Consider the following 142,645-nt stretch of genomic DNA (forward strand, 5'->3'; position numbering starts at 1 on the left):
CTTTTTCAGCATCTACCGACAAAAGACACACTGGGATGGCAGTTTTCTGAGCATAGTCTACTATGTGCATGTTTTAATTATATTATCCCTCGTTTTTCTCCCCATTTTGAAGTCAGTTTGATCTAAGTTTATATGTTTAGGTAAGATATTTGCCAACCTATTAGCAATAATCTTAGAATATAGACGAACGTCTATATTTGGAAGAGAAATTGGCCTGTAATTACTACACAATGTGTGATCTTTTTTTCTGGCTTAGGGATAAGAGAGATATAAGCTTCCATCCCCTGTAATGTAAAAGGTTGTGAGGTCGACATGGAATCTTGGAGTTTTTTTTAAGAATGGGTGTAATTATCTCTTGAAATAGAACCTTGGAATGTATTCGTCCGGTCCTGGGCTCCTGGGCTTTTGCCTAGGACCAGTGCTGACATTGCTTGTTTTATTTCTTCTGTTATTTCATTTTCTAATTCTTCTGTCTTTAGGTAGGATGGGTAATGCCGTATCTTTAATAAATTGACGTATTCTATATTTTTTATTTCCCCTTCCTTATTTACTTGTTGTGACTTTATATTATATAATTTAGAGTAATATATGTGGAATGCGTTGGAGATTTCTCTAGGATCATATGTTATTTCTCCAAAAGTTTTTGGGATATTTACTCTGGAGATTGTTACTTGTTGTGGCTTAATTGTTCTTGCTAACACCTTTCCGGTCTTATTTCCATATTGATAAGACCTGGCTCTATTTTTGTCCCTTAAACGTAAGGACTGTTCATCAAACAACTTTTGTAATTCAATACGCTTATCATTTAGCATTATTTTATCCATAGGTTTTCCTCTTTGTTTATGTATTTTTTCCAATCCTCAGATGTCTCCCAGTAATTGTACTATTTTATTTTCTTTTTTTAATCTAACTCCATGTTTGATGAACAGTCCCCTTAACACACATTTTAATGTTTCCCATTGTATAGGGATTGCTGTTTCGTCTCATGAATCTTCAAAAATTCTTCTATTGCATATCAGATTTCCTCTTCACATTTTTTATCCTTAATCAAATGATCATTTAGCCTCCATGTCCCTGATGTTTTCTTATATTAAATTAACTTTAGTTCCATATATACTGGGGCATGATCATGACCAAAGAAAATTTCATATATAGATAGTTAGAGTCATCATTAATTCTGTTTGATCATTAAAAAAAAAAATTGATTCTATGATATGTATTATGAATATTTGAGTAATTTGAATCATTTTATTAAAATTGATGTTGCACTCTCCAAATATCCACCATTCGATATTTTCCAATTTCTGTTTAAATTCTTTTAATTGTTTATTATTCCTATAGCAGTGAGTTGCTGTTGTATCTATTTTTGGATCCATTATAAAATTGAAATCACCTCCTATTACTACTACTTCTGCTTTTTTATCCATTGCATTCCCCAAGGCTTTTATTCCATTTTTAATTTGATCGTAATTAAGTAAACATCTTTCCATATAGCAAGACCCTTATTGTTAAGGGTTTTCACCTTTCCATATTTGTAATATTTGATGGGGTAAGTCCTTGTGGATTGCAATAGAAACTCATCGTGATTAATGCCACATACACAAAACCGGACTTTCCGGCACACTAGGTCCGACGGTCTTCCTGACTTTCGGCGGAGTTCCGATGGACTTTCTGAATGAATGTCCATTAGTTTTGAACGTGATGACGGAAATGGGACTAAACAAGGAAGTTCAATAGCCAGTAGCCAATATATTCTGGAAATATGATCTGAACGAAAATGTGTTTCTTGAAACAAAACAAAACTAATTTTCTGTTTGTGAAATTAACTTAATATTTGTGCTCTTTTAGAGGGAGAGTTAAGGCCTCTTGCATTATAGGAACTAAACTTTACCATATCCATAGAGGGGGAGAGAGAAAGAGAAAGGGAAGAAAAAAAAACAACTACAATCACACCAATCTAACTGCAATCACTTCTATGTATTCACTCACTCCTAAACTATCTGACTTACCTTTTTACCTTTTTTTCTTACTATTTTGTAAGGTCCTTAATAGGGGGAATTCTGAGACTACTGTCTTCTGATCTGTTGTACGCCATTATCTTATTTGTATCTTTATATGAGCAGTATTAGTTGATTTTTATTCTTTTAATTTCAATCTTAATTTAAGAATTTATGTTTTTCTGTTCCTAAGGCAAGAGAAGAAAGGGAAAAAAAAACTTCTCCTCTTCCCCTACCCTGAAAACATATCCACCCTTCTAACATCATTGCAATATCTTCAACATCCCTCAATACTTTTACTTTTATACTTTTCACATTGATAACCCACAATCTACATGTCCTCCATCTCTTTTTATCCAGAGAACCCTTAAGACGGAAGTGGGAACTCCTGAGAAAAAAAAACCAACGGGGGGCAGGGAGAGGGGATCCCTTTTCCCTTACCTATTATACTCCCCTATTTATATCTTGTGAAATGTTCAAATAAAGTAATAAAATGTGCCACTCAATTTATTTAGAAATTATGCCATCCTATTACCTCTCACTATTTTAATTCCTGTGCCATATTTTCTCCTCCCACCCCCCTTTACCCTTTACATTACCTACTTATGAGGTATTATGTGCATGTATTTATATGTGTTATTTGTAGACAAATAATGTCTCTATTAAATTTACTATGTTTAAGTGTTATTAATTATCTTTGTGTTTTAAATATTTATATCCCTGTAGTGTCCCTTCCTCTCCCCTGTAGAGTCCATTTCTCTCCCCTTTTCATCTATTTTTACATTCCCCTTTCCCTGCTTCCTCCCTCCCTCCTCTGTACCCCCCCATGTGCCCCCCCCCCCCCACACACACACACACACACAAAAGTCACTCTTTCTTTCCCCTTTTTCTTCTTTAGTACTTCCATCTTTCTTTTTCTGGATGCTTCTTAAACTTTCTCCAAATTTTTAGCCTGCATTTAAAAATATGAACTAGTCCAATATGGTAGCTTTACTTCAGAAAGTTGAAGAGTCTTTAAAAAATCAGGTAGATCCTCCAAATCTCTAAACAATGTCACTAGACCTTCATGTTGTACTTATAGCAGAAATTGGTATTTACATCTATATTGTATATTCTTTTTTTTAAGAAGTTCCAACAGGGGCTTCACTGCTCTTCTTAGATCTAATGTATGGTTAGAGAGGTCCTGAAATAATGTAAGTTTCCCTTCATATTCTATTTTTATATTCTGTCGAGTAGCTAACATAATCTTCTCTTTTATTTGAAAATAATGTATCCTGCATATCACATCCCTTGGTCTTGTGGGGTCTGATTTTGTTGTAGAAGGGTTTTGTATTCATTTGTTAAATATATTTTGTAATGTTGGTGAAATGGATATTTTGATGATAGGCAACTCCTATCCTCATATTGATTAGTGGTTCCAAATTAATAACTACTGCAGTAGGGAACAGACACAAAAGATACGCTCAGCATCTTTCCAAATAACCATTTTCCTTTATTATGACGCATTTGAAGGCTTTTATACACATGATTACGTAGGTATCACATTAATATTACAATTGTACGTTTATGGTAACAAGGGGCGTTACATAGGCAGGCTTATTCTAATCAGAACTCGAAAGAATGCAAAACATGTACTGAAAACATTATTAGTGCCGTGTGCACAGTGAGGGCATTGTGTAATACATATAAAATAGAATACAATTATATACAGAACCTACAAATTTCCATTACAGTCTCCTCTCTTTTGATCAATATTTTGATCACTAAACATACCTGCTATCACCTTTAACCTGGAACCTCCACACGCTTAGGTGGAGGTAGTCCTGGCCAAAGAGGCAAAAACTCCATTGTGGAGAAAATAATAGCTGAGCAGCTTTTTTCATTACAAAACGACTTTTCACTGTGAAAAACAAATGATTGATAAGACATATTTACAGAGTACTGGCTGTACACTCCTGTGGCCAGAATGGCCTTCTAGCTTAATTGCTGGTATGCTGACTTATCAGCATATGTAAACACAGACAATTCTACATAAAATGGAAGAGGTACAAAAGACAAATATGACTTCAACATGGCTAAACTACTTTTCAAATATATATATCCCTTACAATTAAAGTAATTGAATCAAAAAGTACCCTAGACTGTGATCGCAAGAGGGAAACAAATCAAACACAGAGATTTCTTTCATTTAGTCATATTTGCAGTGTCTGGTGTGGATCCAGGTGACTTTTCCTTCAAGTTTTGCAAAACTGTACATAAAATAGATGCTGTATTGAGTCTCCAAACATTTCCTTATATATAAATGTCTCTTAACAATCCACAAGTCACCTGGCTTTAGTTTTAGATCCTTCCAAACTTTTAGGATCTGGAATTGGGGAGAAAACACATAAATGAGTTTGTCAAAAACCTTAAAAGATCAGCAACATTCTCTGTGAGATCCGAATGGAGGACTTCAGCTGCTGAGACAAAATATAAGCAAGTGAGTAACACACTCCCAAACCAAATCCCATAGGGAGAGAGTCCAACATCCCCCTACGGGCTTGATAACATATAATAAAACATTCAGGCAAAAGTTTTCTAGTGTCTTACTCTACTTTGTCCGCTACATTGTAGACAGTAGGGGGTGTAAAAATAAAACCTCAAAACTTCTAGTAAGGACTCTCCTATAAAAATGATTTCCTCTGTTACTCTCTGTAGATTCTGCACTCTGTACTTACAAACTACTTCTGATAACACTTTTTTACTGTGGCCTTTGCAGTAACATTTGCCACTGGACATCCATAAAACATGTCCATACAAACAAAATACATACTCGTAACATCCTGACTTGGGCATCTGGATATATCTTTTTGTTATCTCTGGAAGGGATGTTCAGCTTTTGGTAACACCTTTGGTAACAGGTAAAACAAGAAGTGGTATGTTATAAAAACAACTGTGGAGAACCCTGGCTCTATCCCACGCTCATTTACTAAGGCAGCCATAACTACTTGTGACTGATGACACGGTCCATGTGTCAAGCTGAAGGGAAAAGAGTGTCTGGCAAACATAAATGATCACCTTTTCCAAAGTCCTGTTTCGTAAGAAGTTGCCCTCTGTGGACCACTTGTGCTTCTCGTTCTGGGGTCCTTAAAGTTGAATTATTAATCCCAGCTATACTGGGCCAGAACTAGGGTGGAATCTGTGAGTTGCACAGACCCAGCAAGTGTCCGGGGCTGTAAATGCAGCATCCTAAGAGTCGCCTGGTCTGCTTCCATATGTGAGTTTTACTGTTAGTATGGCTACCTCAGAAAGAACCTGGAAGGCTGAAAACAGCCGATCAAATTACCTTAGCATGCTTGATTGGTTTACCTGCCGAAGTAAAAACCAACTTCTGGCCCTATAAATGGAACCAAAAGCTCTCTATATCTTGACTATCTATATAAATATATACTCTTTTTATAGCTCACGGGCTTTTCTAAAACATGGAGCTCTGCTTCTTGAGCTGGGGAAAAAGGATCCAATGACTCTGAATACAGGGAATCCTTCTGGGTGATAAACCTCATCCTCGGTATAAAACCAGGAATAACACTACAAAAAAGTAAATACTCGGGTCTTCAGGGAGTGTTTCCTGCACTGGGCTCACAGCAGCTGATTCCCACATCATCAATTTAACACATGTGCTTTTTCTTTGTCTCCAGCCTCCTCCAATAGAGGCAATAAGGTGGCTGGATTCAAATGTACAAATTTTTCATTGTTGGATTTGTACATAAACACACAAAACAAATTCATATTTTGAACCTTTCATTAGACAAACACTTAGCTATATATTTGCTGTGCAGAATGTCGGACTATTAAAAATTAAATATTCAACCAAAATAATATCTGTAACTTTGTCTAATAGCAACTTTGCATAAAGCTACAGCTCTGATACATCGGAGTGAACCCTTCATTACTGGGTCCAGCTTGCATAAATATAACAATAGCTTTTTCCTATCATGCTGTTTGTGTAAGAACTCCTGTTTCATGTTTCAAAAAGACAACTTTTTCCTAGCAATATTATAATAAATGATAAGAATACCCTGCAGTCATGCAGAGATGTCCATAAATCCAAAATATTCTTCTACTTATACCCACTGCACTTACAAGGAAAAGGGGCACACCATTTCACAATCCACACATTCTGCTTTGGATTTCAAAAATAAAAATACCTAAAAACAAAAGGACCAACAATATGTATGACAGACCAGAAAGCACTTGGCCATCAAAAACTATAAACCAACTGGCTGCAGGCAGCATCTATCCTAACAGGGTGTGTGGACTTGATGTGATGGGTCTGTTATATTTAAATTTTATTATTACTCTCACATCATGGACCGCACATTAAGTTATTATCAGACTTTAAGATTTAATTTCTGTAGAAAAACTTCCTTATGTATCCCATTCATCTTGGCTTTGTTAAACATTATTGTAGCTGTATTCAAATCAACAACCTCATCTTAATCTTTTTTTCCTTTCCACTCAATAAATGTAAAATTACAAAATTGTTATCTTAATCTAAACGAATTCCATTTTTACCAATTTCCCCATTAACCTGGATATCATTTCCAACCAAAGGTTGTCTAAACCAGTTTCAATATATCTATATTTATTAATAAAATTGTTAAACTCATATTAGAAATTAATACTCATATGATAATTTCAATATCACACACTAATATATATGCACAGATAAATGTCCTTAAAGGGGGACATATTACTTAATTTTACTCAATTTCTCTCTTTTTTTTAAATGCACTGTTTCCACTATCAAAAGATATTCAATTAGTGTAAGACATGGTTAAATGTAACCTTGATTTTACCATGTTTGGAAAACAGATTCAAAAATAATTGTGATCACATTGTTTATCATTAGATTCTTTAACTCGGCACATTTTGTTATAAATGTTTTGTCTAAAAAACTGAAATTGGCATGGTGTCCTCCCAGCTTATCACCAATCTCTCATGTCAGCCACATTCTTTCAGGAGAGCACAAAGGAGGGGGTCACATCTGCGTACATGACACAAGCGATAGAACTACAGGTTACAGCATTCACAAACATACACATGTATCGCTCTAAAATCGCTTACATTATTCCCATTTGTACACAACACATGCATTTCATTCTCTCTTTATTTTAATGCTTTTTAAATACTTCCTTGCTTAAATTTCTGCTTTCTTTATTTTGTTCTGATATCCGTTGCATCCAATGTATTGTAATTCCATACTTCACATACTGTACCTTCTATGATCAGATGGGCAGCTATAGTGCTCATCCCATCTTCCCTCTCTGACAACATATAAAGCATTCTGTTTTAACTCTCATTACTGTTTCTTGACTTTACTAGTTGTAGTGCCTGACCCCAAATTCATCCCACAACTTAACATCAAAAGTCTCTTTCTCTCTAGTGTTAATGTCACTCTTGATCCATCCTGCTCACATAAATAGCTGTTTCTCTAGCTGTATACTCTGCATGATTCTTTGTCCCTGTGGACTTTGGTGGTAACCCAGTTACCCATTGTGGATCCCTGTCCACTTTAACCATTAATCTAGGGGCTCAGTATAGGCGGAAACGCACCTTCGGTTCATATATAGCGCTCCTCTTGCACTGGGCATTTTTGAGGGTCTCCTACCCGTCATTCCCTTACTTAATTTAATGCCCATAATGACTGGCCAGTCTTCTCTACGTGTGCCTATACCCTCTTGCCTCTAAACTACTTTATCTAGCAGATGTACTACATTATACTCTGTGAACAGCACTATTCCTCCCTTTCTCTATAACACTCTGATGGACAGTAGACAGTGACAACATAACATATAACCACTAATCAATACAGTTCGATTAAGGGGAGTAAAATAGGTACCCTTTGTCCCGAAAATGCCTTACCGATCAAGGAAGTCTGATAACTCAAATGTAAGCAAAAGGCTTACCTCAGCCGGCTGATTATCAGAAATTCCCGGATCGTCTCAAGCTCCTCGTTTCGGATACTCAGGGTCACCTGATAACCCCTCCTGGCTGGCTCGCCACCTGAAATGGATATTTTGATGATAGGCAACTCCTATCCTCATATTGATTAGTGGTTCCAAATTAATAACTACTGCAGTAGGGAACAGACACAAAAGATACGCTCAGCATCTTTCCAAATAACCGTTCTCCTTTATTATGACGCATTTGAAGGCTTTTATACACATGATTACGTAGGTATCACATTAATATTACAATTGTACGTTTATGGTAACAAGGGGCGTTACATAGGCAGGCTTATTCTAATCAGAACTCGAAAGAATGCAAAACATGTACTGAAAACATTATTAGTGCCGTGTGCACAGTAAGGGCATTGTGCAATACATATAAAATAGAATACAATTATATACAGAACCTACAAATTTCCATTACATTGGTATTAACTCTTTTGAGCTCACAGTTTCAGGCAAACCTCTAATCCTAATATTATTTCTTCTGTTTCTATTCTCTCTTTTTTTTTTTTTATAATTCTTTTTTATTGAAGTTTCATATAAAACACTTACAGAAACATTTATAAAAATAAAAAGTCAAAACATACAGAAAAGAGAAATAAGGGGTAAGTACATTGCAATGAGTTGAGAGGAATACAAAAGCTATCTTCAGAGCATGCATATTAGGTACATTTCTCATTGGATTCCAGCCATAAAACTTAAACCTTAAACCAGAGCCTAACATTATTCTACCCAAGCCTTCGATTGTTAGGCAGCATTCTCAATCTTACTTAACATTTTCATTACTCTGATTAGAACAGTTAGGGATTATTGGGGACGAGAGGGGGGGGGGGGGGAGAAGGAGAGGGGGAGGGAACGGGAGGAGGTTAATGGGTCAATGGCCCAGTGGTCTCTCTCACCTGTTTCAGCTATTTCAATAAGAAAAGAAGAAAATCATCCAGTTTTATACCAATTTGTCCACGCCTTCCATCTCTCCACCAACTTCCTTCTATTACCTTGCCTACTTGCGATTAGGGTTTCATATACAAAGTGAGTTTGGGTGGTCGTTAGGACTTCAGACACTCTTGGAGCAATGTCAGATTTCCAATGTTTTGCAATGAGTGTACGGGCTACCAGGAGCATATGCGTGATCACTTCTCTGTAATCAGGGGGAAAGCTATCTATTCCAATATTCAATATGGCTAGGGAGGGGTTAGGTCGTGTAATAATGCCAGAGATACTGGAGATGATGCGGAATATGGAGTTCCAGAAGCTAGTCAGGCTTCTATAACTCCAAAACATATGGAATAAGTTCCCAATATCTCCACATTTCCTCCAGCACATCGGGGATCCCTTGTGGTCAAACTTAGAGATTTTGTAAGGTGTGAGATACCATCTCAAGGCAATTTTTTGCGATATTTCCCAGTGATTGATGGGATTTGGAGGAAGTGTAAATAGCCTGGAAAGCCTCCATCCATTGCTGGAGCATAAATGTGATGTTCAGATCCCTTTCACAATTTACATAAGGGCGAGATTTCGTAAATTCCAACTTATTTTGGAATAAATTATAAAAAAGGGAGATTCGACCCCAGGTGGGGGAGCTAGAGTTATAGTACATCCAAGCTTCTCCCGGGAGGAATACCCGATGAGAACGAATGGCCCCTAAGCAGTGTATGATCTGATAATGTGTATATTTGTCTGAGGGTAGGAGGTCATATCGGCTCTGGAGCTTGCTAAATTCGATGGGCCTAGCCTCGTCATAAAGATCAGAAATAAACCGAATCCCTTTGTCATGCCATTTAGTTATAAAAAGATTTGGGACAATGTGCGAGATGGTCCTTACTGTTACGGGTATCTCCATTCCACCCTGTCCCTCTGGGGCTACTTTTTGGAGAGTCTGCGAGGCCTGGGTGGTGGGAGGAAGATTGGGAGGAAGATTGTATAAGGAGTATGGTTTTAGGGCATCTAGGAGAAGCAGTAGTTTTAAGTCATTTGTCGGGCATAGAGCCTTTTCTAATTCTACCCAGGGTGCCGCTGACGAGGGATAAGGCCAGAGTTGTGTAAGGATTGAGGCCCTATAATAATCCCGAATGTCCACTAAGCCCATACCTCTAGCTGTTCTATGTTTCACTAGCAATGCTTTTGTGCACCGTGGTCTTTTACCTCTCCAAATAAACTGCTTAAGTAATGCATTGAAGGGTCCAATTTGAGTATCCTTCAGGGGGATTGGGAGAGTGCGGAACATGTACAAGATTTGTGGCAGGATAATCATTTTAAAGGTGGCCAGTCAGCCTGACCAAGTCAATTCTGTCCTATTTAGCTGAACAGTTTCCTTTTTAAGTTTCACTAGTAGGGATGAAAAGTTAGTAGAGGCTATTTGCTGTAAGTCTGCCGTTAATTTGATACCTAAGTAAGTGATATGATCACTGCTCCAACTATAGGGAAATTCTTTCTTTAATATATTCTTTAGGGGAGGGGGAATGTCCATCCCCAGGATCAATGATTTTGTGGGGTTGACCTTATAGAAGGAAATCTTACCAAACTCCATCAGGGTTTTGTGAGCCTGTCGGAGAGAGGTGTCTGGGGCTGTCAAAAACTAAATTATATCGTCTGCGAATAGATTTAAGACGTGGGCCCTACCCCGTACCGCGAAGCCATTGATGGAAGGGTCTGTCCTTACCTCTCTCCGCCAATGGCTCAATGAGGAGGTTAAAGATAGAAGGAGACAGGGGGCACCCCTGTCTCGTACCATTTGATATATCAAAAACAGATGACAGCATATTAGACGTATAAACCTGTGCACAGGGTGAGGAGTATAGTGCCAAAATGGCTGAGAGTATGGGGCCCGAGAATCCGAACCTCAGCAGCACCTGTCGCATGTATCCCCAATGTATCCTGTCGAACGCCTTCTCCACATCCAAAGAAAGGAGCAGAGAAGGTGTCCGACAGGTCCTTGCGTACTGGATGATGTTAATGACCCTTCTTGTGGCATCAGAGGCCTGCCTGCCTGCAGTAAAACCAGACTGGTTGGGATTAATAAGGGAAGGAAGTATCGGGAGTAGTCTGAGTGCTAATATTTTGGCATAGACCTTGACATCTGTATTGAGAAGAGAGATCGGCCTAAAATTGGCCGGGGTTGTGGGTTCTTTACCTGGCTTCGGAATTGTGACCACATAGGCCTTAAGCATCTCCTTAGGGAAAGAGGCCGAGGACACTGCTGTCTCATAGATCTTTTGCAGATGTGGAGTTAATTGATCATAAAAAATTTTATAATAGTCATTTGGAAGGCCGTCTGGGCCAGGGGATTTCCCTGATGGAAGCATCTTGATAACTCTCTTGATCTCAGACTCCGTAACAGGAGCGTTAAGGTTGGAAAGCTGTTCTGCCGAGAGTGATGGTAATTGAATCTTATCTAGGATTGCCTGAATGCCAAGTTATATAACGATGCATAATAATCGGGTTAACAATTTTTTTGTTATCCTGAGTCTGCAATAAATACGGTATTCTAGATTTAATCCTGATTCCTCTAAGCCTTTGGGCCAAGAACCTACCCGCCCTATTCCCTGAAGAATAGTGAGACATCCTCAGTGAACGAACGTACTTATCGTACTGCTCAATTAGTAGAAGCCTGAGATCAAAGCGAGCCTGGGAGAGTTGTTGGGCCATTTGGGAAGTAGGGTTGGTCTTATTGAGAGACTCAGGGGTCTTTATAGCATTGAGCAGTTGATCAACCTTTTGTGTCCTCCGCCTCTTCTCCCCTGCACAGATCTTAATCATTACCCCCCTAACAAACGCCTTGTGAGCGCACCATACCATCATTGGGTCATCTACTGACCCCTCATTACAAGCAAAATATTCTTTCAGGTGTTCCCTAATGTTTTTGGCATGCGTATTCATTTGAAAGATACGAGAGTTGGCTCTTCAAACATAAGCCGGACCAGGAGTGTGCCCCTCCATCACCATAATAGAAACCGGAGCGTGGTCAGACCACGAGATGTTATGTATGGTGGAGGCGGACACTGCCTGCAACAGTTGCTTATCGACTAGTATTAAGTCTATTCGAGAGTACGAATTGTGCCTAGAGGAATGAAAGGTATAGTCACGTTCGTTAGCGTGTTGGCACCGCCATACATCATAAACATCAGTGGCGTGTAAGAGGGGTTGCAATTTAGGTGGGAGCCATTTAGTCACAGTAGTGGTGTCCAATGTAAAGTCCGGTGTAATATTATGGTCTCCACAAATTATTAACGAGCCCCACCGGATAGAGGTAATCCTCTTGTAGAGTCTCTGTAAAAAACGAATTTGGTGAGTATTGGGCGCATAGAGATTAACCAAGGTATATGGTCTATTATTGAGATGCCCTAGGACAATTAGGAAGCCACCAGCTGGGTCTGCATGTATCTCTTTCAGAGTAAAAGCCACTGAGTCTCTGATAGCAATAAGAACACCTTTTTGTTTTTTGGATGCGCAGGCCAGAAATATGTGTGGAAAATTTTTGTGCTGGAATCGTGGGACACTCTCGGCTTCAAAATGAGTTTCCTGGATGCAGAGCACATCTGCCCAAAGTTTCACAGCTTCCCTCCAGGCAGAGGAGCGTTTTGCTGGATGGTTCAGCCCGTTGGCGTTAAGATACCACATTGAGAGACATGGTTATCAGTTATATATTGATACTCACAGCACCAGGGATGGTGTCTACCAGCGTTCTGTAGCAGGTTATTATGTCCAAGTGATTGCATCTTTCCATTGTCCTGGGCATTTACATCCGAGAGATTGTGGAGACGACCAGACCATGGGAAACAAGGCCGAGAGGGGGGGAGGAAGAAGGTTATGATCATGTCCAGAGAAAGGAAACAAAACAATAATAAAAAGGTGTGATTCAACAAGAACCAAAGGGTGGAAAAACTGTCCATTATTACCAGGGGGGGAAGAAAACTCACAAGTGCTCCTTAGTGCAACGGGTACAACAGGATTCATCTGTGTTTCCACCTACAACTCAATAAGGGAAGCGAGCATGTTAAAGGCTGCTTTTCTTGACTTTTTTCTTCTTTTTATGCGACACTGTTTGCCATGCGGCCTGAGGGTGCGCAATGGTTTTGGGGGAGGACTCTTCCCCTGTTTGAACCGGCAGAATGGTCAGGGATCGCAGCAGATCCAATCCTTCTTCAATGTTAGTCACTACAGTAGTGTTTTCTTCATGGGTAACTGTCAATTTTACCGGGTAACCCCATCTATATGGGATGTTATGGTTCCTCAATGCTTTGGTCACAGACACTAGCGACTTTCGCTTCTGCATCATGTATTGCGAAAGATCCGCAAACAGTTGAATGTGGGCAAATTTTTCTGGTGGGTACTGCTGTTTGCTAAATGCCATCATAAGCCTCTCTTTGGTTTGATAATAATGTACTCTCATTAGAACATCTCGGGGGATATTATCCGGTAGATGAGATGGTTTGGGTAACCTGTGGATGCGATCCACCTGCATCTCCGCTTCAGTCATGGAAGGTAGGAATGTTCCCATGAGTTCTCTAGCATACTGTTGTAGCTGCGCAGGGAGGATGGTCTCATGAATCCCTCTTATCTTAATGTTTTTCCTTTGCGACCTATCCTCGAGGTCTGCGACTTTACTTTTCAACCATGCGATTTCATCAGCTTACTCATTGTATGCGTCAATCAGCGTATTATGCAAAGCTGAAAATTCCCCCATTTTGGTCTCTATGTGCTCAACTCTGCCTCCCATCTCCCCTACTTCAGTTTTGAAGCTGCTGACACATTTCAGCATATCTGCATGCATGGAAGTGCGGAGGGAGAGCAACATGTCCTTAAGCATGGTGTCTGACACTGGCTTATCAGTAGTGGGAAAGGCATTAAAAGGATCCGCCAGTTCTCTTGTGTCCTCCAATGACTCCTGCTCTGTGCTCACCTGTCTGTAGTCTTCATCCAGCCATGGTTTAGACTTCACAGGGCTGCAGGAGTTCGGGGTGGATGCCACCGGAGAGCGGCCGGATGGTGCGTTGGTGGCTTCAGGACTGGATGCTGCCAATCGGGAGCTGCACGAGGGGGATGGCGAGGAGACTCCTCCGCTGGCGCCATCTTGCTGCAGGCCGCGGCCCGCCGGTCTGAAGAAATCAGCCAATTTCTTCGGTTTGGCCGCGTCTTACCGCTTGCGAGACATACCGCTAAGCTCAGTGGGATCTCCGGTCACCGAGGGTGTAGGTGAATTGGCTTATCGTCGTTTCTGTGTTGCTCGGGACTCGTTGCTGGAGCGGAGCTCACGTCTCAAGCTTCCATACACCACGCCCCCCCCGTTTCTATTCTCATGATCGTCTATGACGTTTATTGCTTGTTTTATGCATCAATCTTGTTCCTGTATTTTTTCTACTGCATATAATATTTTTTATTTCATAGCCACCATTCTCCCATCTATTGTTTCTGTTTTCTCTTGAGTATTTTGTATAGATGTTTTCATTTCCTGTAGCTATTTTTTATATGTGTTTTGTAATCTGTACATATATTGTTCCATATCTTCCCTTGTTGGTAGGGAACATATGTATGCTTTCATGTCCCATTTTTCTTTCTCTAGTTCCTCCTTCTCTATTGGCAGCCTATTCACCTCAATTGGTGAACTATTCCTAATTTGATCCACCTCCTCCTCTTCTGTAGTTCTTGAAGTAGCAGATGATTTTATTATATTCAATAGCCCTTGTGATGTTTGTGATGTTTGTGATATTTGTGATGTCTGTGAGGATTGCATTTGTTGAAAATAATCTTTTATATCTGTTGTTTGTGTTAATTGTGCCCCTGTGCTTGTGACATTTATTTTTTTCTTATCGTTTCCTTTCTGCTGAGAGTGAGGCCGCGTACACACGCGGGGACTGTTCGCCCAACTTTGTCCGCCAAACAGTTTCAGCGGACAGTCCGCTCAAAATTAGCATGGACGGACTTGCCCACACACGACGAACGAACAGTCCGCTGAAACCGTGCGCGATGACGTGAACGGCACGTACGACGGGACGAAAAATACGACGTCCTATACACTGCAATGCAAACTTCGGCGTGTAAATCCTTTCTGAGCATGCGCGGAACTTAGTTTGACGAACAAGCCTACACACGAGGGGACAGTTTTTCGGAATTTCCGAAAAACTTTGTTCAGCAGACTGTCCGCTGAAACTGTCCGCTGAAAGCCCACACACGAGCGGACTGTCCGCCGAAACACTGTTCAGCGGACAAAGTTGAGCGAACAGTCCCCGCGTGTGTACGCGGCCTGAGAAATTTTCATTTTTTTGTGTGCCATATTAGCAAAAGGAAAGAAAAGAAAGAAAGATAAAAACAGTCGGTCTCTTAATCTATCAAGCACATTCGCTATACTCCTGAGACCACCTTTCAATACTTGTGGTAACTTTCAAGAATTCAATAGATTTTGTGCATATGTTAATTTTCAGTATTCGAGAGTTCTGTTCTTTTAATGAATTGACCCATATGCAATGTCCTGATTACTTAATCTTTAATCTTTACCTCCAATATGTCAGTATTTCAGTCTATTATGATGGTTTATTATACCATTTTCTTTTTATTCCTTTTACTTTAACCCTTTATCGTCCTCTTCAAGGTTTCTCCGGTTGTATATATATATATATATATATATATATATATATATATATATTTTTTTTTTTTTTTTTTTTTCTGCCTGTGTCCGTCTATGTCCACAATTAATATTTATTCCCTGCTGTGTTGCTTTCCTATCCCAGGCAGCAGCCACCAGCCATTCTCCATAAGGCTTTGAAAAAGGCCCCCCTTGGCACTCCTCAGGGCAGACAATCCTTATGGGACCCAACAGGGCCCCCTCTTTTTCTCTTTATAATATGTTTTTCTGTGCCAGGGTTCGGGGTTACCCATACAGCTCAAGCCCTCTCCCTCTCCAACCAAAATCCTCCCCAAACTCTGTATACGAGACTCTGCAACTCTCCTCAGGGTTCCAACCCCGCAAGGCAGCTCCTCCCTTTCCGATACAGCATGAGGTGAGCCCGAAGTGAGCTGAGGTGAACTGAGGTATCATGAGTGCAGAATCAAACAGAGGCGAAGGCGAAAGGAGATGAGGAACCCCGACCACTGTCGATTTCCACCAATCTCTTCTGGAGACCACCAAAGTTTCCTCACCACGTCACACATGTTTGCCAGTCAGCTCTCCTGGCTCTGTGATGGACAGGCAGCAACAACCAGGGGGCCACAATCCTCCAAACTCCAGACACCAGGTCATATCCTCTTTTAGGCTGCATAAAGCATGTAAAAAGGGTCTTTAATATCTATGATATCCACTGCTGCTTCTCATACACCAACATTTTAATAGACTACTCAGCCTTTCCTAGCACTCCATAATCAGTGTGCTATCTCCGCGTGCAGCGATCTTAGACAGCAACTCCTTCCTTCATTGCTGTTTCCATCTAGAGGCCTCTGGATGCGCCAATCGGATCGTTGTTAGAAGACATGGCAGTCTGTTTTTCACAAAATCACTCTGTGGCTGTGACATGTACTTGCATTTATTTTGGCAACATGTGCCCCTCTATATTTTCTCCATATACCTGTACTCAGATATGTTTTTAAATAACTTAATGGCTGTATAGTCTGCATACATGTATATAGACATGTTTTTCTGCACATTTTATTTATTACCATTTTCTGTCTGTTTTTAAAGATAGAAACAAAATTGCTCTACACACCCCTTAATAAGGAGTTTCCTGAAACGCGTCGGGTGGGATCTGTGCGAATTGCCATTGTGACCCTATCATGGTAGTCCCTGGGCCACTCTAGAGTTTTGTTCTTCTGTTTTTTGCCTTATCTATGTAATTCAGATGTCTATAGCCACTTATTGATTTGCATTTTAATTGTTTATACTTAATAAATTTTGTATACTCCTTTTACATACTCTTTGTGTACTACTACTTGGGCCAGTTCCTTCTCCACTATACTGTCTTTTTGGGATGTAGGCCCAGCCCATCAGTCAACCATACCACCCCTCTCCTCTTTGTAACTGTAGGGGATGGGAGTGATTAGAGGAGGAGACCTATCACTGTTCCTAACTAATAGGAACACACAATTTGTCTCTCCTCTGCAGTTTAATGCCATATAGTTTTGTGTGTGTTACTGCCAGTTTAACGCCATATAGCTCTGTGTGTGTTGCTGCCAGTTTAACGGCAAATAGTTCTGCGTGCGTTACTGGCAGTTTAACACCATATAGTTTTGTGGATTACTGTAAGTTTAATGTCATATCGTTTTGTGCGTTACTGACAGTTTAGCACCATTTACTTCTGTGTGCGTTACTGCCAGTTTAACGCCATATAGTTTTGTGTACATTACTGCCAGTTTAACGCCATATAGTTCTGTGTGCATGACTGCCAGTTTAACGCCATATAGTTTTGTGTGCATTACTGCTAGTTTAATGCCATATAGTTCTATGTGCATTACTGCCAGTTTAACCTCATATAGTTTTGTGCGTTACTGTTTGGCGCATTATATTGCAGTATATTATAGTGTATTTGTGGAGTGTGTCTGTGTAGTGTGAGTACTCAAATTAAAGTGCACCAAACCCCACTTTACATTGATTAAAGTGCATCTATGTACTTATTTCCACTTCTTCTTTACATTTGCTTATAAGCACCGCCCCCTCTCTCCCAATAATGTCTGGGAAGACAAGGAGAGGCAAGGTGAGGGGTCACAACCCCAAGGAGGCCAACATCAAGAAAGAGTAGAGAGCAGCCACCCTATTCCATCGCATTCTGCAGCTGTTATCTCCCGGCCCACTCCCCAAAGCTCAGCTGTCTGGGCCTTTTATCAGCACATCTGCAGCAGATTGCACTGTTGCTATCCGCAAACTGTGTCTCAGGTACATAAAATGTGGCAAAAATACCAGACATTTGGGTAGCACATGCTTAACAAGGCATTTCATGTCCAACCACTCAGCCTGTTGACAAAAGCACCTAAAAGCCACACAAAAGGGGCACTAATCTGACCCTCCTCCTCCTTACCCACTTCAGTCTGCCCCTGCTATATCGAGTCCTTACCTCTCAGTGGCCTCCACTGACAGGGATGATGGTATAGCACAGGGTGTCCCAGGTTCTAGCAGCACATCTGCCAGCAGCACACCGCCAACTGTAGACTGTAGCTGGCAAATTTCTCTGCCCCATCTGCTGCAGCGGAAAAAAAATACAGTCCCTGCCACCCACAGCTTCTAAATATAAGCTTGTCAAAACTGTGGGCTCTCCAACTTCTGCCCTTCAGCCTGGTGGATTCTGCCCCCTTACGTGAATTCGCACAATGTGCTGTACAACAATGGCAGGTTCCCAGTCGCTACTACTTTTCATGTAAGGCCATTCCATCTCTCTACCATAACGTGGAAGGGAATGTTCTGGCATCGTTGGGCAAGGCAGTCAGCCATAAAATCCAACTTACTGCTGACACGTGCTCCAACAAGCATGGGCAGGGACAATATATATTTTGTTCACAGTACACTGGGTAACACTGCTTGCAACTCGAAAGGATGCAGAACAGGGCTCGGTGCTTCAGCTTGTTGTGCTCCCACTTCTTCATACAGCTGGTGGTTATGATGCCAGACCTGTAAGCTCTACCGCCTCCTCCTCCTCCACTGCCACCTCCATGCCCTCCTCTGCAGAATTGTCCTATGAACATCAGGTGCCCCCTAAGCGTTCAAAGGGCTATTCCCAGAGCCAGGCTAAAAGGTGCCATGCAGTGCTTCAGCTGGTATGTTTAGGGGACAGGAAATACATCTGAGCAAAGATTCTTGCAGCTCTGCAGGGACAGGCCCAGAGGTGGTTCCCACCATGCCAGCTGGAGCCAGGAGTGGTAGTGTGCAATAATGGCTCAAATCTCATATCTGCCCTTAGACAGGGAAAGTTGACACATGAGCTATGCCTGGTACATGTCCTCAATTTGGTGGTGCAGCGTTTCCTAAATACGTACCCAGGGTTGCAAGATGGGCTTAAGCTGTCCAGAAGAGTCTGTAGCCATTTCAGGCGGTCATACACAGCCAGTGCTCAGTTGGCTGAAATTCAGCGGGAATTCCACCTGCCTGTAAACCACCCGATTTGTGACATGCCCACCAGGTGGAACTCGACTTTGTCAATGCTGCAGCGGCTATACATGCAGCAGAGGGCCATCAACGAGTACCTGTGCAAATATGGCACGACGACAGGCTCAGGCTGCCTCTGCTTTTTTTTTTCCCCACGCCAATGGCTGATCATTAAGGATGCATGCACTGTATTGTCACCATTTGAGGAGGCCACAAGGATGGTGAGCTGTGACAGTGCATGCATCAGTAACACAATCCTTGTTGTGTTCCTGCTGGAGCAGACGCTGCGTGGCATTATGGACAAGGCACTGGAGGCAGAGCAGCAGGAGGAAGAGGAGGACTTCCTTCCTTCTCAAGGCCCACTTTATCCAGACACCATCATTCCTATGTTACAGAACACACAGGAGGAGAGAGGGGAGAAGGATGAGGAGGAGGATTTTCATAGGCTTCGAAGAATAGGAAGACATGCGTCAATCTGTAAGCGATGGCTTTCCCACCCCAGGACCCTTGGGAGTAGTACGTGGCTGGGAGGAGAAGGTTACAGATGCTGTCATCCTGAGTGACCCTGAGGAGTCTGCTTCTCAAGCCTCGGAAATTTGAGTCGCATGGGTCATGGATCATGCTTTAAAGACTGCGAAAGGACCCAAGAATACGTGACATAAAGGAAAAGGATGATTACTGGTTGGCAGCCCTCCTTGACCACCATTATAAGGGGAAGGTCTTAGAACTCATTCCGTCCCCACAGAGTGCAGAAGATAAAATCTCTTGACGACACGTTAAAGAGGATTTTATTGAACGTTTTTCCTGACTTCGGTCGGTACAATAATATGGAAAATGTAGCTTTGAGTCTTCTGTTGGTCAAGAGAGGAGAGTTGGAGAAGGCGTCTGCCTTAGTGAGGCATTTCAGAAATTTTTAGTCCTCGCTACCCAGGGCTGTCAGTTTCCACATCCCATCGGCAGCATCTGCATCACATGGTGGATGATTACCTCGGGGCCAAAACAGAGATGGGAGAGCTTTCCAGCTGACGATCCACTGACTTTCTGGGTCATGAGAATAGACCACTGGCCAGAACTTGCCCAGTATGCTATTGAGTTGTTGGGTTGCCCTGCATCCAGCATGCTTTCAGAATGGGCATTCAGTGCTGCAGGAGGCTTCATTACTGATCATAGAATGCGTCTGTCCACAGACTCTGTGGACCGTTTGAATTAATCAGTCCTGGATTACCAGCTATGAAGTCCCTGATGCCGATGTCATGGATTAAGACTTTTTGGGGTGTGGAATCTCTGCAGGACTTCAAGGCTGTCTAGCTTTGAGGGCGTTCAATCATTTTATCTGGAAGAATGTTTTTGGTATAGGTTTCATGGGCATGATTAAACACCCAAAGACCATTTTTTACAGCAAGGCCAATTCTTGCTTTCATCAAGATTACCTCTATAGGGTTACAATGGGAAGGTGCTCCCGACACCCAAAGACCAATTTTTCTGCACCTGTTTGACAAGTGCATATCGTTGCAATTTTTACAGCAAGGTCAATTCTTGTTTTCATCAAGATTACGGTAGGAAGGCACCACCGACACCCAAATACCAATTTTTACACACTCATTACTTCTATCCAAAGTCAAAGTGACACCAGAATGTACCCAAAAAATCTCTAATCTTGTTCCCAGCGCACTACATTGTGGCCTCATAATACACACTGGCTACCCGGCTGTTGCTGAGCAAAATAAATGCAGCTTGCAGGGAAAATTTCCTTTTTTTGGCTTTAGAAATGCAATTATTGCTGCAGAAGATTTTAGACATGGTACAGATCTGCTACTTTACAGATAGACTAAGGGGACCCCCCAGACACTATAGTGGAAGGAATTTTTCATTTTTATGCTTTCACTTTAAAAATAAAAAAAATCACTGCTCATTTAAAAATGATGTTTTTCGCAAACTTTTTTTTTATTGATACATATCCCCCAAGGCAGGACCTGGACCCCTATAACCATTGTATGCCTAATTACTTGCATATAAGCCTTCAAAATGGGCCCTTTTGATTTTTGACATTTGGATCCCATTGAGTTAAATGGGGTTTGTAATTCGGGTCCGAACTTTTGCGTTGTTCGAAATTACTGGTGCCAACCGAACAGGAGTCCATTCGGCCCATCCCTAAATGTGATATTAAAGGTTAGTCTTTTAAAAAAAAGAATAAGCATGTTATACTTACCCTGCTGCATGCAATAGTTTTGCACAGAGCAGTCCCAATCCTCTTCTACTCAGGTTCCCCTGCCAGTACTCCTGGATCCTCCCCCTTGACCAGTACCCCCAATAGCAAGCTGTTTGCTATGGGGGCACTGATGTGTTCTTCATAAGACACATAGAGCTGTGGCTCAGCCCCCTCCCCTGAGGTGAGAGAGACTTGGGCCAGCCGAGGCTCCCGCGCACATCGCTGGATCGAGAGTGGGCTCAGGTAAGTATTGGGGGGGGACTGTGGAGGAAGAAGCACACAGAAGATTTTTTTTTATCTTCATACATAGAATGCTTGAAGGTATAAAAACCCCTTTAACAATATTTTCAACAATTTTTTTCCTATAGATGCTGTTCTTTTTAACGGAATGAATTTGTATGGGAGTAGGGGCCCTGATGTAATTACTGGACATTTGTTTTCAGTGCAAGCTTTACTTTACCTGCAGCGGTGTTATTGAGACCTGGAAATAAATCGAAACACTCCAAAGCCATGCTGATTAGGGATGAGCTTGGTTCGGCTGTTCACCCGTTCGGCGAAGGCAGAACTCTGTGGGCCGTTCGCGCCAAATTCGTGTGGCGCTCATGGCCCACAATGCACTGCGCCATCACAGTGCATTGCTGGCTCATGATTGGCCAATCACAGCCCTGCATGCTTGGCCAATCACAGCGCCGGCAGCGAGGAGAGCCATAATTGGCCACAGGCATCCTTTATAGCATCAATTATAGCTCAGGGGGTTTAGTACAAGCCCCACACTATATGAGGCCGCCAGAGTGGTGGCCTTGTGTAGTGTGTTCCAGATTGCAGGGAAAGAGCTAGAAAGGCAGGGACAGTGTGTTCTTTTCTCAGGCATCTGCAGGAGTTAGTGGGTGTTGTGTGCCTCCAGCGCAGTATACACCTGTATCTACCCTTTATTGCTGTTGTTCTCTAATACAGTCATCTGCAGGAGTTAGTGGGTGTTGTGTGCCTCCAGCGCAGTATACACCTGTATCTACCCTTTATTGCTATTGTTCTCTAATACAGCCATCTGCAGGAGTTAGTGGGTGTTGTGTGCCTACAGCGCAGTATACACCTGTATCTACCCTTTATTGCTGTTTTTCTCTAATACGGCCATCTTCAGGAGTTAGTGGGTGTTGTGTGCCTCCAGCACAGCACAATATACACCTGTATCTACCCTTTATTGCTGGTGTTCTCTAATACAGCCATCTGCAGGAGTTAGTGGGTGTTGTGTGCCTCCAGCACAGTATACACCTGTATCTACCCTTTATTGCTGGTGTTCTCTAATACAGTCATCTGCAGGAGTTAGTGGGTGTTGTGTGCCTCCAGCACAGTATACACCTGTATCCACCCTTTATTGCTGGTGTTCTCTAATACAGCCATCTGCAGGAGTTAGTGGGTGTTGTGTGCCTCCAGCACAATATACACCTGTATCTACCCTTTATTGCTGGTGTTCTCTAATACAGCCATCTGCAGGAATTAGTGGGTGTTGTGTGATTCCAGCACAGTATACACCTGTATCTACCCTTTATTGCTGGTGTTCTCTAATACAGTCATCTGCAGGAGTTAGTGGGCATTGTGTGCCTCCAGCACAGCACAGTATACACCTGCATCTACCCGTTATTGCTGGTGTTCTCTAATACAGCCATCTGCAGGAGTTAGTGGGTATTGTGTACCTCCAGCACAGTATACGCCTGTATCTACCCTTTATTGCTGGTGTTCTATAATAAAGGCATCTGAAGGAGTTAGTGGGTGTTGTGTGCCTCCAGCACAGCACAGTATACACCTGTATCTACCCTTTATTGCTGGTGTTCTCTCATACAGGCATCTGCAGTAGTTAGTGGGTGTTGTGTGCCTCCAGCACAGCACATTATACACCTGTATCTACCCTTTATTGTTGGTGTTCTCTAATACAGGACTTAGTGGGTGTTGTGTGCCTCCAGCACAGCACAATATACACCTGTATCTACCATTTATTGCTGGTGTTCTCTAATACAGCCATCTGCAGGAGTTAGTGGGTGTTGTGTGCCTCCAGCACTGTATACACCTGTATCTACCCTTTATTGCTGGTGTTCTATCATACAGGCATCTGCAGGAGTTAGTGGGTGTTGTGTGCCTCCAGCACAATATACACTACCCAATTGCTGGTTTTCCCATCTCCCTGCAGGCCATTACTATGTCTAAAAGGCCAACAAGGAGAGGCAGACAGTCCCGAACCAATAAAAGAGGGCAAGCAGGCTCTGTGTCTAAAGACAACAGTGCTGGTCATGGACGCGGTGCATCGTCATCAGCATGTGGCACTCTTGTCCTTATTTTCGGCAGCTGGACGTGTTGAGCCACATCATGCCAAAGACTTGGTAGAGTGGATGACCAAGCCCTCTTCATCCTCCTCATCCTCTCTCACCCAGGATCAGGGTACTAGCAAAGCAGCTGCCAATGCATCCTCTTCCCTCGTCTCAATGTCATCATCAGTCACTCCTTCCCTAGACCCACCATGTCCTCCTGAGGAGTCCCCCAAACTGTTTTAGCACAGTGTTGGGTACATGCTCCAGGAAGATGCCCAGTGTTTTGAAGGCTCTGATGATGATACCCAGCTAGAGGAAGGCAGTAGCATGAGCACAGAGAGAGGGGATGCTCAAGAAGGACAGCAATCTGGCAGTCATGTTCCACCAGCTGCAGCATACCGCCAGGTTTAATCCAGTGATGAAGAGGGAGGGGATGATGAGGTCACTGACTCCACGTGGGTGCCTGATAGGAGAGAGGAGAAGGAGGAGGAGAGAGGAGAAGGAGGAGGAGGAGGAGGCACATCTTCAACAAGGCAGGATGCTCTCCGGGGGCCAGCTTAGGGGCTGCACACCAACTGAATCACACCGCAGAGCTCCGCGTTATTCCAAAAGTTCTTTGGTGTGGGCCTTTTTTGAGACAAGTGCATCAGATCGCACTGCTGCTTTTTGCAACATATGTCTCAAGCGTATCTCGCGTGGCCAAAACATCAGCCGCTTGGGCACCACATGCTTGACCAGACATATGTTGACCTGCCTTGCAAGCGTACCTTAAAGACCCACACCAAAGAACAAAGCAGACCTCTCCTTGCTTCTCATCAGCTGGGATCTCCAACCCCACTAGACCTTCAATCCTCTCTTTAACCTGCACTGAGAGGAATGAAGGTGTAGAATTAGGTGTGTCACAGCCAAGTACTTGCGGGCACTCTGCTAGCAGTACACCCACGTCCAATTGTAGCAGGCAAATTTCCCTGCCCCAGCTGCTGGTCCGTCGAAAGAAGTTCACTCCCAGCCATCCACATGCCCAGCGGTTGAATGCTAGCTTGGCTAAATTACTATCACTTCAACTGCTACCTTTTCAGTTGGTAGACTCGGCCCCCTTCCGTGAGTTTGTGCAATGTGCGGTTCCTCAGTGGCAGGTCCCCAAACGCCACTTTTTCTCGATTCCGGCATGTGAAAGGCAATGTCCTTGCCTCGCTGCTCCGTAGGCATTCAAGGAGCTACGCAAGTACACAGGAAAAAAGATGCCATGCCGTGCTTGCGCTGGTTTGTTTGGGGGACAGGAGCCACACTGGGGCAGATATTTTGTCAGCTCTGCAGGGTTAGGTCAAGAGGTGGTTGATGCCATGCCAACTTAAGCCAGGAATGGTGGTTTGTGACAATGGCAGCAACCTCCTCTCCACCCTCCGACAGGGACAACTGACCCATGTGTCCTGTGTGGCTCACGTCCTTAACCTGGTGGTGCAGGGGTTCTTGGGCAGGTACCCGGGCTTACAAGATGTCCTGAGGCAGGCCAGGAAAGTCTGTGTGCATTTCCGCTGATCATTTAATGCCAGTGCTCGGCTGGCTGAGCTCCAAAAGGAGTTGAACTTGCCCAAGAACCGCCTAATATGTGACATGCCCACCAGGTGGAACTCAACATTGGCCATGCTGCAGCGGCTGCACACACAGTAGAGGGCCAGCAATGAGTACCTGTGCGACTATGGCACCAGGACAGGGTCAGGGGAGCTCGGTTTTTTCTCACCACGCCAGTGGGGCATGATCAGGGATGCATGCACTGTCCTGTCACCGTTTGAGGAGGCCGCAAGGATGGTGAGCAGTGACAGTGCATGCATCAGTGACACTGTACCTCTTGTCCACCTGTTGGAGCATACGCTGCGTGGAATAATGGACAGGGCACTTGAGGCAGAACAGAGGCAGGAAAAGGAGGCCTCTCAAGGCCCCCTTTATCCAGACAGTGTTCCTGCTGTCCCATCCATCACACAGGAAGAGGACGAGGAGGAGGATGATTGTGTCAGCATGGAGGTGGAGCCTGGCACTCAGCATCAGCAGCAGCAGCAGCAGCAGTCTTTTAGGGATGATTTACAGTTCCAAGAAACCTGTGGACTTCTATGTGGCTGGGAAGAGGTGGCTGCAGATCATGTTGTCCTTAGTGACCCAGAGGACTCCGGATCGAATGCCTCAGCTAACCTACGCTGCATGGCCTCCCTGATCCTGCAAAGCCTGCGAAAGGATCTTCGTATTATTCGGATCAAGGAGAGGGACCATTACTGGCTGGCCACTCTCCTTGATCCACGGTACAATGGTAAGGTTGCAGACCTTATTTTGCCGTCGCAGAGGGAGCAGAGGATAAGACATCTCCGGGAGGCCTTGCAGAAAGGTCTGTGCAACGCGTTCCCAGAGACTGGGAGGTTACAAACTCCTGGTCCTGGACAACGTGTTGCTGAGGCTTCGGTCAGTCACAGAAGGAGAGGTGGAGAAGGTGGCCATCTGACCGATGCGTTCAGACAATTTTTTAGTCCGCAGCCCCAAGGTATGATCAGTTCCAGCAACCATCGCCAGCGTCTGATTTACATGGTGCAGGAATACCTAGGGGCAAGGTCAGACTTGGACACCTTTCCCACCGAAAATCCTCTGGCTTACTGGGTCTTGAGGATGGATCACTGACCATAGCTTGCACAGTATGCAATTGAGCTACTGGCCCGTCCTGCATCCAGCGTTCTTTCGGAATGCACCTTCAGTGCTGCTGGTGGCTTTGTAAACGATCACAGGGTGCGCCTGTCCACCGACTCAGTTGATCGACTGACCTTCATAAAGATGAATCAGTCTTGGATCACCCCCAGCTACCAAGCACCTGAAGCTGATGTAACCAAATTTTTTTTTTTTAAATGTCACATCCCTTGAAGACTGCCTAGGCTGATGCTGAGTGACTGTCCTGTTATGTTGACTGACTATCCTCTTCCTCCTCAATGATCCCGCTGATATCTTGGAAGAACATATTGGGTTCTGGGTGATGCCACCAGCCCATTTTTTCAGCCCCTGTTTAACAGGGGCGTGTAATTACAATTTTTGATGCAATGCTTTGCAGCACGGCTCATTCCTGAACTCCAAATAGAGTATATGGGAGAGGTTGCAGTGTCGTGGCACCAGCACCAGTGCCTAAGGCCCAATTTTTCAGCCCCTGTTTAACAGGGGCGTGTAATTACAATTTTTGATGCAATGTTTTGCAGCAGGGCTCATTTCTGCACTCCAAATAGAGTATATGGGAGAGGTTGCAGTGTCGTGGCACCAGTGCCTAAGGCCCAATTTGTCAGCCTCTGTTTAACAGGGGCATGTAATACAATTTTTGATGCAATGCTTTGCAGCAGGACTCATTCCTGCACTCCAACTAGAGTATATGGTAGAGGTTGCAGTGTATAGGCCCAATTTTTCAGCCCCTCTTTAACAGGGGCATTTAATACAATTTTTGATGCAATGCTTTGCAGCAGGGCTCATTCCTGCACTCCAACTAGAGTATATGGGAGAGGTTGCAGTGTCGTGGCACAAGTGCCTAAGGCCCAATTTTTCAGCCCCTGTTTAACAGGGGCATGTAATTACAATTCTTGATATAATATTTCACAGCAGGGCCCACCGAGAGTAACTGTGAGGACTTATAGTGTTGTGGCACCAGCACCACCACCACAACCACCAAAGGCCCAATTTTTCTACCACTGTTCAACAATGGCATGTAATTACAATTCTTGATATAATCGTTCACTGGAGGGGGCTTCAGCGCCCTCCAAGAGTCACTTTGAGGGCTTACAGTGTTGTGGCAACACCAACACCTTAGGCCCCCATTTCTGCAGAGCATATAGGGCAGACCCCTACTTTCAAACATCCAACTTACAAACGTCTCCTACTTGCAAACGGAAGGAGACAACAGGAAGTGAAATGAAAAAATACGGACGGCAAAAAAAATTATTCAGGGGTGATAACCCTTCCCATGTTTTGCAAAAAGCTTAAAAACTGATTTTTTGACTGGAGCTTCACTTTCAAAATGTACCAGTTCAAAATTACAAACAGATTCTACTTAACACAACAAACCTACACAGTCCCTGTCTTGTTTGCACCGCCTGTATACTGCTGTTCTGAGTATATAGGGCTTGGGGGCCCCCCACGCCTTTCCTTTTTTTAATTTGGGTACGGGGTTCCCCTTAATATCTGTACAAGACCCAAAGGGGCTGGTAATGGGCAGGGGGGGCCATTTTTCTCAATGATTTTCATCCATATTGCCGGAACCAGATATTACATTAAACCGCAAGCATTTTTAAATGCCTTTTTTTCGGTTAAATGTCATTTTGTGCAGGGACTGTTCTAAACACGGGAAACACATGCCACTTCACAGGCATACTATAGACAACCCCCAGGCACGATATTTAAATAAATATTTCACTTTTTTTTTCACTTTAATCATCATTAAAATCAGTGATCCCGAAAAAACTGCCATTTTTTAAAACAATTTTGGCATTGACCCATGTCCCCTGGGGCAGGAGCCAGGTCCCAAACCCTTTTTAGGACAATATCTTGCATATTAGCCATTAAAATTAGCACTTTTTATTTCGAACATTCGACTTCAATGGGGTTCTAAATTTTGCACGAACTTTTGGTCCGTTCGAAAGTTCTGGTGCAAACTGAACCGGGGGGTGTTCAGCTCATCCCTAATGCTGATAGGTTAATTGGATCCTGTTTAAATTGATGGTGATATATAAGTACCTGTAATAAATAAATGGCATGTGTTGTTAGAAACCAGGTCTGCCTGGAGTGCAACAACAGTTTTTCAGACTGTTACAGGGTGGTTTGTTGGTTGCCTTAGGACTCACGCCGCTGTGTTGTAGAGGTAGCCACAGAAACTACAGCTGCCATGAACAAAGGTTGTGTGTGCAGGGAGAATGGTTATCAGAGCTTCTCACTCCTATGCAGCCACACCATCCAGGTGCCTAGAAGCAATGACTGAAATAGTAAGAGTTTTTAGAAATTAGATGGGATTGTGCCAAATGATATCACTTCAGCACATACTGCAGTTGTCCAGCCCTAGATTACAGTTACAAAGACGACAACATTTATTGCCTTTTCAATGCTGGAATATCAGTATTATCATCCCACTAAAGGAAGTTACATCAAAGCTGTATTTGTGACCTTATATTATAGCAGAAAAAGTGACCACGCGCACAAATGAGAAAGCACGTGGAGGTATGTAGATATATGCGCACACTGCACATAAATTTAATTTTTAATTGTGCCCACAGCTACATTTAAAGTCCTGTCATTTTTAATATCTTTCTGATGAATACTTTGCAAATATAGCAATACCAACATCTCAAGATGCCAAAAAAGCCCCCCCCCCCCCCCAAAAATATATTTCTATATATCTCTTTTTCCTATCCAGGTCCTCCATTTTGCATCTCTATCATAGTGCATATTACAAAAGCAGAAACAGTTGGGATTGGATTCAATGGTATAATTTTTTAATATATGAAGATGTTTTTTAATTTGTGCTGCCATACTGCTTTTTTCAACATAACTTGGTGCTTTATGATCTTTTCTCTTTTTGTTAAGCCTTTTCTGCCAAACACGATATTGTCAAAGTATTGAGACGCCTGCCTTTACACATACATGAACTTTAATGGCATCCCAGTCTTAGTCTCTAGGGTTCAATATTGAGTTGGTCCGTCCTTTGCAGCTATAACAGCTTCAACTCCTCTGGGAAAGCTATCCACATGGTTATGAGTGTGTCTATGGGAATATTTGACCATTCTTCCAGAAGCGCATTTGTGAGGTCAGGCACTGATGTTGGACAAAAAGACCTGGCTAGCTCTAATTTAACCCAAAGGTGCTCTATCAGGTTGAGGTCAGGTCTTTGTGCAGGCCAGTCAAGTTTCTCCACCCCAAACTCACTCATCCATGTCTTTATGGACCATGATTTATGGACTGTGAGCCAGGCCTTATCATCCAACATCAGTGCCTGACCTGACAAATGTACTTCTGCAAGAATGGTCAAACATTGGCATAGACACACTCCTAAAGTTTGTGGACAGCCTTCCCAGAAGAGTTGAAGCTATAGCTGCAAAGGGTGGGACAACTCAATATAAACCCTACGGACTAAGACCGGGATACTATTAAAGTTCATGTGCGTGTAAAGGCAGGTGTCCCAATACTTTTAACAATATGGTTTATGTTGACTGAAGCTCATATGTGCTTTGCAATATGGATCACTTGTCAAACCAGAAAAGTCTAAATACTGGGTTTATGAATTACTTCCAAAGAGGTTTTCCGACACAGTGGTTGAGTGTTTCTCAATTCGTTGGGGAAATAGTGCAAGGTTTTTACTCCATGTGCACCAACTAATGCCATGGGCTGAAAAAGGAGGGGATTGGAGCTGAGTCCTACCTTTTCCCATCAATCAGCAGGTCATGCAAGCTTTGATGATTGGAGAGCTTATAGCCCTGAGGGCATGTTGGATCCCTGTAGAGAGACTGCTGCTCACAAACAGATATTATCAGTCCTCTATAGCCTACAGCCTGTGGGGAGGATTTTGGACTTGCAATGGAGAATGATTATAAAAATAACAACAGTAAGACATTTGTCATTTACCTTTTTTCAGCAGGTTAAATATATATAGCTAATGTCATAAGAATACTTACAATGGCTTCCAGCAATCATGAGCACTCATCTCCCCATCTTTATACAGCCTGCTTCCTATGAGTAATGCTTTACTTGATTTTTGGCATTGATACATACTACATAAACCAAAATATGTTGATTTGGCTAGACATGGAAATTTACTTGCAGTTTATTAAATAATTACTGCTATGTGAAGTGTGCATCAGCCATAAATTCTTGTTGAAAAAAAATAAAAAAAGCCTTCAAGTTTTCAAGTTTAAAGTAGAACTCTCTTCTAATCAAAGAAAAAATGGCTTGAGTCTCAATGTAATATAATTAAAAGATATAAAAATGATTAGAGACTGACAAAAGCTAACTGATGTTCAAGAACCCTTTGTGGATATATACACCAACTTCCAGTCTTAAAGCTTGCCTTTAGCATTTCTCTATATCAAGGGAGCTGTAGTGCAAAGTTGCTCAACTTTAAGCCTGTACACACGGTCGGACATTCCGATGGACAATGTCCGATAGGACCGTGTTGTTGGATAATCTGACAGTGTGTGGGCTCCATCTGACTGTTTCCGTCGGAGTATCCGACGGACAAAGTTTTCCAGCTGGGCTGTAAAATTTTCCGACAACATGATCCTGACTTTGTCCGATCATGTGTAGAGAATTCCGATCAGACAAAGTGCCACACATGCTCAAATCAAATTCCTAGACCAAAGCTATTGGCTACTAGCCTGAACGCAGTCCCGTCCTAACTAAATAATGTCATCACGTTAAGTACGATCTGATTTTCTGACAACTTTGTCCTACTGTGTGTATGCAACAGTTTCGGACAAAATCCATCTGACAAAATCCGACGGATTTGGTTGTCGGAATGTCCGACCGTGTGTACAAGGGCTTATACTTCACAGTTCTCATCTTCTGGAATGTATTTCTTTATCTAATGTACAGTCTATATATTTATTAACAATATCCTCTGTATGTGAATTTGGATTTCTATTTAATGTATTCTGTTTTTAAACAATAAATCTGCCTACAGGACTTGTGTTTTGCATAAAAAAAAAAAAAAAAAAAAAAAAAAAGGTTGTGCTTCCAAAAATGTTAAACTGTTTTCAGAATATACAAGTGAACTTATCAGAAGTTTTCCATTGGTTGAGAAAATCTAGTGCTGTGCTATGAGATTTTCCAGTGAAATATATAGATAATCTAATCCTGAGCTCAACAAAGAAGCACACACCTAAGCTACAACTATTAGAACCTGACCAGTATGAGCAGAGATTCCCCACAGAGGCCTTGGATATGGGACTGAACCCTGTCTCATTTTGAAACTAAAAAAAAGTTGTTGTTTTTTTTCCCTTACTAACCCTAAATGACAGTTGGGTGTCTTCCTGAATTTTTAAAGCCCTCTTCAGGTTTTTCCTTTTCTTTCAATTCTGTTTTATCTAAACAAAAGGCCTGGTTCACATCTCTTGCATTGTATACACGAACACGATGTGTGTTTTTTTTTTTTTTTAAGTGATCGTAAAGTAAAATTTTTTTTTTGCTTTAAAAATAACAAACATGTCATACTTGCCTACTCTGTTGCAGTGGATTTGCACAGAGCAGCCCAGACCCTCCTCTTCTCAGGTCCCCCTTCTGTGCTCCTAGCCTCTCCCTCCTGTGGAGTGCCCCCAACAGCAAGCAGCTTGTTATGGGGTACCCAAGCCAAGCTGCAGCTCCGTGTATCCATTCAGACATGGAGCTGCGATTCTGCGCCACCCCTATCTTTCCTGATTGGTTAACTGACTTTGATTGACAGCAGTGGGAACCAGTGGCACCGCTGCTGTGTCTCAGACAGTCAGGAGGGTGAGTCCCGGACAGTCGAGACATTCGTGGACATCACTGGACAGAGATGGGGCTCCAGTAAGTATTAGGGGGGCTGAGTGGGGTTGCTGCACACAGAAGGTTGTTTATCTTTAAGCATAGAATACATTAAGATAAAAAAACCTTATGACTTTACAACCCCTTTTTAATTTAGATGTCTTACCATTGACTCAATATAATACTAATTTTATGAAAACAGCATCACAAATGTAGACACTTGTTTGTTTCACCTGAGCAAACAGATGGGAACAGGGCCCAAATTTCACACTTAAAACTCTTACCATTCTCAACAGAGAACAATCGAGATTTTGACGTGCCTGGCAATTCCATGCTCCATATCATTCCAATCATAGGTTATATGCCACCACTGGACAAAATCTTTGCTGGAAGCGCCTCCTAGTGTCTATATATAACCCTGCCAACTCCAGGAGGCTCCAGTTTTGTTAGCAACCAATAAAGAGATCACAGAGAAGAGAGGGGAAGGACTGGTGCCCTGTACTGTATTTCAAATTACAGACCACAATAGGTAATGATTGTGTCTGAGATGGGCAAATAGTTGAAATCCATACTGTAGGAGGTACATAATGTAAAGAGAATTTTGAAACTGGATAATGTTGCCTAATTCCTCTCCAATTGGTAGCTGCCTTAATGTATTCATAGAGGGATTTGCCAGAGAGAAGCTTAAAAACCCCAAATGGTTCCATGCAGTGCCTATTTGTAATTCCTAAACAAGCTGCTGTCATAGTGGGACAATTACCAATGCCCACCAGTGGTGCCAATCAGTGCCATCTAGAAGTGCTGCCTATCAGTGTAACCGATCAGTGCCCATCACTGCCACCCATCAGTGCCCATCACCGTCACCTATCGGTGCCCATCAGTTCTGCCTCATCAGCATACATCAATGACGGGTAAAAATTACCCGTTCTAAAATTTTTAAAACAAAATAAAAAATTCTGGCTTTTTACATTTAAAAAATATATATAAATCGCACAGGTGATTAAATACCACCAAAAGAAAATTCTATTTGGGGGAAAAAAAATTATAAAAATTTAATTTGGGTACAGTGTTGTATGACCGCGCAATTGTCATTCAAAATGCGACAGCGCTGAAAGCTGAAAATTGGTCTGGATAGGTTTAAGTGCCCAGTAAGCAAGTGGTTAAAGTGGCAGGTGCTCCTTAAACCACAGAAAATCACCAGTTCATAACTGGTGCAAATATGCTTGGATTTGTGTCCACAATGATAATGTATAATAAATCCATATATAGTTGAAAATAAAGTGATAGGTGTTCTCTAAAACAGCCGTGCATATTCAAAATATCACCATGCTTGTGCTGGGGCTTCAATTCATGCTCCTCTCTTCCTACCACACTCATCAGAGGGCTATCCCCTCAAAGGGGGTATATCGCATTCACAGCACACACCGGCTGTATAGCAAGCACCAGATTTTATTATTTCTTCTTCTTTGGGAGGAAGCGACACAACTCTATCACTATGTAAAAGTAAATAAATACTGTTGCGCACAACCTAGCCAGACAGGACCAAATAAGGAATATTTTTCTTAGAAAGCTGCTCACATAACAAAGTGCTCTCTACACTCAAACAAAGAATATAAGGGGGGGGGGGGGGGATTTTATGTGGCGCTATCTATAGTGAAACTACCTGTGTCTATTTAATAGTCATAAATAACACAATACAGTGTAAAAAAATGTGCAAATAACGCAATACAGTGCAAACAAATGTGCAAATGCTGCCGATAATAAAAGTGCATACAATATCCGTAATAAGGTGCAAGAGAATATAAAACCGTAATAAAGTGCAACCAAATTACTATCAATGACATCCAAAAAATAATAAGTCCATGCAAATGGTGCAAAACACAGCAAAAATAAGCATACCAAAATTGGAAAAATGCAAGAAAAAACAGTATATAAAATATGGTATAGATCCAGTGAATTGTGTGAGACAAAGTCCACTCCAGTAATGTGCAATCCGTCCAAACAGCTAGTATTAAACCGTGCAGTGTGAATGGATAATGTGCAATCTATTTCCTTCTTTAGGCTTCAGTGCTCAACATGCACCCCTCGTTTCCCCCAGCCTCTCACCTCAAAGAAAGGTCCTGAAAGCACCAGATGCCGCTTAAGGAGTAGTGGGTAGGGGAATCTTCCACCTCTTGTCAGTATACCTCCGGGACCCAGACTATGTTCTTCCACTAACAGCACTCCGAATATATAAAAGAGCAAGGGAGGGGGCCGCCAATGTGTAGTACCATAAAAACTTTTTATTAAATGAAATATCCACACTTACTTTGACATAACGAAAAACAGATGTAAATACCGATGCTTCCGGTCTCGGCCGTGACCGGAAGTGACGCTCGACACCTTAGACTCCTCCCTGATGCGTTGCGTCACGTATCACGTGACCTTCTCAAAGACCCTTGCTCTCACATTTTGAATGACAATTACTCAGTCATGCAACACTGGACCTATATGAAATTTTTGTTCCTTTTTTCACACAAATGGAGCTTTCTTTTGGTGGTATTTAATCACCGCTGGGTTTTTTATTTTTTGCGCTATAAAAGAAAAAATACAGAAAATTCTGTAAAAAAATGAATTTTTCTTTGTTTCTGTTATAAAATTTAGCAGATTAGTAATTTTTTCTTCATAAATTTTGGCCAAAATGTATACTACTACATATCTTTTGTAAAAATAAGTACAAATTGGTGGATATTATTTGGTCTTTGTGAAAGTTATAGAGTCCACAAGCTATGGTGCCAATATCTGAAAATTGATCACACCTGAAGTACTGACGGCCTATTTCAATTCTTGAGACCCTAACATGCCAGAAAAGTACAAATACCCCCCAAATGACCCCTTTTTGGAAAGAAGACATTCCAAGGTATTTAGTAAGAGGCATGATGAGTTTTTTGAAGTTGTAATTTTTTCCCACAATTCTTTGAAAAATCAAGATTCTTTTTACTTTTTTTTTTCCACAAAATTGTCATATTATCAGTTTATTTCTCACACACAGCATATGCGTATCACAAATTACACCCCAAAACACATTCTGCTATTACTCCCGAGTACGGCGATACCACATGTGTGAGACTTTTACACAGTGTGGCCACATACAGAGGCCCAACATACAGGGAGCGCCATCAGGCGTTCTGGAGCCCCCAGGACAATTCTGACATTTCTCTCTTACATGTAAAAATCATCATTTATTTGCTAGAAAATTACATAGAATCCCAAAACATTATATATATTTTTTTTAGAAAACACCCTGGAGAATACAATGGTGGTTGTTGCAACTTTTTATCTTGCACGGTATCTGTGCAGCAATTTTTCGAATGCTTTTTTTTGGGAAAAAAAAACAGTTTTGTGCTTAAAAAAAAAAAACACAGTAAAGTTATCCCAATTTTTGCATAATGTGAGAGATGAAGTTACGCTGAGTAAATAGATACCTAACATGTCCCTCTTCAAAATTGCACACGCTCGTAGAATGGCGCTAAACGTCGCTACTTAAAAATCCCCATAGGCAACGATTTAATTTTTTTTTACTGGTTATATGTTCTTGAGTTACAGAGGAGGTCTAGGGCTAGAATTATTGCTCTCGCTCTAACGTTCGCAGCGATACCTCACATGTGTGGTTTGAACACCGTTTTCATATGTGGGCGGGACTTACGTATGCGTTCGCTTCTGCATGCGAGCACATGGGGACAGGGGTGCTTTAAAAAAAATGTATTGTTCATTTTACTTTATTTATTTTAGTTTGACATTTTTTTCCCCAAACATAAATTTTTTGATCACTTTTATTCCTATTACAAGGAATGTAAACATCCCTTGTAATAGGAATATGGCATGACAGGTCCTCTTTACAGTGAGATATGGGGTCAATAAGACCCCGCATCTCACCTCTAAGCTGGGAAGTCAGAAAAAAATAAAAAGATTCTGGCTTTGATCGTATTAGCGAGTCGGTAGAAGCACCGGAGGGCGGCGGGAGGGGGGGGGGTGTCTATGGCTGGGTATTGCAGGGTATCACCGACTATGGCTGGGTATCTCCGAGTATGGCTGGGTATCTCAGAGTATGGCTGGGTATCTCAGAGTATGGCGTTGCAGAGTATTGCGTTGCAGAGCATTACAGGGTATTGGCGGGTGTTGCAGAGCATTGCAGAGTGTTGCAGGGTATTGGCGGGTGTTGCAGGGTATTGGCGGGTGTTGCAGAGCATTGCAGGGTATTGGCGGGTGTTGCAGAGCATTGCAAAGTGTTGCAGGGTATTGCTGGGTGTGGCAGAGCATTGCAGAGTGTTGCAGGGTATTGGTGGGTGTTGCAGAGCATTGCAGAGTGTTTCAGGGTATTGGCGGGTGTTGCAGAGTGTTGCAGGGTATTGGCGGGTGTTGCACAGCATTGCAGGGTATTGGCAGGTGTTGCAGAGCATTGCATGGTATTGGCGGGTGTTGCAGAGCATTGCAGAGTGTTGCAGGGTATTGGGGGGTGTTGCAGAGCATTGCAGAGTGTTGCAGGGTATTGGTGGGTGTTGCAGAGTGTTGCAGGGTATTGGCGGGTGTTGCAGAGCATTGCAGGGTATTGGCGGGTGTTGCAGAGCATTTCAGAGTGTGGCAGGGTATTGGCGGGTGTTGCAGAGCATTGCAGAGTGTTGCAGGGTATTGGCGGGTGTTTCAGAGCATTGCAGAGTGTTGCAGGGTATTGGCGGGTGTTGCAGGGTATTGCAGAGTGTTGCAGGGTATTGCAGAGTATTGCAGAGTAATGGCAGGGAATTGAGGGGTTAAATTTCGGTGAGCAGCGATGTGGGCACTGCAGATGCAGCCCACAGCGCTGCTGACACCGATCTCTTCCCCCTCCGCTGTACCGATCAGTACAGAGAGGGGGAGGGAGGAACCGGCGTCATAACATGACGCCGGTTTGTTTACAAGTGATCACTCCGTCATTTGACGGAGCGATCACGTGGTAATCGACCGCGATGAGCGGCCGTTTACGGTGATCCATGATGCGCCGGGTCCACTGGACCCGGCGGTCATGGATGCTCTCGTGTGCGCGCCCCAGGGGGCGCGCGAGAGCATAATTCTGGGAGGCCGTTAATTAACGGCCTCTCAGAGTTAAACAACCACCCTGAAGCCGTTAATCGGCAATGGGCGGTTGTTAAGTGGTTAATGTCTAAACCGCTGGCAACAAAAGTGAGTACACCCCTAAGTGAAAATGTCCAAATTGGGGCCAATTAGCCTATTTCCCACTCTGGTGTCATGTGACTCGTTACTGTTACAAGGTCTCAGGTGTGAATGGGGAGCAAGTGTGTTAAATTTGGTGTTATCACTCTCCCACCCCCTACTGGTCACTGGACGTTCAACATGGAACCTCATGGCAAAAGAACTCTCCAAGGATCTAAAAAAAAAGAATTATTGCTCTTCATAAAGATGGACTAGGTTATAAGAAGATTGCCAAGACCCTGAAACTGAGCTGCAGAACAGTGGCCAAGACCATACGGCAGTTTAACAGGACAGGTTCCACTCAGAACAGGCCTCGCCATGGTCGACCAAAGAAGTTGAGTGCACGTGCTCAGCATCATATCCAAAGGTTGTCTTTAGGAAATAGACATATGAATGCTGCCAGCATTGCTGCAGAGGTTGAGTGGGGAGTCAACCTGTCAGTGCTCAGACCATACGCCACACACTGCATCAAATTGGTCTGCATGGCTGTCGTCCCAGAAAGAAGCCTCTTCTAAAGATGATACAGAAGAAAGCCCCCAAACAGTTTGTTGAAGACAAGCAGACTAAGGACATGGACTACTGGAACCATGTCCTGTGGTCTGATGAGATCAAGAAAAACTTATTTGGTTCAGATGGTGTCAAGCGTGTGTGGCGGTAACCAGGTGAGAAGTACAAAGTTTGTCTTGCCTACTGGCAAGCATGGTGGTGGAAGTGTCATGGAAAAAGTCTGGCGATGCGCGCACTCAAATGCCCATAGGCACCAGTACTCGTGCATGGAAAGTCAAGCATGGTGGTGGGAGTGTCATGATCTGGGGCTGCATGAGTGCTGCTGGCACTAGGGAGCTACAGTCCATTGAGGGAACCATGAATGTGCTGTGACATACTGAAGCAGAGCATGATCCCCTCCCTTCAGAGACTGGGCCACAGGGCAGTATTCCAACATGATAAGGACCACAAACACACCTCCAAGATGACCATTGCCTTGTTAAAGAAGCTGAGGGTAAAGGAGATGGACTGACCAAGCATGTCTCCAGTCCAGACCTAAACCCTATTGAGCATCTGTGGGGTATTCTCAGCTGGAGGAGTGAAAGTTCTCTAACATCCACCAGCTCCGTGATGTCGTCATGGAGGAGTGAAAGAGGACTCCAGTGGCAACCTGTGAAGCTCTGATGAACTCCATGCCCAAGAGGGTTAAGGCAGTGCTGGAAAATAATGGTGACCACAAAAAATATTGACACTTTGGGTCCAATTTGGACATTTTCACTTAGGGATGTACTCACTTTTGTTGCCAGCGGTTTAGACGTTAATGGCTGTCTGTTGAGGTATTTTGAGGGGACAGCACATTTACACTCACTACTTTACTTTGTAGCAAAGTGTCATTTCTTCAGTGTTATCACATGAAAAGATAGAATAAAATATTTCCAAAAATGTGAGGGTGTACTCACTTTTGTGAGATACTGTATATAAACTGTGTATAGTACTACAATATGTGTTGTAGGATAAGGATGTAGTATATATTACGGAGTCTTCAAGACATGTAAGCCATGAAGTGGTATCTAAAAGGCATACAGTGAAACCCACTTGTCCAAGTTGCTGATTCCATTCAGGATCCAGGCTTTGCCCATCATGGCGGACATACCTTAAGAGGGGACTTCAGGGTCTGGGTGCCATCAAAATGGACCACAGCCCTGGACCTGTAAAGCACCCTGTGGCTAACTAAACTTGTGCCAAGATGAACACTTAACACAGGATCCAGTGCCCAGAGAAAACATTATAGACCGATCTTGAGACATTGCCATGAAGATCTTGATAGAAGTGTCAGTCAAAAGCGGTAAATAAAACTGGTGAAAAAAACGGTAAGAAATTGTGCTCCATCTACTGAGGACACTAGCAAAAAACCCAAGCCTCACAGAGTGGGCAAGGTTATATGGCGACACTGGGGGGAGGGGGGGCAGACCAAGCAAAGTTTTTGCCAGTGTCCAATCACTTGAAGGTAGCAGCATGCAACCCATAGTCTATGAATTGATTCCTGTGTCCTACGATAAAGAACAGGCCTGGAGCAAAGAGAACCTGTGTGGAGGGCCCACATGACTGGGGATTGCTGTTAAAAAGGTTTTAGAATGGGTTTGGTACAATGAGAGAGATAAGAGGTGTGGTTTACATAGGTAATATGGTAACATGGTCAATGGGGGCGGGGATTGGTCAGTTGGAGGTGAGCAGGAGAAGAGGCAACACCATAGAAACTTTTTGTTCCCTCCCTCCCACCCTGTAGTTGATCCTGATCATTTTGATGATATGTTTTCTGTTTCAGGTGGTATGTAGGGGTCTCGTGAAGGTGGGAATGTTGGAAGGTGTATAGTATATGGTGTGGAACAAGTTGGGTCTATGTCGGTATGGGTACCTTCCCCATATGGTAATCATGGGCTATCGGTCATTGGGCTGTACTGGGCAAGAAGGTGGCAATAGTTGTCCCTGAGCTTTTGGGATCGCGGCTAGGGTCCAGGATGCGGAAGTGGTGGTGGTACAGCCTATGCGATAGAATACCTTCCTTCTTGAACATCGGACATAACAGTAAGTATATATATGTTAAAAGTTGTCCAGAAGGTGTGGTGTGTTTTATTGGGAAGGTAAGGGTAGTAATACAAGAGTGGGGTGGTTAACAGGTTAGAAAGCCATACATCAGCATACACCAGTCAAGATATACAGTTTTTTTTTTTATAGAAATGTGACACACTTTCAGGACAGAAATAAACTGCACAGCAATATTTACACAAGCTGTTATCCAACTGTACTATTTCTCAAATCATATATACTGCTTTAATGATACTTTGGAATTTAAGGCTTTGTGTGCTAGTTATTCAATCCCCTGTGACTAATAAATTCCAGGGATCCTAATCCTCAAGATGCAATTACTTTTTTCCCACTAGGCAGTAATGCAATCTGTGGTCAGCCATGGCCTAGCAGCCAATCAGCACAAACCATGTCACCTGAAATTAGGTTATAACTTGGGTAGGTGACCTACAGTCATATTTGCAGCTCTCTGTGTCATTTTGAATCAGAAATCCCCTGCAGGACATAAACAAACACCATTATCTATTTATATAAAGAAGTGTTGCCCAGTTTAAGTGCTAAAGTTACTAGTGAGAGAACCACTTACAGGAAAGGTCTGATGACCAGTATAGACGATTTCTTTCGACTAACAGCATACTTACTAAAGATATATAAATCGTAGAGTATTAGTATTTGCTTAGTATAGCAATCAGAGACCAATTATACATCTTAAACAAAAGAGACCTTACTAATCCTATACTTATCTGATTCTGAAGGACGCACATTAAAAAATCATAATGTTTGGCTCAGTATGCATTTTTCATAAACATCCCTTGAGGGCACGATCACCTTATATAAGATGGTCATGAAAGCTGTAGATTACATCATTCATTTTATCATATGCTACATTGTGTGAATAAAGAGAAAGGTGATGGATTGCTATAATAGCAGATACAGGACATAAACCTTCACTGCAAAATTCAGTTTAAAGATGCATCCATCTATTCTAAATTTTGCTGAGGAGGTGATAAAGAATAATTCCAGCAAGTCATATCTGAATTAATGCAAACCTGTCACTAAACATCAGCTACTTCTGCCATGCTTTGGTATCCAAGCTGCACACTAGTGTTGAGACGCTGGGGGACATGTACCACCATGGCCTTCATGTCAGGGCTGGCTTAGCCCTTCCTTCTCTGGGCTGGCTGGTCAGCTGTCGGCTAATTGCCAGCTCTCTTCTCTCTCCACAGTTACCAGCTGTTCCTGATGATGCTCGTCTGACCTGCCTACTTAAAGCGGTAGTAAACCAGCACATTTTTTTTTTTTTTTTAAACCTGCAAAGCAAAAGGCATAATGAGCTAGTATGCACCGCATACTAGCTCATTATGAAATACTTACCTTAGAACGAGGCCCCGACATCTGGCCCGATCCACGCCGAGGGAGCTGACATGCTCCCTCGGCGTTTCTTCCGGTATCGCGGCTCCGGCGCTGTGAGTGGCCGGAGCCGCGATATCGTCACTCCCGCGCATGCGCACGGGAGATTTCAGTCCGGCCGCTCGGCTGCTGCCGGATTTTGACGGCGAGAAACCCCTTGTGCGCATGCGCCGCTGCAGTCAGCGGCGCATACCGAGGGGAATATCTCCTAAACCGTACAGGTTTAGGAGATATTTTTTTTACCTACAGGTAAGCCTTATTATAGGCTTTCCTGTAGGTAAAAGTTAAAAATGTGGGTATACAACCACTTTAAAGCCTTCCAGCTGCCTTCGCCTTGGTCACATCACAAGAAACCTTCTCCTGTGGTTTGTTTGATTGGCTTGCTTACATCCTTTCTGGCTACTTATCCTGCTTGCTGTTGCTCTACTTGGATCCCTGACTTCTGGCCTGGCTGACTACCCGATCTGGTTACTGGACCCTGGCTATGCTTGACTACGCTTTTTCACTTTACCTTTTTATTTTTATTAATAAACAAGTGTGATTTAATTGTACTTCTGTCTCAGTCTGATTCATGGTTTCTGACACTTCAGGAGCTAAAGTCCAAACAAGTCCTTGTATGAATCCATTTAGAGCTGAGGACCTGACCAACCCGCCCCCCCCCCCCCCCCCCCACAACTAGTGAAGGATTACATGTCCAAGCATTAACGCCTGAGATCTAAGGATGTGACCCCCCAACTAATGAATGATTACAATTCCTCCACTCTTAATACTGAGTTTTAATACTCGCTTTTCTCCTCAGGACCATGATGTCACTGGTTGCTAGACGCCAGGTGGCAGATGATCCTAGCAACCTGTGCAGAAGATAGAGGCCAGTCGTGGAACAATTGGGTCTCGACCGGCCGGGTCACTCTGTAAGTAAAGCTATGCCACAGAGAGAGAGACCCCGCTCACATTTCCCTGCATAGAGATTGACCCCGCTCCACATTTCCCTGCACAGAAAGAGATCCAGTTCCATATTTCCCTGCACAGAGAGAGACTCCTCTCCACATTTCCTTGCACGCAGACAGACCCCGCTCCACATTTCCCTGCACAGAGAGAGACCCCGCTCCACATTTCCCTGCAGTTTAAATGTTCCCGCCCACACATCCTATTCACAGATGCAGCACACGGGCTGCCCAGAGTGTGCGTGGGCACAGTGAGAGAGGGGCTGGAGGAGGCAGAGCTGATCCATCCTCTTCCATTCGGCTGTGTTCTGCATGGAATACACATAGACTCTCAGCTCAGGTGCAATCAGAGCAGCCATCAGACATTTTTGGGCCCCTTACACAGCTTTAGGCTTGCCCCCCCCAGCCTGACCACCAACATTCCACCCTACACCGGTACGCACCCAGCCCCCCTCTCACCTGTACATCCTCAACCCCCCTCCCACCTGTACGCCCTTAGCCCCCTCACACCTGTATGCGCTCAGCACCTCCCTCACACCTGCATATATGTCAGCCCCCTCACACCTGTATATGTCAGCCCCTCTCACTCCTGTACACACTGTATGCATCAGCATCTCTCTTCACACCTGTATGCACTCAGCCCCCGCTCACACTTGTACGCACTCAGCCCCCCCCCCCCCTCATGCCTGTATATACTCAGCCCTGCCCCCTCATACCTGTATATATGTCAGCCCCCCTCACTCCTGTATGAATATCAGCCCCCCCTCACTCCTGTATATACTGTATGGCAGGCCCCTCTCACACCTGTATATATGTCAGGCCCCCCTCACACCTGTATATATGTCAGGCCCCCATCACACCTGTATATATGTCAGCCCCCCTCACTCATATATATATATATATATATGTCAGCCCCCTCGCTCTTATATATATATGTCAGCCCCCCTCACACCTGTTTATATGTTAGTCCCCCTCACACCCCTATATATATCAGCCCCTCACTACTGTATATATTCCAGCCCCCCTCACTCCTATATATATATATATATATATATATATATATATATATATATATATATATATATGTCAGCCCCCCTCACTCCCATATCTATGTCAGCCTCCAGACTCTAGGGGTCCCTTACAATTGTATTGGCTGTCCCCCCGATGGCAGCCCTGAGTGCAATCAACAGTTCTGTGACAGGACTGATCTCCGGCTCACAGCGCGAATGTTCCTGTACGCTTCTGGGCTTTTAATCCAGCCCTGCCAGCCCCCTTCCAGAGTCGCCCGAACAGTAACACTCAGCCAACTGCAGAACTGCACATGCGCAGTTCCCAGCTGGCAGCACATCAGCCTTTTTACGGGGAATCAGAGTGGCCGTGTCTACAAAGGTCATATAATAGCATTTTATTTAGATTTCCCCAATGGATAGGTGATAAGACAGCCATAAAGCTCATTTCAGTTCAGACTAATGAAAAGGATCCTAAAATAAGTACTGTAAGCTGAACAATGTGGACACATCTAGGGTGTCTGGTAGCTCCCTACAAATGAGAAAATGTGGGACAGTTTCTTATATACACAACTTCAGAGAATACAGAGCAGTCACTCCGCAAAGCTAAGGTCCATTTATTATCAGATTTGCTTTAGAAACCAAGTTTTTCCTTTGTTATTTCAGCAGTTAAACCTGTTATGAAATGAGAGCTTCACTATGCAGCAGATCTTCAATAACAGAAAGTAATAGTAATACTTACCACCCCACACTGTATAGTAGGCACCTCACCTATATTCATCCCCTAAACTGTATTGTAGGCACCTCACCTAAACTCATCGCCCCTTATGTATAGTAGGCATTCGGCATATACTCCCTGCCCCCACTGTAAATTTTGAGACCACACTTATATTCACCTACTATGATCTAATAGGCACCCCACCCTCAACCCTATGCTCTCCATACTGCATACATACTTTTCAACTCTATATTTACTGGTTCCTGCTGTATAGTAGGCACTCCCCCATTACTCACTCCCCTGCCTATACTTACCACCCCCAAACAATGTGCAGTGGGCAGGGCTTCTGATAGGGCAGTACAGCCGGCCCTGTTGTACCTGGCCTGGCCCTATCAGCTACATAGCGGGGCCCATCCAGCATTGCAGCTCATTGCTGCATTAAATAAAAAAATAAAAAAATAGAGCTTCGTAAATTTCTTCCCCACTCCTATTTGTTTTAAAAACATCTGATGTAAACAAGCCATCACCAGCTTGAACAAGCATCTGATCAAACTGATCTTGGTTTGATCAGATGCTTTGCAGGCCAGAAGGCAGATATATTATCCCTTGTGAATATGTTGATGAATATGTTATTCATCCCTTGTGAAAGCAAAAAAAAAAATGAAAGACACAAGGTACATTTTTTAAATAAAATAAAATTAAAAAGAAATGTAAACTGCCCCAGCTTCTTCGGGCTTATGAGTAATTGTGAACGCACGCGTTGGCCCCACACACATGTGTAAACACCAACAAACCTGCATTTTGTTTTGAGCCAGGGCTAGGGGCAAGGACAGGTGTGGGGTCAAGGGTGTGGTTGATAAGGGCCCGTGTAGTAGGATTTACGGGATCCCATAAGCACCCTACCTATACTCACTACCCTCCCCATGTATCCCGGGCACCCACCCCACCTGTACTCGCCCAACCTGCTGTAACACAAGCATCCTGCTTCTGCTCAATCACCCTACTGTATAGTAGGTCCACTCAACTATACTCACTGCCTCCTTGCTGTATAATACTTACCTCTCCCCCTCTGTACAGTAGCCATCCCACCTATACATATTCTGACCCTCCCTGCTTTTTAGTTAGCACCTCTCCTAAAACCCACTACCTTCACTGTATTGTAGGCACCCTGCCTATACTAACCCTCATGTTGTATAGTAGCTCACTCACTCACCCCCCCCCCCCCCCTTTTCACTTTATAGTAGAAAATACATCACAGTGGCTTTTTTGGTTTGGTTTCCAAAAAAGGCTTCTGGGACTCATGTGACCACCAAAGGACCACCAAACATTGGAAAAATGACATCCCCTCTGACCTAAATAACAGCCTCTCCCCAGGGTTTGTCACTCTTTAGTGAGGGAAGAGGCTGGGTAGGGAGAGCTTGTTGTTGATTGTAGAGAAAGTTTGGTGGAGTGACAGTGGAGGCTAGAACATCAGTAATAGGGTAACTTCTTACAGGCACAGGCATATTGTCCGTCGGCACCTGACCGTGGGCAGAGGGGCAGTGTATGCTGCATCTATGTGCACTGCTGTAGTTTATTTTTCAGTTGCTATCTGCCACTTTGTGAGATTTTCGCATGGTTATTGATGTGTCTGTGTGCTATACTAATCATATTGGCTTTGAAGTACTCAAAACTTTGGAGGCTTGCAAATTATTCAAAAAGTCAGACAACAACCAATAAAACTAGACCTGGAAACTAAACCTTGAAATAGCATCTGTCCTGTGACTACCAGGATAGCAGGTTCCAATAGGATAGAATCTCATCTACCACTGGTAAAGGGAATTTTAACTTTTTAAAGCATCAAAGGCAAATATTAATATAAAAATGCACAAAATATACACAGTTTGAAAATCTGATTTGAAAACACTTCTTTATTTTGTATTATAGTCTTATGACCAATGAAAATTTTCTTATTATAGAAATATATTATAGGAAAAAAAATCCTATTTTTAAAATGACATTCGAAAATAAAGATTACCAATATAATACAAAAAGAGCTGAAAGAAGAAAAAAAAAAAACATTACACAAAAATAACAAACAGCCAAAAAACGTCACTCATCTTAAAGGTCTATTTATAAAGGATTCAATGTGCGATTCGCACAGCAAATGTCTGCAGGGCATTCCTCTATTTTGCCACATTCGCTATCATTTTCAAAGGAGATTCACCCTGTTCATCTATTGTTTTCAAAGGGGATTCACCCATCAGCAGCCACATTCAAAGCAAAAGAGAGAGAACAAGTACCGTATTTGCCTTTTGTATTTAAAATCAAACAAGATTTGCTAATCAACGACTGCATTATACATAGGGTATATCCTCTTTGAAATTACCTGCCATAAAATACAGATACAGATGGATGGATGGTATGCATTTGCTGAATGAATTGCATAACAAATAAGTTAAAACTAGACCCCTAGGTTCTTCAAAATATAGAATGTTTTAGGTCGCACACCCTTTTATTTGTCAGGGTTAGCACTTTTCAAGTCACCAACAAATATATAATTACTTGTTATTAAACACTTAAATTATATACTTATGTTTAAAGCTGCCAACTTGTCTTCTATTTTTCAATAAAATCTGCAGAATATTTTCTTCTCACCTGGACAGATATGCAAGGAAAGATATACTGTATGTATAGGGTATAGGTAACAGCTCAGATACAAGAACCAAAGATTCATCTCTCATCTCCTGCCCATTGACCCACAGAGGCAAGCTATGGCTAGTAGGTAGACCAGTTCTCCAGGTGTTGTACTTGACAATAAATTGTGCCTGAAGCTGTTCAGAGAGAGCAGTCTGTGACCCACCACTGGTTAAACCTGAATCCTAGAGAGAGCATAGGCACACAACCGCAAGTTATACAAGCGGAAAAATTGTGGAAAAATTGACTCTTAAAAAAGAAACCCATGGTGGACATGCTCAACCAAAGCTCTCCAGGTGGGAAGCACAATTTAGGGCATTAGAGAATGTTTGTGCGTATGTATAGATACAGAAGTAGAATCTTGGGAGCCCTCATCAGAGGGAGCCAAAAGTAGTGAGAGTCAGCAAGGGAATTAGGATGCACACCAAAGGAAACCAACACTAAGGAAGAATTTTCATGAAGATGAGTCAGTAAGACCTGACCCACAGAAAAAAGCTCAATGCCCGACTAGTCCCCAAATGGCTAACTGTATGGTTATATGAATGCTATGCAGATAAGTTCCTGACAACATGGATGTAGCATCTGGGGTAATGGGTAATTTATGAGACTTCCACTGTCAAATTTTCAGGGCTCCTTCTCACATTGACTTGTCTTAATTTGCATTGATAATGTGATTATGTGATGTTTATAGAGATAGGATTGTAGAATCAGTAAAACTTGCTTTCAGGTTATTTAAAGGATCACCTTGGGTCTGACACATCAAAGTATTCTTACTGAGAACTGGAGCTATTCGGCCAATACTCCCAACATACATACATTTAATTAACATACCAGAAACAATTTTTAGAATGAAACCTATCCACAGATTTCAGATGAATAGCGTGACCCCCCCACCCCCCCCCCCCCCAAATAATAACAAATGACAACTCTTGTATGACTTCAAAAAGTAAAAACTTAGTAAAGTGTCTCTCAAATAAAGAAATACAATTTTTTCATCCTTAAAGAAGATATCTACAAAACAATCATCGTTTTCATGTGGAGGTCAACTCATTAAATTGTCCTTTGATGTACAAAAGCCATGTACAGCGGATGCTACAGAAATGTCCAGAAAATAACTTCTTATCGCTTTACAAAGATGAAATAAGTACTTAATAAAAATATAAATCCTTCCTTCTCTCTTGTGCGTGGAAAAACTCCTTTCTTCTATCCTGGGGATGAAGACCTAAAGTGAAGAAAAATATAATATTACAGACACTAATTTGCAATATAAGATTGTACTTTTATTTTTATGACAGATCAGCAAACTGCAGTAAGAATGTTATTATCTTTAATCTGATTCTGAAAGTTAAAAGAGTAAACTCCAGGTAAAACACTAGATTCAGCCATAATTATGTAAAGTAATATAAGTTTTAACTGAACAGAGAAGAGGGTAGTAGAAAAGCTAAGTATTTCCTCTCTTTTTTTCAGGTAGACTTGTTTTCTGAAACTTTTATGTCCTTCCTGTTGCTTTAAAGCAGTATTAAACCCCAAAACAAAAATATAATATATTGCAGCTCATCAATCAGTGAACATGGTGACAGTTTTTTGAGTTTTTTGGGGGATTTTATCCCATTATTTTCACCTGCTAATCTAGTCAGTAGCATACTTCCTGTCTTGAGGTGTCTCCATTCTGAATGGAGAAGCAAAGGAGACACCTTGGACATCAACATTGTTAATCTGGGTAAAGGGTAGTGTAAACACACGATACAAAATTGGATGGAAAAATTTGTATGACAAGTTGTCTGCCGATTTTCGGATCGTTGGTACAGTGCTTTCGACAGCTGGATGTGAATTCAACATCCGATTTTCGTTTTATTAGTAAGGTATTCGTATGAAAAAAAAAATGCAAGAGCAAGACTATGCATACTCAGAAACGAAAGAATATATATAAAACTATTCAACACATTGGGGTTTATTTACTAAAGGCAAATCCAGGAAAATAAAAAACAGCATTTTTGCGTGTACATGATTGGATGATAAAATCAGCAGAGCTTCCCCTGATTTTAGATCTTCCCCTCAGATTTACAGCGACTGCACTTCCAAGTTCACTTTCAAGTGCACTTGTAGTGCAGAGTGGATTTGCCTTTAGTAAATCAACCCCGTTATGTCACTTCTGACGTTGTATTCTGTCGTACAAACATTTTCGTATTGTGAGTAACCTCTTCACTTTCGACATGAGACTAGCAAAAACGGACATTCGTTCATCCATAAATCTAAAGCCTCTTTCACTCCTCCATGACGTCATCATGGAGCTGGTGAATGTTAGAGACCTTGCACTCCTCCACCTTCCATTTGAGGATGCCCCACAGATGCTCAATAGGGTTTAGGTCTGGAGACATGCTTGGCCAGTCTATCACCTTTACCCTCAGCTTCTTTAGCAAGTCAGTAGTCGTCATGGAGGTGTGTTTGGGGTTATCATTGTTGGAATACTGCCCTGTGGCCCAGTCTCTGAAGGGAGGGGATCATGCTCTGCTTCAGTATATCACAGTACATGTTGGCATTCATGGTCCCCACAATGAACTGTAGCTCCCCAGTGCCGGCAGCACTCATGCAGCCGCAGACCATGACACTCCCACCACCATGCTTGACTGTACACACTTCTTTGTACTCCTCACTTGGTTGCTGCCACACATGCTTGACACCATCTGAACCAAATAAGTTTATCTTGATATCATCAGACCCCAGGACATGGTTCAAGTAATCCATGACCTTAGTCTGCTTGTCTTCAGCAAACTGTTTGCGGGCTTTCTGGTGCATCTTAGTTGGAAGAGGCTTTCTTCTTGGATGACAGCCATGCAGACCAATTTGATGCAGTGTGCGGCGTACAGTCTAAGCACTGACAGGCTGACCTCCCACCCCTTCAAGGAAAACTGACTACACAGGGAACAGACACATATCAGAATGATATATTGGGGGTATCATACTGTACATTTTAGGAAGTTACAGCAACAGTTTTTAAAATAAATTAATACAAGCATTGTAAGCACACCTTTCAGTGTTGAATAGTTTGTCTCAACCCTCTAATTGCTACTTTTACTGGACAGCTGGGTCTGTTAAGGGACGTTGAGAAACAACAGACTTAGAAAACCAATGCAGTCACATATATATATATAAGAATTCATAAGCTGCAGTATATTAAAAACGAGATTTTTTTGGGGTTTAATATCACTTTAAGCTTAGTTGATCTGGCTTTGACATTGAAATTCTGCCAGATACAATAGGCTAAAATAGCAGGGAATCTAATTTCAGCCAGTTTGCTAGCATTCGTAAAGTGTCAGTAGTCTATAGGTATGAAAATTGGAGAAAAGACTATAAGATAATTGAGGTTTTTGCCTGTAGCAGCCAAATAGCATTCTTGTTATTTCCATAAAATGAATGGTAGAACCAGAACTCTTGCTTCAGTTTTTTCTTATTTTATTGTTTTCTATGATATAGTCCCGTTGTGGTATTATATTCGATGCCACCCTTAAGGGTCAATTCACTAAATTGTGTGAATTATTTAAACTCTGTTATTTAGTGTATCAAACGATAATTTTCATTCAAAGCATTCAATTCATACATATAAATACTGCATTAGTGCTAAATCATGATTTTTAAATAGTATTGAATGGTTTGTGTATTGAAAGCCTCACAAATCACAAGTTTTTCTTGCACCAGTTCCATATTCTTCTCCCTCTCAGCAGGCACTTTTATAGATCCACACAATTATTGACAGACCAAGGGCTAGCGGTGTTTTATGGGACAGCAATATTTTTTACTTAATTGACTTTTACATAAAAAAAAAAAAAATACCACAAAAATCGATAACATCAAATAAAGCATGCAGTTCAGTGCGCTGTGCTATAAAAGCTTCAGAGAGCTGCAAATAATTTTCATTTGTAAAATTAGCACATCAAGCATGGTAATGAAAATATTACATGCATTACTCTCTATTGATTTGGCCCTCATAGTAAGTAGTTTCAGCAAAGCTTTACAAAAGCAAATGTCAGTCCACAGAAAACTGAGATTTTACTTTTGGGCAGATGGTTCTTTTATTATGAATCTAAGATAAAAAACACAGGGAGCATGGCCTAACAGAATGAAAGTTAAAGTATTAGACATTCATGCTTAGAACAGACTTCTAGTAGATATAGCGAGTAAGTCAACAGAAACTGAATTTAAAGTAGAGCTATGGCCTTCCATTAAATTAAAGCGGTTAGAACTATATATGTATATACCGTAGCTCACAAAAGTGGGTACATCGCTCACATTTTTGTAAATATTTTATTATATCTTTTCACGTGACAACACTGAAGAAATGACACTTTGCTACAATGTAAAGTAGTGAGTGTACAGCTTGTATAACAGTGTAAATTTGCTGTCCCCTCAAAATAACTCAACACACAGCCATTAATGTCTAAACCGCTGGCAACAAAAATGTGTACGCCCCTAAGTGAAAATGTCCACATTTGGCCCAAGTAGCCATTTTCCCTCCCAATGTCATGTGACTCATTAGTGTTACAAGGTCTCAGGTGTAAATGGGGAGAATGTGTGTTAAATTTGGTGTTATCGCTCTCATTCTCTCATACTGGGCACTGGAAGTTCAACATGGCACCTCATGGCAAAGAACTCTCTGAGGATATGAAAAAAAGATTGCTAAGACCCTGAAACTGAGCTGCAGCATGGTGGCCAAGACCACACAGTGGTTTAACAGGATAGATTCCACTCAGAACAGGCCTTGCCATGGTCGACCAAAGAAATGAGTGCACATGCTCAGTGTCATATTCAGAGGTTTTCTTTGGGAAATAGACGTATGAATGTTGCCAACACTGCTACAGAGGTTGAAGGCGTGGGGGATCAGCCTGTCAGTGCTCAGAACAATACGCTGCATACTGCATCAAATTGGTCTGCATGGCTGCCATCCAAGAAGAAAGCCTCTTCTAAGTATGATGCACAAGAAAGCCTGCAAACAGTTTGCCGAAGACAAGCAGACTAAGGTCATGGATTACTTGAACCATGTCCTGTGGTCTGATGAGACCAAGATAAACTTATTTGGTTCAGATGTTGTCAAGCGTGTGTGGCGATAATACCAGGTGAGGAGTAAAAAGTCAAGTGTGTCTTGCCTACAGTCAAGCATGGTTTGGGGCTGCATAAGTGCTGGCGGCACTGAGGTGCTACAGTTCATTGAGGGAACCATGAATGCCAACATTTACTGTGACAAACTGAAGCCAAGCACGATCTCCTCCCTTCGGAGACTGGGACGCAGGGCAGTATTCCAACATGATAACGACCCCAAACACATCTCCAAGACGACCATTGCCTTTCTAAAGAAGCCGAGGGTAAAGGTGATTGACTGGTGAAGCATGTCTCCAGACCTAAACCCTATTGAACATCTGTGGGGCATCCTCAAATGGAAGGTGGAGGAGCCCAAGGTCTCTAAAATCCACCAGCTCCGTGATGTCATCATGGAGGAGTGGGAGGGGACTCCAGCGGCAACCTGTGAAGCACTGGTGAACTCCATGACCAAGAGGGTTCAGGCAGTGCTGAAAAATAATGGTGCCCACACAAAATAATGACACTGAGTTCAATTCGGTCATTTTCACTTAGAGGTGTACTCACTTTTGTTGCCAGTGGTTTAGACATTAACCCCTTCCCGCCGAGCGTACGCAGATGTGCGTACTCGGCTTCCGGGGGTTATACCGGGATGATGCCCACACCTGCAGGCATCATCCGGTACCGTCTTTTACAGCGGGCGATTGGCTATACAGCCATAACAACCGAAGCGGCTAAAAGCCGCTCGGGTGTTATGCCGGAGGAGCAGGAGGGGACGTCCCCCCCTCCTGCAGCCTCCCGCCGCTGTTACCGGTGCTCCCGATTGAGCGATCCGACGCCTCCGGCTGCTGGGGAGGAACTTGAATGAAGCCGGAAGCGGCTTCATTCCAGTCTCCTAATAGTAAACACGGAAGCAACATCATGACGTCACTTCCCGTTTACTCGGCTGCCAATGGCACCGGTTTTAAAAAAATATACAGTATTCAGAATCACAGTTTTTGGCGATCTGAATACTTTGAAGTGTAAAGGAGGGATCGGGGGTCTTTTAGTTGTTAAAACACTTCCACTGTGAGCTGCACTATCCGAGGAGAGGAACATGTGAAACACAAATGAAGAAGGATTTCAGCGGAGGGTAAAGGAAGATGTGTTTACTTTATGAGGCTTGTGCATCACAAAATAACTGAATTAACACACTTGTGATAAGCAAATATCTATGCTTTGCAGATAAAGGGAAGGCTTAATGGACCATTTGATCTTTTTCTGACATCATTTTTCAACATTTTAAAGATGCACATAGAATCATGTGAAAAACTAAGCAATAATGAATCATAAATTGTATGTCTTTGAGCATATTGCACAAATATATATTCAGGTGTTAAAACCCAACAAATGTAAAAATAATGTTTTAGGAATTTGTTAGAGCAGGGCAGAGATAGACCCTCTGTCTGTCTTTTGGGGGAAGTTTTTCTTTTTCCATCTCTGTGCCCGTTGATGAGATTTGCACTCACTTCCTGTCAGGACAGGAAATTATGAAAAAGCTATCCAAAGGGAAAAAAGCCCAAAACACATTTATAGACAGTAAGGGCAGGTCAAAATCTCTGACAAGTGTCTGGATACTGGATTCTACATTATGACAAACTAAGGCTGGCCTTATATTATATAATTTTCTTGTACAACTTTCCTTTTGATTTACTAAAACCATAAATCCAAACTTTCAATTTGTATGCAATCAGGTAGGCCCTTGTACTACATAGTTGAAGGTAAATCTAAAGGAAATTAAACAAGATATTATATAATGTATGACCAGCTTAAGTATTCGGACACATTAAGTCTGTATAATAACAGAGGCATGTTTTATGATGACCCTTGATGCCCACTTTAAAAAAAAGAATTAATAAAAAAAAGTTCTGATCATGTATTTATTGCAATGATTGCCTTTCTGTTGATAACTGAACTCTTGTATTTCTTGTAAGAAAGATATACAGTAAGGGGAAATGTTTAAAATGGAACAGAATGAAAATACAAAAGGCAGAAAGAAAATCCTGACTGAAATTTTAACTCATCCCTACTTTGTCCAAAACTAAATAATATCAGTTTGGCTGAAATTAGGCTTTAAAAGCTAAATTAACCTTTTCCAGAAAATATACTATGCGGCCAAGGGACCCCTGTTGGTATTAAATAATGTGACGCTTTAACCGCTTGCTACCCGCCCACCATCACATGATGGCTGAGTGGTGCAGCTCTTGTTCTGGGTGGGCGTCATATGACGTCCATCCATTTAAACAGAGAATGCGTGTGCGTGCAGCCCTGTACTGCCGGTGGCAGCATGTCACTGAGACACGGCTCGTCACCAATGGGGGTGAACAGCCATTGGGCATGGCTGTTTACCAAGTTATCATGGGCGATCACAGATGGTACCTCCTCACCTTACAAAGGCCAGGCTGGGAGGGACAGTGGGGGCAATGGTAGCTAGTGTCTCTTTGAAATCCTCTTTTGCTGCACACGCAACATTTTTTTTGCAGTCTTCGGCTGGCAAGTGCACGTCGGGGGCAATGTGTTCCTGGGAACCACTGCTCGTCACCGACGCTGGTAAACAGCCATTGGCGGGCGGCTGTTTACCACGTGATCGGCTGTGATCCATTCACAGTCAATCACTAAATGTAAATACAGGCCAGTAACTACCTGTTACCGGCTCTTTCCTCCTTACACACCGTTTCCAGTGTGAGGAGAGAAGAGCCAGGAGCAGTGAGTTACAGATCTGTGTTCTGTAGTATCTGCACCAACACCAAACTTGTCCCATCGCCCCCCATTGTCATCTGTCACCCAACAGTCACCACAGTCACCCCATAAAGTGCACCTGTCACATAAAAAACTCAATAAATTACCAATGTGCATATACCACTGGTGCAAACCTCACTAGGTTGCCAAATAGATATGAACTTGATATAAATAAATGTTTAAAAGTGATACATAAACCGTGATAGTCCAATACCAAAAATGCAAGTATATAAAAAATAAATTAATGTATATATAAAAATAGTCCCAAAAGTGTAATGCCGCGTACACACGATTGGACTTTGCAGCGGAGGTCCGCCGAACTTTCCGAACGAGCGGACCTGCCCACACACAACAAACCGCCGAACTATGGCGGGAGTCCGGACTTTTGAAATGAACGGACTTGCCTACACACAGAGAAAAGTCCGTTCATTTTGAACGTGGCTCCAGGTAGACGGGACTAGCGAAGGAGGTCAACGTCACCGCCTCCATTTGCGAGATTGACACCTCGCTGGCCCTGTCACCTGGTATGGACTTAAAGGGGAAGCTCTACGCCAAAAAAACAACAACAACCCTGGCCGTTGGTTTCAGGGTCTGCGGGCGGGGGGCTTATCGGAATCCGGGAGCCCCCGTTAATAAGGGGGCCCCCAGATACTGACCCCCCACCCTATGTGAATGAGTATTGGGGTGCCATGCACCCCTACCCATTCACCTGGTGAAAAAAGTGTAAAGAAAAAAACACAACACATGTTTTTAAAATAATTTATTGCACATCTCCGGTAGTCTTCCATCTTGGGGGGTCTTCTCGCCGGACTCCTCCGCTATCTTCTGCTAGCTCTTTTACTAGCGGAGGAGCCCGGCTTTCTTCTTCATCATCACTGCCGTCCGGGGGTCTTCTTCCGACTTCGGGGGTCTTGTCCCCCTCTTCGGGTCTTCTTGCCAGGCCTCCGCTTTCTTCTTCCAGCTCTTTTACTAGCGGTGGCCCGGTCTTCTTCTTCCTTCTTCATGTTGACTCGACGCTCTCTCTGGTCACAATGACAGGGACGCGATGTGCAGCGACTTATATAGGGACAATGGGTGGGGTCACGGGTGATGTCACATGGTGACGCCGCCCCCTTATGATGTCACCGTCCCAGTATCCTCCGGGACTGTGACATCATACGGGGGCAGGGTCACCATGTGACATCACCAGGTGACAGAAGACCGGGCCACCGATAGTAAAAGAGCTGGAAGAAGAAAGCGGAGGCCCGGCAAGAACCTAAGAGGGGGACAAGACCCCCAAAGTCAGAAGAAGAGGTGGCGGCAACAGAAGACCAGGCGACCACTAGTAAAAGAGCTGGAAGAAGATAGCAGAGGCCCAGCAAGAAGAACTAAAGAGGAGGACAAGACCCCCGAAGTCGGAAGAAGACCCCCGGACAGCGGCGGCGAAGAAGAAGAAAGCCGGGCTCCACTGCTCCCGGATTCCGATAAGCCCGCCGCCCACAGACCCCGACAAACAACGGCCAGGGTTGTCGGGAAGAGGCCCTTGTCCTCATCAACATGGGGACAAGGTGTTTTGGACAAGTCCGTTCATTTCAAAAGTCCGGCGGACTAGCACACAGACGACCGGCAGTCCGGCGGACAATTTTGAGTCAAAACTTCTTTCTAAGTCCGCCGGACTTTTGGAAAGAAAAAGTCTGCCGGAGCCCACACATGGGCAGATTGTCCGCCGGATAGTCTGATCGCGTACACGGCATAAAACAAATATTAAATAATAAAAAAATTGTTGAAATGATATAAAACGACCCCAAAAAATTTGCGTGCCAAGTCCAAAAAATAGATCAAAAAATCAATCCAACCAAAGTCTTATGTGATAATTAAGTGCTTGGTGACGATAAACACAGGAACAAAATCCAGGTGACTTTTAAGTGCTCCTCCTCTTGGGTCCCCACTCACCAGCTCCAATAACCCCTACAGGGCTATCTCACATAGCATATAGGCTTGATGTACCGATACTGTTTCCCAAGATAGATCATGCAGCTAGGCTCCAACCTTTCCAACCAGTATCCAGATCCTATGGACTTTTTAAGGATATCCCGCAGCTGGACCAAATTAGGTGTGCAAAAGATCTCTCTCCAAGCCCAGATCAACCAGTTGTGCTCCTCTCCTCATGCTCTCTCCAATATCCAGTATAGATAAGGTTTCCATGCAAAAAATTATATATGGGCTCCCATAGTGTAGTATTTAAATAAGGAAATATTTTAATTCCAAAATTAAAACAGTAAAAAAAGAGGGACAAAAAAAGTTAAAAATAAAAACAAATGTTCCACACTATGGAAATTCCTCACAAAGTCCTACAACTGAAGGACATGCCTATTGGTCCACCAACCCCATCCACCACATGCCCATTTATTCTGCCTGTCTGTCCAGGTCCCGATATGAGATGATTATGCGATTTCTTCATTTTAGCAACAACACCCAGTGCCCTCCCCGCAATCATCCAAATTACAAAAAGTTATAAAAAAATTTGGCCACTGATAAATTTCCTTTCCCAACGATTGCAGAACTCTATGTCCCCATTCCCCTTTTCAGGCCGGCTAGGAATAAAGCAATACATTCATAGCAAAAGGGCCAGATATACAGAGTCAGATTTTACAAGCTCTGTAAGATAGTCACGGAACATATATGAAGGAAGAAATTCACAGCTCCAGCCCCCGGCCTACATGGGCACAACTGGAAAAATTGTATGGGACCTGGCATACCCACTTCTGAAAAAAGAATATCACATATACTTTGACAACTTCTACACCAGCATGCCCCTTTTCAAACACTTATACATCGCAAGAAATCTGGCCTGTGGAACCTGCAGAAAGATTAGGAAGGGCTTCCCACAATCTCTAGTGAACAAAAAGCTGCGAAGGGGGGAAAGAGCAACATTGAGATGCAACAAGGTGTTGGCCTTGAGGTGGAAGGATAACAGGAACGTGCACATGATGCCCACCATCCATGATGACACTACAATTGAGGTTCAAAGAAGACAAGGTCCCATTGAAAAGCCAACATATGTCCAAGACTACAATCTCTACTTGGGGGGGTGGATTTCAATGATCAAATGTCCCGTTTCTGGTACAAGGAGGTAGCAATTTATCTCATCCATTTGGCCATTTATAATTCCTATGTAGCCTACGCCCCACCCCCTTCCTAAAATTCATAGAAGAAGTTGTCACGTCCCTAATCTATCAACAAAGACCCCCCCAGAAAACCTTCACTCTGATGCTGTTAGCCGACTTCATGAGCACCGCTTCCCGTACAACATTCCACCATCTGAAGCAGGCTGCAGACCGCAAAAAAATGTTGCGTGTGCAGCAAAAGAGGATTTCGAGACACCAGCTACCATTGCCCCCACTGTCCCTCCCAACCTGGCCTTTGCATTGATGAATGCTTCCAACTTTATCATACAGCCCTAAAATATTAGCCCATATTTTTAACTATTTCCCCATTTCCATCATCTGTGCTGACCCTGGCCTGTTTTTTGACTATGTCTCTGCCTACCGTTTGGACTTCTTCCATATGAAGTGACCCTGGCCTGTTTTATCAATGACAACTTCTGCCTACTGCTTGTACATAAACTGACCCTGGCCTGTTTTATGGACTATGCTTTTGCCTAATGCTTGGACTCATCTGTTGCCCTGCTACTGTAGTACACAGGGGTCTCACATATGTGAGGGGCTCCAGAATAGTTTTTTTGGATGGAGAAAAAAATGTTTTTTGTTTTCTCTGGGTTTTGTCATTTCCAGTTTAGGGTCTGGAGTCCAGAGGCTTCATAGAGATTTGGGTGGGCTAAGCCCCTAGCCCTGTGGCCCTGTGCACAAGTCTTACCTGATTGCCTAATTGCGGCCCTCAGCCTGCTGCTGACTTACTGCCTTCATGCCTCTGCCTGCCGCATAATTGGACCACACCCCTGCCTGCTACCTCAACTATGCAAATAATTAGCTGTAGCAAGAGGCAGTATGTCTATGAAGGGCTGGAGAGCGGTACAATAATGAGTGTCTGCAGGGAGCAGTGTACCAGGATCAATATTATGGCTATGCTGGCTGTCTCTGCCTGGAAAATTTCTATAGACAAATGCTTTGGCTGTGCTGACAATATCCCTGTGCTGACTATAGACAATATTGCCTGCTGACTGGATAATTACTATTGCTGTCGCTAAGCACATCATTGCCTGCAGCCTGGACCAGTGCTCTCCTCTGTGGACACTACTAAAAGCATAGGTAATACTTTTTTTTACCCTTTCCGCAATAGAATTTATTTTGGACTGTAATTCTTGGTATGTACATGCTATGTGTTAGAAATATGAAGGGCCTTCAAAAATGATAGGTTGCCAGGAATTTATATGTAATTTATGCTCCTAGAATGCCTGATGGTGCTACTTGGATTTTGGGCCTCTGTATGTGGCCAAGCTGTGTAAAAGTCTCACACATGTGGTATCCCCATACTCAGGAGGAGTAGCAGAATGTATTTTGGGGTGTAATTTTTGCTATTTATTTGCTATGTGTTGGAAATATCATATAAATGGACAACTTTGTGTAAAAAAAATGTGTTTTCATTTTTTTCCCCACATTTTCCAAAAACATCTGGAAAAAAATGAATCGTTCAAAGGACTCATTATACCTCATAGATTTTACATTTGGGTGTTTGCTTTCCAAAATTGGGTCATTTTGTAGGCAATTCCATTGTCCTGGTGCTCCAAGGCCTTCAAAAGTGTAATAGGTGGTTGAGAAACGAGATGTGTAATTTATGCGCGTAGAACGCCTGAAGGTGCTACTTCAATGTTGGGCCTTTGTATGTGGCCAGGCTGTAGAAAAGCCTCACACATGTGGTATTGCCATACTCAGGAAGAATAGAAGAATGTATTTTGGGGTGTAATTTGCTGTATGCATATTCTCTGTGACAGAAATAACCTGTTAATATCACAATTTTGTAAAACAAAAAAAAAAATCTTTATTTTTAAGAAATTGTGGGAAAAGATTACAACTTAAAAAACTCACCATGATACTTAATACCTTGGAATGTCTACTTTCTAAAAAGGGATAATTTGGGGGGTATTTGTACTTTCCTGACTTGTTAGGGCTCTTTCACATGGGGCGGATCAGTGGATATCTGCTTGCTCAGTGGGGATTGCTCTGTCGATCCCCGCTAAGCAGGAAGATGACAGGTCTGTGTCTGCACACTGATGGACCTTGCAGAGCGCTGCTCTCCCCTATGGGAGATCGGATGACAACGGACCACAGAGTCTGTCATCGGCCAATCCGATCCGTAGAAGGATGGAAAAGTAGGTTTTTCCTCTGTCACACTTTTTTGGATCGGATCGGATGTCAGCGGACATGTCACCGCTGACATCCGACGCTCCATAGAGGTCTATGGAGCATCCGTTCAGGTCCGCCTGAAAAACTGACAAGCAGACCCGAACGGATTGGCCATGTGAAAGAGGCCTTAGTATCTCAAGAAATGAGATAGGCCTTCAGTACATCAGGTGTGATCAGGTGTGATAAATTTTCAGTGATTGGCACCATAGTTTGTAGACGCTATAATTTTCACAAAGACCAAATAATATATACCAATTTTGTTATTTTTACCAAAGATATGTAGCAGTATAAATTTTGGCCAAAATGTATGAAGAAAAATTACTAATTTGTAAAATTTTATGACAGAAACAAAGAAAAAGGCATTTTTTTCACAAAATTTACGTTTTTTTTTAATTTATAGCACAAAAAATAAAAAAAACACTATTGATTAAATACCACCAAAAGAAAGTTCTATTTGTGTGAAAAAAAAGATGCAAATTTCATATGGGTTGCATGACTAAGTAATTGTCATTCAAAATGTGGGAGCGCTGAAAGCTGAAAATTGTTCTGGGCAGGAAAGGGGTATAAGTGCCTCGTATTGAAGTGGTTAAATGTTCATTCATTTATTTTTCATATATGTAGACCTTTTGTCCCCCCCCCCACCCCCCAGAAGCTAAAAAAAAAGTCCCAGTTAGCAATTCTCATATCCTGCCTTGTTGCTAGGATGTGAAAACTGTTGATTTTCCTTCCTGTAATGCTGGGAGTGAGCATCCAATGGTTTTAATGTCTTAGCAACAAGATGGGATCTGGGAATTGCTAACTAGGAGATTTTGGCCAGACTTTCTAGGGGACAAAAATGGCCTACAAGTATGGCAATATAATGAATAATTGTTTTTCAAAGCTGCACAGTTTTTTAATACTTACTGAAGCCCCTTGAGTGCATGGGCTATTTTCTGGAAAAAGTGAACATAGCCTTCAAGAAGAAAAAAAATTGCTCTGGTCAGAATGGACAAATGGTCTGTTTTTTTAAACTGATTAGCTCATCGCTTCTTCTGCTCTCTTGTCTTCCTAGACTCTCCTTTTGTAATAGCCATAATAAGTGCGGCAATTAAAATTTCACTCGAGATCATGAAACTCAACCCCATATATTTCACCCTCAAAGTCATTGAAAGTTGTAAAGTGTCACACTAGCACCACAACTGATATACCCACTTTACAGACAGACACGTTAACACTAAAAGACAGAAACGTACCTGCTTGTGTGTGAGTTCGTTGATTCACATTTTCAGATATAGAAGACCCAGTAGCTGCGGATGTGAGGAGATCAGGTTTTGATGCTGACTCCTGCAACTGACCCGAATATCTCTCAGGCTGCAGGAGATTAAGAAATGAGCCACATTTTCCATCAGGTCCTGGAACCATTTGAAATTCTGGTACTGAATGGTGGTGATACACAGAATTAACATGGGCAGGGGGTCCAAAATGGTGGAAATGCCAGAGATCAGCCTGCTGCTGGTGCTGCTGGTAGACTGCTGTGGATGGGTAGTGTTCAGACGGTGAGCCCAGTGGTGATAATACAGGAGATGTCATCTGAACAGGAGGGTTGGATTGATAGGGCTTTGTCCAGGTGTAATCTTCCATCAGCACATTACCGCCTGAAATATCAAGAACAGAAACTGCAAATTGGTGGAAATAACAACATTTCAGAAAGGTAATACTATAGTGTATTTCAAGCCACGGTGCATATTGGGAACACATACTGAGTAAGTAATGTAGTTTATCTGAAACTAATGTTTGATGTGAGCATCTTTGTAACAAACTTTGTTGTGTTTTATTTTATGATAATATATATAAAAATTTGACTGCTCTTTAATTTTACATACGTGCACACTCCTAATTTGTAACAGGCATAAAGACTTAAAGAGAACACCTAGTCTATGTTGCAACAGTTTTAATATCTATTTTATCAGCCTTTCCAATAATGCCATTTTAGTCAGTACACATTTTGAGTTGCTATTGTGATGTTTACTTGAGTGACTTTTAAGAGCCTATGTATATACATTTTTCTGTGTGAATGTGTCAATTTGCACAGGTGAAACAAATCTTTACTGTAATTTGTATAGTATGTTTATTTCCTAGGATGGTCAGCACCATCTAGTGGAATGAATACAATATTTTTCTTGATTAAGGTTTCATGAAAAATATCGCCACCTGATGGCACTGACAATTCTAGGCAATAAACTTATAGGCATATTATGGTGAAAATTTGGTGTGCCTATGTGAATTAGTGACACATTTGCAATGCAAATGTTTCTACATAGACCCTCTTAGTTTAACTTTCACATTTTTACATGATTGCTGTTTTATATTTTTATTACTGTATCATGCATACTGATTTGCACTGTACATTGTTTTTCTCTGCTGGGAGCATAGTGCTGGATTTTTACACAGGAAGCAAATAGAAATCACTATATGTTGTACTTAAAGTGGAAATTTTTTTGGGGGGGGGACTGGGGCTTTTTTTTAACCCTGCTAACCTAACTTCATATAATGCCTTACCACCATAACCCTAACATATAGACTAACCCTTGAATACAATCCTGAAATGAAACAATTCTAAATACTTGTCAATTACAAATGAATAGATGATGAAAAACGGAAAAGGAAAGGCTGCCTTCAGTGAAGGCTGCATATCAGAATGATCCCTAAATCCAGAGATTTAGGCAGCTGAGTTTACATGTAAATATTGATTTTTCCTGGAAAAATCATACTTGGAGATTCTCCCTTCAGTCTCTCTGACAATCTCTTTTGGTCCTTATATGTGATGGATGACCTCGCTAACCAAACTGGTATAATCCTTACCTGAATTGTAACCATTGCTAATTCCCCTACCCATTGACTTTACTTTAAACAAATCTAACTTTCTAACTGAACCTTAACATTAAACAATCCCATCCTGCAGTATATGGCTTATAGGGCTCCTGTAGTTGGGCATTTCCATTTGAATGCCACTCGAATGCATATGCTCAAATGGAAAACAGCATATGGCAAGAAAAGGCTGAGTTTGCCCTGTTTTGCCTGCAGTTCAAATACACCTCTAAAGGACATGCTGCACCCAAAGAAACACAACACAAAGCAGATCAAATGCAACCTCTGAGCTTTAATTACACTGCTCTATTACAGTGTTTCTCAACTCCAGTCCTCAAGGCGCCCCAACAGGTCATGTTTTTAGGCTTTCCATTATTTTGCACAGGTGATTGCATCAGTTTCTCTGCCTTAGTAATTACCACAGCCGTTTCATCTGAAGGAAATCCTGAAAACAAGACCTGTTGGGGCGCCTTGAGGACTGGAGTTGAGAAACACTGCTCTATTGAAGTCAATAGGAATTTGCTGACCCACATTTGATGTGTGTTTCAAACGCAATTCAAACAAAGGAAAACAACAACCTTCTACTTGAGCCCTTTTCTGCACTAGGAGTAGTACCAACATATCCTCATAGTCCTATGCCAAAACACTAGTTCACCAACACCAAGACACTACTGCTGAAAGTAATTGATCTGCATATTCTCTTATCTAGTGCAGTGGCTGTCAACTTATGAGCTAAAGAGGACCTCAAGTGTGGCCTCTGACATCACTAAATCATCACGGCACATAATGTTTAATAATGTATTATGTAATGCTTGAGAGGACTGTCCGAAACTGCAGAACTAATAGAGGAAATGAGGGTCAGAGAGTGTGGCTACATTTTTGGCCAGGGATATGCTACAGAAAACAATACTAAACTGAGAACATGTTACATGAGGCTAGTAGAGATCAATGCTATTACCCTAATCAACATTCCCAATACAGCCTGCTGAGGTCAGAGGGCTGCAAAACATATACCAAATGGCCACAAGTTGGGCACCAGGGATCTAGTGGCATGTCCTTGGAAATGCAGAGCCAATCAGATCAACAATTCAGTCACATGGAGAGTGCGTTGTTTGCAGTAAGCCAGGGGTAACAAATGGGAGCTGTCCTTGCTAGGTTGTTTTTAAAGGTGCAACTTCTGGGGCTGTGATTCCCAGCGAGTTATTGAACTGGAACAATTATGCAGCCAATGATGCTGGAACTTCTGAAGCACATTTGCCTTTTCTTTTTGAAAGAAAAGAAGAATTATAAAGTACTAGTGTGCTTATTTGTCATATTTTAAATGCTCAGGCAAGCCACTTCTCATGGGTTCTGATATTTTGACTTCCCCCCAGAACAAGTATAGAAATAAGAAACACTGCAACTCATTCAAGGCATGCTTTAATCCAATCTGTGACTTAAAAGTACTTAAGTCAGAGACAGCCAGGCAAGTAGCATTTTCAGAAAGAGACAGCAATGACAGTCCCTGTACTCTTATGACAGTGTCACTTGAAGGATATTGCTGTTGACATAGATGCCACAGACAAGGCCGTATTTAGCTATCATGCTGCCCTACAAACACCTAAAAGAGGATGCCGTGGTAGAAGCTCCATCATCTCATTATCTTAGGAACAACAAGTGCTTGAATGTGCCATTGTGATCTGCTTTATATGCTATAACTGTATAGACCATGAAACAAGAGGCAGTAGAGAGATGTTTAATTGTTTCCATGTACAGTTCTCTATATTTAGCCTTAATTTCATAATTAAAGGCTAAACTGGCACATGCGAACAGGCAAAAAAATTTGTGTGAACATGGCGAACACCGTTAAGGTTTATGGGATACGAACATAAAAAATCAAAAGTGTTAATTTAAAGGCTTATATGCAAGCTATTGCCATAAGAAGTGTATGGGGACCCGGGTACTGCCCCAGGAGACATGTATCAATGGAAAAAACTTTTAAAAACTGCTATTTGTTCAGGAGCAGTGATTTTAATAATGCCAAAGTTAAACAGTAAAAATGAAATATTCCTTTAAATATCGTGCCTGGGGGTTCAGCTTGGTCTGCCTGTAAAGTAGCGCATCTTTCTGATGTTTATTACAGTCCCACAGCAAAATTACATTTCTAAAGGAAAAAATGTCATTCAAAATTGCACAAGACTGTAATGTATTGTCCAAGCAATATAGATGAAAAACCATTGAAAAAAATGGTGTGCGTGCCCCCCCCCAGGCCAGGGGAACACCACACCAAAATAAAAATAAAAAAATGGCCTGACCCCCCCCCCCCCTAAATCCATACCAGACCCTTATCCAGGCATGCACCCTAGCAGGTTAGGATATTAAAAAGAAAAAAGTCCCGCCGACTGATGTCTCTTGGCTTTGACAGCTGTTATATAGGCACAGGGCGGGGCCACCCAGTGACATAAATGGGTGACCCCGTCCCCTCTGGCATCACATGAGTGATTGAAGATGGATGGACATAGTGGGACACTTATTTTTTTAATAATGGAGTTTTCTCCTGCCGTTTTTACATTTTTGACACTTTTTTGGTGAATGAGTAGGGGTCCAATGTACCCGAAACCCAGTCACATAGGGTGGGGGGCCAGGATCTGGGGGCCCCCTTGTTAAAGGGGGATTCTAGATCCTGATAAAAGCCCAACCTGCAGACCCCCACAACCATTGGGCAAGGGCTGTGGGGATGAGGCCCTTAGGGGGGACCTGGCCTGGTATGGCCTAGTATGGTTCAGGAGGGGGGCATTCGCTTGTCCCCCCCATCCTGACCTGCCAGGTTGCAGGCTCGGATAAAGGGACTGATATGAATTTTGGCCCCCACGTAATTTTTTTTAAATGTTGGTGCAGGGTTCCCCTTAAAATGCATACCAGACCTAAAGGGCCTTGTATGGATTTTGGGGGGGACATCCACGCCATTTCTTAAAAATATATATATACTAATCTGCAAGAGAGACTGAATATCTAGTCTACACGAAATGCAGAGTATATGTATGTATATATATATATATATATATATGAAATACACTGCCTGCATGCTGCTAACTAACCTGCCTGCTTAATATAGCTCAATCTATCTCCGTCCACACACTATACACGGCCGCTATGTAGGCAGCCTTATATAGTGTGGGGAGTGGACTTGTCCCCCTGAGCCATGATTGGCCAAAGGCACCCTGCCTTTGGCCAATTATGGCTCTCGCAGCAGAGTGCACTGTGATTGGCCAAAGCATGCATGTCAGGTGCATGCTTTGGCCAATCATCAGACGTCAATGGACTGCGATCTCACAGTGCATTATGGGGCATTCTGTGGTTCTCGAATGTGTCGCAAACACCCCATATGTTAGGGTGTTTGTTTACTCGCAAACTAACCTATGTTTGAGTCGAACTTACGTTCGACTAAAACCGCAGGCTCATCCCTATTGCCAACTCTAACTTTGCTGCCCTAGGCTCTGAACGATGAGTACCATTATGTTAAAGGGGTTGTAAACCCTTGTTTCACCTTATTCCATCCTATGCAATAAGGTGAAAAAACACCTGGCAGTGACCGGCCCTGTAGCCCCCCGTTTTACTTACCTATTCCCCATATTTTCCTTGGCAGGGACATGCTGTCCCTCTCTCCACGGGGTCCTGGCTCTTGATTGGATAGATTGATAGCAGCGCATTGACTCCCACTGCTGTCAATCAAATCCAATGACACGGGCATCGGGGGGTGGGGCTGAGTCCGGCATTCATGTCTGTGGATGCTAATGCTGGACTCGGGAGTGCGCCTGCAAGGTAACCCCCCAGGAGCGCACTTCTCCTAGGGGGGTTTCTGATGCGGGGAAGAGCCGTAAGAGCTGCCGAGGGACCCCAGAAATGGATGATTGGGGGCCACTCTGTGCAAAACGAGCTGCACAGTGGAGGTAAGTATGATATGTTTGTTATTTAAGAAAAAAAAACGAGCCCTTACAATCACTTTAAATACAGCCCTGATCACAGATGCTATTGCCTGGAGGTTTCAGTTAAAAAACTCCAATTAGGAAGTATCAGGACAAACTAATGGCTCTCATGGGAGTCTAATGGGAGTCATTATTGAATCCCATTTAATTAGCATTCCTCCTAAGAAGAAAAGAGTCTGATAAATGCTAATTGACAGGTTAATGTGTCATTACATTTGGTGCTATGGCTAACAAGCCTCACTAATGGATCGTGAGACCTGCTAACCGCGACAAGTTCACACTGTAGGGATGCCCTTATGCACATCTATACCAACACTTGCAAATGCTTGAGATTTTCTGCGAATTATAGTTAAATTTGACTGCATATTTATTTGTCACGGATTAATACAGAATTACCAAGCTAATAAGGCTATGAGCAGTAGCTAATAGCATAGCATCATTTTATAAACCAAAAACATTTGTTCCAAAGACACATTTCGGAGTGTCCAGATAATAGTTTATTATATTTGTATGGAAATGTTTGAATCTAATTGGTTGACTATAAAAAAAAAAAACACTGAGTTTGTTCATAAAAAATACTTTATAATGTTCTTTTTTCAGGGATCTGTTATAAAACTTTAAATTGCATGTTAGTTTCAGAGAAGTCATATTACTGCCAATGAAGCTGCATATATTTTGCATCACTGTTATTGGGCAGAGTATTCAGGATAGGAGTTGGAATGACAAGCTGTTCACAGGGGTATTTTACCTTACATATGTAAAATTCAGTATGAAGAGATATGATTTGTCTGCGTGGAGTAAATAATTTGATGCTTGTTTTATGTTAATCCACTGATAACAAGTGGGTCAAATCCCCTTCCAGTGACATTCAGGCAGGTGCTTCCTTCTGCTTCCACTAGGTGTCACACTATAGAAACCTATAGGGAGCCTACAAGGCCAGCTAATTTTGCTAGTAACATTTTTAGGAAGATGGAAAATTGAGTTTTTAAGTGTATGCCGTAGGTCTCAGAAATGTTTGGGTGGTATTAGTTTTAAAAATGTACACTCTTCAAATATCATAACATTGCTGGGCTTTTCACATAGATATGGTTTAGTTGTTTTAACACTGAAGGAATATCACATTAATTAGACCACTCTGGGATTATCAAATGTAATTCCAAGGATGTGGTTGTCATTTTTTTTTTGTGCTTATATTAATGAAATTAATTCATGCAATTTGAGCTGGGCACAACTATCTGCAGTGTTTTGTTATCTCTCTTCAAAGCACCGAGTCCCGTAGCTTTGCCCTGCTCCATTTTTCTGTTATCAGCCTGAAAACTTTTGACAAGCTCTCCGAGACAGGATCCTGAAGTGTGTGTCGGGGGAGGTTTCTATAAATACATTAGCAGACTGCTAAACTATTCACAGGCAGCCTTTGTATCTGTGGGGAGGGGTCATCCAATGAGCTGTCTCAGTGTAAAGCAATAATCCACTCCTACAGATGAATGAGGAAGTAAAAATCTAACAGGACATGCACTTTCTAAACAGTTTATAAAGGTGCAGACAGCAGATACAGATGTAAAACTTATGTAGGGAGATTTTTTTCATCCCTGTGTATTATCTGAGGCTGTTCGCTTCACTGGGTATATATGAGGGTTTATATCCACTTTAAAGTCTTTTTTCATTCTACTTTTTAACTCTGAAGTAGGGGTTGAATTTTGCCTAGCCCTGATTACATGGCCACTGATTTCTAGACAATTTTTGTTGAAGATGTTGCTACCCCACGCACATTCCTATATAACCATATCTACCAGACCAATGCTTATTTTTTTCTCTAAGCCCCTATACACACGGTCGGAGATTTCGACAACCAAATCCGTCGGATTTTCTCCGTCGGATTTTGTCCGTCGGATCTTGTCCGAAACTGTTGCATACACATGGTCAGACTAAGTTGTCGAAAAATCCAATCTTTCAGAACGTGATGACGTAATTTCGTTATGATGGGACTACATTCAGGCTAGTAGCCAATAGCTTTGATGTAGGAATTTGATCTGAGCATGCGTGGCACTTGGTCCAATCAAAATTCGCTACACATGATCGGAGAATGTCCGACCGGCCCAGTTGGTCGGGAAATATTTCCAACATGTTGGAAAATTGGGTCTGACGGATATTCCGACGGAATCAGTCCGATGCATACCACACACAGTCGGATTATCCGACGACACGGTCCGATAGGACACATTCCAACGGATTCTCCAACCGTGTGTACAAGGCCTAAGATGGAAGCCTATATTAAAGTCATATATAAAAAATACTATGCTTTCAAGAACACCAATAGAGGCCTACATTGATAAATAGACAAAATAGTAATCTGGACCTTCTGCTCTGGATATGTCCTTATATAGCAGCCTTATTATAGCAGATGTTCAGATTATTGGCTAATCATTTAGGTGGATATAGTGAATTAACCCCCAACCTAGCCTATTTTCACTTTACTTCTATTGCACACTCCCATTCTGAATCCAATAACCCCCCAATCAATCTTGAACACCTTTGTATACTGACAGCCAAAAAATGCAAAAACGGTTATTGCCTACGCCTTTCACTTGTCACATTTTAACCCAAGTGGTACATAAACTAATGATACTTGACAATGCTGATGCTACTAAACTCAAACACCCCCATCCTTAGAAATGTTTGGGTACTTGAACTCCTTTTTTAAAACACAAACCTCCCCCTTAAAAAAACTAGGGAAATGATTGATGCATTTAAAAACACAGTATGGTACCACATGACACAAAAACAACACGCGCATGGCACACCAACAACAACACCAGCAATCCGACTGTTGACTCTCATAGACATCAGGACATATACTCACAAATGACTCCAATCTATCTTTAGAGCCTTTACTAGCTTACCTGTCCACTAAATATTTGTCTATTGAATATATCTTTGCTCATGTCATCTATTACTGTATATGCCCATCAGTCGCGAGGCACTATACAGGAGTAGATGATACCAGGCCAATCACCACCTTATTTCTTTCCATAAGATACCTCCTTTCTAACTTGATTTGTTTCATGGCCCCCTTACTCCATCTACCCCTTTATATATATTATTTTATTGTTGCCTTTGCTTATGTTTTAATAAGGTATGAAATAAAAATATACAAAACACAGTGTGAAAGACATCCTTTATGTATGCAATGCCTATTTATTATGTATTTATATCAAATAATTATACAGCCCCAGCTGTTACCCACACAATAGTGAGGCAATTACCCAACAAACCTGCTCTAGGGCTTTATTCAACACTTTGACTTAACAAATGGTCTAAACAAATGTACAATCTCCTATGTGAACAATATGTATGTTGTTAGCATTCTGTGAAAGCAATTATGTATTTCTTTCTACCCCATCCCACTACTGAAAATGTGAACAGAATAATCAAATCATTAGTTGTATGTGTTATTATTTTCTAATAGCTCTACAAGCATTTTAAAGAATAACGGCAGTTGAAGTTTAGGTTTCAAGTGTCTATTTTTGTTTAATTGCCTTATGCCGCGTACACACGATCGGAATTTCGGCCAGCAAAAGACTGATGAGAGCTTTTCATCGTAAAATGCGACCATGTGCATACTCCATCGGAATTTAGCTGTCCGAATTCCCGCCAGCAAAAATTTGATAGCATGTTTTCAATTTCCCTGACGGAAAAACTTTCTATCGGAAATTCTGATCGTGTGTATGCAATTCCGACACTCCAAAAATCGTGCATGCTCAGATTCAACTACGAGATGGATGCTATTGGCTACTGGGTATTGAACTTCCTTTTTCTAGTCCCCTCCTACGTGTTGTACGTCACTGCATTCTTGATGGTTGGAATTTGGTGTGACCGTGTGTATGATAGACAGCTTGAGCGAAATCCTGTCGGAATTTTCCAACCAAAATTCCGATCGCGTGTACGTGGCATTAGAGAAATTTTCTTCCACTTTCTGACAGTAGAGGAACTGAAAGGAAATCACTTCAATGGGGACACAGACAATTTGATTGAGTGAGGAAGGCTTAGAGCGTCTGACAATTTTGTTTTATTGCTGTCCGTTCCTTCCTGTCCCAGTGAACACCACTCCCAGCATTCCTTGTATGGGTGTCACAGGAACAGGAAGTGAGGAAAAATCTACGTAATGGTGTTACAAACAGGAATAAATTCCAAACAGAAATGTTTGTCTACTATTTCCACCACTTTTAATTTAGGTATATTAATACTTCATAAAAAAAAATCAGGTATTGCAGCCAAAACTATCAAAAAGGGCAATTTTTCCAGTTAAAATTTATCATATTGGGTTGTTACTGTTATATTTAGCCAAGGTAAATATAAAAGTTAAAAATATCAGTTACCCAAACAAAAATAAATAATGGCAGAATACAGTGTCGCTGATGCTGTCTGTGAAAATTGTACTGTTCTGTAACACCGCATACGGCTTGAAGGCTTGAAGGCATCTCTCCAGCATGTATTTTAAAGAATTTATGTTTTTTTTCCCGTGTCACTCCAGAATTTCAATCAAAAAGGACCCCCTCCCTGCTGTACAGCATTCAATTTAGGTTTTTTGTTTACTTCGTAAAATGTCTCTCATGACAGTGCAGACTAGTTTCGGCGATAAGCCTTGTTCACCGCCGTACCTAGTCTGCTGCTGACTGTACTCACTGTGAAGGCTTGAAAATAAATACGCTTGATGGTATGAAGTTGTCGGCTGCTTTTATTTGATGACCGTTTGTCTATTGGTGTGTGGGAGGACACCTCAGCTTGGACACCCTGACTGCAAACTTCCAAAGTAAGACTTTGTTTACCACTGCCCTGAACCATACAATCTTTGATCAAATCAAAATTTACCCTCCTAGAATTTACATATTCCAGGCAGAATTCTGTAAACTCCACAAGAACCTGGGCAGATTCACTCATCCCTTCTTATAACCATCATTGTTTATCATCAATGCTATGTATTGATTCAGACGACTGACATAGGGATATTGATAGGGTTATAAAGCATGTATTGAGTCCCCTGTGTCATTTCCCCTCTATGGTCTATTGGAGGAGTCCTCTCTGAATGCACATAGTATGGATATATAGATTTATTTAGGTTGAATATTCCTGTTTTGCTCATTCGAAGGCCTGTCACCCAATGTGCATTCAGCTACATGAATCTATTCCGAATGGTCGTTTTTGTATCGTCCATTGGAGGGAGCTCCCCTTAATATGTATAGTATTATCTGAGTTTGGGTGCTTTTCGCCATATTGCCCAGTGGAGGGAGTTTTTTTCTTTTCCCCTTAAGGTGTATTTAGCTATTTCTTACTAATATATCAGTACAGGGTAATGTGCACTCCTGTTTTTAAATATGCTTTATTATAGATGTTTTAACTGTTAGTTGAATAAAGTCACTGTATTTTGTAGCGCTGTAAGTGGAATGATGATATTCGTCCGCTGCCCACCGATTGCCGTGACTATGCATTCTCACACACGGCCGCAAAATATATAACAAGCGTCTAGGGCAGTGATGGCGAACCTTGGCACCCCAGATGTTTTGTAACTACATTTCCCATGATGCCCAACTACACTGCAGAGTGCATGAGCATCATGGGAAACGTAGTTCCAAAACATCTGGGGTGCCAAGGTTCGCCATCACTGGTCTAGGGTGTCCAGATAACCCTTGAAAAAGTCACGTGTCTGTGACGTAACGTGTAGGCAGAGTCTGTGATAGACACAAGAGCCTCCTAGATGGTTCAGCGGCGGTGTCTGACTGTATTATTGTAAAAGCGCTTGATATCCCCTGTTTATGTGAGTGGATAAGATTGAAGTTCTCTAGCCACCTATCTACTGCAGCATTGCACAATGATTTCTTTTATTTTCTCTCCCCTGGAAGCCTCCATCTACCCATGAGTGCAAGATCAGCAGATTGTGTCTGAATCTTCTTTCTGGGCAATATTGACTATTTAATATCTGAAGATGACTTGCTCATTGTAATGTTATATGATAACGCACAAGTTGGCTGCATGGTTCTTTGAAACAATCGTGACTTTATACTACTTAGGAGTTGGATGTATGTCTATTTTTTTAATTATAAAGGCACAGCTGATTCATGAGTCCTGGCTTAAAGACCTAATTTAGGATCACTCATTTGATGTTTGCAATCACTGTGTGTATAAGTATCCATACATGATTGCTAGCGCATTAATTGCACTATTTGCACTTTTCTCATTTGTAGTACTGCATATATATATATATATATATATATATATATATATATATATATATATATATATATATATATTGTTCCTTATCAATATATAGCAATATTTGCACGTGTTACTATTTTTAATTATTGATTTATATATTTATTTATTTTTCACATCAGCACTAGTGCACTTTATTTTGACGTATGTTTTGCACTAGACACTTTAGTTTTTTTTTTTATGTTTATGTTGGCACAGTAATTTGTACAACCTATTAAGGCTTTGTAAGGTCGAGTTGGATTATTTAGTGATGTGTTTTCCTTGACGGTCTTGGAGTTTGCACTGTAGTTTATTTTGCACTAGTAGCACATTGCACTTTATTAGATTGTGGGCAATTGATTATAGTGCAACACTATCATTTACTTATATTATTTTTAGTACTATTTAGTACTATTACTATTATTTATTTCATATATTATTTTTGGTACTGACCATATTCTAACGGTCTTGACGGCCTTGGAGTTTGCACTGTAGTTTATTTGCACTAGTAGCACATTGCACTTTATTATAGTGTGGGCAATTGATTATAGCGCAGCACTATCGTTTACTTATTTTATTTTTAGTACTGACCATATTTTAAGTGTTGCAGCTGTTTTCACCCAAATAATTTCACGTAGATTCCATTTTGGCGCTTCAGTCGAAGTTGTAACTACATAAAATCGTTTTGTTTTATTAGAAATCCCATTGCAGACAGCCAAACTGCAGGCAGCAGGTAATTATGTTTAAAAATTCAGTGCAGAAGTTGAAATCCTCAACAAATCGGAAGAAATGTAAAGACCTGACATAGCTCAGTAATGTATTACCCTTTATTAACAGTTTTCAAGATCTGGAACTCTTGCTTAGTCATAATTTATATGCATAGCAAAATTTGCATATGCGCTATTTAACAGATTTTGAGTCTAAATTAATCTTCCACAGATGTCCCAATTGATAGTAAATTCTCATGACAAAAGCCTATAGGAAGCATAACTAAATGTCTGCCAATTGGAGCTGTGGTTTGTGACTAATTACCAGTACACTAGTATCATACATATCTCTGTCACACTACATAAAAATAGAAGCCGCTGTGCTATGATACCACTATGATAAAAAAAATTGTATTCTGATAAGTGAATGCATCTAATACATGTCAGAATTCTGGATATGAGTTTTCTTCATACGCCTTTTGGTTTATTTTTCTCTGCATTTACAGGACAGATCAACCACTAATCATTTTCTAACTGCTTAACCACTTAAGCCCCAGACCATTTTGCAGCCAAAGCACCAAGCCCCCTTTTGCGATTCGGCACTGCGTCGCTTTAACTGACAATTGCACGGTCATGCGACATGGCTCCCCAACAAAATTGGCGTCCTTTTTTTTCCAACAAATAGAGCTTTCTTTTGGTGGTATTTGATCACCTCTGCGGTTTTTATTTTTTGCGCTATAAACAAAAATAGAGCAACAATTTTGAAAACAATGCAATATTTGTAACTTTTTGCTATAATAAATATCCCCAAAAATACATAAAAAAATATTATTTTACTCAGTTTAGGCTGATACGTATTCTTCTACATATTTTTGGTAATAGCGCACTGGTCGGGACCCCCGTGAGTCCGGTCGCGGGTCCCGTGGACTCAATCGCCGCGGGAATACCAGCGATCGTCTCACGGGGCGGCTGAACGGAGAGATGCCGTTGTAAACAGCATCTCCCCGTTCTGCCTAGCAACTAGTGACGCTGATCTCTGCTCCATGTGATTGGAGCAGAGATCAGTGTTCACTAAAAGAAAGCCCAGCCCCCAACAGTTAGTAACGCACCCCTAGGAACACTTAACCCCCTACACTGCCACCCACTGGTTAACCCCTTCACTGCCAGTGTAATTTACACAGGAATCACTGCATTTATATAGCAGTGATTGCTGTATAAATGACAATGGTCCCAAAAATGTGTCAAACATGTCCAATGTGTCCACCATAATGTAGCAGTCACAATAAAAATCTCTGATCGCCGCCATTACTAGTAAAAAAAAAATATTAATAAAAATGCCATAAAACTATCCCCTATTTTGTAAACGCTATAACGTTTGCGCAAACCAATCAATAAACGCTTATTGCGATTTTTTTTATTACCAAAAATATGTAGAAGAATACGTATCGGCCTAACCTGAGGGAAAAATTTTTTTTTTATATATATATTTGGGGGATATTTATGATAACAAAAAGTAAAAAATAATGAGTTTTTTTCAAAATTGTCGCTCTATTTTTGTTTATAGCGCAAAAAATAAAAACCGCAGGGGTGATCAAATACCAGCAAAAGAAAGCTCCATTTGTGGGAAAAAAAGGACGTCAATTTTATTTGGGAGCCACGTCGCATGACCGCGCAATTGTCAGTTAAAGCGATGCAGTGCCGAATCGCAAAAAGTGGTCTGGTCTTTGGCCAGCAAAATGGTCCAGGGCTGAAGTGGTTAAGCGGTTAATGTACTAACACAAAACTAAACATGTTAAGCAATGTTTTACTCCCTTTTGCTGGCTTATATTTAACATCTAAATGTTATAATACCATCAGCCCATCTATTAAATCAAACCTTACAGCCATTGCTAGAATCTTCAGTGTCCAGCACTTTTGGTTGCGTCAGTATCTATGTACTCTGGTACAATATAAATTCCTGCTATATAGATCAATTGTTCTAGTGACGTTTTTATATAAAATATTTTTTCTACTTAAAACCTTTTTTAAGAGACTACAGCAATACAAACTATTATTTTAAAAAAATCCTGACTCGGTTTTCAAGCATGGCTTATTCCGCATCCAATTCACAGAACATTTTAAAATCCATTTGTTTGAATGAATCTGGTTCACATATGTGCATTGCATTCGCACTCCGCATTGTCCAGAAAACGTATGCATTTTCTAGGCATTGCAGTGCGAATTGCAGGCACATAATTTTCTATGGGAATGCATCCATGCGTTCCGTTCTGAACACAAGTTCTCTCCTCCTCTTCACTACACTTCCCCCCTCTCCCAGGTCAGCTGATCCACAGCTACAATGGAGAGGAACCGCTGAACAGCTGCTTTTTCTCTTCGCAGAGAAACTGGAGCAGGAATTCGCACCGGACTAGTGTGAACCCAGCCTTAAGCCTCTGGGGTATGCAGTACCACATTGAGCCAGAGGTGCATGCGGAGGTGCTAGGGACACACAGAGCCGATCAGAGACACTCTGAAACACTCCGTTCCTGAGTGTCTTTGAGCCTCTCTGAGTGCCTCCAAGTGCATCTGGGTGGCTCCGAGTGTCTCCGGTGCCCCCCCCCACCTCTGCATACAATAACAGTCACTATGGAATGAATTATCTGAGTTTCCATTGACTCCTATGGGGAAACTCACTTTGATATATGACTGCTTTGGATTAAAAGCATTCTTCTGGAAGAAATTATGTTCGTAATCCAAGGTACCACTGTATTTGACTAGAAAATGTTCATTTCTAAAGATTCTAAAGATCACTCTCAATGGTTTATTGGAAATCAGAAGCTGATTGTAGATGGATAGAAATTCAGCAGGTTCAGCAAGAACCGTCTGAATTTCAATCCATGTGTGGCTGCTCCCGCTTAGATCTAACAATCGACTTCTGTAGAATGGGAATGTTGGAAAATGTTTCTCAATCGGTGGCTACAGCTAGTGTTGCCGCTGTCAGAATACAATGTCTCAGCGGGGAGGATTCCCCCATCCATCACGCTTGGTTGGAGGGGGGAATCCATTGCTTTTTTAATCGATCAGCCAGCTGGCCAAATAAAAAAAAAAGAAAGAAATCTATGGCCAGTTTAAAGTAGTTGTAAACCTCGGCCTTGAGAAATGAACAAAGTACATTCCTTTATAGTGTGTACTAGCCTGAATCCTCTCTGATCCCTCTGCGTGAGTCACTGAAAAAAATCTAAGCGGGCACAACAGCCGAGGGAGACAAGCTGCACCTCCTCCAGCAAACAGCATGTGTCTCATAGCCTCAGCTTTGCATGATTTTCTATGGCAACATGTGGTGGGGGTGGGGATGTCTATTCCCTCTACTCAGATATCAGAGAATTCTGTGCTTTAGCTCTCTAGTGTGTGTGTGTGATGTTAGACCTCCGTCCCCTGCCTGCTAGATCTGAGAAAATCCTTTGATCTGTGTTCTTTAAAAGTCTCTACAGTCGGTTGAGGAAGTAGAAAGATTTCTTTCATCTCTGTATATGACCCGAGGCTTCACTTCACTAGGTAATATGTAAGGGTTCTAGAACCACTTTAACTCTAGACCTGATGAAAAAAACTAAACATATGTGACGGTGTGAGGCCCTACCACTGTGTAAAATTAGGCAAAAGTGACACAGGATCTGCACAAATACAGTGTGCTGGGCTTTCGAATGTCGATTTTGAGCAGAGAAATCCGTTTTTCTCAGGTTTCTCCTGATTTTGTAATTTCTGGATTAAGTTGCAGAGTTTGGAGACTTCAAAACCTTTGAAAGGAAAAAAGCCTCCAGTGTCCCGGTCTTGCTGGGGAGTGGCAGGCTATAAGTGCGGGTGCATAGTTCATAAGTTTGGGACAGGTGTACTCAACTCAGGAGATTAGGGTTGCCACCTGTCCAGGATTCACCCGGACAGTTCGAGTTTGGAATCATGTGTCCGGGTTTCAAACTGCCTGAAACCTGGACACATTATTCAGACTAGGCTATGGCTTCCTAGCAGGGTTGCTGGTTGCAGTTGTCGAAGCCGAGAGTGTCTGTTACACTCTCTTTCACACTGAACAGAGCCAGCACAACAACCCCCCCCCCCCCCCCCAAATACAGACGGGAGAAGAGAGTGGGCTTGATCTGCTCCTCTTTCCCGCCCCTACCCCTCTGTGTTTGCCCACATACCAGTCCCTGACACCGTGCCTCAGAAAAGGAAAGTGGAGTAAGGAGGTTCCTTGCCCAGAGGACTGAGAAATTTGAGGCGATCGAGCAAGTCTAGAGGACTGAGAGAGTCAAGATGACTAAACAAGTTTAGAGGACAGAAATAGCCTAAAAGTCTGTGACTCGGGAGAGCTGACAGAGAAGCATATGAACACAGAGGTGTTGCGTGACAGGGTCTGAAGGTCCAGCCAAAAGGAAAAAGTTTAAAGCTGAGTAGTGGTGCTGCGAGAAGAAAGCAGGTGGCCTAATATTATTTTTCCATTTAGGTTGAGATGGTGGAAATCCACTTGCAAGGGCAACTGTGTTGTGTTCGACTTTATTTTTCAATAAAAGTGGGCCAACCCTTGTGAACTCACTGGAAAATGTTACTAATGCCCTGCACACACGGTCGGACATTCTGACGACAAAATCCGTCGTACTTTTTCCAACGGATTTTGGCCCAAATTTGTCTTGCATACACACGGTCGCACAAAGTTGTCGGAAAATCCGATCGTTCAGAAAGAGGTGATGTACAACACGTATGATGGGACTATAAAGAGGGCAGAAGCCAATAGCTTTCGTCTCGTAAATTATTCTGAGCATGCGTGGCACTTTTTTTCCGTCAGAATTGTCTACACGTGATCGGAATTTAAAGGAACGGATTTTGTTGTCGGAAAATTTTAGATCCAGCTCTCAAACTTTGTGTGTTGGAAATTCCGATGGATAAAAGTCAGATGGAGCCCACACACGATCCGATTGCACATTTTCCGTCGGAAAGTCCGACCGTGTGTACAGGGTATAATACTGAGATAGATTCCCCCATATCTCAATATAAAAATGTTTAAAAAAAAGTTCCCATGCTTTCCCTAAAGCAGTGTTTCTCAACTAGGGTGCCATGACACCCTGGTGTGTCATCTCCAGGTAGCAAGGGTACTGCACTGTGACCAGTATTTTTGCAGTACCAGTAGTTTCTGGAGAAAGTCTCGGCACATGGCAAAGTGAGTATTGAAAGTGATCTATCTTTATATGTATTAAAAATAGAAACAAAAACGCTTTTTTAATGTTCCACATTCAACAATCCTGTATGCATAAATACACACACTTCTTTTTTTCTGCTCTATATGTGGAGTACATGTATAGTAACCCAGTGGAAGAGGTACTTTGGCTGTTATATAGATACACAGCATTAAATGTTACAAATGTTAGATATCAGCGAGTGGGGTAACCATCACTCTGTCTACTTAATTTACCACGGTAATTGTTTTTAAAACTGAATTCCAGTAATTCATCTCAATTGTAAAAAAAAAAAAACGAAGGCACAATATGAGTTAAGTCCAGCAAGGTGCATGGCACCTCCTGGGCTTAGCTCTATTATTTATATAATCTGACAGCTTTATAGTACTCCTGGAAGACAGCTACTGCTGTCTTATAGATCATTCTTATAGATCATTCTGAGCTATACCTCTTAAACAGACACATTGCTGCAGCTGTTCTGCCTGTCCTTCCCTTCCTCCTGCCCATTCACAGAAGCCTTGGTATTATGTGAACACATTCACAAAATTCAAAGACTTCTCTGAATGGGCAGCAGAGGGGAGGGATGGGGATAGCTGCTCCGTGTGCCTTTCTCCTCTCTCACAGCCCGAAGTGTCTTGAGTGTAACTCTAGAAGAGCAAACCTGCCAGATATAAATATTAGAGATCAGCCCAGGAGGTGTCATGCAGCTCATTGGACTTAACTCATAGTTGGATTGATGTACGAGGTCTGCAGAAGTCCCAAATCAGGGCCCTTTATGGGATTAAATAATTTAGTTTGTACTGGGTACTCTTAACCAAGAGATTGATTTGCACTGTGATAGTTTGGAAAATGTTATGCACTGTTTGTTCGCTGTTTGGGTAATCCAATCTGTGCATTTTGCTGAAAATATAACTACAACAGTAAGTACAATACAGGTACTGTTACATCGTTATATATATATATATATATATATATATACAGTGCCTTGCGAAAGTATTCGTCCCCCTTGAACTTTTCAACCTTTTGCCACATTTCAGGCTTCAAACATAAAGATATAAAAATTTTATTTTTTGTGAAGAATGACCAACAAGTGGGACACAATTGTGAAGTGGAACGAAATCTATTGGATTTTTTTAACTTTTTTAACTAATAAAAAAATGAAAAGTGGGGCGTGCAAAATTATTCGGCCCCCTTGCGTTAATACTTTGTAGAGCCACCTTTTGCTTCGATTACAGCTGCAAGTCGCTTGGGGTATGTCTCTATCAGTTTTGCACATCGAGAGACTGAAATTCTTGCCCATTCTCCCTTGCAAAACAGCTCAAGCTCAGTGAGGTTGGATGGAGAGCGTTTGTGAACAGCAGTTTTCAGCTCTTTCCACAGATTCTCGATTGGATTCAGGTCTGGACTTTGACTTGGCCATTCTAACACCTGGATATGTTTATTTTTGAACCATTCCTTTGTAGATTTTGCTGTATGTTTGGGATCATTGTCTTGTTGGAAGATAAATCTCCGTCCCAGTTTCAAATCTTTTGCAGACTCCAACAGGTTTTCATCCAGAACGGTCCTGTATTTGGCTGCATCCATCTTCCCCTCAATTTTAACCATCTTCCCTGTCCCTGCTGAAGAAAAGCAGGCCCAAACCATGATGCTGCCACCACCATGTTTGACAGTGGGGATGGTGTGTTGAGGGTGATGAGCTGTGTTGCTTTTACGCCAAACATATCGCTTTGCATTGTGGGTAAAAAGTTCGATTTTGGTTTCATCTGACCAGAGCACCTTCTTCCACATGTTTGGTGTGTCTCCCAGGTGGCTTGTGGCAAACTTTAGACGAGACTTTTTATGGATATCTTTGAGAAATGGCTTTCTTCTTGCCACTCTTCCATAAAGGCCAGATTTGTGCAGTGTACGACTGATTGTTGTCCTATGGACAGACTCTCCCACCTCAGTTGTAGTTCTCTGCAGTTCATCCAGAGTGATCATGGGCCTCTTGGCTGCATCTCAGATCAGTCTTCTCCTTGTCTGAGCTGAAAGTTTAGAGGGACGGCCAGGTCTTGGTAGATTTGCAGTGGTCTGATACTCCTTCCATTTCAAAATGGTCGCTTGCACAGTGCTCCTTGGGATGTTTAAAGCTTGGGAAATCTTTTTGTATCCAAATCCGGCTTTAAAGTTCTCCACAACAGTATTACGGACCTGCCTGGTGTGTTCCTTGGTCTTCATGATGCTCTCTGCGCTTTCAACAGAACCCTGAGACTATCACAGAGCAGGTGCATTTATACAGAGATTTGATTACACACAGGTGGATTCTATTTATCACCATCAGTCATTTAGGACAACATTGGATCATTCAGCGATCCTCGCTGAACTTCTGGAGTGAGTTTGCTGCACTGAAAGTAAAGGGGCCGAATAATTTTGCACACACCACTTTTCAGTTTTTTATTTGCTAAAAAAGTTTAAAATATCCAATAGATTTCGTTCCACTTCACAATTGTGTCCCACTTGTTGGTGATTCTTCACAAAAAATTTAAATTTTATATCTTTATGTTTGAAGCCTGAAATGTGGCAAAAGGTTGAAAAGTTCAAGGGGGCCGAATACTTTCGCAAGGCACTGTATATATATATATATATATATATATATATATATATATATATATATATATATATATATATATATATTACTAATAGTTTTTTGTATGTGAATAATAGTGTTTTTTGTACTTTGGATTTAATTATCCTTTAATTAATATCCAGAGAGACACCCATAAAAACTACAGGTACTATTACTTTTCTTGTATGGTACTGCTAGCTCTTTTACATAAGAATGATAATGTCTTATGTACCTTGACTAGGGATGAGCTTCGAATTCAAACATTGCCTGTTCGCCTGTTTGCCGAACAGCGAACAATTTGGGGTGTTCGCGGCGAATTCGAACCAGGCATGTGACCTGGTACGGTTCAGGAGGGGGGGCACTCTCTCTCCCCCCATCTTTTCCTGCGGCCTGCCAGGTTGCGTGCTCGGATAAAGGGTCTGGTATGGATTTTTGGGCGGAACTCCACGCCATTTTAAAAAAAATAATTGGCATGGAGTTCCCCTTAAAATCCATAACAGACCTGAAGTTTCTGGTACGGATATTTGGGGGAACCCCCCGTCATTTTTTTTGATGTGGGGTTCCCATTAATATCCATACCAGACCTAAAGGGCCTGGTAACTGAATTTGGGGGAACCCCATGCTTTTTTTTTTTTTATCAATGACTTTCAATGACTGTTCTCTGTATTACCGGGAACCGACATTTCATTATAGCCGCAAGTGCTTTTAAATGACTTTTTTTCCTGCAGAAATTACACTTTGTGCAGGGACAGTTCTAAGCATGGGAAACATGCGCCCCTTTACAGGCATACTATACACACTCCCCAGGTACGAAATTTAAAGGAATATTACACTTTTATTGTTTCCCTTTAAGCATTATTAAAATCACTGCTCCTGAAAAAACCGTCCGTTTTTAAAACTTTTTTTGCATTGATACATGTCCCCTGGGGCAGGACCCAGGTCCCCAAACACTTTTTAGGACAATAGCTTGCATATTAGCCTTTAAAATTAGTACTTTTGATTTTGAACGTTCGAGTCCCATAGACTTTAATAGGGTTCTAAAGTTCACACGAAGTTTAGGTCTGTTCCCAGGTTCTGGTGGGAACCGAACCGGGGGGTGTTCGGCTCATCCTTAACCTTGACATTATACACACTTCAGTTGATTATACATAGAGACATTCATATTCTTTCAAAGAACACATTCCACCAACCAGAACGCTCAAAAAGTGAGAATTTTTTTTCTCCAGTACTGAGGCTGAAAAGCGGCTATGTGATGTATTCAGTACTGAGGTTGTGGGTTTGTTTCCCACCAAGGATGCTATCTGTGCAGAGAATACATTTCTCCTTATGTTTGTGTACCCACACTTCACTAAGAGGTACAGGTAGGTTGCCATCTAACCACACTATTCTTATTCTGTGTACACTAGGGACAGTATACTGTAGGAGGAATGGTCTGAAACAAACATCAAAAGTGCTTTTTAATATGCTGGTACTATAAAACTACAAAAAATAAATACGTTAATGAGAGTTCTCCAAAACGTACTGTTTTTTGGAAGAAAGTCATCACTTCTATTTTTTGTACTTAAGTCTTGAGGGTCTTTTGTATTCCTTAATGCTCTGGAGAAGTGCTCGTCAACCACACTGTTAATGTCCCCCTGATAATATGTGAAAACTACACAACGTGAGCCTATTTCTGTGGTCTTCACTGGCGGCTCTTTACTCCTATATTCCACAGGGCTCTTCCTCAGTTCTTCCATGTCTTAACAACAGTCAGTGTCTGTTAAAAAAAAAAAAAATTAATACAAAGCAGTGCACACTCTCTTCATAATTCATAATATAAGGGTTCATTCACAACAGATACTTTGGCCCGGCAGTCTTGCCCTGCATGGTCCCATCACATAGACATTTAAAAAAATAAAGTATTGTCAGGTTGTGTAGATTCTATCACCTGAGTTTCTAAAGGTAGAAGGTGCAGCTTCAATCCAAAATCGCCAATGTATACAAACTGTCTATGGTGGTTACTGTGTTCATGTGAGCCCTGTGTATCACTGGGCCAAAAGATGGTAAAAAAAAGGGGGGGGGGGTATATAAACTGTGTGAAAAAGCTGTGAACCCATGATAACATTTGATGAGCTTCACAAGGAATTTGGTAATGAACCGAATAAGAAAAATAGCATATCACTCAAATTAGCAATGTATGGGGGAATACAATTTTGGGAACACAGTGTAGGCCACATTATTGCTATTCATGGATACTAGAAAGTTTGTACACTATGAGTCCCAAAGAGTCTTCAGAAATTAAAAATAAATCTCTACAAAGTGAGTGAATTCAAATCTTATGCCGCGTACACACGATCGGAATTCCGTCCAGAAAAAGACAGATGAGAGCTTTTCATCGGAAAATGCGACCGTGTGTATGCTCCATCGAAATTTAGCTGTCCAAATTTCCGCCAGCCAAAAATTTATAACATGTTTTCAATTTTCTAGACGGAAAAACTTTCTATCGGTAATTCTGATCATGTGTATGCAATTCCGACACGCCAAAAATCATGCTCAGATTCAACTATGAGACAGAAGCTATTGGCTATTGAACTTCCTTTTTCTAGTCACGTCGTACGTGTTGTACGTCACCGCGTTATAAATGATCAGAATTTGATGTGACTGTGTGTAGGCAAGACAGCTTGAGTCGAATTCTGTCGGAATTCCGTCGGGAAAACCATCAGAGCTTTTTCCGACAAGAATTCCGATCATGTGTACGCGGCATTAGACAGTGGTTACTTGTAAGTGATTTGCATTCTTCTGCCAAACACAGAACTTCTACACAGATAATTTCATGCAAGACCCCCTGACTGTATTCAGCCTCTTGCTACAAAGCCAAGATAAATATAATCTAGAAAAATATTGATTATTTCACTGTTGATTGCTAAGGTGGCATGAGTGGCTTTTGCATTGTTTTAATCTGCTTTAGAAGATCTTTCTTCTTGTGTGAAAGCCTTGAGACTTGGTACCATACAAGTTAAAGTGCAACTCAAAGTTAAAAAAAAAAAAAGACTCAAATCATTGGTCCAGCATTATTAAAATTTTTAAAAATTAGCTCTGGCAATACTTGTCTTCACACCAGCTCTGTCTCGAAAAACAAATCGCCCCTTGATCAAGAACTGATCCTCTCCTGGATTTTAAACATCATTCAGCTCTGTGATCCTAGGCCATTGTAGACACAGTCCATGGGGACGCGTCATCATGCTGGCCCACGCTCACAATACTCCTGGACAGCACAAGTCATCTAGTGATCTCTGTGATAAGAACTACCCACCACCACCAAGGGAAGAGAAGAGGAAGGGTCCATGATGTAAGATGAGCAGCTAGAAGACTTCAAGATAAAAGGTAAATCATATGGGATCATTTTTAATGTGGTTGTGGGTGAAGGAGAGTGGAGGGAAAAGTAGAGTTTGGCTTTCAGCTATTCCAAGTATACCATCGATCACACTTCTATCTATATCTGCTAAGCACCAGAACAATAAACCTAACAAGTGGCAATATTATGATTGGTCAAATTACCAGAATTTCCTTTTTTGTTTGATATATCTACTAATAGCTTGCACATCCCCTGAGGAAGCCACCTGGCGAAACATGTCTGGATAGTGTGCAAAGACCACCTCCGCTGCTGGATTCTAGGACCCCACTGCTATTAAATAAGCTTTTGTAATTGACTATACAATTTTATGTATTTGAATAATTTTGTTTCTGTTAATAAATACTATTTTGATTTTAAAAATTATCTTTCAGTCCTTGTAAGCACCGTGAAAATCTCATTTTTTCCTTTGTATCTTTAAGTGAAACCTAACAAGTAATTTTTCGATATGGATCATCCTGACACTTTTCCCTAATACCACAGTTTGTATATAAATCCCCAGTTTTAGGTCCCCTTTAAAATGTCAGGAAATGTCAGATGTTGATTTATTCACAATTTATTTCTAGAGGATAATCTAAACTTTATCCTTGACTTTTGTGTAAACACCACACCACAGTCACAGCTGTGATTGATTTCATCTTGGAAATGTGAAAGAGTAGCACAGCAATCCATATAAAATCCTATATAAAGGAGCTGTGGTGTCCTTCATAACATAAAGGAATTCATCTCACATATGAAGAAAGCCTTCACTATTGTAAACACTGCAAAGCAATTTAAGCAATCCACCCATTCAAAATCACAAACATAAAATGTTCTGTGACCTACATGTAGCTCAGTATTGTGGTAGCTTTTCCAGGGCTATGATCCAATACCATGTGCAGATTGAAATCATAAAGGTCTGCAAATTGTATGTTTTCTTTTCTGGTAAGTATAAATGGTTGTATGCAGGAAACTGGCATGGTAAAGGTGACCAAACACTATTTAATCTGGTTGTACAATTTCCTTTAGATCCATCATCAACTTTGCAGCATAATGGCCTGCCTAATTTGAATTGAATTGTGTAATGAATTGTTTATGTGTGCTCACATTAAATACTTTTGATAAGTCTAAGCCCTTGTACACACGGTGTGTCCTATCGGACCGTGTCGTCGGATAATCCGACTGTGTGTGGTATGCATCGGACTGATTCCGTTCAAATATCCGTCGGACCCAATTTTCCAACATGTTGGAAATATTTCCCGACCAACTGGTTCGATCGGACATACTCCGATCATGTGTAGCGAAATTTGATCGGACCAAGTGCCACGCATGCTCAGATCAAATTCCTACATCAAAGCTATTGGCTACTAGCCTGAATGTAGTCTCATCGTAACGAAATTACGTCATCACGTTCTGAATGATCGGATTTTTCGACAACTTAGTCCGACCGTGTGTATGCAACAGTTTCGGACACAATCCGTCGGACTAAATCCGACGCACAAAATCCGATGGATTTGGTTGGCAGAATCTCCGACCGTGTGTACAGGGGCTAAGGGAGATTGCATAGAGATTGTACAATCATATTGTATACTGTATGGCCAGCTTAACCTCTTCCTGCCCGTGCTATAGCCGAAAGATGGCTACAGCATGGGCCTAAATTGCTGGGAGAGGGTCCATGTATGTCCTTCTGCTCATGAGCACAGGGGTGTATGCGGCGTGCTCTGTGATCAGCGAGTCAATGTGACTTGGCTGATCACAGATTGGAGTAAGGGGCCCCTTACCACAAGATCAGCTGTCAGCCAATGACAGCTGATAACGATTACCGGCTTCTGTCAGAGGGACAATCGGTCCCGCACATGGACACCCACTGCTGCTAAGCAATGCCCACCTGTGCCACCTGCCAGTGACCACCAGTGCCATGTACTAGTGCATATCAATGCTGCCTACCAGTGCCACCTGCCAGTGCCCACCAGTGCCATGTACCAGTGCATATCAATGCTGCCTACCAGTGCCACCTATCAATGCCCATCAGTGCCACTTATTAGTGCCCATCAGTGCTACCATTCAGTGCCTCATCATCAGTGCCCCCTATCAGTGCTGCCTATCAGTGTCACCTACCAGTGCCCATTAGTGCTGCCCATCAGTGCCACCTCTTAGTGACACCTTATCAGTGCAGCCTATCAGTGCCCATCAGTACAGCCTCATGAGCGCACATCAATGAAGGAGAAAAGTGACCTGTTTGCAAAATTTTATAACAAACTACGAATTTTTAAATTTCTGACTTTTTTTCATTTTTTTTAGCAACAAATAAAAAACCCAGCAGTGATGAAATACCACCAAAGGAAATCTTTATATTTGAGAAACAAAAATGATAAAACTTTCATTTGGGTACAGTGGGGCATGACCGTGCAATTGTCATTCAAAGAGTGACAGCACTGAAAGCTGAAAATTGGCCTGGGCAGGAAGGGGGTTTAAGTGCCCAGTAAGCAAATGGTCAAAGGATAAGTTCACCTTTGTTCACTTTTTTTATTTTTTCTAAATTCCAGCTCCCTTTTTACCAATATAGCATTAATGTACTTCTTTTGCCAAAATAATACAGCATTACATTTATTATAGGCACGTCTACCTCACTCTCTTTATGGATGGTTTAAAACAGTGCTTGATTACTTCTGCCTTACTTCCTGGACAGACTTTAGGCAATGACACAGGAAGGAGTTGACCAGCTGACCCCATTAGCGCACACACTGCATCATCTACCCTCAGCTGGTCACCTCCTTCCTGTGTCATGACCTAAAGTCTGTCCAGGAAGTAAAGCAGAAGTAATGGAGAAGTGTTTTGAAACAGCCATAAAGACAGTGAGGTAAGCGTGCCTATAATAAATGGAAAGCTGTTTTATTTTGGCAAAAGAAGTACATTAATGCTATATTGGTACATAGGGGAGCTGGAAATTAGGAAACCAAAATTGAACAAAGGTGAATTTAACATTCCTCAGGGATTTTGGTCCATATTAACATGATAGCATCACGCAGTTGCTGCAGATTTGTCGGCTGCACATCCATAATCTAAATCTACCATTCCACCATTTCCCAAAGATGTTCTATTGGATTAAGATCTGGTGACTGTGGGGGCCACTGGAGTACAGTGATCTCATTATCATGTTAACCAATGGTGAGATGATTTGAGCTTTGTGACATTTTCCTGCTGGAAGTAGCCATCAGAAGATAGGTATACTGTAGTCATAAAGGGATAGACATGGTCAGCAACAATACTCAGGCAGGACCCCTGGCATTTAAACAATGCTCAACTGGTACTGAGGGGCCCAAAGTATGCCAAGAAAATATCCCCCACACCATTAAACTACCACCACCAGCCTGAACCGTTGATACAAGGCAGGATGGATGCATGCTTTCATGTTGTTTATTATTATTATTATTATTATTCAGGATTTATATAGCGCCAACAGTTTGCGCAGCGCTTTACAATATGAGGGCAGACAGTACACTTACAATACGAATCGATACAGGAGGGATCAGAGGGCCCTGCTCGTTAGAGCTTACAATCTAGTTTATGCCAAATTCTGACCCTACCAGCTGAATGTCGCAGCTTAACCACTTCCCGACCGCCGCACGACGATGTACGTCGACAGAATGGCACGGGCAGGCATATTGGCGTACATGTACGTCCCTGTCTTCCCGCGGGTCGGGGGCCCGATCGGGCCCCCGCCCGGTGCCCGCGGCGGTCGGTATTCATTCGGGAGCGATCCCGGACGAGGGGACGGCCATTCATTCATGGCCACCCCCTCGCGATCGCTCCCGACGAATGAAAATGCTCCGTGACATCACTTCCTCTCCTGTAATGTAAACACAGGAGAGGAAGTGATGTAATCTCTCCTCCGTGTCGGTATTTTTCGTTCCGACACCGAGGAGAGAGGATCGGTGAGTTGCACCAACACGACACTACACAGTAGAACATGCCAGGCACACTCACACCCCCCCGATCACCCCCCCAATTACCCCTGCCCCCCAGTCACAGTGACACCAATGTCATTTTTTTTTTTTTTGCATTGGTGTCATTTGTGACTGTAATAACTGTTAGGGCAGTTAGGGTTAGCCCCCTTTAGTTCTAATGTACCCCCCTAACCCCCCCAATAAAGGTTTAACCCCGTGATCACCCCCCGTCGTCAGTGTCACTAAGGCTGGGTTCACATTGCAGCGGTTTATGAGAACGAATGTGATTCGCACCACACTGCAGTGCAAATCACATCCGATCTCTGTGCGATTCGAGTTCAGCCATTCGCCGCACCCGCCGCACCCGCCGCAAACTCGCACGGGACCCTTTTTTTGGTCCGCAGCAGAATCGGATCGCATGGGTGTTCACACCATGCGATCCGAGTTTGCAGATCGCACTGCGATATGCGAACTGATCTGGGGGTGTCATTAACATTTCACTGACACTCCCAGCAGTTCGCATAGGGCAGTGTGAACTACCGCCGGGAGGCATGCGATGCGGGAACCCGCCGCGGATTCGTGGCGTTCCCGCATCACTCCAGTGTGAACCCAGCCTAATAAGCGATCTTTTTTCTGATCGCTGTATTAGTGTCACAGGTGACGCTAGTTAGGCAGGTAGGTATTTAGGTTCACGCAGCTTTTTATAGCGCCAGGGACCCCCATATACTACCGCATAAAGCCCCCTGATTGCCCCCTAGTTAACCCTTTCACCAGTGATCACCATATAACTGTTACAGGTGACGCTGGTTGGTTAGTTATTTTTTTATAGTTTCAGGGCACCCGCCATTTATTACCTAATAAAGGTTTAACCCCCTGATCACCCAGCGGGTGTCATTTGTGACTGTAATAACTGTTAGGGCAGTTAGGGTTAGCCCCCTTTAGTTCTAAGGTACCCCCCTAACCCCCCCAATAAAGGTTTAACCCCGTGATCACCCCCCGTCGCCAGTGTCACTAAGGCTGGGTTCACATTGCAGCGGTTTATGAGAACGGATGTGATTCGCACCGCACTGCAGTGCAAGTCACATCCGATCTCTGTGCGATTCGAGTTCAGCCATACAGATAGTATGGCTGAATTCGTGTCGCACCCGCCGCAAACTCGCACGGGACCCTTTTTTTGGTCCGCAGCAGAATCGGATCGCATGGGTGTTCACACCATGCGATCCGAGTTTGCAGATCGCAATGCGATATGCGAACTGATCTGGGGGTGTCATTAACATTTCACTGACCCTCCCAGCAGTTCGCATAGGGCAGTGTGAACTGCCGCCGGGAGGCATGCGATGCGGGAACCCGCCGCGCATTCGTGGCGTTCCCACATCGCTCCAGTGTGAACCCAGCCTAATAAGCGATCATTTTTCTGATCGCTGTATTAGTGTCACAGGTGACGCTAGTTAGGCAGGTAGGTATTTAGGTTCGCCGCAGCTTTTTATAGCGCCAGGGACCCCCATATACTACCGCATAAAGCCCCCTGATTGCCCCCTAGTTAACCCTTTCACCAGTGATCACCATATAACTGTTACAGGTGACGCTGGTTGGTTAGTTATTTTTTTATAGTTTCAGGGCACCCGCCATTTATTACCTAATAAAGGTTTAACCCCCTGATCACCCAGCGGGTGTCATTTGTGACTGTAATAACTGTTAGGGCAGTTAGGGTTAGCCCCCTTTAGTTCTAAGGTACCCCCCTAACCCCCCCAATAAAGGTTTAACCCCGTGATCACCCCCCGTCGCCAGTGTCACTAAGGCTGGGTTCACATTGCAGCGGTTTATGAGAACGGATGTGATTCGCACCGCACTGCAGTGCAAATCACATCCGATCTCTGTGCGATTCGAGTTCAGCCATACAGATAGTATGGCTGAATTCGTGTCGCACCCGCCGCAAACTCGCACGGGACCCTTTTTTTGGTCCGCAGCAGAATCGGATCGCATGGGTGTTCACACCATGCGATCCGAGTTTGCAGATCGCACTGCGATATGCGAACTGATCTGGGGGTGTCATTAACATTTCACTGACCCTCCCAGCAGTTCGCATAGGGCAGTGTGAACTGCCGCCGGGAGGCATGCGATGCGGGAACCCGCCGCGCATTCGTGGCGTTCCCACATCGCTCCAGTGTGAACCCAGCCTAATAAGCGATCATTTTTCTGATCGCTGTATTAGTGTCACAGGTGACGCTAGTTAGGCAGGTAGGTATTTAGGTTCACCGCAGCTTTTTATAGCGCCAGGGACCCCCATATACTACCGCATAAAGCCCCCTGATTGCCCCCTAGTTAACCCTTTCACCAGTGATCACCATATAACTGTTACAGGTGACGCTGGTTGGTTAGTTATTTTTTTATAGTTTCAGGGCACCCGCCATTTATTACCTAGTCTCACTAGTGTACCCCTAAATTTAGGGGTGTCTACTTTCCAAAATGGGGTCATTTGGGGGGGTTTGTGCCATCTTGGCATTTTATGGCCTTCAAAACTGTAACGCCCTTAGAAAGCCTGAAGGCGGTGCTTGGTTTTCGGGGCCCCGTACGCGGCTAGGCTCCCAAAAAGTCCCACATATGTGGTATCCCCGTACTCAGGAGAAGCAGCAGAATTTATTTTGGGGTGTCATTTCACATATGCCCATGGCATGCGTGAGCAATATATCATTTAGTGACAACTTTGTGAAAAAAAAAAAAAAAAGTTTGTAATTTTCCCGCAACTTGTGGCAAAATATAAAATATTCCATGGACTCAACATGCCTCTCAGCAAATAGCTTGGGGTGTCTACTTTCTAAAATGGGGTCATTTGTGGGGGTTTTGTGCCATCTTGGCATTTTATGGCCTTCAAAACTGTAATAGGTAGTGAGGAGTGAAGTCAAATATTTACGCCCTTAGAAAACCTGAAGGCGGTTCTTGGTTTTCGGGGCCCCGTACGCGGCTAGGCTCCCAAAAAATCCCACACATGTGGTATCCCCGTACTCAGGAGAAGCAGCAGAATTTATTTTGGGGTGTCATTTCACATATGCCCATAGCATGTGTGAGCAATATATCATTTAGTGACAACTTTGTGAAAAAAAATAAAAAAAAATTTAAGTTTGTAATTTTTCCGCAACTTGTGGCAAAATATAAAATATTCCATGGACTCAACATGCCTCTCAGCGAATAGCTTGGGGTGTCTACTTTCTAAAATGGGGTCATTTGTGGGGGTTTTGTGCCATCTTGGCATTTTATGGCCTTCAAAACTGTAATAGGTAGTGAGAAGTGAAATCAAAAATTTACGCCCTTAGAAAGCCTGAAGGCGGTGCTTGGTTTTCGGGGCCCCGTACGCGGCTAGGCTCCCAAAAAGTCCCACATATGTGGTATCCCCGTACTCAGGAGAAGCAGCAGAATTTATTTTGGGGTGTCATTTCACATATGCCCATAGCATGTGTGAGCAATATATCATTTAGTGACAACTTTGTGTAAAAAAAAAAAAAAAAAATTTTTTTTGTCATTATTCAATCGCTTGAGGCAAAAAAATAAAATATTCAATGGGCTCAACATGCCACTTATCAATTTCCTTAGGGGGTCTACTTTCCAAAATGGGGTCATTTGGGGGGGTTTTGTACTGCCCTGCCATTTTAGCACCTCAAGAAATGAGATAGGCAGTCGTAAACTAAAAGCTGCGTAAATTCCAGAAAACGTACCTTAGCTTGTAGATGTGACAACTTTTGCGCAAACCAATAAATATACAATTATTGACTTTTTTTTTACCAAAGACATGTGGCTGAATACATTTTGGCCTAAATGTATGACTAAAATTGAGTTTATTGGATTTTTCTAATAACAAAAAGTAGAAAATATCATTTTTTTTCAAAATTTGCGGTCTTTTTACGTTTATATCGCAAAAAATAAAAATCGCAGAGGCAATCAAATACCATCAAAAGAAAGCTCTATTTGTGGGAAGAAAAGGACGCAAATTTTGTTTGGGTACAACATTGCATGACCGCGCAATTACCAGTTAAAGCAGCGCAGTGCCAAATTGTAAAAAGACCTCTGGTCATTTACCAGCAAAATGGTCCGGTCTGAAAGTGGTTAAATCAAGACTCATCAGACCAGACAATGTTTTTCCAATCTTCTATTGACCAATTTTGGGGTGCCTGTGTGAATTGTAGCCTCAGTTTCCCCATTCTCCTCTGACCTCTGACATCAGCATGGCAATTTTGTGCACACAACTGCCTCTCGCTGGATATTTTCTCTTTTTCTGACCTGTAAACCCTACAAATAGTTGTGCGTGAAAATACCAGTCAATCAGCAGTTTTTGAAATGCTCAGACCAGCCCGTCTGGCACCAACAACCATGCCACGTTCAAAGTCATTTAAATCCCCATTCTGATCCTCGGTTTGAACTTCAGCAAGTTGTCTTCCCCATGTCTAGATGCCTGAATGCACTGAGTTTCTGCCATGTGATTGGCTGACTGGCCACTTTAATTTCAAGCAATTGAACAGGTGCACCTAATAAAGTGGCTGAACAGCACATCTTTTCAATCACATAAAAAATTATATATATATATATATATATATATATATATATATATATTCATTGTACAAAGAAGATGGAGATCAGTCTTGTGTGTAAGAAGCACAATGTGGGGACCTGTACTACCCACCAAGTCTCATGTTTTGTAGTGTAACGGCCTGCCTGATTTCAATCTGCACATAGCAATTGATCATAGCCCTTGAAAAAGCTACTACAATAACGAGCTCCTCGTACAGCAGGTGACAGAACATTTTATGTTTGTGATTTTGAATGAGTGGATTGCTTAAATTGCTGTATTTACAGCAGTCAAGGCTTTCTTCATATGTGAGATGAATTCCTTTATGTTATGAATAATATATTTTCTACTTTTTTATTGAAAGGATGTGATTTTATTGTGTATCTATTCATGATAAGAGTTGTAATCACTTGTAAAAAAGGGAATTCTTGTTTTCTTTGGTATATACATATATATATACATACATACATACATACACATACCGGTATATATATATATATATATATATATATATATATATATATATATATATATATATATATATAAAAACAGCTGTGATGTGTTCAAACATTACTAGGAGTTAGACCAAAGAAAATAGTGATTACAACACTTATCATGAATAGATACAAAATAAAAGCACATCTTTTCAATCACATAAAAGTAAAATATATAATCAGTGCAATCTTGATAAATGTCCCTTAAATCTTGCTTCATCGCCATTCGTGTCCAAAACTACACCTATGCTTTCCAACCTACCACCTATGGAAAACAGCTTACGTTATAACATGACCCCTATTTCTAAAAAGGTCAAAGATTGCTTGCAATCACAGTACTGTGACTCAAGATGTCAGGATCTTCACCTGAAATGGTAAGCAGGGACTCATCTGCCATTTTATTCTATCTACCATAGAAATCATTTGAAGCAGTATGTTTAAAGAAGAAAAAGCCAACTGATAGTGAAAACCGCCATACAAACCTTAATTTTAAAGGAAAAAATCCATAAACTCACATTAAAAGAGTGCCCAACAGCACAATGCACCTCCATCACAACACTGCTTTCAGGGGACAGTCTTGGCCAACACTGATGGCGTGAGCAAAATGTGATAGCGCCACCACAAGGATGCATCCTATCTGACCGTATAGCATTTTTTTAAGTTACCTTTTTCTTTTTGGGCAGATTGCAACAAATTATTTCTGGATAGAATAAAGTGGCAGATAAGTTCCTGCTTTTCATTAAAGGTGAATATTGTGACATCCTTGTAATTTCAAGTGATTTTTGACCTTTCTAAAAATAGTGGTCATATCATAACGTGAGCTGTTTTCCATATATGGTGGGTTAAAATGCACAGACGTATTTTTGGGAATGAGTGGTGGTGAAGCAAAATTAAAAGGACATTTATTAGGATTGACACTGATTATACTATATGTTACTTGTTATATATTTGAAGAAGATTGTATTTTACTTTGTATCTATTAGGATTTTTATATTCATGATATGACTTATAATCACTTGTGAGTGTTTCCTCTGGTATAAATCTTCAGTATTTATATGTTCTTTTTTTTTCTTTTCTTTACCACATAAGTGAATTCAATTATTACCAAAGGACCCAAATCAGCTTTGCGCTCAGAATCCCTCTCAAACATCTTCAGATCATTGTGGCAGTTCCACCCCCCCCCCCCCCGATACATAATAGATACATATACTTAATAGTGTTTTCTATATTGTATCATATATTATTCTAATACATTGTCTCTTATATCTATTTATTCATTTCCACTTCATTTCTTCCATCCCCAATTAACTCATCCCCTCCAGCCATCTACCCTACCCAACTCCCTCCCTCCCATTTAACCCCATAGACCATCTCTAGATTTTTCCGCTCTAAACTATATAAATACCTGAGTGGGACTTATACCTTTAACCTTTCCGCTATATACCATTTTATTTTAAATTCTAGCCAACTCTTCAATTTTTGCGTAATATGGTTATTATTCCTCTCCTCCAACCTACAACCTAGGCACTCCATCCTATACGTCTCTTCAACAGCATCCACCCATTCCCATATTGTGGGTGCTTCTGTCTCCTGCCAGTTTCTAGGAATTCATTTTTTTCCGACTTTTAATAAATGCGGGACTAACGACGCCTTATACTGTTTTACCCTACCCTGTATACCATGGAACAGTACTAGCCAAGGATCTGCAGCCACCTCAATTTTAGTTATCTCTTTAATGTGCAATAAAATTTTATTCCAATACATTTTAATCTTCGGGCATCCCCACCACAGGTGGGCCATAGTACCCGCCTCCTTACAACCACGCCAGCACTCCCCTGCACTATCTGGGTGGATTTTACGCTTCCGATCAGGCGTATAATACCACCTTGCCATGCATTTGTAATTCATCTCTGCAGTCTTGGAATCTACAGCCGACCTATGGACCAATTTGAACATTTTACCTAACGTTAAATTATCTTTATGTGTACCCAATTCCCTTTCCCATCTTTTGACGAATGGTGGGACACCCAGGCCCTCCCCTGACAACAACAACTTATACCACCTTGAGACGACCCCCTTAGAATTTTTTGTTGTACATAGCTGTTCTAGGGGTGTTAATTCTCCCCCCGTTCGGATCGGCTGTGGTAATTTTTTTACAAAGAGGGATACCTGGGTGTATCTCCACCCGTCAATCACCATCATGTCTGTTTTTTGTACTAATTCGTGCAGTGGTGCTAAACCTACATCGGTAATTACATCTTTTAACTGTGCTTCTGTCTTCACCCAATTTCCTCCTATCTCCTTACAACCTATTAAAAAGTATTCATTTTCCTTTAGTGCTATAAGAGGAGAATTATATTTCCCATTTATTTGCCTGTATACCTTATCCCATATTCTAAGTGTATTAAGTGTTATATTATTTCCATATAGGACAACTGTCCTCTTGTGGGGGGATTCCAAATTTGTTTTCCTAATTGTGCCTTACAACTAACGTGTTCTAAATTTACCCACCTTTTTTCCGTGTTATCCCTTTTAGTCCATTCAGTCGTTCTTGACAAGACGACTGCATTATAATATAATTGAACGTCTGGCAATGCCAACCCACCCCTTATTTTTGGTTGTCGCATAGTGGCTAGTGCTAATCTAGGTTTTTTATTCTTCCATATAAATTTCCTTGATATTGATTTCAATTTCGTGAGGTAGACCTGTGTGAGTGCTATCGGCAACATCTGAAACCTATACAGGATTTTCGGGAATATTATCATCTTTACTGTACTTATGCGTCCTAGCCACGATAGAGGTCTATTTCCACATCTTTTGCATTCCGCTTGGATATCATGTAGTAGTGGTATATAATTGATTCTATACAATTTCTTCTCAGATTTGGCCAATTTAATACCCAAATACTTAAGCTCTTTCTGCCATGGGAACTTCCATTTCCTCTTAAGCATTTGCTCCTCAACTTTACTGATGTTTATATTTAATATCTTAGATTTGAGACGATTTATTTTAAAATGTGAAAGGTCGCCATACTGTTCTAGTATCTTTACTAAACTGGGCATACTGTTCTTTCGGTTTATAATGTAAAATAATATATCGTCCGCAAATGCTGCGAGTTTGTGTTCCTCCGTCCCAGTTTTTACCCCCAATATGTCTGGATTTTCCCGGATAGATGCGAGGAGAAGTTCCAGCGACAGTACGAACAAGAGGGGGGACAACGGACACCCCTGTCTTGTTCCCCTTTTCATTTAGAAATAGGTCGATTCCAACCCGTTAACTTTTATCCGTGCCATTGGTTGTTGATATAGAATTTTCATCCTCTGTAACATTTTCGGGCCTATTTCCATACTTTCTATCGTCTGAAACATGAACCCCCAGTCTACTCTGTCGAAGGCCTTTTCGGCATCTGTCGACAAGAGCAGACTGGGGGTCCCCTCCTCCCGCATCCCCCCGGGTAAAAAAAGTGTTCTTAACCCATTATCTCTTCCTTTCCTGCCTGGGACAAATCCTACCTGGTCTGGATGAATCAGAGTCGTCATCAGGTCCCTCATTCGCCCAGCTAAGACCTTTGCATAGAGTTTTGTATCTACATTAAGCAGGGAGATTGGCCTAAAACTCGAGCATTGTTGGATCTTTCCCCTCTTTCTGGATTAGGGTAATTGTAACTAGTAAGGCTTCTCTGCTCATTTTATACTCTTCCCCCAGCCCGTTCATGTATCGACACATTTTTGGGATCAAGCTTTCTTTAAATCTTTTATAGTAGAACACTGTAAATCCATCTGGACCAGAAGATTTTCCTGGAGCTGATGCAAGCAGTGCCCTATTAATTTCTTCTTCTGTTATAGGTTGCTTGAGAGTCTCCCTATCTTGGATACTTATTTTGGGAAGTCTGGCTTTTTTAGGAAAGTACAGATGTTCTTTTCTCTAAATTCATCTTGTATCCCTGGGGGTCTATTTGCATAAATCCCCATTGAAGTATTTCCTAAACGTCTCTGCTATTTCTTGTGTTGTATGAGACCATAGTTCCTTCCTTATTTAACATTTTTCGAATAAAATTTTTTGTTTTGTTTTTTCGAAGCATCTTAGCTAAGAATTTGCTCGACTTATCCCCCCATCGGTATCGCTCCTGATCCACCCCTTTAAAAACCCTATTAGTTTCCTGTTCCAGCAAGCCCTTCAGTTCTTCCCTCTTTTCCACTAGTTTTTTATATAGCGCCTCTTTTTGATTCTTGTCTTTTTTATGTTCTTGTTCTAGTTTTTTGTATCTATTAGGATTTTTATATTCATGATATGACTTATAATCACTTGTGAGTGTTTCCTCTGGTATAAATCTTCAGTATTTATATGTTCTTATTGCTGTAGTCACCAGGGTAGAAAATGAGGGGAAATCCAACCACTGGCAATTGTCACAAGTGAAGAAGTGAAGTTAAAAATAGTGGATATAACTGCGCTTGATGTTAAGAATAAGTAAGCTGCAAACACTACAATAGACAAAATATTGTGTTGGCAAAATCTGGGTGGTAAAGTGCTGCGCTCAAGTATATGTGATTCAATTACTAGAACCACACAAACGTGACCATACTAAAAAATGTGTATTATGTAACATAGATGTTATTAAAAATATGTATAAACTATAAACCAATAAATCTGAAAAAATTAACATAAATGTCACATGAGTGAAGAAAATATAATTGTGAGTAGATGTTAAAGTGTATAAAAACTGAAATAATTGTAGTCCAAAACTGTGCAATACAAAACAGTCCAGTGATAGATGGTAGATATATATATAACAATTCTTCACAGAAGTAGAGAAGTCCCGTGACTGTGAACAATCCCACTTAGGACCTTGAATGCATCACCAAATACGTGATAACCGCCACCAAGGAACATATATGTGCTTAGTGAAAAGCATGGAGTCAGCGTACCTAATGGTGTTGAGTCAAACAGGCTGACAGGGAGACATGTCTCCACTAGAGTAAATCTTGAGGTAGCTCCAGGGATTACACACTGCCAGACTGTAGTTGAAATTCCACTTTCACTGTATTATCAAATGGTCCAAACAACCTGTAAAGCAGAATTCTCTGGTCATCTACATAAATGGTCGCTCAGCTTGTAAATTTGAACTACTCATCATAGCAGTGATCCACAATTTACATAGTGACCAGTCTAGAACTGCCACTGCTCAGAGACCCACCGCCGCCTCATTCTGATGGAGTGTTTGACTAAGCACCATAAGGTCTCTGAATGCACAATTTTCAGGAAGCTCATATATGTTTCTAGGTGGTGGTTATCATGTATTTGGTGATGCTTTCAAGGTCTTAAGTGGGATTGTTCCCAGTCACAGGACTTCTCTACTTCTGTGAAGAATCGTTATATGCGTACAGTATCACACAAAAGTGAGTACACCCTTCACATTTTTGTAAATATTTTATTTTATCTTTTCAGGTGACAACACTGAAGAAATTACACTTTGCTACAATGTGAAGTAGTGAGTGCACAGCTTGTATAACAGTGACTAGTCAGCCACAGCTGTAAATATTGCCTAATCTAACCAAAAAGAAAGGGGTCAGACAAATGTACTTTACAAGCCTGAAATGTGTATTCTAATTGGTTACCATATGGCTTTACATCCTTATCTTTCTATTTTCCATATACCATATTACATTTTAATACATACTGAATGTATAAATACCTGTACTGCAAACCACACTGGAAAATTAAGTTTGACTAATTAAAGTGGTTATAAAACAAACAAAAAAATATGTAGGATTTTTTTTTACACCCTTTTGGTTAGAAATACTTCTCTGTAACTGTGAGTGTTTGTGTGCACTGAGCATGTGCAGCACTGCCCTGTGTTGTGATGATGTTACCCCTGTGCGCATGCAAGGGAGAGACATCATTGTGGCCCGAAGAGTTGGAACCCAAGAGAAAGACTGAGAGAAGATAGCAGTGCCCGTGATTAACAGGAGCGCTAACGGCTCAGTGTCGGAAGCCAGGTAATTCTGCCATAATGTGCCAATACGCTAATTCTGCTTTATTGTGCACCACATCCTGCGCTCTGCTCCACCCCTTGCTGAATAAGTACATCCATGTCTGCTTTGCGTGGTATATTACCCAAGATAGAGGATCATTTAAATAGAATAATTGTCAGTCATATGAACAGACCTGACATAAATTATCCCTTTTCCCAGGAGACTGCTCCTGTCTTCTATATATCTTGGACTGATGCCTCCGCTGTCTTCCCCAAGTTACACTTTTTGTTTCTAAACTAACTTGTCAATAAGCTACAAAGTACTTTTTGACAAAGATTTCAATTTAACATGATATCAAGCCCTCAGTGTAAACATTTTAACAAATAGTTTACTGGTGGGTGTTTATTTTATTGTAGTTAATGTGTTATCTAAAAAAATGCTGATGATTTAATACTACTTGAAAAGCTGAACTCCAGGGGAGTCATACAATGCTTACATGCATTTGTCATGTGTATACTTCCTTGACTATTGGTATGCTTTGTGTATTTCTTTCCAGATGTGTGTGGTTATCCAGTGTGAAACTACCTGCAAGAACTTCCTGTAATATAGACCTGTCACTGCTGCTCTTTTTCCCTGTGCAGGACCCCTGGTCTTGTCTCCACCCCCTCCTATTGTTTTCTGCAGGCAGCCTGTAGTGGGTGAAGCCTTTTAGGTCCCTCCCACAGCTCTGCTCTCTAGACAGACTATGTACACCACAGTGATGACAAGGTAAAAGCTGAGTTTGCAAAGCATTTGGTGCAGAAAGAGTGGATTTATATCCTTTGTAGCTATTGAGGAATATATTTAAACGTTTTTGTGCAAGGAGTACAGCTTTAGCGTCTATTCACACAGGGGCAACACGACTTCCAGCGAGACTTTGGGAGGCAACTTGGACACGACTTGAGTATCAATCACAGCATGACTTGAGGCAGCTTACAAGGACAGGGGACTTTGCCAGTGACCAATCACATAATAATCAGCTCTGTGGGAGGGAGGGGTTTGCCTAGAAAACTATTTTTACTACAGTTAAGACGGGGTCAGACTTGAAAACAACTTCCATTGAAATCAATGTGTACAAGTCGTCTAGAAGTCGGATTGAAGTAGTACAGGAACCTTTTCTGAAGTCGGAGTGACTTCAGTAGTGTACATTAAGACGGCTCTCATTCACTTACATTGATTTTATCAAGTTGCCGACTTGAGGCAACTTGGGACGTCTTCAAGTCGGATCCAAAGTTGCCCCTGTGTGAATGGACTCTTAAGCATAATCTATAAATCAGTTAATTCTTGTTTTTAGTAAACACTAAACTTGTTTTCCTCCCCCTTGGCACTCTCCACACTGACCATTCAGAAGCTGTTCCCCTACAGGGCATTTACAGTCTACCACCAATCTACTTGTCACATATACCAAGAGCAAAAACATAAAGAAAGCAAAAAAAAAAACACTAATACAGACTGTTTTATTAAACTGACCCTGTCACATAAGGAAACTTCCAATAAACTATAACCTGATGAAAGAAGACTCTTACAGTGTCTCTCCTGCTACCTGCATTACCTTTCCACTAAAGAGAAATTACTGGCGGAAGTTCCTTCTAAAACCCACATTCTTAGGCATTTCCTCCATTGTTGTGTCCCCTGTGTCCAGTTATGTGCTGAGTGCAGTGGGGGACACAGGAGATCAACAGGAGAAGCTTCAGCTTGGGATTTTTCTCCCGTAGGGTTGGTGAGTATTCCAGGGGCATATCTACAGAATTTGGCACCCGGGGCAGACCCTATATCTGGCACCCCCCAGAATTTTTGTTTTTGTCCATTGAGCTCAGTGCCTTTGACAAGAAGTGAGAGGCACTGTGAGCTCATCCTCTAAGTCTGCTGTAAACAGAGCGTGTAATTTACCAAAAAACTGCATGGTGCAAAATCTGGTTTGGGTCAGCATAGAAACCAATCAGCTTTCTTTTTTTATTGCCAAAGCTTAATCAAAAAATTCGATTCTGAGGGCACCCATTTTAGTAAATCTCCCCCACAGTGTGCCAGCTTGTATTTAAACTGGCCGCTCTGTATGTAGCTTCTGACAGGCTGCGCAAAGAGCCCTGTATCTCCAGAACCAGGGGTGGAGTAGGACTTATGCTACCTACCTCCCAAATTTGGGGTCTCTGTGACCTTAGGTCGCCGAGCTACAACCCTTAAAGCTGGATTTATTTGTTTATCTGCTCTGCCTCACCTGCCTCCCCTGACCTACACATCCCTGCGTTCCATGTAGCACCTCCGAGCACTGCGGCCTGGAACCTGAATAATCCTCCTCCCGTTGACGCCCACCCCCCCCCCCCCCCCCGGGCCTGGAACCCAAAAGAATCCTCCTCTGCAAAAAGGGGCCCACCGACCCGAGAACAGTCATCGGGCAGCTGACAGAAATACATGTACCTGGCAGTGGCACACTTACTATGTGCTACTGCCAGTCCAGACACCCCTGGCAGAGTGTGAACGTACTGGGCATCACCACCTGGGAAAAGTGTGAATGACCATACTGGGCATCACCACCAGGGAACAGCAGGTCTATGCTAGGAACAGTGTGAGAATATACTCGGCATCACCCCCCGGGGTGGACTGTGACCATAATTCGCAACACCACTTGGAAGTGTGTAAGCATACCTAGCAATACCCCTCCTGTGATAATAGTAGGTATCCCAACTCCTGGAAGAGTGTGCCCATGCCAGGAACTTCTCTCCTGTCCCTCTCCTGCATGGAGTTGGATCTCGCTGCTCAGTAATAGACAGATGGCAGGGTGGGTAAATCTGTCAGTGTCGAGAAGTGGAGGTAGAAGGTAGGATCACCTACCTGAGGAGATGGAAGATCCGGACAGCCTGGAGTTGCTGGACCCTGCTATGTCGGTGGAAGCAATGTGAAGAGATCCGTGTACAGAGCATCTCCCTAAGCGGCTTGACCCCCACCCCCCCACCCCCCCACCCCAGTGTGTGGCACCCGGGATGGACTCCCCCCACCCCCATGTTGGTTTACCACTAAAGTATTCTCTTTGTTTAGAGGTATGTGGTTTATTGGAAGATTTTCTTATGTGACAGAGAGCTCAATTCACAAAATTTTTTGCCATCTTTAAAAAATTGTCTTTAAAGTGTATTTCTACTTTTCAAGCCAAATTGGGGTGACTCCTACCTTATATTTGTTACATGTTACATTCACATAGCATAACTTAAAAAGCATTTTAATCTGAGCTCCAGGCACAAAAACTTTTGTTTATAGTTGCAAAGGATATACAGTAACTCCACTACGTAGGCACCAAATGCCCTTAGAAAACCCAGTTGCTACCTTGTAAAAGTAGTAGTGACACCATCAATGTGCTGAACATCAGCCTGTGCAGAGAGCAGAGCTGTGGGAAGAATTCAGCAGGCCCCGCCCACTACAGGTTGTCTGCAGAAAACTAAAGGAGGAGGTGGATACAAGACCACCTGCACAAGGAGAGAGAGCAGTCTTTATTACAGGAAGCTCTGGTACAATAGTTACACACTGGATTACTGCACTAATGTGGAAGAAATATACAAAGAACACCAAGATTCAAGTAAAAATACAATAGCTCCCAACTGTCCCTGATTTAGAGGGACTGTCTCTGATTCAGAACAAAGTCCCTCTGTCTTTCTTTCCTCCTTATTTTTCCCTTATTGTGGTCTGATCTATATAGTTGTATATAAATTGCACTATTTATCTATCAAAAAGTGTTTCTCAGTGCTAAACCCTTCACCCAATTTTAGAAATTGCTGCATTTGTAATTTCCAAAAGGAATAGTAGTAGTAAAAAAATTGATGTATAATTCTCCTTTAGGAGGACGTGGCAGGGGGTGTGTCCTATGACTACATACTTTTGCTAATAGGTGTCCATCGTTACCATTTCAGAATGTTGGGAGGTATGGAATACACATACCTCTTGTATTAAAACAATATTTGCTTATCCCAGAGGTAAGCTTTAAAAATTGCAGCTCATTTTTAATTAACCCTGTCCGTACTGTGCAGACAGATCTCATTATCAGTTGTGAACTAGACTTGAACACTGTGTGTCCTAACAAAGGTTTAGGTTTAGAAGCTGGACTTCTTGCATCACGCTGACATTTTTGGAAAGCCTTGAAGTCAGCCATCACCCCTTCTCCTGAGGAACATTTAATAGGTAAGAGATATAAAAAAAATAGTTTTTTGATATACTGTGTGAATGAGAACACATAATTCTTCAATTTTAAAAAGCGGGCATTCACTTTAAGCTGAAACTAATAATTAAAGTGGATATAAACCCTAATGCCACATACACACAGTCGAAATTTCAGACAGCAAAAGACCGATGAGAGCTTTTCGTTGGAAAATGCGACCGTGTGTAGGCTCCATCGGAATTTTGCTGGCCGAATTTCTGCCAGAAAAAGAGTGAGAGCAAGTTCTCAATTTTTCTGAAGGAAAAAGTTTCTATCGGAAATTCCGATCGCGTGTGTGCAATTTCGATGCACAAAAACTCACGCATGCTCAGATTCAACTACGAGATGGAAGCTATTGGCTACTGGGTATTAAACTTCCCTTTTCCAGTCCCGTCGTACGTATTGTACATCACCATGTTCTTGATGGTCGGAATTTGGTGTGACTGTGTGTATGCAAGACAGCTTGAGCGAAAATCCCGTCGGAATTCCATCGGGAAAACCATTAGAGCTTTTTCCAACCGAAATTCAGATCGTGTGTATGGGGCATCACATATACCCAATGAAGTGAACAGCCTCAGATGATACACAGGGATGAAACAAATCTCCCTACATAAGTTTTACATGTATATCTGCTGTCTTCATCTTTATATATTCCTTAGAATGTGCATGTCCTGTTAGAAATGTTCTCTTCCTGTTATGCACTGGGAGTGGATTCTTGACGTACACGGTGTGACAGCTGATTGGAGGAAAGGCACACACCCCCTCTCCACATAGGCAGAGGAAAGAAGGCATGTGCTGTGAATAGACCAGCTCTCTGCTAATCTATTTATAGCACCCATCTCGACACAAATTTCAGGCTGGTTTTATCTCGGTTGTCAGAGAACTTGTCGGAAATGATCATGCTGATAACAGAAGAACGGAGAAGCAGAAAGACACAGGACTTAGGGCTTTGGAGAGAGATAAGAAAACACTGCAGATATATGTGCCTAGGTCAAATTTTATGAATCCGGTTTACATCTACTTTAAGCTGATTAAGCTGATACTAGCACTAATAATATTATTGTGTCAAAATTTGAATTAGATGTGCTAGGGTATAGGGAGGACAAACATTTGGTGGTGATATGCAATGTTCCTAATTATTAAAATTCAAAAACCTGTGTCTCAGTCATGCCGAATGCAACTAAAAATTCTATAACGATGGAGATGAGCAAGGATGTTGTTTTTATATGTCGTTCCATAGCCATTACAATGATAGCTTGCAAGGCTCAATGGGACTTGGTCTACAAACAAGTAGAATACATAAAAGGATCTGACATCTGTGTCAAATCACTATAAAACAATAGGATACAGAGCTATCACTGGTGGTGCAATTAAGATGCAGCTCTGCTTAGGGTCAGAGCTACACCGAGCATTGATTTTTATAATGTAAGATCTGATTTCTTTGTTCTATGAGAAGGTAAAAGGTGAATCACTCTGCATGTCAACTCCTTCCGACAGATGGATCTAAAATCTCTAAACACAACATTTGTTTAATTAGATACTTAGATGGATTTAAACAAAAAGTTTGGCTGCCTTCAAAGATGTCTCAAAGGAAAAGTATATACAAACATTCAATGCTATAGAGGGCATATGAAGATAATGAAATAATAATACATTGTCAATAAAAAAGTTTCCAAAAAACATAAATATTCTGGACAGTAATGGCATTCAGTTTTTAATTTTACTTGCAGCAAAAAAACTACAAAGCGGCTGTTCATTAAAATGTATCTAATGCCAAAACTTTCTGATTTTTAACTGTCTGCTCCTTTTGGAGACATTTTCCCCCTCATTTCCTTTTCCGGAAACAAAATAGGGACTAAGTTAAAGTGGAAGAAAAGCCTAATTATAACTATTCCGAAAAAAAATGTTCCCTCCCCCTCCTACATATCCTGTCTACCCTATATAAAAAATATCTACCCACTTGCATATTTTTAATCCGGTTCAGTCACATGATCCTGCAAGTCCGGTTCCCCCCCAGGAGCATGTGAAAATTTCTGTTAAATGTCAGTCAAATGCCCCCTCCTCTTCCCTGCAGCAGTCTCTCACTGACACAAGAGAGCTGGAGCTGCAGGATCATGTGAACGGACCAGAGTGGAATTCAAAATAGGTAAGTACACAGATATTTTTTTATACAGGGTAGGCAGGATAGGTAGGAGAAGAAGGGTGGAACATTTTTCCGAATAGTTATAGTTATGCCGCATACACACGACCGGACTTTCCGTCAGACTAGGTCTGCAGGGATCAGTCCGTCAGACAATCTGATCGTGTATGGGCTAGTTTGATCGTTTTTCAAAATAAAAATCAGACGGACCTAGAAATAGAACATGTTTCAAATCTATTCGATGGACTCAATTCCGACGGACTAAAATCGGGAACACCGTTCGTCTGTGTGCTGGTCCAACGGACCAAATACGACATAAGGGAAGCTACTGACTACTGGCTATTGAACTTCCTTGTTTAGTCCCATCTTACGTCATCACGTTCAAAATGAATGGACTTTCGAGCAGATTTAGTCCTTTCGTATGTGGCCAAATCCGTTCATTCGGAAAGTCCGTCGGGAAGACCGTCGGACCTAGTCTTCCGGAAAGTCTGGTCGCGTCTACGTGGCATTAGGCTATTCTTCCTCTTTAAATCTCTTCAAAGTGAGTTAAAATCCCCTTAGTTCTTGCTCACACAGACAGCCGGGACATGGTAAAGACAGGTGGTTGAGCTGCAGTTTTACTGCCCCCCGACTGCCCTCCTAAAGTCCACAATACAGCTGAAGGGGGCTGTTCATCATATGCTATGGCCTCAGCAAATTTACCATGGCATGTTGAGTTGACAGGCGGCATCGCCTATCAAACTTTGTCATTCAATAGGGCGGCACCACAACCACGAGCCAAGCTTTTGTGGTGTATTATTCCCATAGTAAATTGCCCCCTGGCAAAAAAACAAAAATAGCCTCCTAAATGCCTGACAGTATCTGCTTAGATGCACTTTGAAATGCGATCCAGTGTGAATCTCTTTTCAGGAATAAGGCTAGTGAGAACCTAGCTTTAGACTGTAGTCACCAAAATCAATGGTCCTATGAAAACATTTCTCCCTCACCTTCTGATTCAGTGACAACTGTCACATTTTGAATTTTCCTTCACCTTTTCTCCAGTGACAGGGGTAACCAGAACAGACAAACAAACCTGCATAAAAAGCATTGGCTTTGTTTACTGTATACCTTAAGGGCCTAGTCACACTTTTGCAGTACTTTGCAGAGGGCTTGTACTGTTCACACCTGTTTGATTTTACATATGTCAATGTATAACAAGAGAGTTACCATTAATCTTAATTTTTTGTGCGTTACATTGTGCGTTAATGTTCTTTCAATTGAGGCAATCCCTTCATTATGAAAGAGCTGACAATGGAACAATGTTTAGAAAGGGGCACATGATCCTTTTTCTGCAATGCAGCGCCCTGCAGTACAGTGCATTAGCATGCCATTCACAATTAAAGGCACTTCGTATAGAGCGGGTCTACCTGTCTGAGAATAAATGTCCACAGATCCCAGTTGTGCTTAAACTTACACGCTGCTCAGTATTTCCCACTACAATTGCTGGCACTCGTCCACAAAATTCTGCTTTCTAACATTGCTTTTTATTCTAAATGTGATGATTCTTGAATAAATTCTCCTATTTTAAAATATATCAGCTTCCTTTATTAGTAGCTGCAGGCAACAAGCAATATCAAAGACTTGCTTATGTAACTCCATTCATTTAGATATATTCTATGTTTTAAATGATCGCTTGAAGCCAGATTCAGCAGGGTTTTTATACTGTTTCTGTCTGGGATAGTAGCCACTTGCCACATAAATTTGTACAGTGCAACCTCCCTCTCATGTCCCGATTTGTGTGGGCAAGCATGCAGTGTACTCATATTAAACCATTGTACACACATTGTACACACATTGTACACACATTGTACACACTGTCCTACAATCTTGCAGGTTTCTGCTAAACCTGAAGAATGACACTTGCAATTATAGGAATCTGTTGGGCTGACCCCCAGACAGGCATCAGATACAACTTAAAGGAATTGTTTTGAGTTTTTGCATATACGTCTTTTTTTTATTATGTACAGAACTAAAAAAATGCAATTTTAATCTTTGAAGCTGGCCATATACTATATAGCCTGACCATACAATTTACTGTAGGCCTCTTACGCATTGGTAGCCCCCGGGCGAATGATTGGGATGACAGGTGTATGCGAGTAGTAATGGCCGATCAGTCTGTACACTCTAATGACAGGCTGACATCGCTGTTCACATTTACTCGCACACCAAGTGGTTACCTGTGTTTAGAGACAGAAATCTAAGCCTGCACGCAGTCAGATTCATCCAGGCTAGGACATCCATCCCTAGCAATGGGTAACTATTTGTTATGTAGATACATGTGAAAAGTGGCAGCTGCAATCAGCCGGTCATTAGATTGGACAGGCTGAGGGGCCACCATTACTCATATACACCTGTCATCTCAGCAACAGGAAACCTCTGAGGCTAGGTTCACATATGCGAATTGGGTGCGAGTTTCCCTTCATCCAATTTGCACAACAGGCGAGTGTAATCGGCTCTCAATGGAGCCAGTTTACACAGGTCCAGGGCGGCTGTGGTTCAGATTGAGTGTGTTTGTGTCCAGTTCAGGTGCGAATTCAGGCAAAAATTGAACCGGTGAACAGACACGCACCAGACCCAAGGCACAAACCAATGGCCACACATATGTGAACCCGGCCTAAATCTTCCTGTGGCATTCGGTGTATGCAGGTATACACCTGTGTGATGGAGACCTCAGAGTTACAAAACTACAAGGACAAACCTAAACAATCAATTTAATTTCATACAAAGGAGATTGTATAATCAGATTGCATCATTTATAGTTAGCTTTAGGCAGGCCATATATTATGCAATTTTTTTTTGAAGAAAATTGCTCAATTTCCCCATCAACACAGTCAGTGTTGATGGTAGAATTCCTCCAGCAATGATATTGCATTCTGCCAGTGGGTAGCGCAGGAAGCATTCCCCACTGTCATAATACAATGATCACTACTGGCAGCTATAGTCACCACCAGTGATTAAGCAAAAGAAAAACGTGACAGCCATCGACGGATTGAAATTCATCCAGTTCAGTGGGAATTGGATGAATTTTGATCCATCTATGGGCAGGCTGGTTGTACTGAAGTCGATCGATGGATTGACTTCAGTACAACCAGCCTGCCCATAGACGGATCAAAAATTCATCCAAATGCCACTGAACCAGACAAATTTCGATCCGTCGATGGATGGCTTTACTGACAATGTAAAATCCGCCATGGGTTATTACGCTTTAACAACATTTTTGTTCCTTACAACTGTTTTAGAATATGCAGGTAATGTACATTTCAGAAAGGTAATGTCCCATCCACACCACTGGCATAGAAATTAGGTGCTTCCTGGCTCCCGGGGCAACATTGCAGTACACAAGAAGTGCTGCGTAGTGAAGCAATGACTCTGCATACTGCTTGGCCACAATGACGTAGACTGATGATGTTTCAACCGGGTGGGGGGATTATAGCTATGACCCCTGAATGTAAATTGTAAAAAAAATGTACTCATGAGCTGCATGCCTCTATCTTTGATGTCACTCTAATGCTGCGTACACACGACCAGACTTTTTGACGGACTAGGTCCGACGGAACGAATCCGCTGGATATTAGGATCATGTATGGGCTCCAGCTGACTTTTTTTTCCCCCAAAAGTCTCATGGGCCTAGAAATAAAACATGTTTCAAATCTTTCCGACGGACTCGAGTGCAGTCGAAAAATCAGTTTGTCTGTATGCTAGTCCAACGGACGAAAAACGACGCTAGGGCAACTATTGGCTACTGACTACGAACTTCCTTATTCTAGTCCAGTCGTACGTCATCACGTTCAGATACGTCAGACTTTGGTGTGCTTGTGTGTGGCCAAGTCTGTTCATTCGGAAAGTCCTTCGTAACTCCACCGAATGGAAGACCGTCGGACGTAGTCCGTCGAAAAGTCCGGTCGTGTGTAAGCGGCATCAGTAACCACTCAGCAGGTGCTCACTGCCTGCCTGAATTATACACTATCTACAACCAGAAAAAGCACAGTTGCTGCATAGGTTCTATTTGGCTTTAGGATACATATTTAGCCATTAGCTTTAAAAATCAAAGTGCATTATCATTTGCCATATCTGAGTTTTATGCGCCAGCAAAAGTTGGTAGTCTTCAGCTTGTCATACTTTGTCTTATTACACTTCTGTTTTATTCCTACAATACACCAACGTAAAAATACCAAATAAAAAAAAATAAAAAAAATCCAATAACAAAAGACAATCATTGCCATTTCTAATATGTCAACCAAATTTGCTGTTAAAAAAACATTAAGAATCACTACTTTACTCCACCTATCGCAACCAGACAGAATACATCCATTATTTCTCTGGCTGTGTCAAAGTAAAAAAAAAAAAGAAAAAGAAATAAAATGATATAAAGATTTACTTTTTACTATTTATATATATATATATATATATATATATATATATATATATATATATATATATATAATATATATTTTTTTTAAATAACTGTGCTTTCTTTTTTAAAACCTTGCCCTTGTCATTGCTTCAAGTTTTCAGCTATACAGACTGCTAACAAATCTGTGTAATGGTTTTACCTTTTCAGATCCTCAGAGACAGACTTTGCTCCAGCAGAAAAGCTCTGTGCATGATCCTGTGGGTAGCACTTCAGTTCCAGAATCAGTGCCAGGCAGGGAAGGCTGCAGGGAGCCCAGAAAGCAGAGTCTGCGTGATTCCTACCTGCTTCTACCAGCGCTGCAGCATTAATACCTGACCTGGCAGTTCCACTCTGATCTTCCACTCTGAGATCTGGTGTTAAGGCGTTTCCATTTCAGTGACAAGGAATGCATAAAATGCACCCAAACTTGAAAACCAGGAACAAGGAACATAAGTTCTTCTTAGTTTCTGCTGTAGTGAACAATGAGTAAAAAACGTCTACTGCAAAAGGCTTTGGTTGAGAACAAAACAAACACACTTTTTACCATAGGAAGAGTGTCCAGTGTAATCAAAGGTCAGATCCCAGGGAAGGTGACTTCAGGTTAACTAAATGAATGGGGATTGACAGTTCACATATCCTACTTTGCAACCACTTAAAAAAACATTTGTAGTCTTCCATTGCTGACCTTTCTTTAGAAAATGCTATTTTCTTGGCTGTCATGCTGGTGCCTTGGCCTTAACACTTTTTGAGTTGTTCACCTGGAAAAATATAGATATGAGGAGTTTCGACCATGTTCTGCCACTCATCTACAGCATGCATTTTCTGGGTTTGCAATTGATAAATACTGACGACAGCTGCAGCCAGGTAACTAGCATTTTCAGAAGAATGTCAGCGGCCCTTTACTTCTCTCATGACGTGTCTACTTTAAGTCCAGCCAGGTATGCAAAGTTTGTTATGTATCAGTGATAAGAAGGCTGGATTACCATAGTGATCACAGTCAATGGTGTAGTAATTTCCTTATATACCTTCCAATGTTGATACAAATGGAAATTGGAATAGCACCATACATTAAGGGGGGCTTTTTTTAAGTGCGGCCTTTACCGCTATCTTTAAATGTTTTCATTTGAGACTTTTGCTAGCAGAATCATTTTAGAAGAATGTACAAAGCAGCAACTCTGTCCTAAGAGAACTATAAAGAGTACTGTTGCTGCAATGTGATTCGCCCTGCATTGTTCTGCCTGCACTTGCTACATGATTGTTCCAGCCTGAACCCCCTTTGCCCCCAGCAGTGTCCTCTAGCACCTTCAATGACCTCCAGCTTCCTCCAGTTTCCCCAACCTTCCTCAGCCTTAAAGGTCCACAGCCCACTTGAATGGCCCATAGCCCTGTGCACTATCCCCAGTACGTTCTAGTGCCCCCCCAGCCCCTTATATTGCTCCTCAACCCCCTTTCACAGTCCCAGCTGCAATTTTTTTTCTCTGAACGGTACCTAGCAACCAGTGATGCTGACAGTGGGCAGAACCTGATGGGGAAACTGGGGGACTAGTTTTTCATCTGTTCCACTTTTTCCTTGTGATTGACAACAGGCATGGGGTGGATCCTGTAGCCAATAACAGGTTGTCTGTTGGCTAAGGAATATGGCCACTGCCTGCTGTCTATCACAAGTGGAGCAGACCTGATGGGGAACCGGTGTCTCTGAACTCTCATAAGGCTCTGCTCACACAGCTATAGCAGCGAGGAGGGTACTCTGCTGCATTGAGGGCAGTGTTTCTGCACAGACACTACAACCAGGATGCGCCAGATTTATGTACTTGTCTCCAACATTTGCTTTGTGAGGCAAGTTGGAATTCTAGAGTGTTGTACACACTCACTATGAATTCCTCATAGACAAAAATATCTCTTTGGGGAGACTTTCTTTCAAGTCCTAAAGATACAAGCAAGAGGAAGTCTCTCCAAAGCAGGGCCATCTTAATGAGAGGGCACATCTGGACACTGCCCAGGGGCCTCAGCTGCATGGGGAGCCCTTGCACTTTCAAAAAATCTGCTCCTTGAGCCCACGCTGCCTGGAAATTGGGGGCCCCAAGATGGCACTGAGAGTGATGGATACACAGGGGAGGCAGGCTGGCAGCGGTGCGCTGTGCAGAACGATACCTATTTCACAGCAAGCAGGGAGGGGCGGTGCCAGTAATGCTCTGACCCCACCCCAAGCAGCTTGAATGCTCAGGATTTAGAGGATGCGGGGTAGGAGCTGGAGTGGGAGCTACTGAGTCAGCAACACCTGCGGAAGTGGCATTGTCGATGGTGTCATGGAGAGTCCAGCTGTCCAGCATTGTTTGCACCAAAGGGCTTGGAATGCCTGGAGGGATGCTCCCTCCTCCACCCCTCCTTCTGCCTGCATGACTTGATTTGTATAGGCAAGTCCTCATCACAATGCGGGAGGTGGGCACATAGCCAAAAGTTTACATGCACTGTATCTCCACTGGAAAAGGGGGTACTACATGGATGGAATAATGTTGCTGGGGGATATCAAAGGTGTATGGGGGAAAACAATGCTGAGGGGGGATCTGGGGTGTATAGGGGGTAGTAATGCTTGGGGTATCTTGGGTGGCTATAGTGCTAGGGGTATCAGGGATGTAAAGAGGCCACAGTGTAGGGGGTATTAGGGATGTAGTGGGGTCAAAATGCAAGGGGTATCTTATGGTATATGGTAACAGTGTTGGGGGAATATTTAGGGTGCAGAGAGGAATCAAACTGCTGAGGATATCTGGGGTGTAGAGGGGTAAGAGTGCTGGGGGGATATCTGGGGTGCAGAGAGGGATCAGAGTGCTGGGGGAATATCTGGGATATAGAGGGGTCAGGGTGATGGGGGGATATCTAGGGTGTAGAGGGGTCAGAGTGCCGGGGGATATCTGGGATGTAGAGGGGTCAGAGTGCTAGGGGGATATGTAGGGTGTAGAGGGGTCAGAGTGCTGGGGGGTATATGGGGTGTAGAGGGGTCAGAGTGCTGGGGGGTATATGGGGTGTAGAGGGGCCTGAGCGCTAGGGGGATATTTAGGGTCAGAATGCTGGGGTCGCTGGGGACACTAGCTGCAGTCGCGGCTCATAGAAGGGGGTCCAGTGAGTCCCTGTTCCCAATTTCAGGTGTGAATCAGGTCTGCACTTTTGCCTGAATTCGGACCTGAAACGAAACAGAAGACGCACAGGACCCTTTTGCAGGGCACTCTGCGGCCGCCCCCCCGGAGGTGTGTGAACCGGCTTCATTGAGAGCTGGTCAAGCTCTCTTGTAATGATAATTGAATGCAGAGAAACCTGCATCCAATTTGCATAAGTGTGGACCCAGCCTTAGGAATGAACCCAATATTACAATGAGTTAGGCCGCGTACACACAACCGTTTTTTCCGTCAGAATAAACTCTGACAGTTTTTCCGATGGAGTTCCGCTGAAAAGGACTTGCCTACACACAATCACACCAAAGTCCGATCGTTTAGAACGTGGTGACGTAGAACGCGTACGATGGGACTATAAAAAAGAAGTTCAATAGCCAGTAGCCAATAGCTGTCCTTTTTGGTCCGTCGGAACAGCATACAGATGAACGGGTTTCCCGATAGGAATTGATTGCCTTGGAAAGATTTAAAACATGTTCTATTTGCTACTGACTGTACGCACTGTGAAAAGTTGAAAATAAATACGCTTGATGGTATGGAGTTGCCGGCCGCTTTTATTCGATGACTGTTCTATTTCTAGGTCCGTCAGAATTTTCGAAAAAAAAGTCAGCTGAAGCCCACACATGATCGGAATATCTGATTAAATGATTCCGTCTGACTTTTTCTGCCGGAAAATCCGACCGTGTGTACACAGCATAAGGGCTTGTTCACGCCACAATGTGCAGAAAACACATATGCGTTAACGTGTTTTTAATCGTGGCTGTTTTACTGCATTTTTACATGCATTTTTTATCTGTCCACGCTACATCCAGGATCAAAATTCAAACTTTCTTTTTATTATTATGATAGTTGTGTTGCATTGACATTTTTGTGTAGCACACCACAACACACCTGTATGAAGTAAACAGGGCACATAGAAAGCAACTGTGTTCTATTTGTCTTTATGTCACATTTGCGCTTATCATTGCAGCTCAATGAACCATTGTGAATGAAAAAAATTAAAGTGTCAACATCATCTTAAAAAGCTATAAAAGACCTTCAACAAGCCTGAAGTCACCTGAATATCCCTCACACCTACCAAGTGCCACCAAAAAGAGTGCAACTAGATGAAGAGCTCAGCACATACAAGCACTTCGCAAAGGGAGCCCTATGGATGTCAGGTATCAGTATCCTACCCTTTCATAAAAGGTCACCCATTACAGCTTAGTACAGTCAATAAGTAGTTATCTGGTTAATTGCAATGCAATCAACAGACTAAAATATGTTCTGGAATTCCTCCTTGCTTACTGTTAGCTTTTTGAAATTACATAATTAATTAATTAGCATGCATGTAACACATTCAAATTGCAGGTTTGTAGTGACTGGGTGAATTAAAAATAGACTTCAATCATATGCTGAGATTACTCATTAGCAAAACATCCTGTAAATCTTAGTATGAGGCTGGATAGTATCCAAGTAATTTACCAGTAACTATAGCTGAGATGTATCAGCCACTCGAGAGAGAGATTCCAGGTTACGTTATACAATATAGCAGTCACTGAACTAACAAAGGCAATTTAGGGATTTGCACTTCGTAATGACATTTTTAAGGTGAACACCACCCTTTAACCACTTGAGACCCGCAATACGTCTATTGACGTCATGGGGTTCCGGTGGTTATATCTAAATGATGCCTGAGTCCACAGACATCATTTAGATATTGCCGTTTTCAGCCGGCGATTCCCTACACCATAAGAACAATCATAGCGGCTGTTCCACCGCTTGATTGTTCTTACGGGCGGCGGGAGGGGACGCCCCCCCCTCCCGCCGCCCTCCGGTGCTTCTACCGACTCACCGTTTCGATCGGTGAGTCGGTCACAGGATCTGCCGGCCCCAGCATTTGATCATAGAGATTTCCGGCGGACTAGATTGTCCTATGTCTCTATGATCGTTCGGAGGCCGGGCGCGATGTTATGACATCATGCCCGGCCTCGGTATTCAAATTAACGGCGCCAATCTGGCTAGGAAGCCAGGATCGTTTTTTTTTTTTTTTTATTCTTCCCAGCCTAGAGGTGAGATATGGGGTCTTATTGACCCCCCCATATTTCACTGTAAATAGGTCCGATCGTGCCATATTCCTATTACAAGGGATGTTTACATTCCTTGTAATAGGAATAAAAGTCATCAATTTTTTTTTTTCTAAGTGTAAAACTAAAAAAATTAAAATAAAATTAACAATAAAAAAAAAAAAAAAAATTTAAGCGCCCCTGTCCCCGTGAGCTCGCACACAGAAGTGAACGCATACCTAAGTCCCGCCCACATATGAAAACGGTGTTCAAACCACACATGTGAGGTATCGCCACGAACGTTAGAGCGAGAGCAATAATTATAGCCGTAGACCTCCTCTGTAACCCAAAACATGTAACCAGTAAAAATTTTTAAAGCGTCGCCTATGGGGATTTTTAAATACCAAAGTTTGGCGCCATTCCATGAGCGCGTGCAATTTTGAAGCGTGACATGTTGGGTATCTATTTACTCGGCGTATCCTCCTCTTTCACACTATGCAAAAAAATTGGGCTAACTTTACTGTTTTTTTTTTTTTTAGCATGAAACTGTTTTTTTTCTGAAAAAAACGCGTTCGAAAAATTGCTGCGCAAATACCGTGCGAGATAAAAAGTTGCAATGACCGCCATTGTATTCTCTAGGGTCTTTGCTAAAAAAAACATATATAATGTTTGGGGGTTCTATGTAATTTTCTAGCAAAAAAATTTGGAATTTTACATGTAGGAGAGAAATGTCAGAATTGGCCTGGGTCTCAAGTGGTTAAGTATGATATGTTCATCTGTCTTCATTTCAGAGAAAAAAAAAATGCTATGTTAGCAAAGTTGGTAAATCTTGCAAAGAGTGAGAGATCCACTTACTTGCAGACAAAATGAAATCGAGGGTCATCAACTAGGGAGCAAGCTACATCACTAAGGGGAAGCACTGCTGGTGTTAAGGCCACTTCCACACTGGGGCGTTTCTCAGGCGTTACAGCGCTAAGAATAGCGCCTGTATAGCGCCTGAAAAAATCTGGCCCCTTTCACTCCACTGTGAAAGCCGAAAGGGGTGCTGGAGTGGTGTGCTAGCAGGATGGTAAAAAAAGTCCTGCTAGCCGCATCTTTGGAGCAGTGAAGGAGCGGTGTATTCACCGCTCCTAAACTGCTCCTACCCATTGAAATCAATGGAGCAGCACGGCTATACCGCCGGCAAAGCGCTGCTGCAGCGGCGATTTGCAGGCAGTTTTAACCCGTTTTCGGACGCTAGCGGGGGTTAAAACCGCCCTTAAAATAGCCCCGCTTTACCGCCGACGCTGCTCCCGCCCCAGTGTGAAAGGGGCCTAAGGCCGCGTACACACGGGCGGATTGTCTGGCCAACTAAGTTCGTCAGACAATCCGACAGACAGTCCGTTCAAAATTTGCATGAACGGACTTGACCACACACGATGAGCAGACAGTCCGCTGAAAACTTGCGTGATGACGTGTACAGCACGTACGACGGGACTAGAAAAACGACGTCCTATACACTGCAATGCAACCTTCGGCCGTGTAAATCCTTTCTGAGCATGCGCCATACTTAGTCCGTCCAACTTGCCTACACACGAGCGGACTGTCCGCTGAAACCAAGTTTGGACGGACAAAACCAAGTTTGAACGGACTGTCTTACGGAAATTCCGTAAGACTTTGTTCGTCAGATTGTCCGCTGAAAAAGTCCGCTGAAGCCCACACACGAGCGGATTGTCCGCTGAAACACGGTTCAGCGGACTAAGTTGGACAGACAATCCGCCCGTGTGTACGCGGCCTTAGAGATAATTGTTACTAATAGCCCTGTATGGATCCTTGTCTTCCAGGTTTATCCTGCATGGATAATATATAATGTGCATTGGATTGGATGATATTATTCATGTTCTGCTTCCACTGCTGAATCTAATTTATGACCTTCTATGGTCTAGGGCAGGGGTCTTCAAACTTTCTAAACAAAGGGCCAGTTTACTGTCCTTCAGACGTTAGCCAGGCTGTAGTCATTGGGAGTGGAAAAATTGTCCTGTTGTCAGTGGGAGTAAATAATGTATCTTTGGTATTAGTAGGAGGAATAGTGCCTCGTCATTAGTGTCAGTGGAAGGATACGTGCCCCATTGTTGATGTCAATAGGAGAAATGATTCCCCATTGTTGGTGTCAGCGAGAGGAATAGTGTCTTGCATCAGTGGGAGGAAAAGTGCACCAAGGGGAGGATAAAGTCGAGCAAAGGACCATATCTGGCCATTGGCCCACAGTTTGGAGACCACTGGTCTAGAGTATGTAGGCTAAAGTAGTGGTTCTCACAATAAAATAATTCCATTTTCAAGGCTTTGTTTTCCATCTTGAGAAACTCTCAAGGTGTCCATTGCTGCACTCTTCGTTTTTACAGTTAATTAAATCTCTTTATTTTGATACATGCAATATTTTTAATAATTGAATAGGGATATTATTGACCTGTTTTGCATGTGGATCAAATGCACCTCGGTAAGACATGCAGCTTCCAAATAAACGCAACACAAAGCAGGTCAAACAAATCCTCTGAACTGTCATGTGTGTAGGTAGGGTGCAATGTGTGTGCAGCAGCGATAATTCACGCAGACAGGTGCAAGGCAGAATCTGTTTTGAAACAATCAGCAACAGTTACAACAAATTGGTGGCTAGGCTACCCAGTCGGGCACACTCATGGATTCCAGTAACGTGAAAGGAACAGATTCCATGCTGACTGACAGTGTCTATTGAGAGGAGTAGCATAATGATCAATCAGGAAGGTGCCAAGAAGAATTGCAACCCCATACGCTTTCCCTCCTCATTAGGAACCTATCCCTAACGCCACTACTATCCCTAACAGGCAGGGTACCTGTTCCTACTCTACCAACTCGCAAAATGCTCAATAAACCTGGGGACCAGGGCCTTAAATATGCTCTGCCTTACCCAAGATGGCTGTTAGAGTCACATAGGGTGGCAGAATCCAATATGATACCGTCTCCAGTGACCCAAGAAACCATAGAGGAACTCTGTTCCTCTTGAGTAACTCTCCAACAACAGTTTAGCTGTGGAAGAGCGTCTCCCCCAGTGGAGAAACTAGACTGCTCCTGCCTACATGTGTATTGTTCAAATGTAAGAATACAACGCCTGTCAACAGGAGCCCTAATACAATTTCAGAAAAACACCCTTATCAGTAAAAAATGGATACAAATATCGAAAAAGAATGGCAATTTCATCAAATCAATGTTTTTGTATGCAACAGTTCACTGCTATATTTACTCACTATTACTGATGCTTTACAACCCCTGAATTAATCACACTTATAGTACCATGCTGTCACTTTCAGTTAGTATTTGAGAGATGGTCTCAGTATGAGCCCAGCTAATGTGTACTGAGGATCATTGATGTGTAATGTTCATTAATCAATGATAACCTAGACATATGGAAGGAACATACAGTGCTGTCCACCTAGATTCAACTCAAGTTTTATCGAAAAGGATCTTTTTTATTTTAATAGTTATCTCTCTATTACATATAGAATCCCAACAGGGACTGTAAACAAAAAATAGAATTAAATCAAATAAAAACATATAACACCTCTTGTTTATCAAAGGGTCTGTAAACTGTCTGTATTGCACAGTATCTGCCAGAGCAAATAAAGGGGAAACGTCTACACAAATTGACTTTGTAAGGCAGGGATATGCAATTAGCGGACCTCCGTCTGTTGCAGAACTACAAGTCCCATGAGGCATAGCAAGACTCTGAAAGCCAGAAGCATGACACCCAGAGGCAGAGGCATGATGGGACTTGTAGTTTTGCAACAGCTGGAGGTCTGCTAATTGCATATCCCTGTTGTAAGGATTTGAGAGGAACTAAAAATACATAAGAAGCCATCTTGTGATTCAACTTGTCATGACCCATGGAAAATTGAAATATCAGTTTTGAATGGGGGTAATAAATAAATGATGTCATTGGCCTGCCTAAACAATGGGGTCAAAAGTAACCTCCGTCCACTGGTGGCAATCCAGGTGAGCTCACAATAGGGGCGTACTGTGAGTGTAGCCAGGAGAGCCAAAACATTTATTACTGGTCAAAAAGTCAGCTTGTATCTTGGGTTTTTGATTTAAATAGGTGCTGGATGTGGAAGAAGATGTTGTTTCAGTGACAGTCCATCTGCACTATTCCTAAAGAACTTGGAAATCTACACTCATCGGCCACTTTATTGTTATTAATTATATAAAAGTGAAAAAGCGTTCCGTGCTATCCCTGTGTATAAACCACGTATTACTGAACTCTATATACTATAGGAAGCACCTGTAAAAAATGCAATAAATATACAGTATCTCACAAAAGTGAGTACACCCCTCAGATTTTTGTTCATATTTTATGACATCTTTTCATGTGACAACATTAAAGAAATTACACTCTGCTACAATGTAAAGTATTCAGTGTACAACTTGTATAACAGTCTAAATTTGCTGTCCCCTCAAAATAACTCAACACACAGCCATTAATGTCTAAACCGCTGGCAACAAATGTGAGTACACCCGTAAGTGAAAATGTCCAAATTGGGCCCAAAGTGGCAATATTTTGTGTGGCCACCATTATTTTCCAGCACTGTCTTAACCCTTTTGGGCATGGCGTTCACCAGAGCTTCACAGGTTGCCACTGGAGTCCTCTTCCACTCCTCCATGACAACATCACGGAGCTGGTGGATGTTAGAGATCTTGCACTCCTCCACCTTCTGTTTGAGGATGCCCCACAGATGCTCAATGGGGTTTAGATCTGGAAACATGTTTGTCCAGTCCATCACATTTACCCTTTAGCTTCTTTAACAAGGAAGTGGTCACCTTTGAGGTGTGTCTGGGGTCGTTATCATGTTGGAATACTGCCCTGCGGCCCAGTCTACGAAGAAGGGGATCATGCTCTGCTATAGTATGTCACAGTACAAGTTGTCATTCATAGTTCCCTCAATGAACTGTAGCTCCCCAGTGCTGGCAGCGCTCATGCAGCCCCAGATCACGACACTCCCACCACCATGCTTGACTTTCCACTCACCCGTATTGGTGCCTATGGGCATTTACCTCGCCTGTGAGCACGTGCATCCATGTGAGACTTTTTCTAATGGTTTTCTTACACAGGTTTTCTTGTGCATCATCTTTAGAAGAGGTTTCCTTCTGCGACGACAGCCATGCAGACCAATTTGATGCAGTGTGCGGCACATGGTCTGAGCACTGACAGGATGACCCCCCCCCCCACCCTTTCAACCTCTGCAACAATGTTGGCAGCACTCATATGTATATTTCCCAAAGACAACCTCTGGATATGACACTGAGCACATGCACTCAACTTCTTTGGTTGATCATTGTGAGGCCTGTTCCGAGTGGAACCTGTCCCGTTAAACCACTGTATGGTCTTGGCCACCATGCTGCAGCTTAGTTTCAGAGACTTGGCAATCTTCTTGGCTATCTTTATGTAGAGCAACAATTCTTTTCTTCAGATCCTCAGAGAGTTCTTTGCCATGAGGTGCCATGTTGAACTTCTAGTGACCAGTATGAGAGAGTGAGAGCGATAACACCAAATTTAATACACCTGCTCCCCATTCACACCTGGGACCTTGTAACACTAACGAGTCACATGACAGCGGGGAAGGAAAATGGCTAATTGGGCCCAATTTGGACATTTTCACTTGGGGGTGTACTCACTTTTCTTGCCAGCGATTTAGACATTAATGGCTGTGTGTTGAGTTATTTTGAGGGGACAGAAAATTTACACTGTTATACAAGCTGTACACTCACTACTTTACATTATAGCAAAGTGTCATTTCCTAAGTGTTGTCACATGAAAAGATATAATAAAATATTTACAAAAATGTGAGAGGTGTACTCATGTAAGTGGATTTTTATATGGAACTAAATACTTTTTATTAGCGATTTGCACTATTATTCTTTCCTCTTGCCTATCTATCTTGCCTTCTATATGACTGACTCCACAATGAGAGCGGTGCCACTTATAACACTGCAAATCACATATAGACCTGTAATTAGTGAGGTCCATTCAAGCAGGTGAGAAGACATCCATAGGTGAGGTGAAGGGCACTGTGGTGATCAGAGGCAATTACTAAAGAGTTTCTGGTGTGTGAGACTGCACTTTTTTACGGACATTGAATCTTTTGTTGATGGACTGTATGTATATTTAAAAGAAAAGATGGACTTGTGTAAACTTATTATATATAGATGATTTTTACACTGTTTTCAGATATTTATTTATGCACTATAATTTGAATGCACTTTATTGAAGGAGAGCACTGCACTTATACACCCTTCCTTCCTAGACCAATTTTCAGCTTTCAGTGCTCTCACATTTTCAATGCCAATTACTCAGTCATGCAACACTGTAACCAAACAAAATTGTTATCATTTTTTCACACAAATAGAGTGGTATTGGTATTGGTGGTATTTAATCACCACTGGGTTTTTTTTTTTTTGCAACATAAGTGAAAAAAGTGTGAACATTTTTGATAAAATTTTGCAAATAAGTAATTTTTGTTCATAAATTTGGCCCAGCATTTCTACTACTACATATCTTTGGTGTAAATAACCCAAATAGGTGTATATAAGTGTATATTATTTGGCCTGTGTGAAAGGTTACGCGATACATTTGTTGGCAGGGGATTGTCTTTTGACAGACTGTTGTCCTAAAATCTTACCGTTAGTACACTCCTTTTGACAACTGTTGTCCAACTTTCGGCCAACAAATGTTGGATTGTAGGCTAGTAAATTTTCATCAGACAACTGTTTGACATCTTATTTTCGTATGGTCAATACACAAATCCATCACACAAAAGTCGAAAGTACAAACACGCATGATCGGAAGCAAGGAATCAGCTTGTAAACTAGCATTCGTAATGAAGAATTGACATTCATGACGTGGCAAATTATTAAATGTCGAAATGCAGCGCACATTCTCTTCTTCTTTAATGGGATAATAATGAAGCTGCTTTGTTGGTGATACTGATGAAGTTATGGCAAACGTATTTTAAAAGGCTTTTTTTTCTAGTGATATCAAGAATAATATTATAATGCTTGTTGTTTGTTTTTTTCGGGCAAGTTACCACAACACCATTATCCCAGGGTTTTTAAGCTAAAAGATACAATTATGTTGGTGTCCCTTGTCAATTTTACATTGTATTTTTTTAAATGTATCTATTCTACACAATTTTTTTATTGTGCAGAAAAAAAAATTCATTAGACATGCTATCTGCCATCCAAGAACTTAACCAAAAAGTACATTCTATACATACAAAAAAATAGAAAATATAACAAATAAAATCATTATTTAAAAAAAAATAGAAATTAGTAAGTGGGGAAGGGGTTAAAATCCCCAGTCCAGGGGCCTTGTTGGGGGTCTTGTGGCTGGTATTGCCACTGGCCACCATGCTACTGTGGTGGGTGGGGCCACAAAATCCGAAATGTGGGTGCTTTTAGAAATATGGCCCCTCACCCCCTTGTTGAAGAGCTGCAGGGTGAGTTCTTCACACCTGCTCCTTTGCTCACCGTCCATCTACCTTATTTTAAAGATAGATAGATAGATAGATAGATAGATAGATAGATAGATAGATAGATAGATAGATAGATAGATAGATAGATAGATAGATAAAGCACAGTGGCGAAGAATACTCTCAATGGTACACTGATAGAAATTGACCAAAAGCCTTAAGGGCAATCCAGCCTGCTTCAGTTTCCGAATAAAAAACAATCTCTGCTGTGCTTTTTTCACAAAAAAAAAAGTATTTTGAGACCATGACAACTCCCTTGTAATATGCACTCCCAAAAATTTAATAGTGTCCACCCTTTCCACCTCCTCACCACCTATATAAACCGGGCAATGATTGATCTTTTTTATCTCCTATATTCCAATATTATTATCATTCTGACCCCAGCATTTTTCATTCTTGTCAAATCATTGTTGGTCACTACTGATTATTGATATGGAAACCACTTTGTTAAGGCAGAAATATTTTACCAATAATGTCTAGTTATCATCAATGTATTTTTGGATACAAATATGTTCAACAATGCTATACCTGGGACAAGCTGGGCTCCTCCACATCTTCATCCTGTGCATCAGGACCTGTGCGGACCTCAGGAGCTGTGGCCTCAGCAGATGTCAAAGGGAGCGTAGACAGTGATGGCCTGGGTTCTGTTTGGTCAGTCAAAAACCGCAGGCTGTGGTAATACCACAGTCTGGGGACATCCGTTGCTGCTCCTAACCTCTCAGATTCCAGGACCTTCTTCGGATCCCTTTTAAATGTACTCCTCAGATTAGCAAACTTTTGCTTTACGTAGTTGGTGTCTGCCCTGGGGTACACTGGTTTGACCAACTTGACCAGTTTCTCCAAAGCTGCCTTCCTCGATATTTTATTGGAGTAGTCTCTATTCTTGACCTACCAGAGACAGAGCAGCTCCCGGTACAGGTCAATGAATTGGGGTATAAATTCAGGCAAAGTAAATTTATCCGTCATGATAAATGACATGATGCCTGCAAAACAGAACACAAGACAAACCAAAATGTCTGGCTTAACCCACAAGCTGGTCCTAATATAGGGCCTCAATCTAAGCAGTATAGGCCACTACCCACCAATGCCGCAATTTCCAATTGTACCTTCGTTTTATGCACCCTTTCTTGCGTTGACGATCGTTTGTCCTCCACTCCAAGATCGTTCCTACTGCCTTTCCCTCGACCATGTGTTCTGGCTTAATATACACTGCGAATGTGTCAAACACCGCTCTCAGTACGTCATGACGCTGGGGCGTGACCATCTCTCTTCTGCATGTGACACATGCAGCGGAACATTCGGGAAGAACAACATGACGGATTCAGAGGATTACAGCCAGCCCCACGGTGGTGGAGCTCATAGGTGGCACGAGGCAACCCCACTGAGCAAGGTTGAGATGGTGGAGATGGTTTGCATTCTAGAGAAGCACGATTTACAACTGCAAGCTGCGCAATTACGAAAGGCCCAACAGCTGAAAGGACATCATTTTGGAGAAAGTGATTGCCGTTTTGCAGTGCGAATTTTCAGTGGAATGAGCCAAGGATCAAATCCGATAACGATGATCTGATCTCAAACACAAGATCAGATGGAGTACATACATCAAATCATAAAAAAAAGTAAGCAATATTTGGATCTAAACTATATGTATATGTGTATGTGTAAATTAGCTGTCTGTATATGTTCTTTCTCCAAGTAGCTCTAGAGAATTCTATATAAGCTTTTCTAAAATCTTTGTACGACTTAGGATTCCAAAGATGAAGGTAAATATAAAGCATATATGAACATTCTTATTTGGTCATGTTTTTGGACATTCCTATTTTTATTTTTTTCATGGAACTTATTGTTTGTTTTTTCCTCTTTCAACAGGGAGCCACCAATAAAGGAGGCCCCAGCCAAGCCACCAAAAGGGAGGAAGGGAGGCTACCCTTGCTCGGGCCCCAACAGGGGAGGCAACATGGCCATCTTCCCCCCAAAAACGTAAGTGACAACTTCAAACACACTCATTTAGCAACCGACAGGGTTTTTTTTTGGTGCACCAAAGGCCATCTGCTTAGGGCAGAACTTAAGGGGCAAAAAACACTTTCTGGTTACTGCCTGGCTCATCAGTGCCCATTAATGCAGCCTTGCCAGTGTAGACATGGGTAGAGGAGAAATGTGAAAAAGAGGGGATAGGAATGGCCCTGCTCTTATTAAGAGGTGACCTACAACCTCTAAATACTTGAGGGGTGTGTGTCGCAGGTGCATTTAGTGCAAAAAGTGACTAAAAGTGCAGAAAATAAATATTTGTATATTTACAAAAATCCACAAGAAATTCTACTGTGTAAATTTCCTAACCGATTATATATAATACATATACAACACAATCCTGTGCAAAACCTGCAATTCAGAAGGAGCATGCGCGATGCTCTCTAGGATGGCTGCATAGCCCAAGAGCTCCGTGCCGTTCTGGCCGTTAACCGTCAGCCACAGCCGACAGAGTACCCCGAATGGGACCGGTAACAACACCCACTGGTCTGGGACTTAAAGGGGAACATTTTAATATATAATAATAGACATTATTTCAGTCAGGAGAAATTCTTTCAGTCAGCGGGGGAAACAGTGAGGAGAAACTTTTTTTTCAGTCAGTCTCCTCATTCTGCACAGGGGGAAGAAGAGGATTCAATTGCTGACCAAAACACAGAACCAGCACCATTAAGGCCGGGTTCACACTGCTGCGGGGGGAGATCCGGATGTGATTCGCACCCGCACTGCAGTGCAAATCACATCCGATCTCCGTAGCGATGCGAGTTCAGCCATACAGATAGTATGGCTGAATTCGCATCGCTCCCGCAGCAAACTCGCACGGGACCCTTTTTTTGGTCCGCAACAGAATCGGATCGCATGGGGGTTCACACCATGCGATCCGATTCCTGTGCGAGTCTGCAGATCGCACTGCGATATGCGGACGGATCTGGGGGTTTCATTAACATATCATTGACACTCCCAGCCGTCCGCATAGGGCAGTGTGAACTGCCGGCGGGAGGTGTGCGATGCGGGAAAACGCAGCGGATTCGCGGCGTTCCCGCATCGCTGTGTTGTGAACCTGGCCTAAAGGAGCAGAGACCAGAACCAGGAACAGTGAGTAATAAGCTCCTGTTCTCAATTAACCAGTCTCCCACAGAGTCATACACAGAAAGAGCCCTGAGTGACTTACACAGGACACCTATGAGAGACTCACTATTACCATCCCCTGACACAGGCTCTATAATGCCACAAATTTCTCCTCACACTGCAATAGATTTACCAGCCCTGATGTCTGCTTTTTCTGCTATGCTCTCCACAGGCTTAGCCCAGACAGCAATCCAAATTACCTCATCCATACAAGCTGATCTACAACAGTTGGGAGCAAGGATTGAGGTAATTGAAAAAAAGTCAGACCAGGCAATTGGCAGAATTAAACAGAACACCACCAGAATTCAGGACCTCCAGGATCAATTGGAATCAGCACTATATAAAATTGACGACCTCGAGAATAGGTCCAGAAGGTCTAACTTTAGAATCCGAGGTCTCCCAGAAACAGTTACAGACGTCCCTGCAGCAGTCAGGTCCCTACTTAAAGATCTGTTACCTGATATTTCAGAACACAGGATGGAACTAGACAGAGCTCACAGAGCACTACAACCGCCTCGCAAAGATGGTCTGCCCAGAGATATCATTGTGAAGCCCCATTTTTATGCGGTAAAGGAGGGAGTCATGAAAGCTTCCAGGGCAGCAGAACAAATTCTATTGCAGGGCCAACCAATTCAGATTTTTGCTGACCTGTCAGCTTACACAATCCAGAAACGGCGGGCCCTAAAACCTCTGCTCCAGGCAATTATTTAAAGAAATATCAGGTACAAATGGCCATTTCCTCTACGCCTAACCTTCTCTTTCCAGAATAAATACTATGGCTTCTCTACGTTTGATGAAGGAGAACATCTGCTGACTTGCCTGGGTATCATCACACAGGAGTTCACACAACCTGCGGATACCAGAAGTACCTTGCCTACGAAACACCCCTCACCATCCAGTCCAACGCTCCCAATCTGGCAAAAACAACAGTCCAAACGATCAAAAGATTCCCGGTCACCAAGATGAAAAGTCTCCTCCTGCTACAATTTATTTTGTATAATGACACCACCGATTGAATCCTAGTACTCACTTTCGTGACTCCCCAGGTCTGCAACGCATACCCCACTGCGGGTAGTCTAACCTGACTTAATAGCTTTGTCCCCCTTAATACTTTCTATCCTGTAGAGGAGTTGGACATGTTCCCATTGATATTTTTTATCCCTTTTTTTTTTTTATTATTATTTATTTATTTTCCCCTTTAGGAATATATATGACATGTTTATTATTTCCACTTTCTCTATATGCTTTTGAAAATGCATTGGACCATTCCTTTCTCAATTTTGAAGTCCAGACTCACAGGAAACTTGAACCCACACAGTAACTGAGATATTTAAAAAATTCATTCCCCTCCCCCAAATCCCCCCCCCCCTTTTATTTATTTATTTATTTATTTTTTTCTCTCCTCTCATAGAGTTCCTCAGGAAAAAACACTGAGGGACTTATGCAGATATTCCCTGCTTGGACATCAGGGAGGTGAGAGCTTACAAGATTGGAGTTTCCATGTTCCAGAAACCCCCCTTTGTAACCACGGATTCCTTGGGGAAAGAATATCTCCCTTTATTTTAAGTATTTTTATTTAATTATTTATTTATTTTTTCTCAAATATATATGGGGCTCTGTATTGCCCTACACTTAATATGCATTTATGGCTGATTGGCCGGAACGGTTACAATGCGCCTCTCATAGTCACTGTAAGGATGAGATTCTCCTTGCAGCGACTACCGGTTATATCTGGGAAGAGGAAAATTTTTTCTCTCGTGGACACGAGGGGAGGGGGGACAAGATTGGTCCCCACTCAACTCTTTGGTTCACTAACTATTAATTGTTATGTATTGACCATTTTTTTATGTTGTTTCTCCTTTCTTTTCTTTTTTCCTCTACTCTATTCTCTAAGCATCTGAATACTGTCCTTCTTGAGAGGATGGAGGTACCTGAATTTCATAGAGGCGAGGGTCCAAACGTCAGGGATCCACTACCGTGTAATAAATTGCCAGGACACACTCCTGGCTGGGGTAAGATGTTTTCCACCATAGCGCTTTTCCACCCCTCTGATCCGTGATTGACCCACCACTACACAACTCGTCCCTTTCTATAATTTCCCATAATGTACAAGGGTTGAACTCCCCGGTTAAACTGAGAAAATTATTTCAAGAGTACCACTCCATGAGGGCGGATATTATCCTCCTTCAGGAAACACACTTTCCCGCGTCATATACTTCCACCTTCCTTCATCACCGGTTCCCACAATTTTACCTGGCTAACGCCGAAAATAAGACTAAAGGGGTAGCTATATGTTTCTCGCGTAACCTTGGCTTTACCTTGACAAAGATAATTAGAGACCCGGAAGGGAGATTTCTCCTACTTGAAGGGACTATTAATGGAAGAACATATACCTTTGTATCATATTATGCACCCAATAAAGGCCAGGGAATGTTTTTCAATAATATGTTATCCAAGCTTGAACCACACTTACAAGGAACTATCATCATGGGGGGAGACACCAATTTACCTTTTGATCTAGTTATGGATAAATCCAGAGGGAACTCAGCTTCTACTAAACGCCCACCAAAACAGAGCTTGAAAGTCGCTCAATTATTGAATAACCATCAATTGATTGACATATGGAGGGAACTGAACCCCCATATAAAAGATTTCACCCATTTTTCGGCTCCACACCAGACCTATGCCAGGATAGACCACATCTTTGTAAAGGCCTCTTCAATCCCCTTAACGACCTCTTCTAAGATCAAAGACACCCCACTTTCGGACCACTCCATGATGTCTCTATCCATGCAATATGCAGGGGATCCCGAAAGACCCTTTAAGTGGCGTCTCAACTAATCCATCCTGAACAATCCCGCTCACTGCTCCATACTCAAAAAATCGCTACTTGACTATTTTATGGATAACGATACTGACAATATCTCACCGTCCACACTCTGGGCAGCACACAAATCTGTTATGAGGGGCACACTTATCCAATTATCATCTCGATTAAAAAGAGAACGTAAAGCGGAAATAGTTTGACTGAATAGGGAATTTAAAGAGTTGAGCAAAGCACATAAAAGCAAAGCCTACACCTAGCTCTTTACAAACCCTTGAGGCAGTTAAAATTCAACTTAATCTGATCCTCACCACAGATGCAAAGAAATTTCTCCGCTGGTCAGGGGCAAAATTGTATTACCAGTCCAACAAAATTGGTTCCAGACTAGCAGCAAAACTAAGTCCCAGGCCCCGAACCCTGGTTTTTCCTAAAATTAAGACTACCACATGGGACCTGACACAAAACCCGAACCGTATTATGGATAATTTCCAAGCATATTACTCCAAACTCTATCGGAACCATAAATCACCATTAGCTAACGAACAAAATTCCTTTCTTCACGATGTAATACTCCCCAAATTATCAGATGAGCATAGGGACATCATGGATGGTCTGTTCACCACGCATGAAGTTCTAGGTGTAATAAAATCTTTGAGACTTGGTTCGGCATCGGGCCCAGATGGCTTCTCTAGTGGCTATTATAAAAAATTTGGGACCACATTGGCCCCCTACCTCACACATTTTTTTTAACTCTCTGAAGGGAGGTAACCCGATAGATGAAGACTTGAATAAAGCCTTTATCTCAGTCATCCCTAAACCTGGGAAAGATGGAAGTGATGTGGGCAATTACCGCCCCATCTCTCTCATCAATAATGATATCAAGATCATGACTAAAATCTTAGCGAATATATAAAATATATACATAAGGATCAAGCAGGTTTTATTCCAGGGATACAAGGTCCGGACCAGGTCTCACGCTGAATGAATGTATTAACAAAAATTGGAAATGCCAAATTCTGAGAATTCTAGATTTAACCAAATTAAGACATTTTTAAACACTTTATGGACAGATAAGTCCATTCCCCCAAAACCAACAGCTTATGAACAGTGGTGTGGTACACTCGCGGATCAGAGGGGTGGTATCTCGCTGATCTACGCCTTATTGGCGAGTAAACACAGATTGCCTCCATATGCTCAGGCATGGGAGACTGATTTGGGTTTGTCTTGGGAGCTGAATAAATGGAACAATCTCTTCCAGAAATCTTATAAGGGAATACTCAACATAAACCTAATAGAGGCAAATATTAAAGTTTTCACACGTTGGTATTATGTCCCCTCCAGGCTTGCTAAGATTTTTCCTGATACCTCACCTCTATGTTTTCGGGATTGTAAGCAGGTGGGTACTATGCACCATATTTGGTGGACTTGCCCACGTATAAGAGGCTTCTGGAACAGATTTTTCCACATGGCACGGAAAGTTACAGGCATTGGAATTCCACAAACTCCTACTATTGGACTACTGAATCTCGGAATAGAAGGTGCTCCCAAACACACCAATAATCTTATTTTTGTTATGCTCCTAGGAGCAAAACTTACTGTTGCAAGAGCGTGGAAATCAAACAAGGTTTCTTTGATAGTCACCAAGCGGAAAATTACTTGGATTATGACCCAAGAACAAATCACTGCAAAATTATTAGACAGGGTGCCAAAGTTTGAAGCGACTTGGGATCCTTGGGCTCGCTATATCAAGGTTCCCCTATATCCGGGCCACATACCTTAATTTCTCTCAACGATTGATTCAAGTAATTGGTTTCCTCCTCCGCTCCTTTTTGATAATCGCATCACAGATGCACTTATTCTCTCTCTTTTTTCTTTCCTTTTCTATTACTCTCTTCTCTTTTTACTTATTATAAAAACATTATTTTGCATGCCATTTGATCAATAGTCATCTATTATTAACTACATCACTTGGAGTAATGCACCTAGGCAGTCATTACATTTATTTAATTAATTAATTAGGAGGGGCAGGGAGGGGGCGGAGGGCAGAACCGAAATTTCCAGGGGGAGCAAGGGGACACATACAGTTCACAGCTAGATCCCAGTTGGGGTGGCTTGCGTGTCTCCCTTGATCCCTCTGGAACAAAATCAGATTTTGATACTCTGCCGACCCCTGCTCAATCTTATTATCCTATAGCAAACAAAGAATTTATTGTCAGTAATTTGCTCTGATCACTGGTTTATTTCAACCCTTCAGGGCATTAATTAGCATTGATATATGTTATAAATATGTTGTTACATTAACATCGCTGTTATCTTCTTAAATTTTGTTTTTGATAAACCCTACTGAAGGGCTATGTTGGCTCCCAGTTTGGGATATTTATTACTCTATTGTTTTGTTATAGTGCTGAAAAATTTTCAATAAAAATATTGAACAAGAAAACCTGCAATTCAAAGTGACATTTCTGTGCAAAAAAAATCCAACATGTATGACTGGTGTATATTGTTGCTGTGAAACTGGGTTCAGAAATATGCATATACCGTCCTTAAACCCTGGTGTATAAAAAAAAGTCCAACAAAGTGACAATGTGCTCCTTCAAATTGTTTTGTGCTTCAGTGCCCCATAAGAAACGCACTCACCGCTATTATTCACCCCACAAGGAGGTATTTCACCTTCACAGTATGACCCACTGTGTAGCTTGTGGAGTGGGAGGAAACTTCCTGTCCTGTGTTCTCCAAGTGACTCCTTGTCTGCGATGTAAGTGGTCTCCTCACTGTTAACCTCTTAGATGTTGCCCAAATGTAGAGAGGAAAAAGACTCCATGGTGTGATACCGTACAAATATCCAAAAATGTATTACTACTGATGGGTACTCACATTTAATACATTAAATACATTAAAAGTGAAAACAGTGTTTAAAAACAGGAAACCCTATGTGCTCCATGGCTCGAAACCGTGATACAATGACGCTGTATAGTCCCGCCCTACATGTTTTGTCAATGGGAGGTCACCTGGATGAGTAGAGGAGACGCCCCAGGGCTCCCAGTCACACAGTCAAGCCTGCTAGGATGGTCATCATATATCCCGTATTCCTTAAGCGACAAGAGGGGTTGGGGCAACTGCAGGACTTTTTCAATGTTGCCACTTGTCAAGTGTTTGCCCTCTGGAAAATGTCATCACCTTCCCTTTTGTATGCATTTTTCACAATAAAAAAAAAGGGTGCAGCATGGTGGAGTGCACTAGTCAGGAGCAACCATTGACATCAGACCAAGTGCAAGGTTGGTCAACTAATGTAGCAAAATGGATGCTAGAAACAGATATGACTTGGGATGGGCCAAGATTACAGAGTAGTTGCAGCGTGTGCATTCCTAGTAGTGTAGGTGTCTGAAGGGCAAGCAGGTTGCAAGCAACAATAGACTGGGTAGGTAAGTATTTCTGAAGAACCTGGAGCAAACCAAGGAGGCTGCCACTGCTTTACAGCGAAGAATAAGAGATTTTGTGGACATGCTTGCAAAAATTAAATTTCTTCTTGCCTGGTCTGAACTTTATTGTTCCACTTGTTAGCTCCTGTTTGCCCTTTTAATAATTACCATGTTTGTATGACTTTTAAATGTGAAAGTTTAGACAGAACTCTAGGTGCACCACCGGGTCCTGTTTTCTAGTCTAAAAACGACTGTGCAAATTACTTACAGTGAAAATGACCCGTGCCAAATTCAAGAAATTTCAAACATAACCTGGGATTGCATCTTGAGGAGGAGAGTTGGGAAACACTGTCCTAACTTGTAATGTTTATGTGTTTTTTAGAATCTAAAACCTCAAATTTTAAGGTGCCCCCAAATTGGGCCTTAATATTCTTATTTTCCCCATGATCCCATTCCTAAAATGTGTGTAGTTCCATACATTTATTTTTCAAAATCTCCAAAACACACAGTGTGTCTCCCATCACAGGGTATCAATGAACGCGCAACCCCTTCCTCATAACTAAAGTAGCTCAGAGGAAGGGGTTGCACCCCCGAAATGCGTCCATTGATACCCTGCTTGAGCACTGAACTTCCTCTTTATAGTCTTGTAGTACGTCTAGTACGTCACTACATTCGTGTTGTTGACCGACAATTTGTGTACCGTTAGTATGCAGGACAAGAGGCGATTCCGTTCGCAGTTGCAGCGCTATACAAGTCCTTCATTCATTCAGTCAAGATCCGGGAATACGCCCTTTTGACAAAAATCAGACGCTCGATTGGCCAACAATCTTATTGTGTGTACGAGGCTTTAGAGTCTACAAGCTGTGGTGCAAATCATTGAAATTTTTTATTTAATTTTTTTACACCTGATGCACTGATGGCTTATCTCATCCCTGAAATGTCAGGATAGAACAAATACCCCCAAATCACCCCTTTTTGGAAAGTAGACAGTCCAAGGGATTTAGTAAGAGGCATAGTGAGTTTTTTGAAGTTGTAATTTTTTCCCACAATTCCTGGGAAAATTAAGAAATTTATTTTTATTTTATTTTTTACACAAAATTGTCGTAACAAGTTATTTCTGACACAGAGCATACTTCAGATTACACTCCAAAATACATTCTGCTACTCCTGTGTATGGCGATACCACATGCAGGCAGCACCTTCAGGCATTCTAGGAGCATAAATTGCACATAAAATTTCCTAACGACCTATCACACTTTTGAAGGCCCTGGAGCAAAAAGACAATCGAATTACCCACAAAATGACCCAATTTTGGAAAGCAAACACACCAACATATATTCTATGAGGCATTATGAGTCTTTTGAACGGTTCATTTTTTTCCAAAAGTCTTCAAAAAACGTGTAAAATTAAAACGTATTTATTTTTACACAAAGTGGTAAATTTATAAGATATTTCTAACACACAGCATGTACATAGCAAAAATTACACCCCAAAATAGATTATGCTACTCATCCTGAGTATGGTGATACCACATGCATGATACTTTTACACAGCCTGGCCACATAGAGAGGTCCAAAATGCAGGGAGCACTGTCAGGCGTTCTGGAACATAAATTAAACATAACATTTCCTAATGACTTATTACACTTTCGAAGGTCTTAGAGCACCAGGACAATGGAATTACCAACAAAATGACCCTATTTTGGAAAGCAAACACCACATTCTATGAGGCATATTGAGTCTTTTGAACGGTTAATTTTTTCCAAAAGTCTTCAGAAAACGTGGAAAGAAAATGAAAACATATTTTTTTTACAAAAAGAGGTCAATTTATATGCTATCTCTAACACATAACATGTATATAGCAAACATTACGCCCCAAAATACATCCTGCTACTCCTTATGAATATGGCGATGCCACATGTGTGAGGCTTTTACACATCCTGGCCACATACAGTGGCCCAACATTGAAGTACTACCTTCAGGCATTCTAGGAGCATAAATTACACATATAATTTCATTCCTGCCTATCACACTTTTGAAGGTCCTGGAGCACCAGGACAGTGAAATTACACACAAAATGACTTCATTTTGGAAAGCAAACACCCCAAGATATATTTTATGAAGCATGGGCCTCACTCGGGTAATCTGATGGGCTGGTGACAGGTACTCGGTTACTCTGATGGGTTGGTGACAGGTATTCGGGTACTCTGATGGGCTGGTGACAGGTACTCGATTACTCTTATGGATAAGTGACAGGTATTCGGGTACTCTGATGGGCTGGTGACAGGTACTTGGTTACTCTGATGGGCTGGTGACAGGTATTGGGGTACTCTGATGGACTGGAGACAGGTACTCGGGTATTCAGATGGGCTGGTGGCAGGTTGTCAGGTACACTGATGGGCTGGTGACAGGTACTCGGGTACTCAGATGGGCTGGTGACAGGTACTTGATGGGTGGTGACAGGTCCTTTTTATTAGGGGGCAATCAGTGTGACTGGATGTTCACTGTAAGCGGTAACAAGCTGTTACCGCAATCTCCTCCTCACACACGATCAGTGTGTGAGGAGGAGAACCTGGTAACAGCTCATTACTGCGGTTTGTTGACATTCTGTGACCAGCTGTGATTGGACACAGCCGGTCATGTGGTAAAGAGCCAATTTCATTGGCTCTTTACCACAATCAGGGATGGGCTGTGTCAGCAGGACAAGCCTCATCCCTGATCAATGCTTTGCATGCCCCTAGGGGCACGCATTAGGGCCATGCATGAAGACCGGCTGTGATTGGACACATCCGGTCACGTGGTAAAGAGCAGATTTTTTTATGGGTTCTTTACACTGATTTGGGATGGGCTGTGTCTGGGGGACATGCCTCATCCCCGATCGCCGCAATGCAGGCCCCTGGGGGGCCACAGAAGTGAGGAATAGCAGAGGACGTCATATGACGCCTGCCCAGGATGTCAGAGTGCTGCTGCGGACGTCATATGACTATAGGACGGTAGGGAAATGGTTAAGGGACTTTGAATGTGACATGGTTGCTGGTGCCAGACAGGCTGGTGTGAGTATTCCAAAAATTGCTACTACTGGGATTTTCAAGCATAACCATCTGTAGGGTTTACAGAGAATGGTCCGAAAAAGAGAAAATATCCCGTGAGCAGCAGATGTGTGGACAAAAATGCCTTGTTGATGTCAAAAGTCAGAAGAGAATGGGTAGACTGCTTTGAGATGATAGAAAGGTAACAGTAACTCAAATAACTCCTTGTTACAACCAAGGTATGCAGAATACCATCTCTGAAACTCACAACATATCGAACCTTGAAGTAGATGAGCTACAGCAGCAGAAGACCACACTGGGTGCCAACTCCTGTCAGCTAAGGACAGGAAAATTAGGCTACAATTCAAAACACAGGCTCACCAAAATCGGACATAAGACAAGTATTTGGCGCAAATCAAAGATATTTGGTTCCCACTAGAAAAAGAGTCTATAAAATTACATATAGTAGTGAGTGCAGGGAATGCACTACTTTGTCAAGTCCAAAAAAGGAAAAATAAAATGTTCTTTAGTTCGTGAGGAGAGGGGGGGAGGAGAGGAATGGAGAGGGGGGATGGATCCGCATGCAGGGCTGCCACCTTAAAAGAGCTGAAACTTAAGCTCCTGGATTGCTGCAGATAAAGGAGAAAAAAGAGAGAGAGGGGCGCCTCTGGGTGCAGATTTTTCAAAAGGTTTTATTTTCAGTGTAAAAACATAAAATTTTGCACTCACATTTAGTAGGCAAAAGGTAGGCATTTAAACACAGAGGGTCATCAGGTGTATCTGATTATGGGGCGTCAGCCAGTAATCCGGTCCACATCTGTCATCTAGTTGTTCCTGTTCCTCTCACATAAGGTCCACTACAGGTGTTTTTTAAGAAGCAGCCGGCTTATGGTGGACACGAGATGTGCGGTCTTCAGAAGGAGGCTTGGGAAGCAGAGATGACCAGGGGGCGGTGCTGTGACGTCAGGCAGATGAAAGAGCGCGGTCGTCCGACAATCTCGACCCGCACGCTCAAGAAACGCGTCGCATACCCTCTGACGTCACAGCACCGAGCCCTGGTCATCTCTGCTTCCCAAGCCTCCTTCTGAAGACCGCACATCTCGTGTCCACCATAAGCCGGCTGCTTCTTAAAAAACACCTGTAGTGGACCTTATGTGAGAGGAACAGGAACAACTAGATGACAGATGTGGACCGGATCACTGGCTGACGCCCCATAATCAGATACACCTGATGACCCTCTGTGTTTAAATGCCTACCTTTTGCTTACTAAATGTGAGTGCAAAATTTTATGTTTTTACACTGAAAATAAAACCTTTTGAAAAATCTGCACCCAGAGGCGCCCCTCTCTCTCTTTTTTCTCCTTTATCTTCACCAAAATCGGACAATAGAAGATTGGAAAAACTTTGCCTGGTGTGATGAGTCTCAATTTCAGCTGTGACATTCAGATGGTAGGGTCAGAATTTTTTTTTTCCATGAAATTTTTATTAAAGTTTTCAAGTTTACAGAGATCACAAGAAAGGTTACAAAAGGTAAATGCAACATACAAAATATAACATACATTATAGCCTTGACAATGGAATTCAGGTTCAGATTGTCTTCAAAGAAGGAGTTTACGCTGAAACCTGTATGTTGGGACATTTCCATATCTAGACGGGGGATATTTCATTGTTGGTGGCAAGAGTCGTGTAACATTCTCCAAATCACTGTGCTGGAGAGTTAGGTTGGTTATGTGAGCGGGGCTCCAAGCAATATGTTGGTAGAAACTGAAATAGGCCACCACAAAACCCATTCACTCCTAACGGGATAAAACTGTGAGTGGGTGGGGGCCATAAGTGTTTATGATTGTGTACTAGATATAATAGGTTTGTTTTGAAGCAGAGGTGAGCCCCCTCTTAAGTTTATGTTAGCTATGTGTGGGTCCTCAGAGTGCCCTGGAGGTCTTTTAGGGCTATTTTATTGTATGAGTTGGCGAATAACACCGTTGGATGGGGTTCTGGTATGAGCTTTAGGTCATCCAAGTAGTGAAGGGGGGATAGGCTGGGGAGGAGGGGGGTATACGATGGCAGAAGCGGCAGGGATCTGTGGTGTATTCAAAGAGTTTGAAGATGTTCACCCTTAATTAGGGGGGAGGTGTTAGTAGTCAGATCTTTAGCATCTGTGGAATCTCTATAATGAATCCAACATGCCCAGGTTTCCCTGTATTTAGTCGGATTATCCTTGGCCTGGTGTATAAGGTTTACCATTTTGGCTGTTTTGTCCACTCCACAGACCCATTTCGGTATTGTAGGAGGATTGGTACTCCTCTAGTGGGTAGGTACACATTGATTGGCTGCATTAATGAGGTGCAGGGTAAGGGATTTTTTGTATGCTGAAAGAGGTATGGAAGTGTGGTGGAGTAGGTATTGTGCTGAGGTGAAGTCTGGGGTGTATGTTGTGATTTGAGCAATTAAGCGATGTGCACAGGATGGTTGTATGAGCAGGCATTCCCGCCATATGTGTAGTAACGAGCCCATGATCGAGTTGCATCTCCAGCAGACCGGAGAGACGGAATGGTGGAATTTATGGATCCGGTCGGGTGTCATGTACCATCTTGAGTAGATTTTATATCTATTTTCTTGAGTAGAGGTACTAATGGATCCTTTGTGGATAAGGGTGTGTATGCGTTCCCATTTTTCTTTGGGAATGTCCACATTTAGGTAATTTTCCCATTGTCGGATGATTTTATCTTTTTTTAGGTTGTAGTCCTGGAACAGAAGTGTATACACTGCTGAAATTAAGTGCCTCTGGGGCTCTACACTGTTGCATAGCGCCTCGAAGGGAGTGTGGTCACGGTGCCATTGAGCGTTGGGTGTGGTATCGAGAAAGACATGTGTAACTTGTAGGAAATTAAAAAAGGGGATGTGTAGATCGGGGAATTTAGAGAAAATTGTCGAATAGGCCATTTTGGAAGAATTCTTGAGCTCTAATCGGGGGATCTTGGAATATACCACCTGGGTTGTGTAAGAATAGGCCGGGGGGAAGTCTGGGTTTTGGTCTAGCCGGGTCAAGGGACTGGGTGAGGGGATTAGTCTGAGAGTTTTGCATGCAGATCTAAGTCAGTATTGTCGGTCCTATTAATGGGTGGGCATGGTATCCTTTAGGGGTGGATTTATGGTTCATCCATGGCAAGTGAGAGACCGGTATCTTCGTAAAGGAGTTTTCAAGTTGAACCCAGTCTTTGTTGCTTCTATGTATGTGCCATTCAGGTAGGGTCAGAATTTTGGCGTAAACAACATGAAAGCATGGATCCATCCTGCCTTGTATCAACTGTTCAGGCTAGTGGTGGTTATTGTGGTGTAGGGGATATTTTCTTGGCATGCTTTGGGCCCCTTAGTGCCACTTGAGCATCGTTTAAACGGCACGGCCTATCAGAGTATTGTTGCTGACCATGTCTATTCCTTTATAACTACAGTGTACCCATCTTCTTATTGCTACTTCCAGCAGGATAATGCATCACGTCACAGAGCTCAGATTATCTCAAACTTGTTTCTTGAACATGACAATGAGGTCACTGTACTACAATGGCCTCCACAGTCACCAGATCTCAATCCAATAGAGCACCTTTAGTATGTAGTGGAATGGGAGATTTACATCATGGATGTGTAGCCAACAAATTTGCAGCAACTGCCTGATGCTATCATGTCAATATGGACCAAAATCTCTGAATCTACATCATGAACAATTAACCACTTGCCGACCGAAAGACGGCTACAGCACGTTCGCCTTATTCTGGGAGGATGTCCGTGGGACGTCCTCCCAGAATCTTGCGCCTGGAAAAATCAGTGACCGGCGGGACCGGAAGACCCGGCGCATCACGGATCACGGTAAATGGCTGCTGGTAGCGGCCATTTACCATGTGATCGCTCCGTCATGTCATAATGCTGGTTCCTCCCTCCCCTCTCTGTACCGATCTGTACAGTGCGAGAGTCGAGGGGGAGAGATCGTTTGCAGCAGCGCTGTGGGTGGATCTGTAGTGCCCACAGTGCTGCTCAGTGCCCATACTCTGCAGGACAATACTCTGCCAATAATCTGCAATACTCTGTCAATACTCTGCAATAAATTTCAACAGAAACAAAGAATTTATTTTATTTTTTTTACCCAATTTTCGTCTTTTTTGATTTATAGCACAAAAAATAAAAAAACCCAGCAGTGATTAAATACCTGAACAAAAATGAGCTGCGCTAAAAACAAATTAGAAATTAAAAATTAATCAAACACCTAAAACCTAATCATAACCTATACAAAGTAAGCATAAAAAACAATATTAAATAAACAAAAATGTGATTAGTAAATAGTATATATGAGTACTATCATATCATCATAGAGTGAATAAAGTGTATACTAGATCTGAAATGAAATTAGTATAAATAATATAGAAAACACCCACAATAATTAATATAAATTGAAACAAAAATAATAATGTGTGCTAAATCTAAACGAATAATATTAACAAAAATAATATTCAAAAACCATAAAGAGTTCATATGTGATAAAGGAAAAAATAATACTTTTAGTCCAAAAATATTATTATTAATTCTTCAAACTTGATATTAAGGTGAAAAAAATATCCACAAATGCGTGTATGTAGAAAATATTCAAAACAATCCTCCACCAGTGAGAAGAGGGGCCGCTTACCAGAGCTTTAGATCCCAGTGTTAGTGAGATCAATAAGGCAACAGCACAGGGGTTTCTGGGTGAACCGTCACAGGCATCCCACCATCTATATCTCCAATACGAAGGCTCCAATACGAAGGCTCCAATCGAGGAACGACGGTGTCATAGATTGCTGACACCACGCTGTCTCTATCTCCAGTACGAAGCCTCCAGTCAGGAAACGAGGGTATCGTGGATCATATATAAAAGATCAAAGACACTCGCATAGCGTAAAACCACTTGGTTTAATATAGTAGAATTTAAAAAATTTTTACACTCACATACGTAAAGAAAAAACGATCACATAAAAAACGAGCCGGCCGGACTCGTGTGCCGCCCGCACTTCCTGGTTGGGCGTAGAACGCGGAGACGTCAGAACGCCTATCTCCCTACGCGCGTTTCGTCTCAAACGGACGTGTTCACGGGATGCGGGACGGCGTTCTGACGCACCGCCTATATACAAAATCATAAACAAACAGCCTCGGTCTGAGCTCCATGTTGTCCTCTCAATCCACCATGTTAGGTGAGGGAAAGAGGACTGGAATGCCCATACTGTCACCCAGTCCACCATTTTGCATAAGGAGAAAAGGGTAAAAATTTGCCCTACCATTACGCAGAGGCAAACCCATAATTATAACCCTCCAGAATTTTTTAAGAACCATAAAATAAAAATGCAAAATTATCATAAAAATACGTTGAGGAAAGAAAGGAATTACAAGAAAATTCCTTTCAAATACCAATTGAAAAGTATATTTACCATCTGCAAATTCTGTAAATTCTCGTTTCCGCTCCCCTGTTGAGGGAAAGAGAAATTACAGCCAAATGAGAGGTGGCAAACGAGGACCCCCTCAGGGGCATGACAATAGAGGAAGGGGACGAGGTGGGCAACGTCAGAATGCCCCCCCTCTCCCCCACACATATGCCCAAGCCCCCTCTCCTTAATATGGTCAGGCTGCCCCCCCTCCAAATTGGGGACAGGAGAGACCGTTTGTACCTCCCCCTGGATGGATGGGAAGCTTTGCTTCCAAGCAGGGTTATTTTCCATCCCCTACTTATAATCAATTACCCCTCCCTTCTCAATATCCAAAACCTAACCCACCAACAGCTTATAATAACAGCCAAGTGGTACATTATGATGTGGACTACCAATCTCAATATAATATTCCTACACAAAACAGCTTTTTGCCTTTACAGGATTCGGGGTTTCCACCTATGGAGAGTATGACTAACCTAAGGCCCAACAATATGGGTCCCTACAGTGACATTCAGGGAAACTCTGGTAATGGCAACTTGGGTATTAACCCAAGCCACAGCAATTGGGGTTTTCCCAGGCCAAACCAAGGCATCAAAAGAGTGGTCGAGCTAAGAGAGGAACTAGAGGGGGGAGGCGTACTCAGCCCAAAAAGACCAAGAACATAACTGGTGCAGGTATCTTTAACCTTAGCTCGGCCACCCTTAGTAATTGCGAACTGAGTGTCCTGGATAAGGGCCTCAAGTTTGCTCCAGCCAAAAACATGAACAAGTTCCAAACATACATGGATATTCATAGGTATGTAAGAAAACTTAATATCCAAAGATATGTAGCTTCAAACCCTACCAATTTCCTTAGAAATACCTCTGGTGACTATTGTCACTCGGGGCTTTCTAATCCATCACTTTTCAACCCACCTGGGCATCTGTGTCCCTCTTTAAAAGTCTTTCGTGATCTGGCCCTCAAAGACCTTGAGGACTTACGTATAAAAAAAGTTAGAAATAAAGAGGTGATTGATGCTGGCATTGAATCCCTCTGCAACAATAAAAATGTGGTCATCCGCCCAGCGTACAAAGGGGGGGGCATAGTCATCCTTAATAAGGATGACTATATAGGCGAGATGAATCGGATTTTGGGAGATGGGGCTACTTACATCTCCCTACCCTCTAATCCAAATGCACAATACAAAAGAACTTTGGAGTCCCTTGTTACTGAGGGATTCGATCAGGGAATCTTAAATAAGAAAGAAAAGGCCTTTCTTGTCCCAAAAACTCCTAGAATCCCTATAATTTACTACTTACCTAAGGTCCATAAGAGTCTAACTTGCCCCCCGGGACGACCCATCATTAGCGGGATTGACTCTATCACTTCCCGGGTGGGCAGGTATATAGATTTCTTTCTACAACCTCTAGTGCGTCGAATGCCATCATTTATTAAAGACACAAGGCATATAATTAACCTTCTCGAGGGATATCATCCCAAACAAGGGACTCTGCTGGTGACTGCAGATGTTGCGTCACTTTATACAAGCA

General features: G+C 42.2%; 1 protein-coding gene across 1 annotated transcript; it reads right to left on the reverse strand.

Annotated features, from left to right (window-relative positions):
* Nucleotides 1-47,511: 47,511 nt before the first annotated feature.
* VGLL1 (vestigial like family member 1) lies at nucleotides 47,512-110,879 on the reverse strand. Its single transcript, XM_077490423.1, has 4 exons — nucleotides 110,666-110,879; nucleotides 82,896-83,129; nucleotides 61,035-61,436; nucleotides 47,512-47,834 (listed from the first exon to the last, which is right to left on the reverse strand). The coding sequence occupies exons 2-4, from the start codon at nucleotides 83,107-83,109 to the stop codon at nucleotides 47,761-47,763; spliced, it is 690 nt and encodes a 229-aa protein (XP_077346549.1). The 5' UTR covers nucleotides 83,110-83,129; nucleotides 110,666-110,879; the 3' UTR covers nucleotides 47,512-47,760.
* Nucleotides 110,880-142,645: the final 31,766 nt, after the last annotated feature.

This window comes from Lithobates pipiens, unplaced genomic scaffold (genome assembly GCF_037356315.1).
Source record: "Lithobates pipiens isolate NorthernLeopardFrog02 unplaced genomic scaffold, aLitPip1_a1.2 Scaffold_1, whole genome shotgun sequence".
Taxonomy (NCBI): Eukaryota; Metazoa; Chordata; class Amphibia; order Anura; family Ranidae; genus Lithobates; species Lithobates pipiens.

What these genes read in the sequence shown, in the direction of transcription:
- VGLL1 (XM_077490423.1), bottom strand. Translation starts at nt 83,109, where the DNA reads ATGGAAGAACTGAGGAAGAGCCCTGTGGAATATAGGAGTAAAGAGCCG. An exon ending in TGACTTTCTTCCAAAAAACA is followed by an intron (nt 61,437 to 82,895) that starts GTACGTTTTGGA and finishes TTGATATTTCAG; the next exon opens with GCGGTAATGTGCTGATGGAA. An exon ending in ACGAACTCACACACAAGCAG is followed by an intron (nt 47,835 to 61,034) that starts GTACGTTTCTGT and finishes TCTTCACTTTAG; the next exon opens with GTCTTCATCCCCAGGATAGA.